Here is a 122,422-nt window from a genome sequence, read left to right as displayed (position 1 = left end):
TATGTTGCCTAGGCTGGTCTTGAACTCCCAGTCTCCAGTGATCCACCTGCTTTGGCCTCCCAAAGTGTTGGGATTATAGGCGTGAGCCACTGCACCTGGCACATGCTTACAGTTTTATAGCATGCATTCCTGTAAGGTGTTCCTAAAACACTCAAGTTTTGTTCATGACACATTCTCTATAAAGCAAGCAAGAGATCTTGGATGTTGCTAAATGATATTGATTTGCTGGAAAAATATGAACAGTAGTAATGATGATATGCAAAAGATGCCTGTGGGTAAAGATACTATACTCAGGAAACTGGAAATGCTTTGCTCTGAAGGTAGCAATGGTTACTAAATATCTTACAAATTCGAATTTATTCTATTCCAAAGGCATTTTGCTGATGAAAGTTTGAACAAAACTGTGAAAGAGACTTTAGTAATCTCCATGCAGGGTCAAGTAGGCAAAAGTGACCCATGTCTTTATTACAGTGATGACTAGATTCCTACAGATTTTAAACATTATTAATTTATTTATTTGTGGTAAAAACACATGTCATAAAATTTACCAACTTAACCATTTTTAATTATACAGTTTAGTAGCGTTAAGTATATTTGCTTTCTATGAAACAGACCTCAACCTTTTCATCTTGAAGAACTGAAACTCTATACTCTAATTAAAGAACTCCCTTTTGCCCTCTCTCCCCAACCCTTTATATCCACCATTCTACTTTCCGTATCTATGAATTTGACTAATTTAGATAACTCATATCAGTGGAATCATACAGCATTTGTCCTTTTGTGAGTGGCTTATTCATTTAGCATAATGTCCTCAAGATTCATTCATGCTGTAGCATGTGTACATGCTCTTTTTTTTTTTTTTTTTTTTTGGTGGAGTCTTGCTCTGTCACCAGGCTGGAGTGCAATGGTGTGATCTCGGCTCACTGCAACCTCCGCCTCCTGGGTTCAATCGATTCTCCTACCTCAGCCTCCTGAGTAGCTGGGACTACAGGTGCACGCCACCATGCCCAGCTAATTTTTGTATTTTTAATAGAAACAAGGTTTCACCATGTTGGCCAGGATGGTCTCGATCTCTTGACCTCATGATCTGCCCGCCTCAGCCTCCCAAAGTGCTGGGATTACAGGCATGAGCCACTGCACCCAGACAGAATTTCCTGCCTTTTTAAGGTTGCATAGTATTCCATTGTATGTATATCAAATTTGTTTATATATTCATCCATCAATGAACATTTGGGTTGCTTCCATCTCTTAGCTATTGTGAATAGTGCTGCCGTGAACATGGGTGTGCAAATATCTCTTGGAGATTCTACTTTCAATTCTTAGGGATATATACCGAGAAGGGGATTCCTGGATCATACGTTAGTTCTATTTTCAATTTTTTTCAGGAGCCACCATATTGCTTTCCATAAGGTTGCACCATTTTACAATCCTACCAACTACAGATTGCTTTTAGAAGCTCAACGATCATGTATATCATAAGAAATTGTCTCAAGTACAATATAGAACATCAACAGAAATAAAATCCAGACAATTGTACTTCATATATGTCAATCAGGAGGGTTTAAATTAATAACTGTTATAAAACACTGATCATACATTCATCACGCCTTTTCAAAATGGAAATATATACATTAGAGGTCTTATTTTTATTATTTTATTTTATTTTTATATATTTGTTTATTTTTCGAGATGGAGTCTCTCACTCTGTCGCCCAGGCTGGAGTGTAGTGGTGTCATCTCGGCTCACTGCAAGCTCTGCCTCCTGTGATTCTCATGCCTCAGCCTCCTGAGTAGCTGGGACTACAGGCACCTGCCACCACACCTGGCTAATTTTTATATGTTTTGTAGAGATGAGGTTTCACCATATTGGCCAGGCTGATCTTGAACTCCTGACCTCAGGTGATCTGCCTGCCTTGGCCTCCCAAAGTGCTAGGATTACAGGTGGGAGCCACCATGCCCAGCCTTTGGATTTTATTCTTTTTTTTTTTTTTTTTTGAGACGGAGTCTTACTCTGTAGCTCAGGCTGGAGTGCAGTGGCACGATCTCAGCTCACTGCAACCTCCGTCTCCCAGGTCCTGGTTCAAACAATTCTCTTGCCTCAGCCTCTCCAGAAGCTGGGATTACAGGCACGTGCCACCATGCCCAGCTAATTTTTGTATTTTTAGTAGAGACGGGGTTTCACCATGTTGGCCAGGACGGTCTCAATCTCTTGACATCATGATCCACCTGCCTCGGCCTCCCAAAGTGCTGGGATTATAGGCGTGAGCCACCACACCCGGCCTGGATTTTATTCTTAAGACACTGGAGCACCAGCAAGGTACAGCTTCTGCTCTGGGGAAGAATTGGCATGCTTTCTTGTGGCTCTGTTTTAGAATCATAGCTGCCATATAATGATATTTTGGTAAATGATAGAATGCATATATGATGGTGGTCCCATAAGATTATTTAATATTTTTACTGTACCTTTTCTATGTTTTTATATGTTTAAATACACAAATACTTGCCATTGTGTTACAATTGCCTACAGTATTCAGTACAGTAATATGCTATACAGATTTGTAGCCTAGGAGCAATAGGTTATACCATACAGCTTAGGTGTGTATAAGTCCATTTTACGATGTTCACACAATGATGAAACTACCTAATGAGGGGTTTCTCAGAACATATTCCTGTCCTTAAACAGAGTGTATATGTATGTAAATGCTTTAGGCATAACTTTTCTGGAGCTATTGCATTGGTTACTCATGGGCTCCCTCTGGTGGACTTGGTGGCTCAGTTTGCAGAGTTTCAGATCAGGAAAAGCAAAGTAAATGAGCAATTTAGCCCTTCATTCAGCAAACATTTACTGAGTGCCTACAATGTGCCAGGCTTCATTCTGGTGCTGAAAAACATCCGTGAACAAATCGGACAAACATCCATGGACTCATGGAGCTTACATTCTGGTAGGGGGAGAGAGACAGCCAAATTTACAAGCAACTTGTTGGATGGGAAAGTACAAGGAGAATGGTAGTGTTCCAATTTTAAATGTCGTGTCAGGGAAGATCTCATTGAGAAAGTGACATGTGAATAAAGGTGTAAATGAGGTGAGCGGGTGAATGATGCAGGTATCTGGGGGAAGAGCACTCCAGGCAGATGGATTAAAAAGCACAGAGGCCCTGAGCCTACCTGCAGGTTTGAGGAATGGCAGAGGCCAGTGTGCTTTAAGGGGAAGGATGACAGGAGTAGGAGTTGAGGTTAGAGCAGAGCTGCACTGGAGGTGTCAAATCTTGAGGGTCCTGTAGGCCAATGTAAGGATTTTGGTTTTTACTCCGAAATAGGAATGCACTGGAGGAAGGACATGATCTAACTAGGGTTTTAACAGGATCCCATTGCTACTATATTAATAGATTGTGGGGGCTGGGTCTGGAGGCTCACACCTGTAATCCCAGCGCTTTGGGAGGCTGAGGCGGGCGGATCACTTGAGGCCAGGAGTTCAAGACCAGCCTGGCCAACATGGCCAAACCCTGTCTCTACTAAAAATATAACAACTAGCCGGGTGTGCTGGCGGGCACCTGTAATCCCAGCTATTCAGGAGGCTGAGGCAGGAGAACCCAGGAGGCAGAGGTTGCAGTGAGCCAAGATCAGGCCACTACACTCCAGCCTGGGTGACAGAGGGAGACTCCGTCTGAAAGAAAAAAAAAAAAAGATTGTGGGAAGGCAAGGGTATAAATAGGGCACTCACAGTCACTGACTGGTTTATACCAACGGAGGCAGTAAATGGTCAGGTTCTGGACAGATTTTGAAGGCAGATCTTACAGAACTTGCTGGTGGAGTAGATGTGGGATGTGAGAGAGGAGTTAAGGATCTTAGTAAATGATGTTGCTTAGTACATTGTTGTCATCGGAAGAGGTGATCAAATATACAGTCAAAAATGTAGAAAAAATAGTGTTTTTTTCTGTATTTTGTTATTCGTGGTATTTGTGAGCTAATAAAAATGTTTTTAATTTTTCTCATTATAAAAGGTTCACTTTTATATCTAATATTGTATTTGTAATTTTGGATTTTTTTTTTTTTTTAGACGGAGTCTCGCTCTGTTGCCCAGGCTGGAGTGCAGTGGCGTGATCGTAACTCACCGCAGCCTCTACCTCCTGGGCTCAGTTAAGTGCGTGCCACTACACTACACCTGGCTAATTTTTCTGGGTTTTTTTTTTTTGTTTTGCTTTGTTTTGTAGAGACAGGGTTTAATTTTGTTCCCCAGGGTGATCTCCAACTCCGGGGCTCAAGCAACCCGCCGACCTCGGTGTCCCAAAGTGCTAGGATTTCAGGCGTGAGCCACTGTGCCTGGCCTTGATTATTTTAAGAGGGCCTCCAAATTGAATAAACGTCAAGTCTCCACAAAGCCTGAAAATTCAACCTTGCTTCTAGCCCATACTTGGGTTGTAATTTAAAATTAACGAAACATTTAAGAGTTTTGCTTCTGAAAACAGTGTGCACGAAGTGAATTGTAAGCTTAATATAATATTAAGAATAAACTAAATTTGGGGATAAAAAGAGCACCTTGGGGCCAGGTGTGATGGCTCACGCCTGTAATCCCAGCACTTTGGGAGGCCAAGGGGATTAGATCAACTGAGCTCGAGTTGGAGACCAGCCTGGGCAATATGGCGAAACCCCGTCTCTACCGAAAAATACAAAAATTAGCCGGGCGTGGTGGTGCGCGCCGGTAGTCTTAGCTACTCAGGAGGCTGAGGTGGGAGGATCACTTGAACCCGGGAGGCGGGGGCTGCAGTGAGCCGAGATCGCCCCACTGCACTCCAGCCTGGGCGACAGAGTGAGACTCGGTGTCAAAAGAAAAAAAAAAAGGGCTGGGCGCGGTGGCTCACGCCTGTAATCCCAGCACTTTGGGAGGCCCAGGCGGGCGGATCACCTGAGGTCAGGAGTTCAAGACCAGCCTGACCAACATGGAGAAACCCCGTCTCTACTAAAACTACAAAATTAGCCGGGCGTGGTGGCGCATGCCTGTAAACCCAGCTACTCGAAAGGCGGCGGCAGGAGGATCGCTTGAACCCGGGAGGCGGAGGTGCAGTGAGCCGAAATCGCGCCATTGCACTCCAGCCTGGGCGACAAGAGCGAAACTCTGTCTCAAAAAAAAAAAAAAAAAAAAAAATCACCTTGGGCTAGCCTCCCAAATGTCTTCCAAAACTTCCCACTCATTCTCCTTCCCAGTTTTTCTAAATCTACCAAATGCACCCAACACTTCTTACGTTCCTTTTAGCGACGTAGGGATTACGCGCATTTTTAAAGACCTCCTTAAAAATGAGGGCTGTAGTACCTTCAGGACTGCCTGGGGCTCACCCAGAAGCTGCTTGTCTCCGAGGCGCCGAGAGGGGCGTGGACATGGGCGGGGCTCGCCGGGCCGGCGGAGTGGGCGGAGCCTAGGCGCTTCCCCGCCCGGTCAGACTCAACACATGCGCCCAGAGGTTTCTAGTGGAACGAGGTGTGGGTTGTGAGGTGACTCTGGCCGCTCACTTCCGGTTCCTAGGGATGCGCATCCGGGTCACGCTAACGCCGCGGTTTCCTCCGCTCGCTTGGTTCTACTGTGGGTCTGGACTGGTCTCCATGCCCTGTTGTGGGGCTTTTACAGCCTTTGGGTGAGTCTCCGCTGCCGACAGGGTCTGAGCGCAGCCGGGCGAGCACAGCCTGAAGGGGGATGGGTCTAGAGTTCTGCCTCGGTCCTTGTGGGTGGGAGTCTGTTCGCCTGTCCCTTGTCCCTGCAGTGCTTCACTCACCTCAGCCCTTTCCTTCCCGCTGGCCTCGCCTTATTCACCTCAGCTCAGCCTTCTCGCGCTTCCGTGCATCTGTCGCCTCGCTGTTTTTCCTCAGCCTCATCAGTCCTTTTCCAACGTCGGTTTCTTGCCTTACGCCTCAGCGCTTCTCTCAGCCACTGCCGCTCCTTTTTTCTCCTCCTCCCTTCTTTTAGAACCTCTTTTCCCCTACCCCTGATCTGGGACCTCAGCGTTCTTTTCACCCAGCGAGACGGCCCGCCTTCTAATTGTGCTCACTCTTCACCACCGAGAAACTGAGCCTCTCCCTAGGGTCCTGGTTCCTTGTCCCCCAACTTTCTTCAGCTTTGATCCTTCCTCCTGGGACCAGCAGGTGACAGTGCATCTCCTGGGGTTCTTCTGCCTGTCCTTAGCTACAGGAGGGCTCTGCCAAAGCCCCGAAATGGGAAGACTTCCCCAGCCTGGGGGAAGTTTTGCCTTAAGGCGCCGGGTTAGACTGAACTCTGGTAGCTTCCATAGTTAGGGTGCAACAAAGGCGTTCCTAGTTCTTCGCTTTACTTCAATTTTGGGGCTCTCTCAAGAGCAGCTAACAGGTGGCAGGCACACGGTGCTGCTAGCATTTGGGCTGGCGCGATCTTGTTAATTGACAAGTCATAAGGACGTTCTGTCAGTTTTGTGTTCCCATGAGAATGGATGTGCACAGCTGCGGCAAAAATACGAATGTTTTGGGACGTTCAGCTCTGTTTTCGGCATGCACGTTTCTTACAGGACACTTGTGATGATAGAGGACAGAATCTGTGGGGAGATTTATGAATTTATGTGGGGAGATTTATGAATTTATTGCCCCAGATTTATGAATTTATTGTGTTGTTTCCGAAAAGTGTTCTGCTGAAGAGTTCACTATAGTAATTTCAAAGTAATCTTCTTTAAACTTAGTATGCACATACGCATTTTTTCATTTTTACTATATCGTTTTCTATCTGTCTTCCTCTTCCTTCAATTAGCCAGACTTTACTTAGAATTACATTACTCAGAAGTACATTACTTAGAATATTCTTCTAACTTTTGTATTTTTTTTCCTTACCATTTCCACCTTTGTAGTAAAACTATCATTTTCTCATTTTGAGATTTAGGGCACCTTTCTTAAATTTCCCTAGAGGTTTAAAGTCATTTATAACATGAAGGAGTTGCATTTAATAATGGTTAGTGCCCCCTTTCCCAAATTTTGTGATCTAGAGTATAGGCTTGGGTAATCTTTATTTTTTCCCGATGTTTATAGTTTATATCTAGCACTTGATTGCAGCGGTTTTTGTGTCATCAGTTTCTGTAATCTATAAATTGTGCTTTAAAATGTAGTACTTCGGTATGAACTTAAATACAGCTTTGAGCACCTGCTTATCTTTTGGCTAATTGGCTATAGAAAAATCTCCTTCATTATATGATACATATACATATAAGAGTGTATAGTCCTTGGCTTATTCCAAAATTGGGCTGTTCAGCTGTTTTTAGCAAAGGACTTTGGAGCTTGGCCATGTTAGTCCTAGAAGCCACAGAGAAGGACCCTTCCGATTGGCTTTCAGGACTTATCTAACTGCTAAGTGAAGCCTCTTTGAAAGTTTCTTATGTGTACCTCCTCCCCACTACCTAGCTCTAGCTTCTGTCCAACCTGGCCTTACTATTTTCCATCCTTCAAAACAAACCCCAATGTGTATGGCTTACTCCAGCTGCTTCCTTACCTTCAGGTTTGTGGGCTTCATTTAAGCCATGGGAATGCCAGCTTAATTAATGCAGATTAATATAAGACCATTAAACCCCAAAAATGATGGGAAATCACTCTGTCTTCAAAACAATAGAAAATAAAATCTAGTTATAAAGATTATATACCATTGTCACTAGTAAGAAGTGGCACTCTTATTTACAAAACATAAAGAAATTAGGGTTTAGGTCTGGCATGATGGTTCACACCTATAATCCCCAGCACTTTGGAAGGCCAAGGCGGGAGGATTGGCCAGGAGTTGGAGACCAGCCTGGGCAACATAGACAAAATTAGCCTGGTGTAGTGGTGTGTGCCTGTAGTCCCAACTACTCAGGAGGTTGAGGTTGGAGGATCGCATGAGCCCAAGATTTTGAGGTTACAGTGAGCTGTGATCGCGTCATTGTACTCCACAGGGCAACAGAGTGAGACTCTCTTAAAAAAAAAAAAATAAAAGAAATTACAACTTAAACAGTTAATTTCCAAGGTCATTTTTTTTTTAAGTCAAGAAGTCCTGTACATGCTCTCAGAGTAGCGGGTGTTAATTCCATTAAAGCCGTAGGCTGGAAAGCACAATATAGTATTTAGTGGGTCATTTCAGTATATTTATGTCATATATGAATGAGACTATTAGGATAAGAAATCTGTGACACGGATTTTAAAATCCAAAGCCGAAGTCATTTTGCCTTCAAAGAGGGACTAGAGAAAGAAACTGTTTTGTGCAGAAGTAGAAGTTGAAAAGTTTTAGGAGTCTTTCTCTTTTGTTCTTCTAAAATGACTTTGGCCTGTATATTCTGCACTGAAGCCATTAACTGAAATGAGCATCCTGTGTTGTTGTCGTTGGAGCAGTTGTGTTCATGCTGCTGATGTTCAAGCCTGCCCCTCCACCTAGCTGCCAAACCAAAACAAACAAACAAACAAACAAACCCAGAGACAGCTTAATGTATTTTTAAAGCTCAGGAAAAAAAATTGCTGTTGATTTTCTATAAAAATTTCTACTTTAGTTGGTAGCCCTAAGGGCTCAATTTAAAATATGTTTCTGCATATTAGTTTTATGCTTACCAAGTTTTATTTTGGTTTGGTTTGATTATTTTTGGTTCTTTTTTGTCATTTTATTTGCTAATGTACTTTGTCTTACATTTTTTTGTTTGTTTGTTTGTTTTTTGGTCCTTGAATCCTATGTTTAAGGAGATGTAGGTTTTTTTTTTTTTTGAGACAAAAAAAACAGAACAAAACAAAACCTTGCTCTGTTGGCCAGGCTGGAGTGCAGTGGTGCGATCTCAGCTCACTGCAGCCTCGACCTCCTGGGCTGAAGCCATCCTCCCACAGCCTCCAGAATAGCTGGGACTACAGGTTCATGCCACCATGCCTGGCTAATTTTTAAATTTTTTTGGAGAGGCACGGTTCACCATGTTGCCCAGGCTGATCTCAAACTCCTGGGCTCAAGCAATCCACCTGCCTCGGCTTCTCAAAGTGCTGGGATTAAGGTGTGAGTCACCACCCACAGGCTGATGTAGTTTTGAAAATTTAAGAAACAAAATATACCTCCAACAAGTCCTGGTCACTTATACCTTGTAGTGTTATGGTTTCTGTGCTCTGCCTAAGCTGTTTCATGACTTCACTTATTTTGTTTTGATTATAAATAAAAGGCTCATGGAACTTCTTTTTAGGTAGCAGTTTGTCCAAAAGATATTTCTGTTCTGCATGTAACAACAGGATACTTTAGCTCATGTATGATTTAAATGGAGGAAGAATAGTTCGAAATAGAAATGTGTATTTTAAAATATTAGGAATAGTCAGCACTTTGGGAGGCCAAGGCAGGCAGATTGCCTGAGTTCAGGAGTTCGAGAACAGCCTGGGCAACAGGGTGAAACTCCATCTCTACTAAAATACAAAAAATTAGCTGGGTGTGGCGGCGTACGCCTGTAGTCCCAGCTACTTGGGAGACTGAGGCAAGAGAATTGCTTGAACCAGGGAGGCGGAGGTTGCAGTGAGCTGAGATCATGCTACTGCACTCCACCCTGGGCGACAGAGCGAGACTCGTCTCAAACAACAACAACAACAAAAAAATATATATATATATATGTACATATTAGGAATAGTCAATGCTTCCCAGATGTTCATCTAATTGGTTTATACCAAAAGGTTGAATTGTTATATTGATAGTAAGGTGGAAAATAGGTGGACTTTCTGTTTTCTAATTAACTTAAAAATACAAGTGCATATTCTTTTACAAAGTATGTGGCTTAAGCTCTAAATTACCCTGTTGATACTGGTATCTTTTACTGTCAGATAACATAGCAAATAATGGAACATATCATCCTTGATATTTTTATTTAGTTCCATCAACCTAAGTCCCAGGGTAGCTAATTATTAAATGTAGAAGTAATTTAGGCATTTTCTCTGTTATTTATAGTATATTTAAAAACAGCCATTTAAAATATGGGCTTCCTAAAATTTGTCTTTGCTGTCTTCCCATTTAAGTATGCAGTAGTATTTTGAATCAGAAAAGGAATGTGTAGTTTAAATAGTACCCACTTACTGTAAATAAGTTAACAGATCAGCCCAAGGCAGTCAGTGCTTAATATCGTGAAGATCTTACTACAGATTGTGTTGGATGCACTTTAACTTATTAGCTTGGTTAATGTTTGTAGCAGTTACATGGTTTTGATTTTCTTCCCTAGAAAATAATTAGCAATACTCTTTGTAATACATTTATTTCAGCAAATATTGTTTAGGCACCTACTGTGTACAGTTACAGTAATACATATTTAGGCTACTTGTGTGGCTAGGTAATATTGTACCAGGCTGATATGTACACTTAAATTCTGAATTTGATCTTATTTGTACATTTCTGAATTAAATGTAAGACTTAACATAATTAGAATTAAATAAACTTAATTAACATAAAATTATGTTCTTTCATTATAGATACAATCAAATAATTTTCACTTGGGAAACTTTTTCACAACGGAACCGTGAAACTCTGTAGTGGTAAAACAGTAATACGTAGCACTATGTACTAGGAACTATTCTAAGTAGTTTACATGTATTAACTCTTTAATCTTTACAACCCTATGAAGTGAGGGTACTATTCTTTTTTTTTTTTTTTTAAGACGGAGTCTTGCCCTGTCGCCCAGGCTAGAGTGCAGTGGCACAATCTCTGGTCACTGCAACCTCCGCCTCCCGGGCTCAAGTGATTCTCCTGCCTCAGCCTCCTGAGTAGCTGGGATTATAGGCATGTGCCACCACGCCCTGCTAAGTTTTGTATTTTTAGTAGAGATGGGGTTTCACCACGTTGGTCAGGCTGGTCTCGAACTCCTGACCTCGTGATCTGCCCGCCTCAGCCTCCCAAAGTGCTGAGATTACAGGCGTGAGCCACCGTGCCCAGCCAAGGGTACTCTTCTTACTATCTCCATTTTACATATAAGGAAACTGAGGTACAGAAGTTATGTAACTTGCCCAAAGTAACAACTAGTTATCAAAGAGCTGGATTTGAACTTAGTCTTTTTGGCTCCTGAGTTAATCTTTTTTGTACAAGGGTCTACTACTTTAGTGATTTCTTTCTTTATAGGTTGAGGTTAAAAATCGAGTTTGTCTGAAACACAAAAGAATACTGCTTTTGGTTAGGAACCTTAAGGGAGGGTTTTACTTGGCCTTTTTACTAATGCTGGCTTAAGGCAAATTGCAAACCTTTTACTACCGATGTTTCTCAGATGGCAAAACCATATATTAAGAAAGCAATACGGGATCAAATTCCTCCCCCGTTAGAAAAATTATCTTATGGAAGTTAATTACTTCGGAGTTACTTGGAGATAACTCACTATTTTTTATAAAATGGCCCCTCGAAGTTAATTTTTTTCTTTTATCTTCAGAGTATTAAACTTATGTAATAGTCTTAAAATACTTAAATCTTACCATTCCCATATGAATTTAACAACTTTGAAATATAAAAGAGAAGACTAAAACTGAAACATCTGATTCACCACTGGTCTCATTTCCAAATTTGGAAATTTGTGTGAAATTAAGTACATTCAACTCTTCAGGACTATCATGTTTAGAGTACATTCATCTCTTTAGGGCTATCATGTTTAGAGTAGTATATTTAAATTAGTGATTTTATTTTTACTTTAGAAAAGATGAGGGGAACTTTCACAAACAAATTACTTTCTAAATGAGAAGATGCAAATAATAGTCATTTAGAATATTATTGATCATATTAAGATGATTCTTTTGTGACTTTATTAAGCCCAAATAAAATTTAATCAAATATCTGGGGGAAGGAGATTATTTTATATAAGTTGAGGTGCACCTTAATGCAGGAGTCTTGTACTCAGATAATGATATTATTTTTCTGAATATTTTGAAAACAGTCGAGAATCGTAGAATCTGGTTTACAGAAAAAGTATAAATATTTCTGGTAAGAAGTGACATTTGATTAGGAATACTAATTTTAATTCTCATGTTAACTCTTATTAATTGAGACATTAAGTATACTGTTTTTTATAGTAGCTTTTGTCCTTCTTTTTCCACTTGGTGGGAAAAGTATTGTTATGGAGCTGAACAGAGTAAGCTTTGCTATGATGATAATACTTGTTGATATTTAGAATGTTCTTTACTTTTAGTTAAACATTTAATTTTTTATTCAAAGCAATTCCCTTTTATATGTGGGTCTGATAATCAGTGTATTTAAACATTCAATAGTTTTCTTTCACCTGAAATTTAATATTGTAGCAATTACTGAATTTAGGAAAATTGGTAGGTAGTTGCTCTCAGCGCCTTTACTACAGGAATACATTAGAATGATTAGCTTTTAGGTGAAATTGAATTTTTTCTTTAGTTTCCATAGTGACTGAAAACGATTTAGGTCACCTTCACCTGTTGTGCCCCTCCCCCTTTTCAAAATAAGAGGAACATTTAATTTAGCACAATGATGTTAAATTTTTTCCTAGTAGATTGATGATATGAATATGATAATCTCACTCTCTTTACCAAAAGAATAATCCAGTATATACATGTGTGAATTTTGGGGGAATATTTCAGACTTTAGAGAACATTACAGGATAAAAAATAGTACCTAAATATCTTATAAAAATCAGTGTTTTATTACATCAGTGAATTTTTCTCTTTTAAATTAAAAAATGTCAAATTTAGGAAACATCTGTGATAATTTAAAGAATAATTTTTGAAATCGGCTTTCCTTTTCACCAGGTGTTCCTCTGCTATAGGTTAGGAAGTAGTAGTTAGGCAACACTAATGAATAATATTCTTGAGAGTGAGAACTAGAGCTTCGCGAAGAGAATAGGCCATCTCTCATATTTAGTGGGGCATTTAATAGCTAGATAAACTGAAAATTTTTGCTTTCATTTCTATGTATTTTCTGTTAGTATATATTTATTTACTGTAGGTACCTCACATTATGTGCAAAAAAAAAATTTTTGGAAGTAACTCAGTGGTTTCCTTTATCTTTTTTGTTCTCTTTCAGAGGCTTGCTTATATAAAACTACAATTTAGAGAACCATCGGCCGGGCACGGTGGCTCATGCCTGTAATCCCAGCACTTTGGGAGGCCGAGGCGGGAGGATCACCTGAGAGGCAGGAGTTCAAGACCAGCCTGGCCAACATGGTGAAACCCCGTGTCTACTAAAAAAAATACAAAATTAGCCAGGCGTGGCGGCAGGCGCCTATAATCCCAGCTACTTGGGAGGCTGAGGCAGGAGAATCGCTTGAACCCAGGAGGCGGAGGTTGCAGTGAGCCGAGACTGTGCCATTGCACTCCAGCCTGGGCAACAAGAGCGAAACTCCATCTCAAAACAAACAAACAAAGAAGAGAACCATCAAACTCTGAATGTTGTTTCCTATGTAGTGTGAAGTGGTTATTTTCTTCCCTTTTTGACTGGCCATTTTTTTTTTTTCTGGTAAAGTGGCTTTCAAACTTTTCTGATCATGACCTACTGTAAAATACATTTTACATTGCTATCCAGTACTCAGACACATATATGTACATATTAATATTTGAAATCGAAACAGAAGTTTCTTTTTTTTTTTTTTTTTTTGAGAGGGAGTCTCGCTCTGTCTCCCAGGCTGGAGTGCAGTGGCGCGATCTCGGCTCACTGCAAGCTCCGCCTCCCGGGTTCACGCCATTCTCCTGCCTCAGCCTCTCCGAGTAGCTGGGACTACAGGCGCCCGCCACCACGCCCGGCTAATTTTTTTGTATTTTTAGTAGAGACGGGGTTTCACCGTGGTCTCGATCTCCTGACCTCGTGATCCGCCCGCCTCAGCCTCCCAAAGTGCTGGGATTACAAGCGTGAGCCACCGCGCCCGGCGAAACAGAAGTTTCTTGAAACAGTATCTTTACTACTGGTGATGCATTGTAATATTAATATTTTCTATTCTATTTTGTTTGTTTGTTTGTTTTTTGAGATAGGATCTCACCCTGTATCACCTGGGCTGAAGTGTAGTGACACTATCACGGCTCACTGCAGCCTCGACCTCCTGGGCTCAGGTGATCCTCCCGCCTCAGCCTCCCAAGCAGCTGAGACTACAGGTGTGTGCCACCATGCCTCACTAATTTTTTTTATTGTTGTTTTGTGTTTTATAGACAGGGTTTCACTGTATTGCCGAGGCTGGTCTTGAACTCCTGGGCTCAAGTGATCCTCCTGCCTCAGCCTTCCAAAGTGCTGGAATTATAGACGTGAGCCACTGTGCCTGGCCTCTATTTTGTTTTATTGTTTTTAATTTAAAAGAAACTGCTGGTTTCCATTCACTAAGTTGATATCAGCGCAGTTACTACGGGAATACATTAGAATGATTAGCTTTTAGGTGAAATTGAATTTTTTCTTTAGTTTCCACAGTTAATGCAATGTACCTGCAGTTTGCAAGATTTTAGTGACTGCTAGATTTTTCCCCTAATACTGTCTTTTTGTAATGGCAAATGTTTAGGTTTGGGGCCAGGTGTGGTGGCTTATACCTGTAATCCCAGCACTTTGAGAGGCTGAGGTGGGAGGATCACTTAAGCCCAGGAGTTCAAGACTAGCCTGGGCAACATAGCGAGACCCTGTCTCTACCAAAAATAAAATAAATAAATAAAATAAAATGTTTAGGTTTGCTAGTTTTTTTCTCTGCAATGTACCTGGATGGATTCTGTAAAACTTTTAACCTAAATAGCTGCAGAACAATCATTGAGAGAGGGAGGTCCTATTGCCCTGATTACCATTACTGTCATCTCTGTTCTTTACCGTTTCTAGGCACATTATTTTAAAAACTTATTTTGGAATCGTGAGGTTGAAAATGCTCGGTTGTATGCTGAGCTTCTATCATTAGAATCCTTTGCTAGTTTCCATCTAACAGTCGAAAGTTTAGGTCCTTTCAGTTGGTTTTCACAAACTTTGCTTCTGTTCTTGGCAACTAGTCAAAAGGTTACAAAGCTGCTTTATTCTGCTCTCTTCTGGCCCCAGTCCAGTCTTTGTAAACCAAAAAAAGAGGTCTGAGGATTGAAGCAGTTTGCTCATGTGTATATGGTCAGGTGAAATAACATGATTGAAGAGTCATTAGGGTCTGCGACAGTGGATTACATTTATGTATTGTCCCAATTCATTTCCTGTAATCACAAAGGGGGAAAGGGCGTAGAAATACCAACAGTTCCTTGCCTATCCTAGCTGGTAGAGTGAAACAGAGTCAGCAGACATACTCTACTATTTTTATACCACTGCCCGCTCTTAACACTTAGTGAGCATTTACTATGTGCCAGGCACTATTTAAAGCACTTCACTTGTGTTAACTCATACTTGGGAGGCCTGGGGAAAAAAATGAGAATGGTAAAGGATAAAGAAGATTTGCCGTCTTCTCGTATGTTCTCATTACTTGGCTTAAGAATTCTGGCTGTTGATGACTATAGTATGGCATATTATACATTTTAAGCTCGGTCAGCTTTTAAATATCACCAATCCTGTTTGCATTGTTCCATTATGAGACACATAGCTGTGGTTTGAGAACTCAGGCTTTGAAGCTAGCCTGCCTGGGCTTGAATACCAGGTTGGTGACTTACTATGTGTATTGATTGCATTGGGCAAGTTACTCTCTGTGCCTTAGTTTTCTCATCTGTAAAATGGTGATCATAACAAATAGCTTCTATTTTATAGACTATTGAAAGATTAAAATAATTAATGTATTAGCTGGGCATGGTGGCGCACGCCTGTAATCCCAGCTACTCAGGAGGCTGAGGCATGAAAATTGCCTAAACCTGGGAGGCAGAGGTTGCAGTGAGCTGAGATCATGCCACTGTGCTTCAGCCTGGGTAACAGAGCGAGACCCTGTCTCAATTAAAAAAAAGAAGAAGAAGAAGAAAAAAAAATAGTTAATATATTTAAAGTACTTAGAACGGTACACGACCCATAAGAAGCATTCCATAAATGTTTGCTATTAATAGTATCAACTCACAGTTGGAGCTCCTGAGAGTGTTTGTGACTATGATGAGTTCTGTATATTTGCAGAGTAACAGGACATTATTGACATTTAATGTTATATTGCTCAGGAGCTTGCAAATATCTTGTCTTGAGGACCTGTAGGGAAAGTTCTTGTGTAGTGTGTTGGATTTAAAGCTAAAGGTTATCAAGGCTACAGGCCCAACTTTTAAAATCTCTCTTAGGAACCACTTGTTATTTGGGCCATAATCTTAATAGTTTTAATGGTTTGCTATTTGGGAAAACTAAGCGGAGCTAGTTAGTGAATTGACTTTCACTCAAGACCAGATTTCTTTCCTTTTTATCTTTGATGTAAGATATTTATTTATTTAATTTTTCTTTAACAAACACTTATATTATTCTGTCTGATGGAGTTTTGAAGGGGTAAATAAATTTGGAGAAATAAAACATTAATAAAAAAACTGAACCTAGATTTTACAGTTCTTCTGACTGCTAAAGACATAGATTTCAAAAGACCTAATTCTGTTAGTGTAGTGTATAGTCAGTGTTATCCAAACACTGACAAGCTGATATATAGGACTGATGTATAGATGAGATATATAGGTATATAGAATGTTAGAGAATTGATGATATAGGGTACAACTTTGTCTATATAACTGGAAGCAGCACATTTATAGAATATTCATGTTGTGATTCTCAGAAATGTTAACTACACAGATTAAAGAAGGATGAAGATAAAGTTTTAGAGTCGTTGAGTCTGGATCTTCACACAAATTTTTTTTTTAATTTCTTTTATCATATTCTTATTTTTGATTTCTTGTTTTTTTTTTTTTTTCATGTCACATGTTAACACCCACTACAGAGAAATTCTTATGCTGACAAGTTACTAAAACTGGAGAGAGATCCAAGGAGTGTTGGAAGAAATAAAGTAGAACCGTTGTACTGTTATTAAGCTCACTTTGACATAGCTAATTCAGGTTAACCTCCTCCTTCTTCATACTTTTTTACTATGGTTTTGAAATTTTTCCTGTGGAACACATCTTCCTGTTTCATTAGGAGCTTGTGAGGGAAAGTGCGGTGGCTCATGCCTATAATCCTAGCACTTTGGGAAGCCGAGGCGGGCAGATCACCTGAGGTAAAGGGTTCGAGACCAGCCTGGCCAACCTGGTGAAACCCTGTCTCTACTGAAAATACAAAAAAATTAGCTGGGTATGGTTGTGCACACCTGTAATCCCAGCTACTTGGGAGGCTGAGGCAGGAGAATCGCTTGAACCCAGGAGGCGGAGGTTGCAGTGAGCCGAGATTGTGCCACTGTACTCCAGCCTGGGTGACAGAATAAGACTCTGTCTCAAAAAAAAAAAAAAAAAAAAGATTGTTTTGTAAACAATTTCAAAGGATGATTTTTGTTAAGAAGTAATTTTAGAAATTATAAAAACAGGCCTGGCGCAGTGGCTTGCACCTGTAATCTGAGCACTTTGGGAGGCTGAGGCGGGTGGATCACCTGAGGTTGGAAGTTCGAGACCAGCCTGACCAACATGGAGAACCCCGTCTCTACTAGAAATATACAGAATTAGCCAGGTGTGGTGGCACATGCCTGTAATCCCAGCTACTCAGGAGGCTGAGGCAGGATAATCGCTTAAACCCTGGAGGCGGAGGTTGAGGTGAGCCGAGATTGTGCCATTGCACTCCAGCTTGGGCAACAAGAGCGAAACTCTGTCTCAAAAAAAAAAAAAAACGAAGAAATTATAAAAGCAATTCTTCTTAGAGAGACTGTTTCTTTTCTTTCTTTTTTTTTTTTTTTAAGGCAGAGTCTTGCTGTGTCACCCAGGCTGGAGTGCAGTGGTGCAATCTCAGCTCACTGCAACCTCCACCTGGAACTACAGGCACGTGCCACCACGCCCGGCTAATTTTTGTATTTTTAGTAGAGATAGTTTTACCATGTGGGCCAGGCTGGTCTTGAACTCCTGACCTCAAGTAATCCACCCACCTTGGCCTACCAAAGTGCTGGGATTACAGGTGTGAGCCACCACGCCTGGCCGAGAGTCTATTTCTGGTAAACTAGTATTTTTTTCTATTAAGAATTTGGTAGAGCCTAAATATACGTATATATTTTAAAAAGCAACTTTCTCAGTAAGTTCTGACTGTTTTGTTAAGTGTAAAGTTACTATAAATAGTCCTACAGCTGATAATACTATGATATGTTAGTCATGCCTCCAGAACAAAGTAGCCAGAAGAATTCACCAAATTTACTGCAGTCAGTTGGCTGCACTATTTATTTATGGAAGGTATTGACCAGTATGGTGATGGTTTTTATCTGTCTACAGAAAGTCCCATCAGGGAGGTGTAGGTGGTTGCAGTTTTTCTGGTTACAGAAATGTGATTTGTGCTGTTGCCTAAGTTATGAGAGCTGAAAGGCTCTCTTAGGATCACACTAAAGGGAGCCTTACGAGAGGTTAGCTGAGTGTAGGTCTGCTGGCTATTTGTGTCTACTTTAGCAGGGCTCTGAGTACAAAGGATTCTGAGTGGATATGTTAGTAAGTATGTTAGAGATTTTTTTAAAGGTATTAAATCAAGAAAGGTGGCTTTCAGCTGATGAGACTTTAATGGATTTCTGAAAGATAGGAAACAACTGATGGAAAAAGCAGGAGAAGAAATCACAGCAAAAAGTATATGTAGAAGTTTCAGAAATGTAGCAGACTCCAGGTAAACAAATATGAAGAACTGAAGGGTACATGGAATATTTATCAATTGCAGTAATCTGTGAGCATTTATTCAAGAGAAATGGCTGAATCTTGGCAAAAACAGCAAACTTTGTGGCATTTTAATTTGCGCTTTTCCCTCTAGCTCCTCAGTAGCCTTGAAAGCCAACAGCTTCCAATCATGGTGAAAAACAGCCACTGGAAGGGATAGATCGAGTTTAGAGTTCTTCAAAGCTCCATTCCTAGAATTGTCATTATTTTATCTAGCTAGTAGTTCCTTGAAAAATCTCATTCACAAGACCATCTGTATTTGATCTGACTTGAAGCCCACTTAGTACAAACAACCTTTCCCCCCTGGAGTGTTTATTGAAAACAGTTAAAGGCAACTGAACAACTTGAGTGCTCACCATCTTGAGTGACAGTGAATAGTTAGATCGAATAATAGGCTAACCAAGAAGCTTAAAAGGAAAAGCTGGGAAATGAGATGTTCATAAGGAAATTTAAGAAGCTCTGGTATATTTCTGGGAATCTAGAAGGCTATGTGCATGTGTAGGGTTGTGTGCTGCATGCTTAGGAAAGAACTAAGAAGGTCCTAAGCTATCAGTTCTGATTAATCTCTAGGCTTTGTGCAAGCAAGAAGTAAAGGCTAAGGAAGGGTTGTAAACTGCTTGGCTGAATGTGAAAGGTATGCCCTAACACATGTAGTTAGCCTGTCAATACACACTGAGACTTATACTGGTTTAAGCATTTAAGGAAGTCTCTGCCCAGTCATTAGCTGATCACAAATGAACAGCAGAGACTTTAGTGATCACATATGATAGATAATTAATATTTTAGATATTTAGTTCAGGAAAGTCACTAAAAGAAACAATAAACAGTAACAACAGTAAACAGTAATAACAACAAATACCTGGTAGGGGAAGAATCTGATTTTCCGAGTTGTCACATTACATTATTTAAAATGTTTAGTTTTCAAGAGGCTATTACAAAGCATGCAAAAAACCACTTAAGTATGGTCCACACATAGGAGAGAAAGCAGTAAAATAGAAAGTGCACCCTGAGGAAGCCCAAATGTTGGACTTTAATATTAGGCAAAGACTTTAAATCAGCCATTTAAAATATGTTCAAAGGGCCTGGTATGGTGGCTTGCACTTACTGAGGAGGGGCAATTGCCACTGCACTCCAGCCTGGGTGACAGAGCAAGACCTCATTTCTTAAAAAAAAAAAAAAAAAAAAAAAAGTTCAAAGAACTAAAGAAAACCATGTCTAAATAACTAAAGTAAGGTTATGTGAACTATATTATATTAGTCCACTTGGTTTGCCCTAATAGAATACCATAGAGTGGGTGGCTAAAATTAGATGTATTTTCTCACAGTTCTGGAGATTGAAAGTCTAAGATCTCTTTTAAGTGAGTACTAACTTCTGTTTTAGGTATAATTGCTTCTGAATAATTGTATGTTGTATAGTTCTACTTCTAGTGTTTAAGATAGGGTAGAATTCTTCCACCATTTCAATGTAAATAAGGAAAGGGTATCTGAAGGTAGTCACATTTAGAATAAAAATAAGAATTTATACAATTTGACCTTAAGTCATCTATGTAATGGAAAAATTCTTCTGTTATGATGGTAACAGGTAATAGAGCCTACATTTCAAATCTCCATACTCATAAGTAAACTGTTGATCCAACTTTTTTATAGTTTTATCTGCCAATGTTTCAGATCTTGTTACTCATAAATAAACTGTTTATTGTTCCAACTATGTTTATAATTTTCTTGGCTAACATTTCAGATCTCTGTATTCATAAAAAACTGTGGTCTGTGTTTATGATTTCATTTGTTTGTATTACAGTCATAGAATTTTACGCAGCTTCATATGTGATTTTGTCTAAAAATCTAAGTAGATCCTATTATAACTGTTGAAGTTTAATTTACATACATTTAATTCTTTTAAACGTACAGTTCTGTAAGTTTTACAGATGCATACAATTTTGTAAAACCACATCAAGATACAGAGGGCCAGGTGCGGTGGCTCACATCTGTAATCCTAGCACTCTGGGAGGCCAAGGCGGGTGGATCACCTGAGGTCAGGAGTTCAAGCCTAGCCTGCCCGACATGGTAAAACCCCATTTCTACTAAAAATACAAAAATTAGGCTGGGTGCAATGGCTCACACCTGTAATTCCAGCACTTTGGGAGGGCGAGACAGTTGGATTACTTGAGGTCAGGAGTTCAAGACCAGCCTGGGCAACACGGTGAAACGCTGTCTCTACTAAAAATACAAAAAAATTAGCCAGGCCTGGTGGCACACGCCTGTAATCCCAGCTGCTCAGGAGGCTGAGGTGGGAAGATTGCTTGAATCCAGGAGGTAGTGGTTGCAGTGAGCCAAGATCGGGCCACTGCACTCCTGCCTGGGTGACAGAGGAAGACATCATCTCAAAAAAAAAAAAAAAAAAAAAAATTAGCTAGGTGTGGTAGCACGTGCCTATAGTCCCAGCTACTTGGGAGGCTGAGGCAGGAGAATTGCATGAATCTGGGAGGTGGAGCTTGCAGTGAGCCGAGATCACGCCACTGCACTCCAGCCTAGGCAACAGAGTGAAACTCTCTCTCAAAAAAAAAAAAAAAAAAATGTGTATATATATATATGTATATATATATATGTATATATATATATATATATATGTATATATATATATATATATACATATATATATATATATATAGAGAGAGAGAGAGAGAGAGAGAGAGAGAATAGTTCCATCAATCCCAAAAAGGATCCCTTGTGCCTCTTTATAGTCAACCTTTTTTCCCATCCCCAGCACTGGCAACCACTGATCTGTTTTCTGTCCTTGTAGTTATGTAATATAAATGGAATGATACAATATGTAGGCTTTTGAGTCTGGCTTTGTCCACTTAGCATAATGCATTTGAGTTTCTTCCAGATTGTTCTGTGATTTACTGTACAGTATTCCATTGTATGGGTGTACTGCAGTTTGTTTATTCATGTGCCAGTATGAAGGGCATTTGAGTTGTTTCCAGTCTTTGGCATATATATGAACAAGCTACTGTACACATTTACATAGAGGTTTTTATGTGAACATAAGTCTTCTTTTCACTTAGGTAGATACCTCGGAATGGGATTGCAGGATTGTATAGTAAGTGTATGTTTACCTTTAGAAGGAACTGCCAAACTGTTTTCCATGATTGGCTGTACTGTACCATTTTGCATTCCTACCAGCAGTGTGCAATTTCTAATTGTACATTGTTCTAGTTGTACAGAGTTCTTGTAGTTCCACATCCTTGCCAGCATTTGGCCAGTTTTTTAATTTTTATTTTAGACATTCTAGTAAGTGTGTGCTGGTATCATATATTCGTATATATTCCCCCCCTCCCCCCAGGGGCTGTCTGTACTAGTCTCTGCTTAGCCTAAATGAAAGGATCTAAATCTGCAGAGGCCAACAGTCCCAAACTTTTGGAATCTCCTCTGAATGCAGCTCATTACTGTTTACTAGATTCCAGACTTTATTCAGATTTTACTACTTTTTCTACTATTATCTTTTTTCTACTCAAAGATCCAATTCAGGATACCACTTTGCATTTATATAGTTTAATTTTTATTTCTGGCTGTAACTAACATGTTATTGGTTTATAAGATACTGCTACTAGTTTTGGTTCTGTTTTTTGCAAGACTATTTTTTCAGTTCCTATCTGTCCCAAAATGCTTTATATGTCACACAATTTTATTTTGGGGAATGAATTCAATTTGTGTGTCATCATTTTGAGCTGCATTCAGAGGAGATTCCAAAAGTTTGGGACTATTGGCCTCTGTAGATTAGATCCTTTCATTTAGGCTAAGCAGAGACTAATACAGAGAGCCCCTGGGGAAATTGTTTCAATTAAGAGTCTTTATCAAGAAATGATTAAGTTTCTAAATTTTACCCTTATTTACTTTGTTGCTTGAAGTTGGAATTAACAACTTTACTTGGTTAAATTAGCTGAGCCTTTATAGTTTCATTCTGTTTGATCTGTACATTTTTGTAAAGGGTAGTTAAATGGCATATTCAACACTGACATGAACTTTTGATGCAGCAGCCAAAAGTAATTATGATTTCTTTCAGAATGTGTCATTTTTAATACCTGGCATATTTTATCCTGGATTCTGTTTCAGTGTTTTTCTTCCAGCTTGAAATATTCTATGAATATGTTTAGAAGGAATTTCAGGGCTCTATTCAAGACACACAAAAAAGAAATCCCAAAGAAAAATACATGCAAAAAAGTAATTGTTGAGTTAGAAAAGTCATGTTTTTCCAATGAAAAATATTTCTGATCATTTAGTACCATCTTATGATGTGTTTCAACGTTCTTGATAAAGTGCTAAGCACAGTGTTACAAAGTTAAAAATTAAATATTTAGTAAATGATTTATGGAGGAGCATATTACTATGTAACTACTACATGAGAGAAATGCAAAATAGGAACTTCAATCAAAACGGAAAAATATGAGCTTCAATCTTGAGGCATAGTTTACCTAAGATTGTTATTTAAGATAAATTAGAAAGAAGGACTTTTATATATTTCAGGTTTAACTCTAGCAGTAATTTTTTTCCCTAAGCAGAACACATCAAACAGTATAGTGAGGCCAGGTGTAGTGGCTCACACCTGTAATCCCAACACTTTGGGAGGCTGAGGCAGGCAGATCACTTGAGGTCAGGAATTCGAGACCAGCCTGGCCAACATGGTGAAACCCCATCTCTACTAAAAAATACAAAAATTAGCCGAGCGTGGTGGTAGGCTCCTGTAATCCCGGCTACTCCTGAGGCTGAAGTAGGAGAATTGCTTGAACCTGGGAGGCCGAGGTTGCAGTGAGCTAAGAGTGCGCCATTATATATGAGGTTGCAGTGAGCTAAGAGTACACCACTCCAGCCTGGGTGATAGAGGGAGACTCCATCTCAAAACAAACAAAAAACAGTATAGTGAATGTATGCAGACTTTAAGTGCTGTCTTGCAAATACTAGTGTTGCGTTTGTTAAGGCTTTGGAAAGATCTTGTAAGATTTCTCAAGATCCATGAAGTACCTGGGACTGCCAGTGTTACTGTTACCTGGATATTTCTTCCACTATATAAATTTAAGGTTTATCCCAGAGTGACAGCAGGAGAATGCTAGCTTTGGAATTATGTAACACTTTCATTAGAGAGGCAAACTTGACAACTATTTGGAAAATTTTTAAGTGTTTTATGTTTATTATTTTTAATGTCTGGAAGCATTTTTTTCAGCTGTATGTATAGTTGTGTTCTCTTATCTTATTTACATTTCTTTCTTTTTTTTTTTCTGAGACGGAGTCTCAGTAGCCCAGGCTAGAGTGCAGTGGCATGATCTCGGCTCGCTGCAACCTCTGCCTCCTGGGTTCAAGTGATTCTCCTGCCTCAGCGTCCTGAGTAGCTGGAATTACAGGTGCCCACCGCCACGCCCGGCTAATTTTTGTATTTTTAGTAGAAACGGGGTTTCATCATGTTGGCCAGGCTGGTCTCGAATTCCTGACCTCAGGTGATCCACCTGCTTTCGCCTCCCAAAGTGCTGGGATTACAGGTGTGAGCCACCATACCCAGCCCTTTACTTATATTTCTTCATTTCCCACTTTCGTTTTCAGTTTGTCTGTTTCATTCAGTGGTCAGGAGATGGTCAACAAGCCCAAACAGACAGGTAATAGCAAAACCAAGCAAACAAAAACCATAAACTTTGCTATTTGTATTAGTTTCCTGTGGCTGCCATAACAAATTACCCCAAACAGACTTTGAGGCTTAAAACAACAGAAATTTATTCTTTCACTTCTGGAGGCCAGAAGTCTGAAATCAGGGTGTTGGCAGGGCTGAACTTCCTCCAGAGGCTTTAGGGGCAATCGTCCCTTGCCTCTCCCAGCTTCTGGTGGCTGCTGACATTCCTCGACCATAACCCTCCAGTCTTTTCTTCCATTTTCACATTGCTGTCTTCTCTGTATGTGTGTTAAATGTCTGCTTTTCTCTTATAAGGATATTTGTGATGGCGTTTAGGGCCTATGTATAACCTCATCTCAAAATCCTTAATAACATATGCAAAGACTGTTTTTCCAAATAAGGGAACATTCACAGGATCTGGGTATTAGGATATGGACCCATCTTTGGCTAGAAATCTATTTCATGATAACTGTGTGTATATATGTTTGGGGAAGGAGATTTCCCCCCTCCTGTCTTCCTCTTCTACCCCCTCTTTCCCTTCCTTCCTTCTCCTCTTCCCTCCCTCTCTCCTTTCCCCCGCCCACCCTCTTTTTTTTTCTTCTTCTTCTCTCTCCTTTTTTTTTTTTTAAATAGATAGGGTCTCTTGCTGTGTTGTCCAGGCTGGTCAACATAACCAGATTACCAGATTACTCCTGGGCTCAAGGGATCCTCCTGCCTCAGCCACCCCTTCCCACTTTGACCCCCAGCCCCAGTTAAAATTACTTGTTTTGGCCGGCCATGGTGGCTCATGACTGTAATCCCAGCAGTTTGGGAGGCCGAGGTGGGTAGATCACTTGAGCTCAGGAGTTTGAGGCCAGCCTGGGCAACATGGTGAGACTCTGTCTCTACTAAAATACAAAAAATTAGCCGAGTGTGATGGCATGTACCTGTAGTCCTAGCTACTTGGGAGGCTGAGGCAGGAGAATTGCTTGAACCCAGGAGGTGGAGGTTGTAGTGAGCCGAGATTGTGTCACTGCTCTGTATATAAAAAAATAAAATAAAATAAAATTACCTGTTTAATTAACAGTAAATCAGGCCGGGCACTGTGGCTTAAGCCTGTAATCCCACTTTGGGAGGCCAAGGCGGGTGATCACTTGAGAGGAGGAGTTCGAGACCAGCCTGGCCAACATGCTGGAACCCTGTTTCTACTAAAAATACAAAAATTAGCCGGGCATGGTGGTGGACACCTGTAGTCCCAGCTACTCCAGAGGCTGAGGCATGAGAATCGCTTGAACCCAGGAGGCGGAGGTTGCAGTGACCCAGGATTGTGCCACTGTACTCCAGCCTAGGTGAGATTGTGACACTGTACTCCATCCTGTCTCAAAAAATCAAAAAACAAACAAACAAAAAAACCCAGTAAATCAAAGTCTGTACATTGTAAATTAAGGACTTATGGTTATAAAGAGAAATCAATTTGTTTTTGTGGGTTTTTTTGCTAGGCTGTACAGGGAGTTAATACGTAGCATAAAAAGAATGTCAGGGAGCTCTCTGAGTCTGAATCTTTTCTGATTCTGAGGGCTGCCAGATTCAGAAGTAGCTCTTTGTTCAACTAAGCTCTTTATTCCTCTAAAGAAAAAAAAAAAAGGAATGTTATTTTTGGATTTTTAGGAGGTCCTTAAAGTGCCAATCCATACATTGAAAAAGAAATTTTGAGTTTAAATTTAAAATATTTAAAAACGTTAAGAACATGATGTTATATCATAAGATCAAAGTAATGTAACATAGGATAGAGATGTAACGAAAGAAAAAGAATAAGTAGCCTAAGGTAATAATATTAGGAATGTAATTTTTCTCTTTTTTTTTTTTTTTTTGAGATGGAGTCTTACTCTTGTTGCCCAGGCTGGAGTGCGGTGGTGCGATCTTGGCTCACTGCAACCTCCACCTCCCGGGTTCAAGCGATTCTCCTGCCTCAGCCTCCCAAGTAGCTGGGATTACAGGTGCCTGCCACCACGCTAATTTTTTTTATTTTTAGTAGAGACAGAGTTTCACCATGTAGGCCAGGCTGGTCTCGAACTCCTGACCTCAGGTGATCCACCCACCTCAGCCTCCCAAAGTGCTGGGATTACAGGCGTAAAGGAATGTAATTTTAAAAGGGAGGGTTTTATGCTCAATTCCACATAAAGAGGACAAAAAACTTCAGACAAGGGAGTTCAGAGTTTTGGATTCCCCCACTGTTTCTGCTGCTTACAGGTTCATGAGGCAGTGCCTTCTCTTTTGTTTAATTTCCTCAACTTTAAGATAAGGATTACATTTAATGATCTGTGATACTCTTTATCCTTTGTAGCATCTTTTGTTATATATTTTCTTGCATTTCCAAGAGAGAATTGTATCTGTCCAATAGAGTGAAACCAAATGTGAAGTCTCTTCCAATAGCAAATTCTTTAACTATTGGAAGTTCGTTACTTTTGCTTAGAGCTGTGAAATGAACCAACCCTGAGTTTGTGTACAGTGTCTAAATAACTTCTTAGGAAAGAGATGACACAGCCAAAAAATCAAATGAATCTTTCTGCCTATACTGTTGTCACAAACAGGGTAAGATTTTTTAGGTAAGGCAGGATCACTGCAATTTGAATTGCTTTTCCCTCAAAACCGAAATTTTTTTCCAATGGAAAAAGTTGGGGGCAAGAATGGAAGAATTTGTGTCTAATTTTAGCTTAATGTCTTGAACATTTTTTATATAAGCATTTAAAAATATGTATTTAAACATTTTACTATACTTTTAAATGTAAGCTTTGTATCTGCTTTTGATTCTTATCAAATTATATGTAAGCTATTACTAAACTAACATAAAAACATGTATTTTTTCACCTTTTAAATAAGCTTGTATTGAAATAGTTTACAGTTACGGTATAGTTAAACTTATTGTTCATATGTTGGTTGTTTCTCATTTTTCGTTTCTGTAGACAACAAACTTACACTATTTTTAAAAGTAGAGTTTGCTTCTTTCCCTCCTGTATGTAATTCTTGGGTGAGCACCTAAGAAAAATTATTCAGGTTAGGCCGTGGTCAATCTTATGACCTCTTATACTTTATCCAGGAACAGTCTGAAGACACATGTGATTTTACAGCTGTGCCTGACTGAATATGTCTTTATCTTCTCATAACCCAGATAACATTTGGTTTCATTGTTTAGATTTTTTTTGGTAGCTTAATATGTATGAAGTCGTATCTTAAGAATATTGCAGTTTATATTTCTCCGATTAGTAGTGAGACAGTCTTTTTTCTCAAGTGCTGATTTAATCTCTGTGGTTTAAACTGCCTGTTTTTATCCTTTGACAGGTTTATGAGTTAGTCATTGTTTGCTCCATAATAATAATGATGGGGAAATGTTGAATTGGTTTGGTTTATGTTATAAACATTGTTTTATTTATCATAATTCTTGCAGATATTGCCTGAATTTATAATATTTTAATCTTAGATTTGTTTTTTTCATTGCATGAAAGTTTATTTTACATAATTGGATTTGTCAAATTCTTGTTTATGCTTTCTTTGAATTGACCATAAATTCATCTCTTTTCCATAGTGAGATAAGCTTACTGTTCTGTTTTCTCCAAAGTTTTTTGAATGCTTAGTTTTTTAATATATTTATAATTACTTATAGCATATGTTGATGTGGATATTTTTTGCATATTGGTATTCAGTTTTTCTGACAATGTTTTCTAAATACTGATTTTTCTCCATTTATTTCATATTTTAAATACTTTATAGATTTGATCTTTTTTTGGCATTTCTAATCTCTTAGGTTTTTTTTGTATTTTTTATTGTAAAATATACGTACGATAAAATTAACTGTTTTAACCATTTTTAAGTAAGGTAGGACCCCCCCATCTGTAGTTTGCTTTTGGTGGTTTTAGTTACCTGCTGTCAACCTTGGTCTGAAAATATTAAATGGAAAATTTCACAGGCAAACAATTCATCAGTTTAAAATTATGCACCGATCTGAGTAGTGTGATGAAGTCTCTCTCCATTTTGCTCTTTCCTGCCTGGGTCATGAATCATCCCTTTATCCAACATATTCATGTTGTAGACGCTTCCCGCCTGTTACTCACTTAGGAGCCGTCTTAGTTATCAGATCATTTGTTGAGGTATCTGCAGTACTTGTGTGTTTGAGTAACTTTTTTTTTTTTTGAGACAGAGTTTCACCCCTGCCCAGGCTGGAGTGCAATGGCGTGATCTCAGCTCACTGCAACCTCCGCCTCCCGGGTCCTGGTTCAAGCAGTTCTCCTGCCTCAGCCTCTTGAGTATCTGGGATTACAGGCACGCACCACCATGACCAGCTAATTTTTGTATTTTTAGTAGAGATGGGGTTTCACCATGTTGACCAGGCTGGTCTCGAACTCCTGACCTTGCGATCCACCCACCTCGGCCTCCCAAAGTGCTGGGATTACAGGCATAAGCCACTGCACCTGGCCCGAGTAACTCTTATTTTACTTAATGGCCCTGAAGAGCAAGAGTAGTGTTGCTGGCAATACAGATACGCCAAAGGGAAGTGCATTAATTGAAAAGGTAAAAGTTCTCTACTAAATAAGGAAAGAAAAAAATTGTATGCTGAGAGTGTTAAGATCTATTGTAGGGCTGGGTGTGGTGGCTCACACCTGTAATCCCAGCACTTTGGGAGGCCCAGGCGGGCGGATCATGAGGTTGAGATCGAGACTATCCTGGTCAACATGGTGAAACCCTGTCTCTACTAAGAATACAAAAATTAGCTGGGCGTGGTGGCACACGTCTGTAGTCCTGGCTACTCAGGAGGCTGAGGCAGGGGAATCGCTTGAACCCAGGAGGCGGAGGTTGCAGTGAGCCGAGATCTCACCACTGCACTCCAGCCTGGTGACAGGGAGAGACTCCATCTCAAAAAGAAAGAAAAAAAAATCTACGGTAAGAACTAATCTTCTGTCCATGAACTTTTGAAGAAGGAAAAGAAATTCATGCTAGTTTTGCTGTCACACCTCAAACTCCGGGTTTTGGCCACACAGTGCATGAAAACTGCTGAGTTAAAATTTATCATAGGTATATATGTATAGGAAAAAAGATAGTCTATATGGGTACCATCTGTGGGTTCAGGTGTCAACTGGGGGTCTTGCAGTGTATCCCCCCCTTGGAAAGGGAGACTACTGTATACAATTCAGTGGAATTAAGTACATTTACAATGATTTGCAGTCATCATCACTATCGTCTAGTCTCTTTATTTAAGGTATTTTCACTTCAACCTGTAACATTATTGCTGTTACTCTTGGACAAATTGTTTAAATCTCTGAATTCCAGTTTCCTTGTTTATAGCATGAGGATGATAATGCCACCTGCGTCTTAGTTGTGGAGACAAAATTTGATGAGATAGGGAATATAAAAATTACTTGGAGTTGGATGCAGTGGCACATGCCTGTAGTCCCAGCTACTCGGGAGGCTGAGGTGGGAGGATTGCTTGAGCCCAGGAGTTTGAGACCAGCTCGGGCAACATAATAAGACCCTCATCTCTTAAAAAAATAAAAAAATAAAAAAAAAACTTTGCGTATTATATATGCTCAGTAAATGATAGTTCTCTTGTCTTTCCCACTATTATTGGTTTTAAAGAATGGTGTAGACAGGTTTTCCTTAAATGGCCTCTGTTGTTCTCCTTTCTCCCAAAATATTCATTATTAATTTTGTCTAATTTTCAATAAGAAATTTGTAGGTATTGGAGTAAACCTTTGTTCACTTCATTTTTTTTTTTTTGAGAGAAAGTCTCGCTGTCTCCCAGGTTCTATACATATATATAGATAGATAGAGAGAGAGAGAGAGAGAGAGAGCGAGAGAGAGCATGGCTTGCTTCCCTCTCTACCTAACTGCAGGTTGAAAAATAAGCATTTGTTGATCTTAAACATCTGTCACTTGAGTCATACACTGGGTTGTTTTTTATATACGTGTATGCACACATTATTTCAAATTGAAAGCAACGTCTCAATGGATTTGAAACTATTAAAAGCTGTTGTCTAAAACATGAAAAATTTATAACTGTAAAAATAAATGCACATATTAATATTTAAAGTGCATAATTAAGAAAACCTATTGGTGTTTTGTTTTTCTTGTGTACCAATAATTAAGCCACTACTGTTGACACTATTTGGCTTTCTATTTTAACACTGAATGAGTGAAAGTGCTTCTTATGTTTATGAATTTACTACTAAAATCTTGGCCAAAAAAAAGAAAAAAATTGTCTAAAATGTGTGGGTGAAAACTGTTAATCATGTATGTTTCTACCTTCCCCGCCAAAGTTGGACACCAACTATATACCGTAGGTTACTTAAGGTGATTTCACTGTTATTAAATCAATAAGATAAAAATGAAATAGTTGTGTATATGCAACATTGTGTACAGAGAGGAGATAATGAATAGTATTAAACCTTCTCATCTTCCTTTACCTTTTGTTCCCTAATACCTATTCTACCTTTTAAAATTTCAGACTTCACTGCTCTTTGAATTCATAATTCAAATTTGCATATTATTATTATTGGAAAATCATATCTAATAAAGGTTTTAGGCAGGATGTAGTGGCTCACACCTGTAATCCCAGCACTTTGAGAGGCTGAGGCTGGTGGATCACTTGATGCCAGGAGTCTGGGACCATCCTGGCCAACATGGCAAAACCCCATCGCTACAAAAATCAGCCAGGTGTGGTGGCACACACCTGTAATCCCAGCTACTTGGGAGGCTGAGGCATGAGAATTGCTTAAGCTGGGGAGGCGGAAGTGGCAGTGAGCCGAGATTATGCCACTGTGCTCCAGCCTGGGCGACAGAGCAAGATGCTGTCTCCAAAAAAAAAAAAAAAAAGGTTTTAGTTATTACCCCCCCAAAAAAAAATTAAAAATAAAAAAAATATATAAGGCACTTTGGAAAGTGTAGCAAATAAACTTAAAATACAGTGTAGTCAGTGAGCAAATCTATGGACTACATTTTTTCTATGTGGGACTGTGTCATAGATATCCAGTTAACTCCTGAATATCTCTGTACATACTTAGCTGCATGCAAATTCTCTTTCTAGCACGTATAAATCAGACTTTTTGCCCTACTTAGACACTTTCTTCAAAGTTGTAATTAAGAGTGATATATGCCTTGTTTTCATGGAAAACAATTTGACCTTTATTCTGTTTTTTTTTTTTTTTTTTTTTTTTTTGAGATGGAGTGTTCTCAGTTGCCTGTCGCCCAGCCTAGAGTGCAGTGGTGCAATCTCGGCTCACTGCAACCTCCGCTTTGTGAGTTCAAGCAGTTTTCCTCCCTCAGCCTCCTGAGTAGCAGGGATTACAGGCGCGTGCCACCATGCCAGATTAATTTTTTGTATTTTTAAGAGAGACAGAGTTTCACCATGTTGGCCAGGCTAGTTTCAAACTCCTGACCTCAAGTGATCGCCCACTTCAGCCTTCTAAAGTGCTGGGATTACAGGCGTGAGCCACTGCACCCAGCCTATTTTGTGCTTTTAAACAAAACACACACACACACACACACACACACACCCCTACCCCTACATATATTTAATTTCTCTTCCTAAGCCTAAGAGCTTTAATAACACATTGAAGCAACCTAATTTCTTGCTTGTGGCCATTTACATTTACAGGGTACGTAGTATGTTGAACTTGGGACAAAACAGAAACTATGAGGTAGGAATCTAATTCGAATTTTGAAATAAAATATTTGTTACTAATTATTTCCCTTCTAACTTCCAAAGAGTAAAAATAAAATTTATGGCCGCCATATTACAGAAAGATCCTGCTTTTATTTTTCAGCATGCGAAATCACAATAGTATTCAAAATTGTGTGGCTCTTGAATCAAACCAAAGTTTCTATTTTTTCACTGTCAGCATTCACAGGTAGAGAAGTGTAAAGTCTTAGGAAATACTATTTCTATTCTCAATTTTAAATTTTCTCAGAATTCAGTCCATGAAGGCAAATGAATACTGACAAGCTCTATTTCCAAAAAAGGTGGTAAAACAAGTGTATTTAGAAACCAGTAGTAAGAATTGAAATTAGAAAATTGTGAAAAGACGTTACTTTCCAAATGTTCTAAAGGTACTTAAAAGATTAACTCAGCGCATGTCTTGTAATTTCATCAGCTGTTTGACTAAGTTTTAATTATATTTATTTTAATTACATTAAAAATCCACTTTTCACTTCTGTGTCACAACTTTTGTATTACTTGATATTTTAAAAGATGAATCTCATTGAATGTAAAACAATGTCAGGTTACATTAATGGTAAAAAAAAAAAAAAACAAACCAAAAAAAAAAAAAACGTTGGCCGGGCGCAGTGGCTCACGCCTGTAATCCCAGCACTTTGGGAGGCTGAGGTGGGCGGATCACGAGGGCAGGAGATCGAGATCATCCTGGCTAACACGGTGAAACCCCGTCTCTACTAAAAATACAAAAAATTAGCTGGGCGTGGTGGCGGGCGCCTGTAATCCCAGCTATTGAGGAGGCTGAGACAGGAGAATGGCATGAACCCGGGAGGCGGAGCTTGCAGTGAGCCGAGATCGTGCCACTGCACTCCAGCCTGGGCGACAGAGCGAGACTCCATCTCAAAAAACAAAAAAACCACATTAAATTCTAGAACTAATACAAGGAAACTAATACTAAGATTTTTACAGTAATTCTGTACTTCTTTTATTACCAAGTTTTGCAATATTGTGTCTTAATTATACTGTACTTTCATCTCTTGCTATTAAGTATGACTTTTGATTGTATAGCATGTACCACTTGTGGAAAATGGTATGAAGTCTTAATAAAAGTTTTAGAACATTGATAAATGCTGGGACTGTGATGAATACTTGCATTCTTATATTTAGTATGTTCTGATATTTCAGGTCTTTCAGGGTACAAATTATTGGAAGGCAGGAAAATACTGTATTGATGGAAACTAGTATTTAGATGAATGTTTTGGTAGAATTACATAATTTGTGGTCATTAGTGCATTTTATACAGAATGTACCAGAATGTATGTTTGCAAACTTCCCACACATTGTATGTTGCCAGTAGAATCCCGGGGGATTTTGTAATATATTCTTTCCTTGTAGGCAGCTTTTTGTTTTAAAATGATCAAAATTATTCGTGGTCATTGACCAGTTATTTTGAGACAGCAAGCCTCGTTTTTTAAACTTTTCTTTTCTTTTCTTTTTGAGACAGAGTCTCACTCTGTCACCAGGCTGGAGTGCATGGTGCGATCTCAGCTCACTGAAACCTCCGCCTCCCAGGTTCACGGCATTCTCTTGCCTCAGCCTCCCAAGGAGCTGGGACTACAGGCTTGCGCCACCACGCCCAGCTAATTTTTGTATTTTTAGTAGAGACAGGGTTTCACCATGTTGGCCAAGATGGTCTTGATCTCCTGACCTTGTGATCCGCCTGCCTCGGCCTCCCAAAGTGCTGGGATTACATGCGTGAGCCACCATGCCTGGCCAGTTCTTTTCTTCTAAATGTAGAAATTATTTGTGTCCTTTTTATTCTCCTAGATTGAAAAGCTGAGAAGACAAAGGGAATTTTAAAGATGGAAACAACAAAGGGTGCTTATTTTCAAAGAATAGATGTAGAAAGGAATGTCTTTAAATTTTTCCCTTAAAGAAGGTTTTCTTGCAGCTTACTGAATTTATGTCAAGAAATAGTAGATTCTTTTTTTTCTATTATAAAATCAATTTAATATTACCATATTTCTAAAAAGCAAAATTCAATATTTTAACATTTATTGATAATTTATTTCCCCACCACTTATAGTGATGTTTCTGTTTTTTCTTTTAAAATGATTCTTCATTATTTAGCTTGATAGAGTGTTTTCTTACTTTTTAAAACCCGTGACCCCTTTTGACCTGTAAGTAGTATTATGTTCTCCTTTATGTAATTCATATTTTTAAAACGAATTAGTTTTTGTGTTTAAAAACAAAATTAAACCACATTATTGAGTGTGTATACACACATATATATATTTTAACAATTATTCTTACCTTCCTCCTATCAGAGATGAAATTTATAACTCTTCCCCCATGGTGGAGTGGATATCCCTTTTATCTCCCTTGCTGAAAATATACTAGAGATTGTAGTTTTATGGTCATGGCCTTCAATTAGGAAAAACATGTAATGTTGTTAAGTTTTGTATGGATGAGAACTGGTCACACAAAAAATCAACAACTTGGCCGGGCGTATGCCTGTAATCCCAGCACTTTGGGAGGCTGAGGCAGGCAGATCACCTGAGGTCAGGAGTTCAAGACCAGGCTGGCCAACATGGCAAAAACCCATCTCTACTAAAAATACAAAAATTAGCTGGGCAAGGTGGCGCGCTTGTAGTCCCAGCTACTTGGGAGCCTGAGGCAGGAAAATTGCTTGAACCCGGGAGATGGAGGTTGCAGTTAGCCGAGATTGCGCCACTGCACTCCAGCCTGGGTGACACAGCGAAACTCTATCTCAAAAAAAAAAAAAAAAAAAAAAAAAATTCAGCAAATGAGGTATTGAAGGTATTCCATTTCCCTAATGATGTGGTCCTATTTTGTTGTTTCTAATGGGATGAAATAATATATGTACATAATGTACATTTAGACAGTATAAAATGAAAAGGATTGTCCCTTAAAGAAAAGATACTTCAATTTGAAACTAAGACATAAACTAGTAAAACAAAAAATATTTGATCTTTCATAGTTGTGAATCAGTTTTAAGTCACATTGACTGTGTTGTTCTAAGCTGAGCAAAACAAGCGCAGGGAAGATAGCTCCTATGAGCTTTACTTATTGCACTCTGTAATTCTGTATCACTAGTTATCTGCGTCATGTAGTAGGAGAACTTAGCTTTTGAGGCTTTGTGTGTGATGTGTATGAGCTACACGTGAGAGCATCGAGCATCAAGTGCTTCTGACCTTTAAACTTTTCTTTTGATATTCTACATCGGGGTAGGGAATAAAGCTGTGTTAGAGCTGGACAACTTTGCATCTAATTGTAACCTTATATGTGTTTTCTCTCCTTTTCACATTCTGGAGTGTGGCTCTAAAATAAACGACAGAGTAATAGAAGTAGAGTGGTGGTATACTGGCATAACAAGTGTTTTGTTTTCTTATTATTTGTCTATTTTCAGTACTTCTTTGATAAGATTATATACTTTAGCTTTGTATGTGAGTTAGGTACAGTGGTTGGTAGAAAAACTAAAAACAGCTGTGACTTTAATTAAATGTACAAGCAATCACATCTTTTGGGAGAAGTGCTGGTTTCACTTTTGTTAGATAGAAATGGAGTATTTCATTTTTATAATGTATGCAGCTTTCTAATTTTTGTCTCTTTGTCTTCTGTCAGTAGGACATGGTATGGTGGACTTAGAATTCCATTTTTCCTTTTTTGTTTGAAAATCAGGACAGAAAGAGCAGGGTCTGAGAATGTAAAGATTTTGCTTAAATAATTGGGCAGTACAGTTAGTAGAAGTTCATTATTTCAGAATTAAATTAGGTCCTATCTTTGGAAGATTATTTTCCTTAGTTCTAAAAGTCAAGGTTTCACTATACTTATTTATTTTTATTATTGAGATGCAGAAGAATTGAGTTTTCATTTAAATTGATGACATATAGGCAGATGGTTGGTTGTGAATGCATTTAGTTGATATTCCGGTTTGTCCTATTTAAAGTGATTCTGTGTGTCTGTGTTAGCAGTTATGTAAATGTTCCACATTAAAGCAGGTTAGATGTTATCATAACTTGCTGACTTGCTAGGTCAGTCTCTATCATTTTTAATGTAACTCTAATCCTTAAAAAATTATTTTATTTTCTGCACATGGCTGTCATTGTAAAATGTTCAATGCATTAGGCACCATAGTAACCAGCAGAAGTGGTTCCACATGTTGGCTTTTGCAAGGTATTATAAAAGTCATTGTGTACACCTCTCTTGATTTGGTGTAGCATGTCATTTTTGAAAAGCCACGTGCAGGTTTGAGATTTTGTCATCGGAACTCACGTAGAAAGCTTGGGGTAGCAAAATACTAAAAAATCATTCTCTGATGGCCTCAATGATAATACTTTAAGAGTGTATAAAGCTTTGAATCCTCCTTTTTAAAAACAGGTTGTGAAAACTGCTGAGAGAGACTTGCAATCCAGTCACATAAGCATAATAAAGAAATATTGGTCCTCATGGAAGAAGAGCAAGATTTACCAGAGCAACCAGTAAGTATTTCCTTTAACAGTTTAAAGTTGATTGTAGAAGAGCTAATCTTAAGAGATTTTAATTATTATTCAGTTATAGATTCCAAATTAGAAATAAAAATAAGGAAAAGATTCCTTAATTGTTTCCTTTCAAGAAAACAATGTTATATTTTTCTAACTTAATTCTAAGGAGTCTAAGGGAAATTTAGCATTACAAAATGAATATTGCATTTAGAAATGTCATTTAAAAAAATAAGTGGCTAGTGTTACTGTTTTTAGAAAATAAAAGAGGATGTCTCTTTACTGATCTGACAGTATATCACCATTTCTACCAGAAAATTTAGTTTTGTTTTTACCTAAATTTCCTTAAGAGAGTTAATTTTTAAAAAAGTAGTAGTAGTGAGGAAGTTATAATTTGACCACTAGCTAATTCTTAAAAACAGATAAAACCCTAGAGACTATATTGAATTCTTAATTTCTTTTAAATATTTAACATAATAAAATAATTTTAAATGTCCCCAGGTGATACGGGTTTATCTTCTTTTTGGTTTTTGGCCCTTAGTATTTAAAAAACAAAAGCAATAGTGTCATTCTTTTAAGATAACTTTTATGCTAGAGGGTCTTTTCCTTTTGTCTTCAATTTCTTTCTCTGAAGTTTGGTAAATACCGATTCAATTTGCTATCCTGCGTGGGCCTCTTACATTTCATATTAAGAGAGGATACAGCATGGTACATGTTTACTTTATGAAAATCTAACCTAGAAAAGTTTGAATTTTGAAAGCAAATAATAGGATATGTTTTTCATGTTCTAATTGTATTCTTTAGGTGTACTAGCTCCCATTTAAATGATAAAGTCCTTCAATATATTTTTAATATTTTTCTTTATATTGAGAAATGCATATTGATGATTACTTTGTCATTATTCTTTTAGCCCCCTCAGTTGAGGTAAGTATAAAACTAAGAAGACATTAGCAACTGGTAAAAAGACCTTTGGAACATTTGAAATGTGATCCCCTATCCCTGGTGGGACTTTAATTATCAGAGAAATGGTAGAGTTAAAAATTATCTTGAGCAGTGTGTTTAGGATTTACACTATTGGAACAAATAGCTGAATCGTAGATACTAAATGTACCAGGGAAAATTATGCCGTTGAGTTTTTAATGTGGTAAGACAAAGGTCTAGTCATATTTTTTTTTTTTTTTTTTTTTTTTTTTTTTTTTTTTTTGAGACGGAGTCTCGCTCTGTCACCCAGGCTGGAGTGCGGTGGTGCGATCTCGGCTCACTGCAAGCTCCGCCTCCCGGGTTCACGCCATTCTCCTGCCTCAGCCTCTCCGAGTAGCTGGGACTACAGGCTCCCGCCACCACGCCCGGCTAATTTTTTGTATTTTTAGTAGAGACGGGGTTTCACCGTGGTCTCGATCTCCTGACCTCGTGATCCGCCCGCCTCGGCCTCCCAAAGTGCTGGGATTACAAGCGTGAGCCACCGCGCCCGGCCGGTCTAGTCATATTTTTAAAAGACTTCTGTAAGTGTTGACATACTGTTGAAATACAGGTATTGTTAGTTACTCCTTACCTGTTTAAGGTAATGAGAATTGTGAGGCTGACCTGCTGACAAGTCATCTATCTCTTTTGCCCTGCTTCATTTCCTTGTCATTCTCTTGAACTTCTGTAACATGATGTGCAAAACCTGATTATTACTTCAGAGAAAGGTAAGAAATTGAAGCACTTTAAAACCAAAATTTCTGCTGACTATAAATGGTTGTCACAGGGCATTATTTCCTTATTGATTTGTGCCCAGATCTTAATATAAAAATGTGATTGAATGATGACATGGAGAGATCAGTGCCACTGAAAGAAAAATTGAGTGTCTACTCATAGTTCCCCTTGAAACAAGAGGCATAGCATGCCACACGGGGGAAGTACCACTGTTGGTCAGGAGGCAGAAAAGAGTGGGAGGAAGGCACGGGCCACAGACTTATTGAGGTTCCCACAGGAAAAGCAAAGTAGGCAGGGTAAACAGCTTAGGGTTGACTAGTTTGAATAATTCTGTCAGGCTTTGTGGCCTATGGGCTGTCCCTGGTTTTCTGGTGGTACTTTGTCCTGGGTTGACTTATGATTTAGGGCAGGAGAAATAGGGGCTTAGTGTGTGAGAGTTAGAAAAAGGAGGTGGTTCAGAGTATAGGCATTGGATCTCAGGGGAGATAAAAAAACAACTTTGGCCTTGAGTTTGGCTCTGTGATTAATGGATGTCAAACAGACAAACACAGAATCTAAGAAAACACAATACTTATTAATGTTTAAAATAGAACAGGAAGAGTAATGACACATTTTGAGGTAAAAAAACAACTTTTCACAGGCTGTAGTGGAGATATAAAATATGAGTGGAAAGAATGGTCCCATCCCAAGTTGATGATAAATAAAGCCAATATTTTTAATCCTAGAGATGTTACTGATGGTCGTTATTATTGAAGTTATTTTAATCCCATTGTCTCTTCTTGACTTTTCCTTATTGAATTATCCCTTCTCTTATTTCTCCACTAATTGCTTGCTCTACCTCAAGATTTTGTTCAGATCGGCTGGACGCAGTGGCTTATGCCTATAATCCCAGCACTTTGGGTGGTGGAGGTGGGTGGATCACTTGAGGCCAGGAGATTGAGACCAGCCTGGCCAACATGGGGAGACCACATCTCTACTAAAAATACAAAAATTAGCCAGGTGTGGTGGCGCATGCCTGTAATCCCAGCTACTTGGGAAGCTGAGGCAGGAGAATCGCTTGAACCCAGGAGATGGAGGTTGCAGTGAGCCGAGATTGTGCCAGTGCACTCCAGCCTGGACAACAGAGTGAGTGAGACTCTGTCTCAAAAAAAAAAAAAAAAAAAAAAAAAAAGATTTTGTTGAGATAACTCACAGTGCAATAAATTTTAACTTCAGATTCTTTCACTTTCCCTTTATTGCTTATCAATCCTCAACTGAGTTGTAAATAACTGTTATGTAACTATAAATCACCTTCCAAAAATGCAAGAATCTTTTTTTTTTTTTTTTTTTTTTTTGAGACGGAGTCTCGCTGTCGCCCAGGCTGGAGTGCAGTGGTGCGATTTCGGCTCACTGCAGGCTCCGCCCCCTGGGGTTCACGCCATTCTCCTGCCTCAGCCTCTCGAGTAGCTGGGACTACAGGCGCCCACCACCTCGCCCGGCTAATTTTTTTGTATTTTTAGTAGAGATGGGGTTTCACCGTGTTAGCCAGGATGGTCTCGATCTCCTGACCTCGTGATCCGCCTGCCTCGGCCTCCCAAAGTGCTGGGATTACAGGCATGAGCCACCGCGCCCGGCCCAAAAATGCAAGAATCTTATCCACAGATGAGGGGATCCTTTTGACTGATTATTGTATAGCCTCTACTTGGAGAATAGAGTGTAAAGAACAGCAGTGGATTGAGAATAAGAAATACCTCACACTACAGTTTACACACTGAGAGTCCCTGAAGAAGTAACATTATCACCCTTTGATACCTTAATTCAAAATCTTATTCTTTCCAGCTTTCTATCATATACTTTACCTATTTATAGCCTAAATCTTTAAGCTATTAATTAAAATGTTGAGTGTTCTTAGAGAAAATCTATAATAGCTCCAGGTGATTGTCACATCCTTTCTAGGTATATACAAAGGTCTGTTCAATAATCTGTTTTAGAACACTGTCATCAATCAGCATTAAATTAGCACTAGTTTATAGTTTCCAGCACCCAATTCCTCTCTACCATCACCTTTAAATTACAACACACAAACCAAGTAGTGAAACATTTCTTTTTTTGTTTTGTTTTGTTTGAGACAGGGTTTCACCCTGTCGCCCAGGCTGTAGTGCAGTGGTGGCATCTTGGCTCACTGTAGCCTCCGCCTCCCAGGTTGAAGCAATCCTCCCACCTCAGCCTCCCAAGTAGCTGGGACTACCAGCACACCCAACTAATTTTTTTGTATTTTCAGTAGACATGGGGTTTTGCCCTGTTGCCCAGGCTGATCTCGAACTCCTGGGCTCAAGCAGCTCCCCCACCTTGTCCTCATTTCTTTATATTCTGTTTCAAGCACCTCTCTTATTTTCTGTGATTTTTCAGAGATGATAAACACTGGTTTAGCAATCATGTTTGTAAGTTACAGGTCTATGGGGTAAAGCTTCTATGAGTCTGGAGGGTTAGAACTTATTTAAAATAATTGAGGTGCTTGCTTATAAATATAGGAATAAACTCTTTTTGAAAAATTTAGTATGCTATTGTTTACAGTTTGTAGATTACTCTTCTTGATAGAGAAGACAAAAAGATTTTTTGCCACCATCAGAAGTCACACCTAACATGCAGTGGTAGAACAGGAAGTTGTCTCTGCCATAAATATTTACCTCTCTAATAATTTGGAATGCTTACCTCCCTCTCTAGGTCCTGCTTTCCTTATGTTAAGTTCTTGAAGTCAAATTAATAATTAGATAGCTATTAGTAAGCACGGTCAATGAAAATGGCATTAAATTGTTTTTTGTGTGAAATTTCATCTAGGTTATGATCAAACTCTTTACCCCTCTAGCATATGGAATATGACTTTTTAGTAAAACAGAACAGTGTCCTTCTCTTTGTTGGACAGTGTTGGATAAATCTTGACATAAACATCCTTTTTATAGTCTCCATGAAGACTTTTACCCTACCATTGTATTTATTATTGCCAAGATTACAATTTACCTAGCACTAGCATGCTTTTGCCTCTTGTTTAAACCTTCAGAGCCATTACTTGTAAGTCATCACAGAGTAATTTCAGAATGACATTTGAGATGCTTAATACAATTTTCTTAACTAGAGAGCCCTATTTCTTAAGCCTGTCTTGAAATTTCTGGGATTCAACTTTGTTCTTGCTTTCTATGGTAATAACACTAAAATTTAACGATTACATAGCACTTTGTTTTTCATAAGCAGCTCACTCTTTTCCTCTTTAAATTTCATCTTTACATATTATGTTAACAGTGCACATCCTTAAGTTTATTCAGCCAGCATCCTTATACTGTTAATGCTGCTGTTTCCTGCTGTTGGAACACAAGCCCTGTGAAGTAGGTAGTTGTATCTTTTTTTTACAGATGAAGAAACAGATACAGAGAAGACATGCAGTGAATTAACTCTCAGAACTTAGTCTTGAGCCTGGATATTCTGAATTTGTATACTGGGTTTTTTGTTTCCTTGCTGTGTTATATTTAAAGTGTGATTATACATTGTAGCAGAAGCAAAAATAGAACCCTGATTTATGAATTTGTCAGTGCTTCTTTCTGTGTTATCATTAGCCATTATATGCCCATAGGATTATGTCATTTTTTAAGATACCAGCTTTATTGACATGTAATTTACATATCCTACAATTCACCCTTTTAGCGTATACAGTGCCGTAGTTTTTAGTCTATTCTAAAATGGTTTTGTAACCATTACCAGAATAAATTTTAAGGCATCTTCCTTTTTTCTTTTTCTGTTTTTTTTTTTTTCGTTTTTTTTTGTTTTGAGACAGGGTCTCATTTTGTCACCCAGACTGGAGTACAGTGGCACAATCGTGGCTCACTGCATCCTTAAACTCCTGGGCTCAAACAATCCTCCCATCTCAGCCTGCTGAGTACCTAGGATTACAGGTGTGAGCCACCACACCCAACTGTTTTTTAAATCTTTTTGTCGAGATGGGGTCTTGCTCTGTTGCCCAGCTGGTATCAGACTCCTGACCTTAAGCGATCCTCACTCTGTTGCCCAGGCTGGAGTGTAGTGTCACTATCTCGGCTCACTGCAACCTCCACCTCCCGGGTTCAAGCAGTTCCCTGCCTCAGCCTCCCGAGTAGCTGGGATTACAGGCACCCGCCACCACACCTGGATAATTTTTGTATTTTTAGTAGAGACGGGGTTTCGCCATCTTGGCCAGGCTGGTCTTGAACTCCTGACCTCATGATCCACCTGCCTCAGCCTCCCAAAGTGTTGGGATTACAGGTGTGAGCCACTGCCTCCGGCCTATATTTTTACAAGTGATGAGAGCATACATATTCTCCTAAGAATTTTATAGCTTTAGCTTTTACATTTAGTGCTTTGATCCATTTTGAGTTAATTTTTGCATATGGCTTGAGGTACGAGTTCAGCTTTATTTGTTGAAAAGACTATTCTTTCTTCGTTGAATCGTCATGGCACTTTTGTTGAAAATAATTTGACTGTAAATGTGGTACCCTTGTTGAAAATCAGTTGACCCAACAAATGTAGAGGTCTATTTCAGGACTCTCAGTTCCATTCCAGTGATCCATATATCCATCCTTATGCCAGTACCACACCGTCTTGATTACTCTAGCTTTATAGTAAGTTTTGAAATTGAAAAATGGGGCTGGGCGCAGTGGCTCATGCCTGTAATCCCAGCAATTTGGGAGGCCGAGGTGGGCAGATCACCTGAGTCTAAGACCAGCCTGGCCAACATGGTGAAACCCCATCTCCGTTAAACATACAAAAAAATTAGCCAGGCATGGTGGCACGCACCTGTAGTCCCAGCTATTCGGGAGGCCAAGGCGCGAGAAATGCTTGAACCCAGGAGGTGGAGGTTGCAGTGAGCCAAGATCACACCACTGCACTCCAGCCTGGGTGACAGAGTGAGACTCTGTCTTAAAAAATAAAAATAAAAAAGAATTGGAAAAATGTGAGTCCCCTAACTTTGTTCTTTTTTTTTTTTTCAAGATTGTTTTAGCTATTCTGGGTCACTTTCATTTCCATATGAAATTTAAGATCAACTTGTGAATTTCTTCAGTGCAGCCAGCTGGGATTTTGATTGGATTGACTGTAGACCAATTTGGGGAGTATTACCATCTTTACAAGATGAATTCTTCTGTCCCTGGATGTGGGGTGTCTTTGCATTTATTTAGCTCTTCTTAAATTTCTTTTAACATGTATTGTACTTTTTCTTCTGTTAGGTTTATTCCTAAGTTTTTTTGTTTGTTTGTTTGTTTTAGACAGAATCTCGCCTTGTCACCCAGGCTGGAGTGCAGTGGCGCAATCTCAGCTCATTGCAACCTCCACCTCCCAGGTTCAGGCGATTATCCTGCCTCAGCCTCCTCAGTAGCTGAGATTACAGGCGTGCATCACCACACCTAGCTAATTTTTGTATTTTTAATAGAGATGGGGTTTCACCATGTTGGCCAGCCTGGTCTCGGACTCCTGACCTCAGGTGATCCACCTGCCTCGGCCTCCCAAAGTGCTGGGATTAGAAGCGTGAGCCACTGGACCCGGCCATATTCCTAAGTATTTTATTCCTTTTGATGCTATTGTGAATGGATTTTTTTTCATTTTTGAATTGTTCATTGCAAGTATATAGAAATATAATTGATTTTTGAATGTTTGTCTTGTATTTTGCTGCCTTGCTGAACTTGTTTATCAGTTCTAGTGGTTTCTTAATGGATTCGTTAGGATTTCTGTATACAAAATTATGTCATGCAAAAAGAGATTCTGATTTCTTCACTTTTAACTCTAACAGAGCTTTTTCAGCTTTATTGCTTTCTTACTTACTGGCAGCTTGTATTACTGTCCTACTACTGTCCTGGTATGGTCCCAATTCCTTGGATACCAGCTGCTTGTATAATCTATACTGGTTTTGTTAATGAAAATTGTTCCCTATAGGACCGGTTTCTACTTGAATCTTTGCTTAGTTTGCTGTGTAGTTTTCAGTATTCATTATTGCAAGTACTATATTACTCTGTAAACTCTCCCGAAAATTGTTGCTCAATCTTTGCTATTTCTCTTAACAACCAGGAATCATTTTCTGTCAGTTTCTGGCTTGTATTGTTTGAACTGATACTTCTATAATTGAGTAAAATCTGTCTTCTTTAGTTAATTTACCTGCCTCTACTGCCTAGTTAGTACATGCTTCCTATCCCTGCCTTAGAGGGGGGCATAATTGCTCAAATCAAGACAAACAATGGGCCATATGAGGTAAAAAAAAAAAAAAAAAAAAATACATTGTTAACACCTTTTCCTTCCCCAGACTTTTCTGCTTAGTAGATATGACTTTAGATACATTTTCTCCCTTTCTATTTATGAATATATACTCTGCACTGGATTGGCACGGTAATAAATTAAAAGTGAAGAAGCGTAAAGAAGCATAGTTCTTCCTTGAAAGTAAATAAATTTTTGGCTAGGCGCAGTGGCTCACGCCTGTAATCTCAGCACTTTGGGAGACCAAGGTGGGCAGATCACTTGAGGCCAGGAGTTCAAAACCATCCTGGCCAACGTGGTGAAACCCGGTCTCTACTAAAAATAGAAAAAATAGCAAAATTAGCTGGGCATGGTAGTGTGCACCTGTGGTCCCTGCTACTCGAGAGGCTGAGGCACAAGAACTGCTTGAACCCGGGAGACAGAGGTTACAGTGAGCCGAGATTACACCATGGCACTCCAGCCTGGGTGACAGAACAAGACCCTGTCTCAAAAAAAAATAATAATAAATAAAAAGTAAATTTAAAACTGTTGCTCCAGGACCCGTTTTTTTTTCCTTTTTTCTTTTGGAGTTGATTAGCTAAATTTGTTGCTCTATACCTCTAATAAAATGAAGACTGTGATAAGTTAGACTCCTCAGTGCTCTAATTTTCTTTGTTTAAATTACTGTTTGAAGAGTATAGACTGTTTCGGTTACTCAGCCAACCAGCTCATAATTACATTTCTTTGATAGCAAAGAGTCTTTGGGTGAGCTAAGCATAAATTCTTCTCCACTATTGGAAGAGTACATTATTATCTGACCATATGTAACTACTATCATCTTTAGGTAGGAAGGGCAGAACATTTTATAAAAAAAGGCTATATTTTGTCATTTGTGAAATTATGGCAGGCAGATAAAAACTAGATAGTTGAATTTTTCTTGTCTTTAGCCTTATAGTTTCCAGGCAAAACACTGTTTTCCTATATTATCTAGGTCAGATCATATTTCCCTCACCTCTTTCAGTGAGATAGTCATATACATTAGTAATACAGTTAGATTTTTTTGTCACAGTCTGCATACTATCCTGGAATCCCTCAACCTCCTGGTTGTTTTACGGTGTCTTTTATGATATAGAAGTTTAAAATTTTTGTGTAATCATATCTATTTTCTCCTTTAGGGCTTTTGGATTTAATGTCATGCTTAATCAGGATTTGCCCACCTCAAGGTTTTGTTTTTTGTTTTTGCTTCAAATGCTTTAATGTAATTTTTGTTTTAAATTTAGAAATGTTTTTTTAAATTGCCTTTGTTTCTTTATTTTCTCCTTTTTGGTACCTATGAAAATTAAGAGAACATTGAATGGAACACATTTTGACGTGCCATAAGCAAGGAACCAAGAATGTTTGGTCATGGTTGTGTATTCTCATGAGGAGTATATGGCCACGACAAATTTTATGGGGCTTGCATGTATTATTTACCTTGTCTGAAATAGTCAATGTAATATTAAATATCTATGATTCCACCTGATACGTTTGCTTCAAATTATCTAGGAGAGTTTCTGCCTTCTTCTATTAACTTGAAATACTTTTAAATATTCATAATTTGAATGGCTAAGCATATTAGACATGTTTCTACTACAACCAGTTCTAACCAGAGAGTTCTAAAATCAAATTCTCTATAATATGAAAACAGAAAAATCCATTAGTATTAACCATTATCTTTCATTTGTGGATTCTTACACTGTTTCAATGGGAGTGCCTTCTCCCCAGAAGGAAATAGAAAATGTGAAATATGAAAAAAAAAATACAGGGTTAACAATATTTTCTAAATTACTGGTAACCTGATAAGAATTCATATTAATTTTTGACACTAAACTAACTTAAGTATAAAGCCATTTTTGTTAAATAAATGAGTAGGTGATACTTAGATTGCCATCTTTACTGTTTGTTTAAATATAATTTGCCTGTTACAGTATAAAACCAACTAGTTTGTGTCAAAGCTTGGATACTTTATCCTAGTAAACATTCTGTCTACCTTGAGTAAAAATTCTGGTAAACAGTGTTTTTTTAATCAGAAGAACACTTGTTTCATTAAAAAGAAGAGCTCCATTTAAAAAACAAACTTCATTTCTAGCTCTAAAATATAACAAGGGTTAATTAAATCTAAACTAAACAAAATTAAAAGTTATCCTGTAATAGTTAATAGCCTGTTGTTTGAGTAGCTAAATGATTTAAAAAACAGATCAAGTACATTGATACCTTTGTATATTTATTTTTGCAGGTGAAAAAAGCCAAGATGCAGGAATCAGGAGAGCAAACTATAAGGTATGTAAAGTTTGCTTTCTTTTTAATGAACTACTCATAAGTTTTTTTTTTTTTTTTTTCACATGCTGATTAGCGTATGGGCATGCTTTGCCCTCTTTTTGGTTCTTACCATCAGCTGTTACATTTTGAAACTATTTGGTTTAAGATTAAAATTTCTTTTTTTTTTTTTTTTGAGACAGAGTCTAGCTCTGTCTCCCAGGCTGCAGTGCAGTGGCGCAATCTCAGTTTACTGCAAGCTCTACCTCCTGGGTTCACGCCATTCTCCTGCCTCAGCCTCCTGAGTAGCTGGGACTATAGGTGCCCGCCACCACACCCGGCTAATTTTTTGTATTTTTAGTAGAGACGGAGTTTCACCGTGTTAGCCAGGATGGTCTCGATGTCCTGAACTCATGACCCACCCGCCTCAGCCTCCCAAAGTGTTGGGATTACAGGTGTGAGCCACCATGCCCGGCTTAAGATTAAAATTTCTTTTCCAAATAGTTTTTTCCTGGAACATGTGCACTGATTTGTTCTTATGCATTCATTATTTATTCAACAATATGTACCAAACTCATGTTGTATATCAGGCACTGTGCTACATAGAGGAGACTCAATGGTAAAGATGAAAAGCACCATATTCTTCAGTCAAACGTACAATATACAGAATAGGAAGCATAAGCAAAATAAATAAAATCCAAGAGATTTGGTATTAATTACCAAATGGTTATGAAATGACTTAGTCATTAACGCCACTCCTCTTATAGAAAAGAGGCAGCTTGCGCCGGGCACGGTCACGCCTGTAATCCCAGCATTTTGGGAGACCGAGGCAGGTGGATCATGAGGTCCGGAGATTGAGACCATCCTGGCTAACACGGAAACCCCGTCTCTACTAAAAATACAAAATTATTAACCGGGCGTGTTGGCGGGCACCTGTGGTCCCAGCTACTCAGGAGGCTGAGGCAGGAGAATGGTGTGAACCTGGGAGGCAGAGCTTGCGGTGAGCTGAGATTGCGCCACTGCACTCCAGCCTGGGCGACAGAGCGAGACTCCATCTCAAAAAAAAAAAAAAAAGAAAAGAAAAGAGGCAGCTTGCACCTCACAGTTTGGCTTCTTCATACCATGGTTTTCAGTTTTCCACAGTTCTTACCTTCTGTCGTTTGTGCGCCAACCATATGAGCCAGTAACTGCATCACCTCTACCACGTTAATTTCAAGAATCCTACACTTTTACCTCCACACACCATCATCCCAGCTCATTTATTCTGGAACTGCCATGCTAGACATATGATGTCTTAAACCATCAATTAAATCATCTGTCATATTTTCACCATCACCCCTTAAAAAGAACTTTAGTTTCTTCCTTATAAGAGACCAACATGGCGGAACCTTGTTTCTACTAAAAACACAAAAATTAGCTCGGCGTGGTGGCTCGAGCCTATAATCCCAGCTACTTGGGAGACTGAGGCAGGAGAATGGCTTGAACCCACGAGGTGGAGGGTACAGTGAGCCAGGAATGCGCCACTGCACTCCAGCCTGGGCGACAAAGACTCTGTCTCAAAAAAAAAAAAAAAGCAGCTTAACTGGCCAGGTGTGGTTGGTGGCTCCACTTTTGGAGGTCCAGGTGGGCAGATTGCTTGAGTTCAGTAGTTTGAGACCAGCCTGGGCGACATAGCAAGACGCCATCTCTATAAAAAACACACAAAAAATTATCCAGGAATGGTGGTGCACACCTTTAGTCCCAGCTACTCGGGGCTGAGGCAGGAGGATTGCTTGAGCCCAGGGGCCAGAAGTTATGGTGAGCCAAGATTGCGCCACGGAACTCCATCCTGGGTTGGTGGCAGAGCAAGATGCTGTCTCATTAAAAAAAAAAAAGAAAGAAAAATAAACTTAACTATAAGATCTACTGTAATTAGTCCCTTACAAACATTCTTAATTTCCTCACTTTTTTCTGTCATACTTGCCTAGCAAAACCACAACCCTGATTAAACCCAACTAGCCACCTATTCTATACTTATTCCCAATCACTTGTACATTGTGAGAGAAAAACACAAAATTGTGCTAACTGTTCTTAGTTTCTATTCATGATTAGATCTAAAACAGGCACTTAAGCCCCTTTCCTGGTATGTCTGATTTCCCAGCCTCTAAAATCATCTTAATTCCTTTATTCTCTCCCTCCTTTTCCCCTGCCTTCTCCCTTTTCCCTCTCTTTCCTGCTATTTCCATTCACTCAGCTGTGGATCTTGCTCCCTAGTTCAAAGAGATTAGGAGCATCTCCCTTCTCTGTCACCAAATCTACCTACTTAATCTGCTTCTCTTGGATATTGTTTGTCTTTCCTCTGAAATTCCCTTGCTCTTATCGAAGGCTAACCTCTCCAGTTGTTTGAAAGAACCCATCACCTTCATCTTTTCCTGCAATTATCTCTTCTTTTACCTTCAGCAATTTTTTTACTATGATAAAATACACACAATATACAATTTACCATTTTAAGTGTACAGTTTAGTGGCACTAAGTACAATCACTTTGTCTTGCAACCATCACTACCATTCATCTCTAGAACTTTAGTCATCTTTCCAAACTGAAATTCCATGTTCACTAAACAATATTCTCCATTCCCCCATCTCCAGCTCCTGGCAACCACCATTCTACTTTCTGTCTGCATGATTGTGACTGCTCTAAGTACCTCACAGAAATGGAGTCATACAGTATTTGTCCTTCTGTGATTCATCATGATGTCTTTAAGGTCCATCCATTTGTAGCATGTGTCAGAATTTCCTCTTTTTAAGGCTCAGTGATACTCCATTGTGTGTCTGTTCCGCATTTTCTTTATCCATTCACCTGTTGTTTGTGTTGTTAATAGTTCTGTTGAATGAGAAGGAGGTATTTGTCATGCCACTTTATGGACTTGGATGTTGTTGGGTTTTTTTGGTCATTTTATTTTAGAGCAATTGTTTTTTCATGGTGTATTCATTGTTAAGCAAAATTTATGTTTATATAACTTTGAAAATAATTATATTTTGAGGCAGTATGTCATTTCTCTAAGGATAATAATTTAAATATTTAACAAGTGCTAGAGTTAGTTCACTGTCTTGGTGCTGTTGTTTCTATTTATTCTCTAGATGCTCAGTTGAGTATGTACGGGATGTTGCTATAACATAATATTCTAGGACCATTGGGTTTTAGGAACTGGTCCAGTGGATACTGAATCATAGAAATATCACCACCTTCTAAGATATAGAATCTACAAATAGTCTTCAACAGTGGGTATAACAGACTTAACCAGGTACATGTAGAAGTCAAATTAGTTATTGATGTCAGAAAAATTCTGGTTCAGTTTTATGCCCTTCTCCTGGTAATTCTATGTGTAAGTAGGTGTGAGATGGGGTCCAGAAGTCTGTATTTTTATTAACTATTCAGGTCATTATAATAAATCACCCAGTTTGGGAAACTGACACAACTATTCCATATAATTTATTGTCCTTACCCTTCAATTTCCATAATCACATCTTAGTACATTAAGTTCTATTACAAAAATATAAACATTTGAGTAACAAGATAAAAATGAACCTTACTTGGGGATTTAGCTTTAAAATTAATTACAAATGAGGAAAAATTATTTGAACATTCAAAATATACCATTAAAGCTGGCCACTGCGGCTCACACCTGTAATTCCAGCACTTTGGGATGCTGAGGCAGATGGATTGCTTGAGACCAGGAGTTTGAGACCAGCTTGGGCAACATGATGAAACCCTATCTCTACAAAAATTACAAAAATTAGCTGGGTGTGGTGGCACATGCCTGTAGTCCCAGCTGCTTGGGAGGATGAGATAGGAAGATCACTTGAGCCCAGGAGGTCAAAGCTGCAGGAGCCATGATCGAGCCACTGCACTCCAGTCTGGGTGACAGAGTGAGACGCTGACTCAAAAAAACAAAAACCAACCAAACAATAATAAATAAATATATACCATTTAAAAAAAAACCCTTATTATACTTGAATATTAGAAGTCAGTTTCAGAAATGATACGAGAACTTTATAAATTTTGGTGCTATGTATTTTTTATATAAGCAACATTTCATTTTACAATTTTGCTGTGTAGAAGCTACTCTTACCTTTGATTAGTCAGCATTATCTTTCCAGATATATGGAACCTCTGGTACAGTGTCTTCCACCTCTCCCTAGAGTGTAGAAGAACAAAGCAGGTTTCTTTCTAGGGTGCATGAATGTAGGAATGATGCCTGGGCTTTGAAGAAGTTGTAATATAATAACAGTTACAGTTAAAGTTTGCTTACTATGTTCTAGCGTTGCTCCAAACATTAACTTATTAGTCCTCCTAACAGCCCTGTGAGGTAGGTTTCATTTTTATTCTCGTTGACGGATGTAGAAAGGGGGGAACAGATAAGTTCAGTGACTTGTCCAAGGTCATAGGGCTAGTTATTGGCAGAGTAGAATTTGAACTTGGGCAGTCTCTGACTCTAGAATCAACACTCCTAACCACTGTGCTATAATGGGAGATAATAACTGAAGAATGAAAAGTAGAGTAGATGGAAAAGGGAGAACATTTTGAAGGATGAAAGAACAATCTTCATTCCAGAATTTCTGTGGAATCTCCCCAGCATTAAACTATCTAACATAATGACTTGTCCTCCCAGTTTATGTGACTTATCATTCGCAATTTCTCTTAATTTTCCTTATAAGTTAAAAAAAAATGATGTTGCTTAGTCCTGGCTATAATAACAAATAGAAAATGAGGTGTTTGTGTTTTATTTAACTGGGAGATAAGAGAAATATAGTAGAATGAATCTTCAGGGTTTAGAACCCCTGCTTGGAAACAAACGTATAATTTTTGTTTGTTTGTTTGTTTGTTTTGTTTTTGAGACAGAGTCTCACTGTGTCACCTAGGCAGGAGTGCAGTAGTGCCATCTCCAATCACTGCAACTTCTGCCTCCCGGGTTCAGGCGATTCTCAGGCCTCAGCCTCCTGAGTAGCTGAGACTACAGGCGTTCACCACAACGCCTGGCTAATTTTTGTATTTTTAGTAGAGACGGGGTTTTGCCATCTTGGCCAGGCTGGTCTCAAACTCCTGATCTCAAGTGATCCGCCCACCTCAGCTTCCCAAAGTGCTGGGATTACAGGTGTGAGGCACCGCACCCGGCCCAAACGTGTAATTTGAAAACACTTCTCATATGATTATGGTTTGTAGCTGATCGAGAACAACTGTCTGAAATCAAACGTCTCCCTAACTTCCTGTGGTACTTTGGGAGCAAGTTAACAGAGCACTGTTGCACAGAGTGGTGACTGTAATAAATAATATAGCATTGTATATTTCAAAATTGCTAAAGGCATAGAACTTAAGTGTTTTCACATACTTTTTTTCACAAAGAAGTGAAAGGTGTTTTATATGTCAAAACATCACATTGTACCCCATAAACATATAATATATACAGTTTTTAAAAAGTGGCAGAGCGATGTTTTACCATATGGTGTTAAAGAAAAATCTGACTTGCCAATGACTTAGCTGGAATTTCTGAATTATATAAAAACTAAAGGGATCTAGAGATATAAGAAAGAACAGTAGGCTGGGCGTGGTGGCTCACACCTGTAATCCCAGCACTTTGGGAGGCTGAGGCGGGTGGATCACAAGGTCAGGAGTTCAAGACCAGCCTGATCAACATGGTGAAACCCTGTCTCTACTAAAAATACAAAAATTAGCTGGGCATGGTGGTGTGCACCTATAATCCCAGCTCCTCAGGAGGCTGAGGCAGGAGAATCGCTTGAACCCAGGAGGCGGAGCTTGCAGTGAGCCGAGATCGCAGCACTGCACTCGAGCCTGGGTGACAGTGAGACTCCATCTCAAAAAAAAAAAAAGAAAGAACTGTAGAATGCTGAGGGTACTAGCTCGGGCCTGAGCTCTCTTCAAGTAGTTATTAAAAATCAACAATAAAGATATCATGAAGATTTACTTTGCCTCTTACTTGTATAGCCTAGGAGGAAATGGGTTTGATCTCATCTCTTTTAGCAATGCAGCAAATCAGTCAGGGGCTAATGTATTCATTTTGGTTCTCCCAGTCAAGTAAGCAATCCAGATGTCAGTGATCAGAAGCCTGAAACGTCAAGCCTTGCTTCAAACCTTCCCATGTCAGAGGAAAGTAAGTACCATATTCTGTGCATGATTGAACAGATATTCCTATAACTAGTAATGCTTTTCTTATAGAGTTAGTTTTTCATAATTGCCTTGTTTGTCCCAAAATATCCAGAAGGCTCTCCCATCCTTGTTTTTGTGTGTGTTTATCCTTGAGCCCTCCTGTAAGCTTTATTGACAGACCAGCTGAGAAAAGGTCACATGGAATCCACTCACCCGAGGGGTCACACTCCATGATTTTATTTTTGTTTTGAGATTGGATGTTCTAAAGGTAATAGTGTCTTACAGAAAATCAGAGACAATTATACTTAACCATATATACTTCCTATGTATATTTTTTAAAAAGGTGTAACTTTTTTTAAAAGGTGTGTCTTGAGTTCTATATAGTGTTTCCTCCAAGGTGATTCTATTCTGGTGGTTCTCAGACCTTTAGCCTTCATAAGAATCATCTAGAATACTCGTTTGTAATGTAGAATTCTAGTTTCACCTCCAAAGATTATCCTTCAGTAGATCTGATGTGGATAGGGAATCTGCATTTTTGACAAGTTAGCCAGGTGATTCTGGTCCATGTGGGAAACTGTCCATATTGTGGAAAACCACTCTAATCGATAAAATGTCTCCTCTAATTTCTTGAATATCCCACTCATCCCCAAGAAAAAGACCTGTTCCCTAAAATCTTATACTTTACATACTTCAGGGTCAGGAAGTAAGTAAGTTGAGTATTCTTGCTTCTTCCAAATAATTTCCTTTTTTCCTTCAAATACTTTGGTTCAGCTGGGCATGGTGGATCTTGTCTGTAATCCCAACACTTTGGGAGTCTGAGGCAGGAGGATCACCTGAGGCCAGGAGTTTGAGATCAGCCTGGGCAACAAAGTGAGACCTCCTCGCTACAAAAAATAAAATAAAATAAAATAAATAAAAATTTTGGTTCATTTGAAGTCTACATCTATACTTCCCCTACCTTTCTATTTTTACTTTAGACTGTTGTCCTATTCATTCTGTTCTTTATTTTTTTTTATGTTTTTTGAGATGGAGTCTTGCTTTGTTGCCCAGGTTGGAGTGCAGTGGTGCAATCTTGACTCACTACAACCTCTGCCTCCTGGGTTCAAGTGATTGTCCTGCCTCAGCCTCCCAAGTAGCTGGGATTACAGGCGCATGCCACCATGCCCAGCTACTTTTTGTATTTTTTTGTTGTTGTTTGTTTGTATTTTTTTGAGATGGAGTTTCGCTCTTGTCACCGAGGCTGGAATGCAATGGCGAGATCTCCACTCACTGCAACCTCTGCCTCCTAGGTTCAAGCCGTTCTCTTGACTCAGCCTTCCGAATAGCTGGGATTACAGGCACACACCATCATGCCTGGCTAATTTTTGTATTTTTAGTAGAGATGGGGTTTCACCATGTTGGCCAGGCTGGTCTCGAACTCCTGACCTCAAGTGATCTGCCGGCCTCAGCCTCCCAAAGTGCTGGGATTACAGGCATGAGCCACCACACCCAGCTGTTTCCTTCTTGTCAGGATGTAAGCAGTATACTTGCTCCTGTCAGATATAGAGCCTATTATTTGTGTTTCGTATGCTATCCATTTTTACCTTTCCCAAGGACTTTGGTACTATAGTTTTCCTGCCACCACTTGTGTGTCATCACTGTCTTCTCTTTTTATCGTTCCTGTCAGTAAAGAAACATCTTACCATTTTAAAACATAAACACTGCTCCCCCCACGCCCCCCGCCCTTAGCTCCACATCTCTTACTAGTTATGGACCTTCTCTTTGTTCTGTGGCATATCAGAACTTCTGCAAGAGTTGCCCTCACTTGCTTTTTCACCTCCCATTCACTTTTCCAGCCTCTCAAATTTAGCTTCTATCCTCACTCTTCCAATGAAACTGCTGTCGTCAAGGCCATTAGTTATTTTCATGTTGTAAATTCTAGAATACATTTCTCCTCACATTCTTACTCTCACGACTTTTCCTCCCACCTTTCCCCTTTGATGGCCCTTCTTTTGTGGGCCTCAGGGCTTAATTCTAAGGCTACCATCTTTTTTCTTTTGGGATTCTCCCATCCATTACATTACTTTAAATATCTTGTACATGGTTAATGAATTCCATATTGATATTTCCAGTCTGACTTCTCCCCGATTTCATTTGTGTATCAAACTGCCTGTGTGACATCTTTACTGGAAGGAAAATCATACCTAAGATGTTCAAAAAAGAACTTTTGATTCCTTTAGCCCCCATGACATACACTCTTCTCCCAAACTTGCCCATCTTGGGAAGTGGTATCACTCTCCGTCTAGTTGCTCAAACTAAAAACCTAGGAATCATCTTGTGTTCCCCATTTTCCTCATTCTCTACGTCAAATCCATCAGAATGTCCTGTTACCTTCAGAATATATTTCAACTTCTTTGCCTCATCCCCACTGTTGCTATTCTAGTCCAAGCCGGCATATTACTCACTTGATTCTCCTATAGTATAATAGGATATTATATCTTGACTCTTTATAATCATTTTGTGGTTCCCAAGTACTGCCAAGATCAAGTCTCATTCATTCTCCAGAGAAGTGAAAATTGGCCTCAGTCTCCTAGGATGTTGTTGATTCCTTCCAGAATTAAATTAAATTGGAGGAAGATAACGGTTTGAGTTTTTTAATGTATGTGTCAACTGAGAACCATTGTGTAGAATTCAAATAAACTTACCTTACATTCTTTGCAATGGATTGTCAAAACTTTAGATCTAATTGACATCTCCTTCATTTTTGTCAAAATGATTAGAGGTGAATGTGATCTCCAATAATTATTTTTAAATACCTCAAACAATAGCATTGGACAAGCTCTTCTGTAATAAACTCACAGGTGTTGATTTGTCTTGCTCTTGAGCATTTGAGTTGGCCCCTCATCTGCTTTTGATCAGGGTTCTCTTTTTGGGTGACGCACTCTTCCAGGGAACATAATTAGACATAAAGTTAATTGGTTCACTTTTAATCAGATATTTACAGCGTTCATACCAGAAGTAGTAATCATGAGGGCCAAGCCTTCATAGCAGCTATTCCAGATGAAGTCATGGGCGTCAAGAGGACAGTAGCTGGAAAAGTCTTTGAGAGTTCATCAGAGCATCACATCAGTTCCTCATGTCTGTCTCTGGTTTGCCAAACTTAAAGCCTTCACTACAAAACAGAAAAAATTGTAGTATAGAAGCATACTTGTATCTCTTCTGCTGTTGATTATGCATAGCAGTAGCAGTGGTTTTAAAGTAAGGTTGGGTGCTTCCCCCAAATCTGTTTTCCTGCAAGTCATTCTTAAGGCTTTTACTCAATATAGTAAGCACTTAAAGAACAAATAAGCTGAAGTAGAATAATGTGGTTTTCTAGACACAGAGCTTGCTTTTTAAGTTTGCCTATCAGCATAGCTGAGAGCTTAGGAGGTTGCTTCATCTATTATTTTAGATCAGTAATGGGTAAAGGTAGAGATCCTTACCAACCTTCAGCTCTTTTCCATACCCCACCCTTCTTTTTTTTAACTGCCTCTGGAAGTCTGTAAACACATGTATAAACAAAAAAGTGAGATATTTTCTACCACATAGTCTTTCTATCTGGTGTCCAAGCTGTATTCCGTTAATTAGTTTGAAAGACTATACAGTGAGATGTGCAGTTTTCCCATTCCATTTTCGAAAGGTTCTAACTTTTTAACCTGGTGATATTATCTTTCTTTCAGTTATGACATGCACCGAATACATCCCTCGCTCATCCAATGATTATACCTCACAAATGTATTCTGCAAAGTAAGTTGAATAATTATTTCCAAAATGCATATGCTTTTTCTGTAGATTCATTGCAAAATTTAATATTATTTTTCCTCTAAAATGATAGATATTTATTTTTACCTCTCTTATTCTATCGTCATTCCAGTTTTTAATTCCCTCTAAATATAGTCTATGTAGTATCCTTTTAAAAAGTAGATGGTTGCCTGCAATGGATCATTTTACACAAAAGCTTACTCTAAAATGAGTAGGCACTGAACATGCAAAATAGTGTTAGTGATCAACCATATCATTGATTGACCTCTGATCATTCTCTCTGTCCTGTACCTTGACATATAGCGTACAGATTAATAAAAACAAGACTGAATTTCTCAGTCCAATCTGTGTTCAGTTTTTTTTTTTTTTTTTTTAAGACAGAATCTTGCCCTGTTGCCCAGGCTGGAGTGCAGTGGCACGATCTTGGCTCACTGCAACCTCCACCTCCTGAATAGCTGGGACTACAGGCATGCCACCACGCCCAGCTAATTTTTGTAATTTTTAGTAGAGATGGGGTTTCACCATGTTGGCCAGGCTGTTTTCAAATGGCTGACCTCAGGTGATCTGCCTACCTCCCAAAGTGCTGGGATTACAGTCGTGAGCCACCACGCCCAGCCTGTGTTCAGTTTCTTGATTGAGGAGTGTCCTCAGAGTAGAACCGGGCTTGAAGTTAGACAGGTTTGGTGGATTAAAGTCACTAAGAGGTTATGTTTTGGGCCTTCGTGGGGTAAGATCAGCATTAATATCAGCCAGGTTTTTCATCTCCAAGGTGGGTAGGTGCAGAACAGAGTGTATACCAAGCTACCTATTGTGCATAATAAAGAGTGGACCTATGCATACAAAGACACATACAAGTGCATTTATTAAGCCAGGATATGTTCTTATGTGCTTACAGCTGCTGGATACATAAAGAAATTGGTAACAAAAGCAAGAGATACTTTATGGGGCTGTTATAAAAAGGAAACTGTCTTTCTTTTCCCTAGTTATATCCGTTTTTACCTTTTGAATTTTCATTAGTTAAAAAATAAACTAATTAAAAAGTCAACCTAATCAGTTCCTCTAATTTTTAATCTGGTATTAACACTAATGGTGTCCTTGGGCTAATCATTTTCATGTGACTTTCTTCTGTGAAATGACTGAACCTATTCTCTGAGATTATTATGAAGAAATTAGATACTAAATGTGAAAACACATTTGAGCTTTGGGCTACAAAGACTCTGTTTGAAAAAGGACATTATGGTCTTTACCATATCTGAAGATTAATCCATTTAAGGTCACTAAGATTTAAATCATTCCCATGTAACTTTAGTAACAACTCTAACCTGAGCTATTTCCTGGACTCCGATCTGGCTAAGAAGAATAGATATTTTTAAATTCAGTTTTTTAGAATCTACTGAGATGTGAATATGTTGCAGATTCCAAATTCATTTATTCATTCAGAAAGTATTTGCATACCTGCTACATTCAGAATTCCTTATTAGCTATCTTAATTATTCTATCTTAATTCAGACCTCTTTATTACTTACCTGAACTGTTTTTTAACTGGATCTCCATTTCCAGTTTCTCCTCCCTTTCTAAACCATTTTACAAAGCAGTGTCAAAATAATCTTTATTAAAGAACAGCTCTGATCTTGTCACTCTTTGCTCAATAATTTCAGTGGCTCTCAGTTTCAGATTTGCCTTTTAGCCTGGAATTCAAGGTCTTTGCTTCCTTTCTCTCGCTACTTCTCTTAATACACTTCCCTTAGTTATCTGTGCTCTTTGCAGGCAGAAGCCCTTGCTTTCCTTACTCTGTACCCTGGCAGGGCTTTTTTCTTGTCCTAGAACACCCTTTCTCTCCCAATTCTGTACCTTTTATCTGCTCAGTTAGTATATCACTTCTTTATGGTCTTTCTTCATCTTCCTCTTCCCCCAAAGGTGAAAAAAAAAAAATTTCCCCTTTAAAACACCCCCTGCTATATTTTATTATGCTTACATGGTACAAATAGCATTTTCTTTTTTACTTATATATACAGTGTAACTCACCAAATGAAATAATTGGTATCTAAAAATTCAGTGCAATATCATGGATGAAATGATTATATCTGCTAGCTAGTGTAAAGTCCCAGGATTTTCACTGCTGAAATCTCTAGCTGTCCCTGATATGGTGGCACCAACTAGTGGCAGTATGCCCTGACTTAAATATCATCGAGGAGATTGAGTCCTGTCTGGAGCTTCCCAGATTTTGTTACTTACCTGGGTTCTGTTTTGTAGACTTGATTTGAGGATATTGGAACCCATCTCTACTTCCATTTTTTGCTGTGTTTGCTTGCCTTTTCTCCACCAGCCTCACCCGCTTTTCCAGTCTCACTTTCCCTCTCAGAACTTTAGTTTGGTTCAAGGGGCGGGGTGGAGAATGACAGCCAATTGCCAATCTTGTTCTCTTAGTTTTCTATTATATTAGGATTTTATTCTAGATGTAGGCATAAGGGCATGAATGAGTTTAATCCATCCTTGTGTCTCACATAGGGCCATGCATGTAGCACACTAGAAATGTTTGTAGGATAATTGGAACTTGGAGGGATGTTTGGAACTATTAAATTTTTCATAAAATTGTTCCTTGGGTTGATGATAGTAGAACCTGGAAAGGAGGAAAGGCTTCTACTTTCTGATCATAAGAGCCATTTTAGGCCGGGCGCAGTGGCTCGCGCCTGTAATCCCAGCACTTTGGGAGGCTGAGGCAAGTGGATCACTTGAGGTCAGGAGTTCGAGGCCAGCCTGGCCAACATGGTGAAACACCATCTCTACTAAAAATATAAAAATTAGCCAGGCGTGGTGGTGAGTGCCTGTAATCCCAGGTATTTGGGAGGCTGAGACAGAAGAATTGCTTGAACCAGGGAGGTGGAGGCTGCAATGAGCTGAGATCATGCCACTGCACTCCAGCCTGGGCGACAGAGCAAGACTCCGTCTCAAAAATAAAAAATTTTTAAAAAGAGCCATTTTGTGTGGAAGATTAGTCTCCTTGTTGCAGATTCTTTGCTGTTAGTGGTGGTAGCTATTTTACCTATTTTTTGTTACTAAAGTAAATCACACAAAAGTTTTCGTTTTCTTGAAATTTTCTAGACCTTATGCACATATTCTCTCAGTTCCTGTTTCGGAAACTGCTTACCCTGGGCAGACTCAATACCAGACACTACAGCAGACTCAACCCTATGCTGTCTACCCTCAGGCAACCCAAACGTATGGACTACCTCCTTTTGGTAAGGCACTCTATTGTAAACAATTTCTAAGAATGTTGATTTTATTCCCCAGAAACTGATCAGCCATGCGTCATTCTTTACAGAGCACTTGGTTACATATGTGGTTGGGTATGCAAATTTGCAACAGTATGTTTGATGCACGTAATAAAAAAATCATAGTTTTTCAGTACTCATTTAGCTATTGTATATGTACTAAGTCTTGACCCTGAAGCTTGGAATCTTGAAGTGTTTGGTAAATTCTTTGAGGATTTGCTATTGATTTGACTTACTTTATATACAATGTAGTATGGTACTATCATTAGGAAAGCATAATAAATATTTTTCAAGGTGGCCAATTTCTTGCTAAAACCAGGTAGTCTGAATATGTATCATAGTTTGCTCTGTGGTTTTTTTTTTTTTTTGCCAACTTCTCCCTCTCCTTTCTCCCCTAACCCCACCCAAAACTGATCAGATATTGTTCTGCTGAACCAAAAAGTCATTTTAGAATACCAGAAATCCCCAATTTTCTTATAACCTTATGTGCCTAGGGAGTTATTTTCATTGGTTTTAGGTGTCTTGGACATGAACTATAAATTAAAATGATTTATCAGAAGTCACTTTAAGGTTCTTTGGGCACTTAATATCTGTGCTTATTTTTCTATGTGTGTAAATGCAGTGTGCTTCATTGTTCCTTCCCTGCTTTCCTGAAATGGGTGTCAGAAAATTAAAAGAATACTATATTATTTAAAAATATGTAATATGTAACAAAATTTTATTTCTATAGACTTTATTTAATCAAGCTACGAATTAGAAAAATTTTCCAGACAGATGACCACACAGATTCTGGATGTATTAATGTACCTGCATCTAGTTTCCGCATTCCTGTTTCTCCTGACCCATTTGGCTACTCTTTTATGATATTGGCAGCTTTCTTACTTTTAGGCTTGTTAGAATTCTTTGGCTCCTGGTAACTGCTAGAAACAAGAATTGGGAGTTATGTTGAATAATAGTGGGGTTGATAACTTCATGTGAAATGGCAAACAAAATTTCTTGTTTCCCCATTTGTATATCCATGTTCCCATGCTCGTTAGTATCAGCCAGGGTACTCAGATCTTATATTTATGATATGATTAACCAGCCAACACTGAATGGACCTTTTGAAAGGAGACCTCTCTGTGAATATGTTTGTGTTTATTTCTTTTTGGTTATTTAGAGCTGATTTTTCAACAGTTGAGTAATAATAGGCTAGCAATTATAAGTTTTAAATTATAGTTTTTTAAATCTTCTGTTTTGATTTGAATTATTATTAGCAAGCCCAAGCCCTTTACAACAGTTGATCATTCCTGCTGTTCAATATTAAATACAACTCCTATTACATCTCTGAGCATGATTTATGGAATACCTAAGATAATTCTGTGTGCGTATGGATCCTAGACATAATTAATTTTTAAATGATCACTATATTTCCCTTAAACTATTATTATTATTTTGAGACAGAGTCTCGCTCTGTGCACCACCAAGCCTGCCTAATTTTTGTATTTTAGTAGAGACAGGGTTTCACCATTTTGGCCAGCTGGTCTTGAACTCCTGGCCTCAAGTGATCTGCCCAGCTCGGCCTGCCAAAATGCTGGGATTACAGGCATGAGCCACCATGCCCAGCCCCCTTTGGGCAGATCTCTTGAGGCTGGGAGTTCGAGGCCAGCCTAGCCAACATGGTGAAACCCTGTCTCTATTAAAAATACAAAAAAAAATTAGCCGGGCATGGTGGTGGTCACCTGTAATCCCAGCTACTCAGGAGGCTGAGGCATGAGAATCACTCGAACCTGGGAGACAGAGGTTGCAGTGAGCCGAGATGGCGCCACTGCACTCCAGCCTGGGCGACAGAGCAAGACTGTCTCAAAAAACAAACAAACAAACAAACAAACAAACACACATTAATACATTAAAAAAGAAAAAAATTCTGTAAATAGATCTCTATTAAAACTTTGAAGGATACATGTTTATATTGTATGTTGGTAATATTGTTAGTAACAGGCTCCTTTAATAATCTGGTTTTGTTTAATATTTGAGGGCAAGGAAGACTTGTGTTTCACAATTTCTTCTATCAGTAATTCAGAAAGAGATAATCATTAGCTTAAATTTGACTTTAAGTAACGTATGAGACTTACTGGAGAGAGATTTTGGTTGGGGTAATGTGAATGATAGAGATGGCATATTCTCAGAATTTACCAGAGAAATTATAAGAGAGATTTGTAAAACTTTTAAAAGTGACTGTATTTTGAAAAGTTGTTTTCTTGTGTTTTATTGTGTGGCTTTTTTTGGTAATGTGTTGAATTAAGTAGGAGAAAACACTTGATTTCTTTCTTTCGAAATCAAGATTTTGATACATTGTGTCATCTTAGTGCTGCATGTTTTCAGATTAGCTAATTTGTTTTGTTTCAGATGCAAATAGAGCTTCAGAAAAATTCATTATAATAATATTACCTTGTCTCTATTATTTACTATAACAAGCTGTGTACTAAGAATAAGTATTTCACAGTGTATAGTATTGTCTCATGTAATCCTCAGAACAGCTCTAAGAAGTAAGCTAGCTTTATCCCTTTTTATAGGGGAGAAACTGAGAGTTAAATCATGTGCCCAAAGTTCATACAATTAGTAAAAGCCCGGGATTATAATATTGTTTCATTCTAGAAGTGCTTATAAATTCTATATCAGAAAGATGGTCTCAGAGTTGACTTTGAAATTAAAAAGCTTCCTCCTCTTGAAGAAAGGAGAAAAGACTAGAAGAAATCTAAGAAGGCTATATGATGAGTAATCTTTTAAAGTAAAGAAATACTGATCATATTCTTTCCAGAGCTGTATACAAATGGAGTGGAATGGCAGAAAGGGGATTAGAAGTTTAACTTCTAGGAATCTGAAGGAGTATGTGTAAGGAAAAGGGTACTTGTTTAATGTTAGTGGGAGTCATAAAATATGCCTTTAGGTGCCACTGTTCTGATTTCTTTTAAAAGAACTTTAATGTGAGTTGGAGGAGGGAGTGATATGCATTAAGAGCCTTAAGGATGTTCATTTCATTTGCCTCAGTAATTTCACTTCTGGGAATGTATCCTGTGGAACTAATTAGAGATACCCACAAAAATGTGCTGACCAACATACTCATTGAAGCGTTATTTATAATATGAAAAAATTGAAAACCTAAAACTTGAATATTAAGGTATGTGTTAAATTATATATGGCTGCTGCATAGCCATTATAAATCATATTCTTAAAGAATATTTAGGGTCTTGAGAAAACAGTGTATTATTAATTGAAAAAAGCAGTATGTAATAGCAAAAACACAATGTTGTAATACCAATTTAGTATTTTAAAAAATATGTGTATAGCCAGGTGCGGTAGTGCATGCCTATAGTTCCAGCTACTTGGGAGACTGAGGTAGGAGGATCGCTTGAGCCCAGGAGTTCTGGGCTGTAGTGCGCCATGCTGATTGGGTATCTGCACTAAGTTCAGCATCAATTTGGTGACCTCCTGGGGGTGGGGGACCGCCAGGTTGCCTAAGGAAGAGTGAACTGGCCCAGGTTAGAAACAGCAGGTTAAAACCCCATTGCTGATCAGTAGTGGGATCATGCCTGTGAATAGCCACTGCACTCCGGCGTGGACAATGTAGTGAGACCTTGCCTCTAAAAAGAAAAAAAAATGTGCATAAAGAATAATTGGAAGCAAAAAAAGTGGCTGTTTTTCCTACAGACGTTTTAAAAAATATATACATATACTTTGTTTATAATCAGGAAAAGTACTTACATTAAATTGTTTACTATTTATAATAGCTTATCCAAATGAGCTGCTCAATCAACAAGCCAAAATATCCTTTCACGTGCTTTTTCTAGCATTGGTGTGTACTTCAGTTCCTCACCAGACTAATCTCTAAGGAGCACTATACGAGTTACTATAAATTGAACTGATGAGATTAGTTTGGATAGTGACTAATCAATAGTGAAGTACTTGTACTGAGAAACTTGGGTAGAGTTTGTGATAAGACCCCACTCTGGGGGCAGCAGGAAAGCACTCAGAGACAGACTGACTTTCCCATTGTTAGCCTGACGGTTTCTCTGCAGCAGGCTCTTGATGCTTAAAAGTACTTGAGAAACTTGGTAGTTGTTGGCATAGAGCAGTGGACTGGGAGTCAGGTAATTAGGGTTTGGTTTCCTTGTTTACTGTGAGCAGTAGTGCTGTGGAGTCAAACCATTGGGTCATGCTGCCTATTATCTGGAATTCTGGGAAGGGTGCTTTTAGAGGAAGATGATTTGCATGTCTGAAGAGCCAGGTCTACAGTGATGCTGGAGGTGCTGTCCATGTTGTCTTTTATTCCTCATAAAATAATTGTGTATGTTAAACATCTACTTTGTGTTTCTGGCCAAAGATATTCAAAACTAGCTAGCTATCTCCTACTTATTTTGGACATTTGTGTTCTAATTTTTGATCTTAGGGAGACTATCAAAACATTCTCAGTTGATCTATTCTTATTAATAAGGTATTATTTTCATATAGTGTAAAAATAAACATGTTTATAAATCTACCACCTTAGGGTCAAAACCTATTTGGAAAAAGAAATCACAGTGATGACAATAAATCTGAAAGTTATTGTGACATTGAAATAGCAATTTGTTTACCAAAAAGTGTGATATACAATCAGCAGGAATCATAGCACTGATATTCACATTTTATATCATAAATGTTTTAGAAACGACATTCTCAAATATTTTTATTGTTGAAAGTCAAACATAGCAAGAATTTTAATTATGGCTAATCTGGACAAGACATATTTAAATGATCATGAATTATGATGGGGCAAACGCTTCTAATTCATGCCAGCGATGTCAGTATTTCTCAGTCTCTTAAAATAAGTTATTTCATGTGATTAATAGATGAGAAAAGAATATCATTTTCTTTTTATGCATTAAGAGTTTGGGGCAAAGCCAGGCACAGTGAGTCATACCTATAATCCCAGCACTTCGGGAGGTCAAGGCAGGAGGATCATTTAAGGCCAGGCGTTTGAAACCAGCCTAGGCAATATGACAAAACTTTGTCTCTGCAAAAATACAAAAAGTAGCCAGGCGTAGTGTGCCTGTGGTCCCAACTATTCGGGGGTTTGAGGCAGGAGGATCCCTTGATCCCAGGAGGTTGAGGGTGCAGTGAGCTATGATTGCACCACTGCCCTCCAGCCTGGGCAACAGAGCAAGACCCTGTCTCAAAAAAATTAAAAAGCGATTATCATATCCCACTATTGGTCTTTCTAAGACTTTCATATTTCTTTTTACTATTCCTAAATGTACTTATCAACAAATTGGACAAATCTGAGTTGCACTGAAGTATCTCAGTGTCCTGGTGAAGCAGAGGTTCTCATTCTCAAAGTATTATATTTTTAATTGCATATATGTATTCATTGGCTATCAATTCAGTCACTCCTAGTTTATCAGAGTAGGAGCAAATAAATGAGATGAGTTAATGTTGAGTTTGAAGTCATGGCTAACCTTAGTATTGATGTCATACATGGAATGTGTTTGGTTGATGAACCTTCTTAGACCTAATTATCAGCTTCAACTACACTAACCCAGTAACCGTAGCTATTCAGAACACAGTGAACAACCAGGCATTAAGATTTTTTGGGCCTGGCGTGGTGGCTCATGCCTGTAATCCCAACACTTTGGGAGGCTGAGGTGGGTGGAACTCCTGAGGTCAGGAGTTCGAGACCAGCCTGACCAACATAGTGAAACCCCATGTTTACTAAAAATACAAAATTAGCTGGGCATGGTGGTACATACCTGTAATCCCAGCTACTAGGGAGGCTGAGGCAGGAGAGTCGCTTGAACCCGGGAGGAGGAGATTGCAATGAGCTGAGATCATCGTGCCACTGTACTCTAGCCTGGGCAACAAGAGCGAAACTCCATCTTAAAAAAAAAAAAAAAAAAAGATTTTTTTTTTTTAAAATAGGCTTTTATATAGCCAAAATTATCACCAAAAGCACGCACTTAAGAGTGTTTCACTCATAAGGAATATCCTTGGACACTCATGCAGATGCAAAGCTTTGTTTATGGTTGCCTAGTTTATTGCAAATTAAAAGGCAGATACAGCTAAGGAAGTCAAGAAGTGACAGACCACAGAGGAAAAGCAGTGAAATTAGAACCTAAAAATCAGAACTATAATTAAGTTATATTTAGTATTAAACAATTGTCTTTACACATCACAATAGCCTCTGCAGTATCTCTGTAATATATATAGCACAGCACAGTTTTTATTTTTGAAACAGTAACTGAGAAAATCTAAAGGTATGTGTGCTATTTCCTCCCTGCTCAGAAGGCAGGAAAGGATATAAATATATTTTAGAAAGATTGTCACTCAGGAGCATTATGGTAAAAAGAAAATAAAAATGAACAGCTATGATGTTTGTCAGTATGAGATAGATTTATATGTTCTAACTTGGAAAGATGAATCTTAGAGGTATTATGTGGAAAAGCAAATTATGTATACTATGTATAACACAGTCCTTGGCTGGCAGTGGCTCGCGCCTGTAATCCCAACACTTTAAAAAGCCAAGGTAGAGGATTGCTTGAGGCCAGGAGTTCAAGACTGGCCTGGGCAACATAGCAAGACCCCACTTCTACAAAAAAAATTAGTCAAGTATAGTGGCACACGCCCATAGTCTCAGCTACTCCTGTAGCTGAGGCAAAAGGATTATTTGAGCCTAGGTGACAGAGGAAGACCCTGTCTCTTAACAACAACAACAACAAATCACAATCCCATTTTTGTTAAAAAGATTAGTGAATACATAGAACAAATCTGGACTGAGTGTAGTGGCTCATGCCTGTAATCCCAGCACTAAAGGAGACTGGGGCAAAAGGATCGCTTGAAGCCTGGAGTTCAAGACCAGCCTGGGCAACAAAGCAAAACCCTATCTTACTTTAAAAAAAAGAAGAAATCATCTGGGTGACTCTTCTGCAAACTGTTAATAGTGGTTAAGTCTGGATGATGGGATTATATATGACTGTATTTTTTTCTAAATTATGTATTTCTGTAATGTTTTTAATTTACGAAAATAAGCAGGTATGTCTTTCCTAATCAGAAGAAACAAAAGTAACAAAATAACCAGCTTAAGAAGGCAGAGAAGTATTTAATATATTTTAGAAAAATTTGGTCCTTGTTTAATGGGTAAGTGAATTTTAAACTTATATGGAATGTCTCCTACCTTGACAGTTTGGATAAATTATTTATCACTGTACATGAACATCAGGCACTCTTTATAACAGATACTCCAGTTGGGTGTCAATAAGTCTTTTTTTCTGAATCCTGGTCAATTTCCCCCAATCATTGAAATGAATTTATATACATATTGGGATTTGTGGCAAGCTTTTTGTTTCTTTGGCCTCATCCCCTAATTCTTTGAAAGTGTTATTTGCTTGTGCTATATTACAAGTGGGAGATTCAATAATTTTCTCTTACAAGCAAATTTATTTTTGTTTTAAGATTTAGATTTTAAACCTACTGGCTGATATTTGAAAGCATAACCATGCTCCTCAGTCCCAGTGTATTGTTTGTAATTGGTCCAATTTATCTGATTCAGGTGCATTGTGGCCAGGTATGAAACCTGAAAGTGGTTTAATTCAGACTCCATCTCCAAGTCAACACAGTGTTCTTACCTGCACTACAGGGTTAACCACAAGCCAGCCAAGCCCAGCACATTATTCTTATCCCATTCAAGGTAAATAGGCATGGTTGTGTGTGTGTTTTTAAATTATTATTATTGTTTCTTGTTTTTAATCTACCTGTATCTCCAAACAAACAAATTGGATAATACAGGAGCTCTGTCTTCTAAAGTAGAAAGGGGGTCATACTTGGATTTGTGCATGCTTTTTGTGTTAGGCAAACCACAGCTTAGGAGTGTGGTTTATAAGTAGTTTAGCCTTTGAATGTGAGCTGCTTAATAGAATTGAAGCCTTCCCTTTTGCATGTTGGTGTCCAGAAAACGCCTTGATTTTGTTCTAGTCTATTTTCAGTGGCATTTTGTCCTATAAATGAGCAGAAGACTCCATGGGTTGGAATTTTGCTGACCTGTATGAATTGTCATAGCAGTATGTAAGCTGTGTACTGCTTTTCTGCTGTGTCTTTTGTCACACTTATACCCCATTTACTACTTGATGAGAGCATTTCTCTTGCTCAAGAAGTTCATTCTTAATTCTCTTTCAGGATAAAAAGCATAGTATTAAAAGCCTAAGCTCTAAACGTCTTTACCTTCCAAGTTCTTCCTCTAACAGAGTTAGAATTATGACAGGACTATTAGGAAAGAAGACAAAAAACTCAAAAGACACTATGGAGTTAATTGCCTATTCTTCCAAATCCAGGGCAGGCAATTTGTCATTGCTTCAGACTGGGACTAGTATCCTTGTACCTGGCTTCTCATCTGCCTCTTTTCTCCTGATATTTCCCAGCTTTTAAATTGTATTTCTTATAAAATGGATAGTAGAGGGATTAGTATGGGACGTCAAAAACCTATCTGAGGTACTCTTAATGTATAAACTTTGGTGATGAAAAAACGTTTTAATGTAGGTTAATTAGATTTTGATTTTCAGCTTTAACTGTTTTCAGAAATGTTTGAAAACTGCTTCTCCTTGGTCCAGTGGAAACAGAACTGGTCTCTATGTTCTGAGACCTTCCTCTGAGCTACCTTTACCTCCTGTTGTTTACCAAGTCTCCTCTTTTCTTTACTTGCTTCCTCTTTTTTTTTTTTCTCCCCTTGTCCTCTCCCTCTTCTTTCTTTCTAAGATGGGAACAAACCAGGAGGGAGAAACTTGAGAGAATGGCTTTGCCTGTCTTCTCCACCACTCCCTTTCATTTTTATAGAGTATTGCTCTATGTTTTTTTGTTTTGTTTTGTGACAGAGTCTCACTCTGTTGCCCAGCTGGAATGCAGTGGCACAATCATGGCTCACTGCAGCCTTCACCTCCCGGGCTAAAGTGATCCTCTCACCTCAGCCTCTCCAGTAGCTGGGACTGCAGGTGCACACCACCACACCCAGCTAATTTATTCTATATTTTTTTAGAGGCTGGATCTCACTATATTGCCCAGGCTGGTCTTGAACTCCTGGGCTCAAGCAATCCTCCCACCCCAGCTTCCCAAAGTGTTGAAATTATAGATGTGAGCCACCACACCTGGCCCTAGTATTTCTCTATGTTAATAGGCCTTTTGGGTTCAACCACAGGTAAGTCTAGTTGCCAAGTCTCTTCTCAACAGGTATATCTCTGATAACTTACACCTAGGTTGTGAAAGAAGACCAAGGGTTCTCTTAATGCTCTACCAAAATGTAAAACCACCATTCCTCTGTAGTTATGTCTAGAATTTGAGGAATGTGATAGCTATGCTTATTTCTCACTCGTAAAACAAGAGGAATCACCTGTTTGGGGTCTGTTAGGATCCATTGCTTTAAAAGAGTCATGAGACTGGGCGTGGTGGCTCACGCCTGTAATCCCAGCACTTTGGGAGGCCGAGGTGGGTGGATCACCTGAGGTCGGGAGTTGGAGACCAGCCTGACCAACATGGAGAAACCCTGTCTCTACTAGAAATACAAAATTAGCCGGGTGTCGTGGCGCATGCCTGTAATCCCAGCTACTCGGGAGGCCGAGGTAGGAGAATTGCTTGAACCTGCAAGGCAGAGGTTGCAGTGAGCCGAGATTGCACCACTGTACTCCAGCCTGAGCAACAAGAGTGAGACTCTGTCTCAAAAAATAAATAGAAATTTAAAAAAATGAAAGAGTCATGAAAATATCCCTTAAACTTCACTAACCACTATTCTTATTTGTTATCTGTTAGAACATTTTTTCCTTTGGATTGGCTAACCTGGTTTCCTTCATTTTGCTATTAATGACAATTGCAGGTATTTATGAAGTGCTTACTATGCTCTTGACATTTTTCTAAGCAGTGGATAGATGTTGCTCATGTAGTCCTCACAACAACCCAAACCTCATTTTACAGGGGGAGAGCCTGAGGCACAGAAAAGCTAAGTAGCTTATCCATAGTCACAGTATTAGCAAATAATTAAGGCGGGACATTAGCTGGGCATTCTGACCCCAGAGCATGAGTACAATATTTATGCTTTTCAGTATTGAGGTCACAGTATCAATATCAACTCTCCCATAATTGAGAACCTATGCTAACAAATATCTAAAATCACTTATCCTCCCTTTTTCTGGTTGATCTATTGGCCCATTTTATTGTTCATTAGCACAGGGTAGAAATTAAGGCAGAAGTTAACCATTAAGTTATCAATTTTTGCCATTCTGACGAAAAAATTGTTAGAAAAACAATTGGCTAAAATGAAACGTGGTATTATTGGTATTAAATTACTGAAGTTCACCACTATCAATATTACTCTCCTTGCTGCTACTTTAACCTTTCCTTTTAGCATGGATAGTGAATGTTAGCTATCCAGGGCTGTTTCTTTCCCCCTGCATAACTACTCAATTTTTTTTAAGTGTTCAAAACACCGCAAGCGTTCTGCAATTGACAGCAGCCCATCCTCCCTGGGGGAGTTAGGGAAATTATCTCAAAAACCTATTCTGCTTCTGGCTTGATTAACTCTAATCAGAACCTTTTCTTTAGTTTGTACTTCAGTGGTACCATAATGAGAAGAGACTGCCTTTGTTTGCTCATAAAAATGTTTTGAATGAGTAGATCTGACTTCTGTAGTATCATCTTTTTCCTAGAGTATGTGGTGACTATGTGGCCCTATCTTTGATCATTTTCTTCAGCTGAGATGTTTTAATTGGTTAAATAATATTCAAGCGGCAAAATTAATTTCAGAATTTCAAAATTAATTTTAATTATATATATATTTTGAGACTGAGTCTTGCTCTGTCGCCCAGGCTGGAGTGCAGTGGCGTGCTCTCAGCTCACTACAACCTTTGCCTCCTAGGTTTAAGGGATTCTTGTGCCTCAGCCTCCCGAGTAGATGGGATTATAGGCACCCACCACCATGTCCAGCTAATTTTTGTATTTTTAGTAGAGACAGGGTTTCATCATGTTGGCCAGTCTGGTCTCGAATTCCTGACCTCAAGTGATCCACCTGCTTCAGCCTCCCAAAGTGCTGGGATTATAGGCATGAGCCATTGGGCCCAGCCTAATTCAATCTTTTAATGAGTGTCTTTGTAATCTAGTATCATTGGTAACACACAATAATCTATCTTTGACCAGGAGATTTTTTAAAAATTTTTATTAATAGGTTTTTTTGTTTGTTTGTTGTTTTTTGAGACAGAGTCTTGCTCTGTCACCCAGGCTGGAGTGCAGTGGCGCGATCTCACCTTAATACAATCTCCACCTCCCGAGTTTAAGTGCATCTTCTGCCTCAGCCTCCTGAGTAGCTCAGATAGGCACATGCCACCATGCCTGACTAGTTTTTGTATGTTTAGTAGAGACGGGGTTTCACCATGTTGGCCAGGCTGGTCTCAAACTCCTGACCTCAAGTGATCCACCCGCCTTGGCTTCCCAAACTGCTGAGATTACAGGTGTGAGCCACCGCGCCTGGCCTAGACTTTATTTTTTATTAATAATTTTAGATTTACAGAAAAGTTGAGCAGACAGTACAGAGTTCCCATATATCCCTCCTCCTGCGCAGTTTCCTGTTACTAACATCTTACGTTAGTATATTACACTTGTTACAATTAATGAACCAGTATTAGTATATTAACTAAGTCGATTGTTTATTTGGATTTCCTGTGTTTTTATATGATGTCCTTGTTCTGTTCCGGGATCCCATCCAGGATACCACACTACATTTAGTTATATCTCCTTAGGCTCTTCTAGACTTTGTAGTTTCTCAGGCTTTTCCTTGCTTTTAATGACCCTGACAGTTTTGAGGAGTACTGGTCCGGGTATATTTTAAGATGCCCCACTCTTAGAATTTGTCTGATGTTTTTCTCATGATTACGCTGGGGTTATGGATTTTAAGGAGGAAGGTCACAAAGGTAAGGTGCCATACTATCATCATTATGTGTGACTGTTGATATTGACCTTGATTACCTAATTGAAGTAGTGTTTGTCAGTTTTCTCCATAAAGTTTCTCTTTCCTCCCTTTCTGTACTCTATTCTTCAGATAGAAGTCACTATGTACAGCCCACAGTTAAGGAATCATGCTGCCCCTTCTTTAGGGCAGAATATCTACATAATATATTTGGAATTCTTCTGCCCAGATTTGTCTCTTCTCCCCAATTTGTTAATTTATTCAGTCATTTGTTTGTGGATTCCTAGATATTTAATTTATACTTTGGGTTATAATCCAATACTACTTTATTTATTTTGTTCCAGTTTGGCCACTGGGAGCTCTTTCAGTTGGCTCCTATGCCTTTTGCCATACTCCCATTTTTTTAGTTTTTGGTTTCCCCTCCCCCTCCCCCCCCCCCCGCCCCCGCACCCAGCACTTCCTTACTTCTTGGCACTACAAGATGCTCCAGGCTCGTCTTGTATATTACCTATTCAAGTCCTATCATCAACCATTTTTTTAAAGGAGTCCTGGTTCCTTTTATTGGAAAGAATGGTATTCAAAACCAAGATCTGGGCTTCCAGCCTGGGCAACATGGCAAAACCCCATCTCTACAAAAAATATAAAAATTAGCCAAGTGTGGTGGTGCGTGCCTGTAGTCCCAGCTACTTAGGGAGGCTGAGGTGGGAGGATTGCCTGAGCCTTAGGAGGTCGAGGCCTCAGTGACCTGTGATCATGCCACAGAACTCCAGCCTGGGTAACAGAGTGAGACCCTATCTCAAAAAAAAGATCTGAGCTTAAGGGGTGCTAGTTGCTACTGAGGTGTCAGGTGACATTTATTTTAGGCTTTCTCAGCTGACAGAGCAAACAAATATATGTGGGTATACTAACCTATGTAAATACACATATCTATAAATATTTCTGTATGTCGTAATCTGTATCTGTGTTAAGTTAAACATGAATTCTTACTGATTTCTTGAGCTGTGATCCATTATTACAGAGATCATTCTAAACCCTGTCCCTTGTTGATCTGAAAATCTCCACTCCAGCAATAAGAATCTTTTAGGCCGGGCGCAGTGGCTCACACCTGTAATCCCAGCACCTTGGGAGGCCGAGGCAGGCAGATCACAAGGTCAGGAGATCGAGACCATCCTGGCTAACACGATGAAACCCTGTCTCTACTAAAAATACAAAAAATTAGCTGGGCTTGGTGGCGGGCGCTTGTAGTCCCAGCTACTCGGGAGGCTGAGGCAGAAGAATGGTGTGAACCCAGGAGGCGGAGCTTGCAGTGAGCCGAGATCTCACCAGTGCACTCCAGCCTGGGCGACAGAGCGAGACTCCGTCTCAAAAAATAATAATAATAATATTTTATTAAGAGATTTGTATTATTTTGATTTACTGAGCTCCTTGTGTGTAGCAGTACTTGCACATAGTAGGCAATAAATATTTGATAAAGGATTAAGTGAACGAATGGCCCACTTAGGAAATCAGTTTTAACCAAAATATGTACAGCTTCTACTGGATCAGGAATTGTCAGTTATATTAGTCATATAATGAGAGTAAGTTTTAGGAACCCACCTGTCAGCCTTTAGCAGAAAATAATGATTTTAGGCTGGGCGCGGTGGCTCATGCCTGTAATCCCAGCATTTTGAGAGGCTGAGATGGGTGGATCACTTGAGGTCAGGAGTTTGAGACCAGCCTGACCAACATGGTGAAACCCCGTTTCTACTAAAAATACAAAAATTAGTTGGGAGTAGTGTCAGGCACCTGTAATCCCAGCTACTCAGGGAGGCTGAGGCACGAGAATCGCCTGAACTCGGGAGGCAGAGGTTGCAGTGAGCCGAGATCATACCACTGCACTCCAGCCTGGGTGACAGTGTGACAGAGTGAGAGTGCATCTAAAAAAAAAAAAAAAAAAAAGAGAAGAATGATTTTGCCCTTCACACTTAGTGCACACAAGATTGATGTATATGAATCCCACAAATATTTATTGACCATCACCTGCTCTATGTCAGGTGCTTTCCTAGATGCTGGAGATCGTAAGACAGCAGGATTCTGCCTTTTTGGAGCTTACAGACTAGTGGGGTGGGGGAGAAAACAAGCGAGTAAATACATAACAGATTTGAACAGTGCTCTGAAAAAAAAATTGAAAAAAAATTGATCACTGTGACTAAGGAAGCAGAAAAGGTCTTGGTTTTAATAGGTCAAAAAGACCCTCTTTGAGGAAGTGAGTCATGCCGAGGAGCCATCATGCTGGGAAGGCAAGGGGAGTGGAGAGAACAGTTTAGGCAGAGAGAACAATATTACAAAAGTCCTCAAATGATAAAGAGCTTGTCTGGTTTTGAGTAACTTAAAGAAAGACAGTGTAAGCAAAGGAGGTGAAGTGACATGATCTAAAATTAGAGAGGTGGGTAAAAACTAAATCTTGCACAAACTTTTATGTGCCATTAATGCTTGAATTAATCTTTTAACTTTGTAGCACTATCACTTAGTGCAGCTGTGCCACTTACCATTCTGTAACCATGGTCTTCTGTTCAAAGCTTTATCTGTATATTGTCTGTTTTAAGTGGACATGTAGTGGGGCCTGGTTCTCAAAAGTGTTGTCTTTCAAGTTTTTGCAGCTCCATTGTCAAAACAGGAGTGAAGGCTGTCCAAAAACAGTTGACCATGCCATTAGCATTTTGAGATCTAGCAGCCTTTAGATATATAATAATAGGAGCCACCACTTGAGTTTTATTTGGATCTCTAAATTTGTAGTTTTTGTTGCATAGTTCATTGTTGCTGCTTTTGTTTTTAAACCTGCAATTGAATATTATTTTTATTGACACACACACACACACACACACACACACACACGAGATGATCTGTATTTTTTTAAAAGTGCCTGGCTTTTTAGTCATAGCTGTATGTGGGGTAGGGCAGGCAGTGGTTGTATACATTTTTAGGTGAGTTTGCCTTGGGTTCTACGGTGGTTATAAGAGCCTAAAAAAATTACTTAATTATTGACTAACTTCCCTCACTAGAATTTAAACTCCTTGAGGGCCAGGACTTTGTCTTAACTATTTTGTCCTTCAGTGGCTGAAATGGTTTATAGGCACATAGTTGATCCTGATATACTTAATGGGTTTACTGAAGGAATGAGTGGCACATGTTAGAAATAATTTGGCTTAGTTGGAGAAAAAAGTGTTATTAAGCCCTATGAACTTTCTGGGTCAGCAGACCAAGATCCCCTATAATAGAAGCCAACTATTGCTCAGAGAAATTTGTGATTTTAGTACAGTACTTGTTAAAAACTCAGAGTTATCAACTAGCTAATCAAGCCATTAAACTTTCTAGCAGGGATATAATAAGAGTATATGGCCAGTTGTTTTTAAGGTCTACCATTTTACCTCCAGTACAATTCATTAAGTGGTTTGAAAATTGTTAGATTTCTAAAACCACCTTGTCAATCAGAGTACATTTTCCCCCATAGAGATCAGATATGACTGAGTTGTACCTCCCACCATTATTAAATTATGGAGAAGTGGCCGGGCCTGGTGGCTCATGCCTGTAATCCCAGCACTTTGGGAGGCTGAGGCGGGTGGATCACCTGAGGTCAGGTGTTCAAGACCACCCTGACCAACATGGTAAAACCCATCTCTACTAAAAAAATACAGAATTAGCCGGGCTTGGTGGTACATGCTTGTAATACCAGCTACTTGGGAAACTGAGGCAGGAGGATTCTTGAACCCAGGAGGCGGAGGTTGCAGTGAGCCGAGACTGCACCATTGCACTCCAGCCTGGGCAACAACAGTGATACTTGTCTCAAAAAAAAAGAAAAAAAGAAGATATGGAGAAGGTAGGACAGAATTAAAGATCAGTAGGTGAAAAAGAGGATTGTATGCCAGGACGAGGGCCAGAAGAAAACTGAACTAAAAATGGACTTGCTGGGGAAGATAAACGATTAAATCAATTCTTTATTTTATTTCCCACCTTAAATTACCTATGTTCAGTCTGTTTTATTGCAGGCCTGCCTAGGATAATGTACTGATAACAAAATCTGGAAACTATTCAAAATTCTTTTCCCACAAGAATGGTTAAAACCATTTACAGAGTCGGTTACCCTGTATATTGTCATGTTTTGATGCTTCCTCTTAGGAAAAAGGATGGCTTAAGCCACAGTAGAAAAGAAGGTGAATATTGGTTGAAAGAAAATGCCATCTGTAAAGTTATAAAACCCATATCATTTAGTTGTTATGTTTAGGAAAGTAAGTGCTTAAGAGTCCTTTAGTTCCCCTGAAGCAAAACGTACTGTAGAAAATAAAGTTACTCTGGATAGTTAGGAAATTTGTTTTTGTTTTTGTTGTTTTAATTTTTTTAAATTTATTTTTTGAGACAAAGTCTCACTCTGTTGCCCAGGCTGGAGTGCAGTGGCGTGATCTCAGCTCACTGCAACCTCCGCCTCCCGAGTTCAAGTGATTCTCCTGCCTCAGCCTCCTGCATAGCTGGGATTACAGGTGCGCACCATCACACCTGGCTAATTTTTGTATTTTTAGTAGAGATGGGGTTTCATCATGTTGGCCAGGCTGGTCTCAAACTCCTGACCTCAGGTGATCCACCCACTTCAGCCTCCCAAAGTGCTGGGGTTACAGGCATGAGCCACTGTGCACCTGGCCATAGTTAGGGAATTTGAACCCTAGCTTAGCTGCTGACCATGAGGAAGAAGGACTGGATGAAGAATTGGGAGATCCAAGTTGTCATTGTGTTCATCTTCCATTAGTTTTGCTGCTGTGGACAAGTTACTTTAACTCTTCTTTGTCCTAGGTTCTTCATCTTAAAGCTGGGGTTGCAGCAATATCTGTAACTGAACTCTCTTCTAGATTGTCTTCTAAGCCAAGTACCCTTAGGGAAATGGATGAAATTATCTAATTTTGACCAGAGCACTTAAGTTTCTATTGCATTTGTTCTCCTGCCCTGTTCTCAATGGAAGTTTTCTTACTAATTTTCTCTCTGGGGGACTTTGTTGTTAATGGGGCAGGTAGTCAGTTAGTCAGGTCTACCTGATGGTGAACCTATATGGTGTGTGCACCTGCAGTAGGAACCATGCCTAAGTGTGTTTATGATAAGTGAGGACAAGGAGTTTGAGAACAGTACTGATAATATCACTTACATTGTTCACCTGAGAAAAGTCACTGGTTAGTGCTAGTCTTTGAGATTTTGATTAAAACCCTAGTAGAATGAACCTATGATAGAAGAAGTATAAAACTTAACCCAAATTACTTGTCTTTATTTTATGTTTATTGTTTTATATGAATGGAAATCAGCATTTTCTTTCTTTTTTTCTTTTCTTTTTCTTTTTTTTTTTTTGAGATAGAGTCTTGCTCTGTCACCCAGGCTGGAGTGCAGTTGTGTGATTTTGGCTCATTGCAACCTCCACTTCCTGAGTTCAAGTGATTCTCATGTCTCAGCCTCCTGAGTAACTGGGATTACAGGCCCGTGCCCACCATACCCAGTTAATTTTTATATTTTTAGCAGAGATGGGGTTTCACCATGTTGGCAAGGCTGGTCTCAAACTCCTGGCCTCAAATGATCTGCCTGCCTCGGCCTCCTAAAGTGCTGGGATACAGGCATGAGCCACCACACCTGGCCTCAAATTACTTAAGACAGCCCAAGTAGCATATAAGGTACATTTTTACCTGACCAGAGTAATATTTAATATTTTCTGAGTTTTTCCAGGCTCATTGTTAAAGTCTCTAAATGCTACGTCATTGTGTTTATTGATCCACATTAGTAATCTGTTATTTGAGTAGAACTCAAGAAGCAATTCTAAATGCTTTGGAATTTGGAGGAGCAGCTCTATTTCTCATGTAATTATGTTGTATTAGGAAAAGCATAACTTGGGGCAAGTGACAGTAAACAGTATCACAGTGTAAGACTTACCAGAGTTCTACTACTTTACAGTAGGTCATATTGCAGGTGAGTCATTTTTCAGCCTCTGGAGAAGATGGACTGGAGGAATTGGATTTAGCTGTGATTTCATTGATATTATTAGTATGAGCTGTAAATTGAATATATATCCTTTTAGGCCTTTAGTAAGAAGAATTGAAGACTCAAGTTGAAACAGAAAGATGTTTCAAATTTTTTTTTTAACCAAGTGTAAATGTAGCTGTCCCATACAGAAAAGCAAAACGAGTGTGTTTCCTTTGCCAATGTTGTTTATCTCCTTATAAATCTGTTCACTTAAAATATATCTATTTTCAGTTTCTTCTAACCTTTTACATAATATCTTTAATACCTTTTAACCCCATCAATCCTCTAGCTTCAAGCACAAATGCAAGCCTGATATCTACTTCTTCTACAATTGCCAATATTCCAGCAGCAGCAGTAGCCAGCATCTCAAACCAGGTATGGTGCTACTTTTGTTCATCCTGTTGTGATAGAGTTCATCTGCTTGCTCTTTCTTCTTTCCGTGGTCAATTTGCCTATCTAAGAAACAACCAGGAAGAGTATGGGCTGTGGAGACTTTTTTCTGGATACCTTCAGAACTTGGACCCTGGATGGCATCTTGGGCTACTGTCTAGTTTTTGTTGTTCCTCTGCTGAGTCTCTCTACAATATGGTTATGTCTGTTCCTTTACTGTGTTTGTCTTCACTTCCTACTCTGCCCCTACTAGAATGTAAGCTGCATGAAGGTAGGGGTTTATTTTTCTATTTTGTTCATTTACATATTCCGAGAGTATAGAAAAATGCCTGCTCACTGCAACCTCCACTTTCCAGGTTCAAGCAATTCTCGTGCCTTAGCCTCCAAAGTAGCTGGGATTTCAGGCATGTGCCACCATGCCCGGCTAATTTTTGTATTTTTAGTAGAGACAGGGTTTCACCATGTTGGCCAGGCTGGTCTTGAACTCCTGACCTGAAGTGATGCACCCATCTCGGCCTTCCAAAGTGCTGAGATTACAGGCATGAGCCACCGCACCCAGCTGATAATCAGTTTTTAAATTAAAGCACTTTAATGTAGGATATGTGCTTTTTTTGTTTGCTTAAGTTTAAGTTTTGTTTTGTTGTCCTTAGAAATGCTATTATCTAGTGCAACAGTTTGTAAACCTCTTAGAGTAGAATCTTTCCCCATTTGGTACATAAAACTGGGGGAACAGGCTGTTAGAGTAGAAAAAGGGACACTATGTGTATGTTTATGAGAGTACAGAGGACCCGTCCCTCTCAGCATTCTCCTCATTCCAAGACTGCTCCTGGGACATCTCTTGACTCAGGTTTCCACAGAAGGCATTTGGAAAATCATTGATTTAGATTGGAGACGTTTAGATAGGTAAATGAGAAGTCAAATTAATGTTTTAGAAAAATAATTATGAATAAGAAAGTGGGAGAAGAAAGCCTCTTGTGTTGAGATTAATGTATGCTTTAAGAGTCTTGTTTTCTTATTTCCTTTGGCCTGTAGGATTATCCCACCTATACTATTCTTGGTCAGAATCAGTACCAGGCCTGCTACCCCAGCTCCAGCTTTGGAGTCACAGGTCAGACTAACAGTGATGCAGACAGCACCACATTAGCAGCGACCACATACCAGTCGGAGAAGCCTAGTGTCATGGCGCCTGCACCTGCAGCACAGAGACTTTCCTCTGGTAAGCACTGCTGCTCTGAAAACTTTGGCTTAAGGTCACTTCATTCAACAGTTGTTTTTAGGCAATGGTAAGGAGGATTTTGTTCTCTCTTAAGTCATTGTTACCATGCTTTTGGCTTTCCCTCTCAGGTGAGGAGTATTGGAAGCAGGCTATGAGTCATTGGTAGGCTGAATGTATACCTGATGCTGAGAACAGAACAGAAAAGTATCAAGAACTAAAAGACTGTTTCTGACTCGTACTCTGTCCTCCCTGTAGCTTTAACCCACTTGTCACAGGGAGCTTCAGCATGTTATAATATTTTGTAAAAGTTGGAGGACTCCAATTTTAGTCTTGTGCAGGTTTTGAACTGCTGCTAAGGCCTCAGAGCCATAGTTCTTTCTATGTCCTGGATCCCTTTAAGATTCTGAGGAAAGCATTGTCCTTTTCCCTCAGAGAAATACATACAATTTAACCTATAATTTCAGGAGGCTCACAGTTCTGAAGTGTATCAATGAATTACAGTGTCCAACTTAAAAGCCTTTGACATAAAAGCTTAGACACACATTTAGTAAACACATATATACACACACTTTTTATTTATATTTAATGAAAATTTGGTAGTTGGCTTTCACATCATGTGGTTCGAGGAAAGCACTGTTTATCATTGGCACTGATGCATGTTTAGAAACAGTGCTATGTAACAATGGAACAGTTTTCTGTGCAGTTCACCCTACAAGTCTAATAAGTGGACGTACAAATGGTCGCCACTTCAAACTTACATAAATTTGAAATAATTACAAGTGTTGATTAAAAACTAAGGTTTTAAAGTCATTTTTCTAAATATCTTTGTTATTCGTAACAATTTTAACTTTTGAATAATGGAGAATTTCAAGCATAGGGAAAAGTTGCAAGGCTAGTATGATGATGAACGCTTACATATCCATCATTCATCTTCAGCAGTTATCAACTTGTAGACAATTTTGTTTCAGCTATACATCATCTAGCTCCCTCCCCAGATTCCAGGCATTGTTCTCTAAAAGATAAGTACGGTACTCGTTAACATAACCACAATGGCATTATCCCATCTTTAAAAGTTCAATATTAATAATGTCTTAATTTTGTATTATCAAGTACCAAAATGTATTTGTATTTCCAGCTTTCTCATAAATGTTATGAGTTTTGTTTCCCTTTTGTTTAAAGTAGGATCCAGCCCATTCCACAATGTATACATATTTCAAAACAACATAAAGCATATACAGTTTTTATCACATTAGTAAATAGAAATAATAAATAAATAGAAAATTTGAGGAGGGAAAATTAGGATCCAAATATAAGGTCCATAAATTGTGATTGGTAGTTATGGGTATTTTGTGTTTCATCTCTATTTTAACCTATAAATCCTCCCGTCTCTTTTTCTCCCCCTTGTAGTTTGTTTTTTGAAGAAACTGGAGTGTTGATCCCATACTGTTTCCCAGTCTGAATTTTGACAGTTATATCCTCATTAGGTGGTTTAACATGTCCTGCTGCCTTCTGTATTTTATTGTAAATTGGTGAATGAACAGTTGTTTTCAACTGTTGGCAATGTATGGAAACATTTTTGGTTGTTACACTAGGTGGGGGGGTGCTTCTGGCATCTAGTGGGTAGATGCTAAGGATACTGCTTAACCAAACATCCTGTAATGCACAAGACATCCCCCCACAACAAATAATTATCTGATCCAAAATGTCAGTTGTGCCAGGTTGAGAAACTCTGATCTACAAGTTTGACCATGAAGATTCAGGTTCAGCTTTTTCTTGGCAAAACAACTTTCTTGATATTTTCTTCATCATGCGGTAAGCATATAAAGTCTGGTTATAACTTTTCTGATGTTAGCCAGTGCTGATGCTCAATGCCTAGATGTACACTTCATAATTGCTTACATAAGGTTTAGCTTTCCAACCTTTATCCCTGCATTATGACTCAGGAGGGCAGAGTCCGCTAACCCTCTTCCTGCCCTGATTCTTATAGCCTGTGACTCCTGACAACATATGTCTCACTTTTTCTTTCCAGGAGACCCTTCTACAAGCCCATCTTTGTCCCAGACTACACCAAGTAAAGATACTGATGATCAGTCCAGGAAAAACATGACTAGCAAGAACCGGGGCAAGAGGAAAGCTGATGCCACTTCTTCCCAAGACAGTGAATTAGAAGTATGAGAAGAAACTGATTTGAGTTACCTACTTTGTTTTTTCTCACTTCTTAAGTTTATCAAACATGTTTTTGAAGCTCACAGAGATAATGTGGACTATGTTATGTGCTCTTTAATTCCTGAGCAAAATAAACTGAATTGGCCACGTAAAAAGAAAAATGTAAAAAGAACAAATTATTCTGTATATTCCAGAAGAGAACAGAAACAATTCATCATATTCAGAAAGCAGAGGGAGTTACAAGTAAGGTCATACTGTTCTCTATTTAAAATTTTAAAAGGGTCAGGTGCGGTGGCTCACACCTGTAATCCCAGCACTTTGGGAGGCCGAGGCGGGAGGATCGCTTGAGACCAGCATAGGCAACATAGTTAGACCCCCATCTCTAAAAATATATATATACAAAAATTAGCTGCACACCTGTAGTCCCACCTACTTGGGAGGCTGAGATGGGAGGATCACTTGAGCTTGGCAGGTTGAGGCTGCAGTGAGCTATGATCGGGCCGCTGCACTCCAGCCAGGGCAACAGAGTGAGACTCTGTCTCAAAAAGAAAAGAGAAAAGAAAAGAAATTTAAAAGGAAAGGACTAGAGTGCTTTTAGCCAAGTTTCTGTAAGACGCAAACAGATCTGGTAACTTATTAATGAGACTAGTGCTGATTTATTCTGTAGTGTTAAGTACTATATGAGTTTATTATGAACATACATTTGACCTCATCATTAAAGACATAAAGGTCATGCAGAGTGCTAAAAATAGTGGAGTTTTTGTATTATCTTTTTGTTTTCTGTTTTTCTATAGTGCTATTATTTAATGAGAGGAAAATACATATTTAACTATGAATCCATTGGTAAGTGCTCTTAAGACATAGGTGAACTGAGGCTGTATTTGAAGCCTTTCTCTTTTTTCAGAGGTTTGGAGTGAAGAAGAAAGAAAGAAAAAGTAAATTTCTGATATATTTCTTAGGAAAAAGTGAAAACTCATTTTTTAATTGTCTAAAATATACATAAAATTTACCATTTTAGCCATTTTTAAGTATACGATTTAGTGTCATTATACATTCACAATATTGTATAACTATCACCACTGTATATTTCTAGAACTTTTTCATGATTCCAAATGAAAACTCTGTACCCATTAAGCAGTAACTCCCCATTCTCCCCATCTTCTAACCTCTGTTAACCTCTATTCTACTTTCTGTCTTTGACTGCTTATTCTAGATATCTCATATAAGTGGAATCACAGAAAATGTATCCTTTTGTGCCAGACTTATTTCATTTACCATAATGGTTTGTTGTTGTTGTTTTGAGATGGACTCTCAGGCTGGAGTGCAGTGGCACGATCTCGGCTTACCGCGACCTCTGCCTCCCGAGTTCAAGTGATTCTCCTGCCTCAGCCTCCAGAGTAGCTGGATTATAGGTGCACACCAGCACGCCTGGCTAATTTTTGTATTTTTAGTAGAGACAGGGTTTCAACATGTTGGTCAGTCTGTTCTCAAACTCCTGGCCTCATGATCCGCCTGCCTTGGCCTCCCAAAGTGCTGGGATTACAGATGTGAGCCACCACGCCCTGCGTACCATAATGTTTTTACAGTTCATCCATGTTGTAGCACATACCAGAATTTCATTCCTTTTTGTGTCTGAATATTTTATTATATGTATATACCACATTTTGTTTATCCATTCATCTGTTGAGGGACACTTGGGGTTTTTCACCTTTGTGCTATTGTGAGTAATGCTGCTTTGACCATTGGTGTACAATTATCTTTCTGAGTGTATCTTATAAATTCTTTTTAGTATATATGTAGGAGTGGAATTGCTGGATGCTATTGTAATTCTGTGCTCCACTTTTTGAGAAACCACCAAACTATTTTCCATTGTGGCTGCACGGTTTTATGCTCTCACCAGCGATACATAAAGGTTCCAGTTTGTTCACATGCTCACCAACACTTGTTATTTCCCATTTTTTTGATAATAGCTATTCTAATGGATGTGAAGTGGTATCTTATTGTGGCTTTGATTTGCACTTCCCTAGTGCAGTGGCACAATCTCGGCTCACTGCAACCTCTGCCTCCCAGGTTCAAGCAATTCTTGTGCCTCAGCCTCCTGAGTAGCTGGGATTACAGGCACATGCCACCACGCCTGGTTAATTTTTGTATTTTTAGTAGAGACAGGGTTTCACCATGTTGGCCAGGCTGATCTTGAACTCCTGACCTCAGGTGATCCACCCACCTCAGCCTCCCAAAGTGCTGGGATTACAGGCATGAGCCACTGTGTCCTGCCCTTTGCCCACTTTTAAACTTGGTTGTTTGGTTTTTCATTGTTGAATTGTAGGAGTTCTTTATATATTCTATATTAATATTCTAGAATATTCTAGATTATTAATCCCTTATATTAATCAGATATATAATCTTCAAATATTTTCTCCCATTCTGTAGGTCGTCTTTTCACTCTCAATTTTTGTGCTTTGAAGCACAAAAATTTTTAATGTTTAAGAAGTCTGATTTCTATTATTGCTGTGCTTTTGGTCTAATACTTGTTGTTTCTTTTTGTTTTGTTTTCTTGGTGTAATACTTAATACAAGGTTATGAATATTTTTATGTATTTTTTCTGAGATTTTCATCGTTTAGCTCTTAACTTTAGGCTGTTCTCCATTTTGAGTTAATTTTGTATATGGTATAAGATAATGGTCTAACTTTATTATTTTGCATATGGCTATCCAGTTTTCCCAGCACTATTTGTTGAAAAGACGTTCCTTATTGAATGGTTTTGGCATCCTATTAAAAATATAACTTATGATGTTGGCTGTAGGTTAAATACTAAAAGAAGGTAAAAAACTAAACTAAGAAAAAAGAAAAAGAAAAATTGATGGTATTTGTAAGGCTTTATTTCTAGACGTTCGGTTTATTTCATTCGTCTGTATGTCTATCCTTATGCTAGTACCACACTGTTTTGGTTACTGTAAGTTTCGAAATTAGGAAGTGTGAATTCTTCAACTTTGTTCTATTTCAAGACAGTTTTGGCTTTTTGGGTTCCTTGAGATTCATAAGAATTTTAGAATGCAATTTTCTATTTTTTAAAAAAACTACTATTGGATTTTGATAGGGATTGCGTTGAATTTGTAGATTGGTTTGGGTAGTATTGTCTTCTTTACAGTATTACGTCTTCTAATCCATGAACATAGATGTCTTTCCATTTATTTAGCTATGCCTACTTGGTTAAATTTATTCCTAAGTATTTTCTTTTTCATGCTATCACAGAAGGTCTTTAAATTTCCTTTTCAAATTATTCATTGCAAGTATATAGAAATACAGCTGATTGGCCGGGCGCGGTGGCTCAATCTGTAATCCCAGCACTTTGGGAGGCTGAGGTGGGCAGATCACAAGGTCAGGAGTTCAAGACCGGCCTGACCAACATGGTGAAACCCTGTCTCTACTAAAAATACAAAAATTAGCCGGGCATGGTGGCAGGCGCCTGTAACCCCAGCTACTCGGGAGGCTAAGGCAAGAGAATTGCTTCAACCCGGGAGGCGGAGGTTGCAGTGAGCCGAGATCGTACCACTCTGCACTCCAGCCTGGGTGACAGAGCAAGACTCTGTCTCGGAAAAAAAAAAAAAAGAAAGAAAGAAATACAGCTGATTTCTGAATTTATTTATTAGCGTTAACAATTTTCTCTGGGTTATTTAAGGTTTTCTACATATAAGATCACATCGGCCAGGCACAGTGGCTCACGCCTGTAATCCCAGCACTTTGTGGGCAGATCACCTGAAGTCAGGAGTCTGAGACCAGCCTGGTCAACATGGCAAAACCCTGTCTCTACTGAAAGTACAAAAATAAAAAAAAATTAGCCAGACCTGGTGGTGCACACCTGTAATCCCAGCTACTTGGGAGGCTGAGGCAGGAGAATCGCTTGAACTTAGGAGCTGGAGGTTGCAGTGAGCCCAGATTGTGCCACTACACTCCAGCCTGGGTGACAGAGCGACACTGTTTCTCAAAAAAAAAAAAAAAAAAAAAAAAAAGATTATGTCATCTGCAAACAGATAATTTTGCTTCTTCCTTTCCAAATTGGATGTCTCTTTCCCCTTTCTTGCCAAATCTCTCTGGCTAGAACTTCCAGTACTATGTTGAATAGAAGTGGCAAAAACAGACATCCTTGTCTTATTCTTCATCTCAGGAGTAAAACTTTCAGTCTTTCACCACTAGGTGTGATACTAGTTATGGATTTTTATTTATTTTTTATTTTTTATTTATTTTTTGGAGATGGAGTCACGCTCTGTCACCCAGTCTGGAGTGCAGTGGCGTGATCTCAGCTCACTGCAACCTCCGCCTCCCAGGTTCAAGCGATTCTCCTGCCTCGGCCTCCCGAGTAGCTGGGATTACAGGCGCGTGCCACCACATCTGGTTAATTTTTTGTATTTTTAGTAGAGACAGGGTTTCACCATGTTAGCCAGGATGGTCTCGATCTCCTGACATTGTGATCCACCCGCTTTGGTCTCTCAAAGTGCTGTGATTACAGGCATGAGCCACCGTGCCTGGCTAGTTATGGATTTTTTTTATATCGCCTTTATCATATTGGTAACATTCCCTTCTATCCCTCATTTATTGAAAAAATAATAAACTAAGAATAGAAAAGGTGTTGAATGTTGTCAGATGCATTTTCTGCATCAGTTGAGATTATCATGTAGCTTTTCCCCCCTCTGTTCTATTAATGTGATGTATTACTTTGCATAATTTTTTTTCCAATAAGCCTTTTGCACTCCTAATTAATTTTTTTATGTTGAATGAACCATCCTTACATCCTTATGTTCTGGGAACTAATCTCACTTGGTTAAGATGTTTAATTCTTTTTTCTTTTATTGAGACAGAACCTCTCTCTGTTGCCCACGCTGGAGTGCAGTGGCACAATCTTGGCTCACTGCAACCTCTGCCTCCTGGGTTCAAGTGATTCTCCTGCCTCAGCCTCCCAAGTAGCTGGGACTACAAGTGTGCACCACCACACCCAGCTAATTTTTGTATTTTTAGTAGAGACGAGGTTTCACCAGGTTGGCCAGGCTGGTCTCGAACTCCTGACCTCAGGTGATCCACCTGCCTCGGCCTCACAAAGTGCTGGAATTATAGGCGTGAGCCACTATGCCCTGCTATGATGTTTAATTCTTTTAATATGCTGCTGAATTTGGTTTACCTCTGTTTTGTTTAGTTTTATAGATGTGTGGTTTTTTGGGTTTTTTTGTTTTTTTGGGTTTTTTTTGGGGACAGGGTCTCACTTTGTTGCCCAGACTGGAGTGCAGTGGTGTGGTCCCTGCACACTGCATCCTTGACTTCCCATGCCCAAGTGATCCTCCTGCCTCAGCCTCCCAAGTAGCTGGGACTACCGGCATGCACCACTGGAACTGGGTAGTTTTTGTGTTTTTTTGTAGAGACGGTGTTTTGCCATGTTGCCCAGGCTGGTCTCAAACTCCTGGGCCCAAGCGATCTGCCTGCTTCAGCCTCTCACAGTGCTAGGTTTACAGGTGTGAGCCACTGTGCCTGGCCTGTTGAGTATTTTTATATTGATTTTCACAAGAGATGTTTTCTTATAGTGCCTTAGTCTGTAGTTTTCTTACAGTGCCTTAGTCTGACTTTGGTATCAGGATAATGCCAGCCTCATTGCATTAGTCAGGAAGTATTCCCTCCTCTTCCATTTTTTTAAGAGTTTAAGGAGGATTCGTGTTAATTCTGTAAATGTTTGGAAGAACTCACCATTAAAACCATCTTATCTTGGGCTTTTCTTTGTTGGGATGTTTTTAATTATGCATTCAATCTCCTTACTAGTTATAGCTCTTACCGGATTTTGTATTCCTTCTTGAGACAGTTTTGGTACTTTATGCTATGTATTTCTAGGAATTTGACCATTTCACCTGGGTTACCCAATCTCTTGGTATACAACTGTGCATGGTATTCTCTTGTAATCCTTATTTCTATAAAACTGGTAGTGATGTCCCCACTTTCATTTCTGATTTTAGTCATTTGAATCTTCTCTTTTTTTCCCTTAGTCAATTTAGCCAAAGGTTGTGAATTTTATAGATATTTTCAAAGAACCAACTTTTTGTTTCATTGATTTTTCTCTGTTGTTTTTGTAGTCTCTCTTTTATTTATCTCTGCTCTAACCATTGTTATTTCCTTCCTGCTGCTAGCTTTATGTTTATTTTTCTCTTTTTCTAGTTTCTTAAGATATGCAATTAGGTCATAGATTTGGGATCATTTGTCTTTTTTAGTGTATGTATAAAATACATATATATAAAAAATGTAATGCATATATATAAAATAAGCTTAATTTTTCCTGTTAGCACTGCTTTCACTGTATTCCACAAATTTAATGTTTTATTTCTGTTTTCATTCACCTCAAGGTATATTCTGATTTCACTTATGATTTCTTCTTTGACCCATTGGTTGTTTAGTATTGTATTGTTTAATTCCTACATATTTGTGAATTTCCCAGTTCTCTTTCTGTTATTGATTTCTAGTTTCATTCCATTGTAATTGGAAAATATACTCATTTTTTATATTTTCTTTCCTCAGCGGGTATTTCTATGGGACTTGGATGAAACCATCATCATCTTCCACTCGCTTCTTACTGGATCCTATGCCCAGAAATATGGAAAGGTAATTTGAGTCTTCTTTGTTGTAACTGTCCCTCTTCTGACTATATAGTCAGTCCCTCTTCTGACACATAACAAATTATTTCTCTGCTACCCCTGTTGGCTGACTTTTCACTTCCCATGTAAAACTTCAATAAATGGCTTGCAGGCCGGGCGCGGTGGCTCACGCTTGTAATCCCAGCACTTTGGGAGGCCGAGGCGGGCGGATCACGAGGTCAGGAGATCGAGACCACGGTGAAACCCCGTCTCTACTAAAAATACAAAAAAATTAGCCGGGCGTGGTGGCAGGCGCCTGTAGTCCCAGCTACTCGGAGAGGCTGAGGCAGGAGAATGGCGTGAACCCGGGAGGCGGAGCTTGCAGTGAGCCAAGATTGCGCCACTGCACTCCAGCCTGGGCGACAGAGCGAGACTCCGTCTCAAAAAAAAAAAAAAAAAAAAAAAAAAAAAAGAACAAATGGCTTGCAAATGGCTTGTATTAGGCAGGCTACATGGTCAGGCAGAATTGATGGTAAAGCTAGAAACTACTAGAACCAGTGCTGAAAGCTGAAGTTGTAGGAGAATGGCATTTTGTAAAGATTGAATTATAGAAATGAGGCTCAAAACAGAGCAGAGTCTCAAGATTATATTAATAAATTCCAGAGGCTGTCTTATTCCTTAACACACTTTTAACAGCCCAAATTGAACATTTTATTTAGCCAAATATATGCCAGATATATATAAGTAAAATATATAGATAAAATATCTTTCTAAAATAGATTACATCCCTTTTTAAACTAAATACACCAAACAAAACTTGTTATATCTTCAGTGTACATATCAGTTTTAACAGAAGGATGGGCTGTTTTGAGACTATTAGGCTGTGTATTTCTATTCTAAATTACCTCCAAGCTCATGTTTTTCAGTTTATATGAATAAATCTTATACAAATAGCTGCACCCCAGCCAGGTACAGTGGCGTGCCCCTGTAGTCTCAACTACTCAGGAAGCTGAGGTGGGAAGATTGCCTGAGCCTAGGAGTTCGAATCCAGCTTGGGCAACTTAGCGAGACCCCATCTCTAAAAATAAAAATATTTGCCTCCTTTGCCTGTCCTATTACTTCCAGTTATTTCATATTGTTACTAACGTTTTTGTTAGGAGGTGTGGGTTTTTTTTGTTTTGTTTTGTTTTGTTGAGAGAGTCTTGCTCTTGTCACCCAGGCTGGAGTACAGTAGCATGATCTCTGCTTACTGCAACCTCTGTCTCTCGCGTTCAAATGATTCTCCTCCCTCAGCATCCCAAGAAGCTGGGATTACAGGCGCCCGTTACCATGCCTGGCTAATTTTGTTGTTGTTGTTGTTGTTTTTTGAGACGGAGTCTCGCTCTGTCACCTGGGCTGGAGTGCAATGGCGCGATCTCGGCTCACTGCAGGCTCCGCCTCCTGGGTCCACGCCATTCTCCTGCCTCAGCCCCTTGAGTGGCTGGGACTACAGGTGCCCGTCACCACACCCAGCTGATTTTTAGTAGAGATGGCGATTCACCATGTTAGCCAGGATGGTCTTGATCTCCTGACCTCGTGATCCACCTGCCTTGGCCTCCCACAGTGCTGGGATTACAGGCGTGAGCCACTGCGCCTGGCCAAAAAAAAAATTTTATATCTTTACATGTACACATAATATTATTACATGAAAAACATTTTTTTTACATTATAAACAAACATTAAGCTTCATGGTGAAATTTTTGGCTTTGACATTTAAGTTCACCTTTGAGCTGAAGAAGATATGATAGGAAGAGCACAGGACTGGGAGTCAGAAGACCTGAATGTGAAAATACAATGTATATATCTTGTATTATATATAATTATATAAGATATATATTAAAATAATAATGTATAAGTATATTCATATAATATGTGAATATATTTACATAGTGATATAGTTTATATAAATTATATATTACTGTGTATATATAATGTATATATCTTATATAAATATATACAGTGATATAGATATGTGTATAAATACACAAACACACGCACACATTTTGAGACAGAGTCTCACTCTGTCACCCAGGCTGGAGTGCAGTGGTGCAGTCTCAGCTTACTGCAACCTCTGTTTCCTGGGTTCAGGTGATTCTCCCACCTCCGCCTTCCAAGTACCTGGGACTGCAGGTGTGCACCACCATGCCCAGCTATTTCTGTGTTTACTTTTGAAGAGACATGGTTTCACCATGTTGCCCAGGCTAGTCTCAAACTCCTGGGCTCAAGCAGTCCGCCTGCCTTGGACTCCCAAAGTGCTAGGATTACAGGCGTGAGCCACTGTACCCGGCCAAATTTTATTTTTTGTGGAGACGGGGGTCTTGCTTTGTTGCCCCAGCTAGTCTAGAATTCCTAGCCTTAAGCAGTCTTCCCGCCTCAGCCTCCCAAAATGCTGAGATCACAGGTGTGAGCTAGCTACCTTGCCTGGTCAGCATTGTATCTTTTTAAAAACATATTTTCTGACCAGGTGTGGTGGCTCACACCTGTAATCCTAGCACTTTGGGAGGCCAAGGGGGTGGATCACAAGGTCAGGAGATCAAGACCATCCTGGCTAACACAGTGAAACCCCGTTTCTACTAAAAATACAAAAAATTAGCCGGGCGTGGTGGCGGGTGCCTGTAGTCCCAGCTACTTGGGAGGCTGAGGCAGGAGAATGGCACGAACCCGGGAGGCAGAGCTTGCAGTGAGCCGAGATTGCACCACTGCACTCCAGCCTGGGTGACAGAGTGAGACTCCATCTCAAAAAAAAAGAAAAAAAAAACAAACATATTTTCTGTCCTCATTTATCTTTATGAAACTACTAATTTCTAGAAACTAAAGTCCTGAAATGTTTAACTGTCCATATCTTCTCTATTTTACAATCCTGGATTCTCATAACTATGAATGAAATTGCATCAATGATAGTTTGAAGCACAGTTGGGAGCTTGTGTGTTTTGGCATTGACCTAAAATAATTTTGAAATTTGAAGATTAGAACTAGGACTGTGACTACCAAGTCAAGGTGATTTTTTCTTACTGTCTTCTAGGACCCAACAGTAGTGATTGGCTCAGGTTTAACAATGGAAGAAATGATTTTTGAAGTGGCTGATACTCATCTATTTTTCAATGACTTAGAGGTAAGCATTTTAAATTGTTTCTGTGCTTCAGTGAGACATTTTATTCAGTAACTATTTAGAGCTTTTGCTTATTATATTTAGAAGATATGTGGTTAGATAGGGTGGATATGGAGAGACCAGCTGGCCACTAAGGCATACATACATAGTCTTAGAGAAATAGTACTTGTGGTTGGGTCACCACAGTTTTGGTTCTGACCTTCAATTTTATTGGCTCAAAAATTTGATTTTTGTTAGTTTATTTGGAGGTGATCTAGCACTAGGGGAAAGGCCAACCCATCAGGCAAAACACTGACATATAAACCAATATTCTAACTTAATAATCGATATTAATATATATAAAGTGAGTTTGATTATTTATACTCTCAATTATATTTTGACTTTTCTTCCGTTTTACATTCTTAAAGGATAGTCTCCTGATTTGTGGAATCTATAAATGGTTACTCTAACCCATCATATTTTATACATGTTTGTTGTTCATATGTAGGTTAACCTTATATTCATAATAATTTTATAGTTAGGTGCCAGAAAAACCAGGAAACACTAAGAGCTTCATGGTGAAATTTTTTGGCTTTGACATTTGAGTTCACCTTTGAGGTGAACACGGTGTAGCAGAAGGAGCACTGGACAGGGAGTCAGAAGACCAGAATGTGAATCTCACATAGGGAAAATTATGTTCCCATTCTGGGCCTCAGTTACGCAGTCATCCTACACAGGAAACTACCAACAGTGGTTACCATCTATGGAGAGGGATGAGTTGCCAGGACACAAAGGTGGGAGGGAGTACACTTTTCACTTCATGTCCTTTGAATTTTGAGCTGTGTACTACATATTTTACCTAGTTTTAAAAATAGTGAAAATTTTAAAGTAAAGTAATATAGGATTTTGTAGGCTGGGCGTGGTGGCTCATGCCTGTAATCCCAAAACTTTGGGAGGCCGAGGCGGGCAGATCACTTGAGGTCAGGAGTTTGAGACCAGCCTGGGCACCATGGTGAAACCCCATCTCTACCAAAAATACAAAAATTAGCCGGGCATAGTGGCGCACACCTGTAATCCCAGCTACTCAGGAGGCTGAGGCAGGGGAGGGGAAGGTTGCAGTGAGCAAAGATTGCAGATTGCACTACTGCACTCCAGCCTGGGCAGCAGAGAGAGACTCTGTCTTTAAAAATAAAAAATAAAAAGATAGTATTTTATAAACACAAAGTAATAATTTTTTTATTTTTATTTTTATTTATTTATTTTTTTTTAAGTAATAGAGATGGGGTTTCACTGTATTGCTCAGGCTGGTCTCAAACTCCTGAGCTCAAGTGATCCTCCCACCTTGGCCACCCAAAGTACTGGGATTAACGGCATGAGCCACTGCGCCCAGCCAACACAAAGTAATCCCATCTCTTTTAAAATAAATGTCTGTTCTACTCAACAGACAATTCTTCAATAAATTAATAGTGCCCCGAGCTCCAGTACTTTTGTCTAAACTCCATAATGCTTTAATCTTCCCTCAACTTCATATGTTGATAAATTAGGACATCATAGTTTTTATTCAGCAAACATTTATTGAAAACCTACTACGTGCCAATAATTATTGCCAATTGTATTTGTAATGATTTTCTAGACATAGTCCTCACTCAGGAACTGAAAGTTCTGTGAAGAATTTGACCTGAATGTGTTCCTGCCCCCCAGGTCAGTGCTTCTCAACTTTAGGGGGCATAAGAATCACCTGGGGAGCTTCTTAAAAGTGGAGATTCTAGGACTTCACTCTCAGAAATTCTGATTCAAGTAGGTCTGGGATGGACCCAAGAATATGCATTTTTAAAAAACTTCCCCAGAGGATTCTGATGCAGGTACCCTAAGTGGTATCAGAGGAGTACATCCATCAGTTAGGCAGTGGGCGGCATTTTATGTCAGTAGTAGCATGGGCTTGGTGGAAAGAACCTTGGATTAGAAGTGGGGGAAAAAAAGAAGCAGAAAACCTGGGTTATTTCTAGTCTCTTTCTGCCACTCATTAATTGTATGACTTTGAGAAAATCATTTCACCTCACTTTTAAAACATGAGGAGATTGACTTAGATGACCTCTTCTAACTCCTGACTTTGAAGTTAGAAATTTCAGTCATTCTCGGTTTTGATACCACACTCTACCAGCATCTGTTTTGTCTATAAAAATTTATTGGGCACAACCTACGTAAGGATACTGGACTAGATGAGAGAGATGCAAAGGAGCTGTGGGATGGGGCTGCTGCCCCAAGAGACCTGCATTGTAATAGGACTTACAGTCTGGTGTAGGACACAAGGACATTGAAGTGTAAGGGAGCTTGTGCTTATTCATAACCATGAGCTGTTGCAGAAATGAAATATTGAGATAGGAGTAGAAATAAGGGATGGGATAGTTACAGAATTCATGAAGACTGGGATGTGAATCAGGTCTTAAAAGGAATTGGACAGCAAGGGGTGTGAGAGTGATCACCCACACATAAGAGATTCCATAAGGCATTTCATTATCCTGCCACTGTATATGGTCTTTTTATAGTATGTCATGATGGTAATATCACTTCTACTCCCTGGACTGAAGTAGTGTGTTTTGTCTTTTAACAGGAGTGCGACCAGGTACATGTGGAAGATGTGGCTTCTGATGACAATGGCCAAGACTTGAGGTGATAAACATAATGATTCTTGAACACCAGTACACCTGTTATGTGCAAGATCTGTCTGTCTAGGTTTGGAGGAAAACAAAGATAAATAGAATATATCTTTGAAAGAGCTCACAACCTGTTAGAGGACATAGAAACAAACATAGTTAACCATGATGTACAGCATGAGAAGGTGACAATAGAAAATGCCATGGAGCACGAGAGGAAAGAATTCTGTTGGGGATAGGGAGTGGGTAGTGCCAACATTGGAGAGGCCTTCTCGGTGGAGTAGCATTAAAGCAGAACATTAAAGAATGGGTAGCAAGCCAGACACGGTGGCTCACACCTGTAATTGCAGCATCTTGGAAGCACAAGGCAGGAGGATCACTTGAGTCCTGGAGTTCAAGACCAGCCTGGACAACACAGGGAGATCCCATCTCTGTAAGGTAGTCTTCCACATTTTATTATAGTGAAAGCTAAACCAAGGAGATCTCAGTGGCAAAATGCTTGCTCAGCCTCCTCATTCCTCTTTCTTCTGGCCCAGTAACCTTAGCTAAGAAGGATCCAAAAATTTATCTAGCTTAAAGACTTATAAGAAAAAAACCTGTCACATCTTTTCATATTGGTTTGTTTGAATGTTTATCCCTTTTTGTAAGTAAAATGTTCTTCCCAGTAACTACCCCAAAATTCAGTGTTCCATCCACGAGTTCTCAAATACAGAGCAGAACTGGACATACCACCTTAATCAGGACCTAGTCAGGTAGAGCTGAGAATATTGGAAGGTTTCACTTTCAGGTACAGCATCCAGTTGTACATGTTGTGGTGTCACATGGTCATGGAGGGCACAGTTCTTATGACACTTTACTGTTCTTTTCAGGGAAAAGTCTGGTCTGAAGAGTTTATATTCTGCTCTGAACCCCAGTTGTTGTTTTTTTTCCTCTTATACGTGTGGCTCACCAGTAATTACCTATCATGTCTTAGCAGCTATATTTCCTTAAGCACAGAATCTCACTCTTAGCATATTGGGATCTATTTTAACTTTTGATTGAACCAAGTTGTTCAGTCATTTTTAGATCTTTACTTATGAAATATTAATCCTTCCTAGTTTGTATAATTGTATTATCTGTTGCTATGCAACAAATTACTCCAAAGTTTAGTACCTTAAAACAGTTAAATGGCCAGATACAGTGGCTTATGCCTGTAATCCTAGCACTTCAGGAGGCCAATGCGGGCCAATCACTTGAGGTCAGGAGTTCGAGACTAGCCTGGCTAACATGGTGAAACCCCGTCTCTACTAAAAATACAAAAATTAGCCGGGCGTGGTGGCCTGCGCCTGTAGTCCCAGCTACTCGGGAGGCTGGGGCCGGAGAATTGCTTGAACCCGGGAGGCAGAGGTTGTAGTGAGCCGAGATCACGCCACTGCACTCCAACCTGGGTGACAGAGCAAGACTCCGTCTTAAAAAACAAACAAACAATGAAACATTTATCCTCTCACAGCTTCTGTAGGTGAGGAACTTAAAAGTGACCTAGCTAGTTTTTTCTTTTTAAAAAATACTTAATATTTTTTATTTTATTTTAATTAATTTTATTAATCTTTACTCAATTTCTTTATTTTTATTTTTTATTTTTGGCTGGAGTGCAGTGGCACCATCTGGGCTCATTGTAACCCGTGTCCCTGCCTCCCTCAAGCAATCCTCCCACCTCAGCCCCCAAAATCGCTGGGACCATAGGCTCATGCCACCACTCCTGGCTAATTTTTTTGTATTTTTAGTAGAGACAAGAGTGCCATGTTGCCCACACTTGTGTCAAACTCCTGAGCTTAAGCAATCCACCCACCTCAGCCCCTCAAAGTGCTGGGATTCAGGTGTGAGCCACTACACCCGGCTTGTACTCAATGTCTTTTTTTTTTTCTTTCCTTTTAAGATAGGGTCTCGCTGTGGCACCCAGGCTGGAGTGCAGTGTTGTGATCATAGCTTGCTGTAGCTTCAACCTCCCAGGCTCAAGTGATCTCCCACCCCAGCCTTCTGAGTAGCTGGGCCCACAGGCGCATGCCACCATACCCAGCTAATTTTTCCATTTTTTTTTTAGAGACAGGGTCTCCCTGTGTTGCCCAGGCTGGTCTCGAACTCCTGGACCCAAGTGATCCCCACTCCTTGGCCTCCCAAAGTGCTGGGATTATAGGCATGAGCCACCACACCCAGCCTACTTAAAGGATTTTAAATCTAGAAAAAATCTATTGTTAATTTATTTTTTTCACTGTTACAAATTTTATTTTGTCAAGGTAAAATATACATACAGAATTTACCATCTTTATCATTTTTTAAGTGTACAGAAGTGGTTCTTTTTTTTTTTTTCCCCAAAGAGATGGGGCCTGCTCTGTTGCCCAGGCTAAGGTGCAGTGGTGTGATCATAGTTCCCAATAGCCTCCTGGGCTCAAGTGGTCCTCTCACTTCAGCCTCCTAAGTAGCTAGGACAACAGGTACACACCACCATACCTGACTAATTAAAAAATTTTTTTCTTAGAGATGGGATCTTGCTATGTTGCCCAGGCCGGTCTCAAACTCCTGGCCTCAAGCAATCCTCCCATTTCAGCCTCCCAAATGGTTGGAATTACAGGCACCAGCCACTGCACCTGACCATGGGTAGTTCTTCCCCCCTCCGCAAGCTGAAGTGCAATGGCGCGATCTTGGCTCACTGCAACCTCTGCCTTCCAATCCCAAGCGATTCTCCTTCCTCAGTCTACCGAGTAGACTACAGCTTGTGCCACCACACCCAGCTAATTTTTGTATTTTTAGTAGAGACAGGGTTTCACCATGTTGGCCAGGCTGGTCTGGAACTCCTGACCTCAGGCGATCCACCCACCTCGGCCTCCCAAAGTGCTGGGATTACAGGCATTCAGCCCCAGAGGTTGTTCTCAATTAGAGTTTCTGGGGTTGAAATCAAGATGTTGGCTTGAGCTCTAATCATCTGCAAGCTTAACTGGAGCTGGAGAATGTGCTTCCAATCTCTGACATGTGGCTGATGACAGAAGGCTTTAGTTCCTCATTACACATGCCTCTCCATGGGGCTGCTTGAGTATTCTCACGTGACAGCTGGCTTCTTCCAGAGCAAGTGTCCCAAGAGAGAGCAGAAGAAGCCTAGTCTCTGAAGCCTAACACTATCAGTTTTATCACTTTCTATTTATATTTTAAGTATAGTCCATACCCAAGGAGAGCAGAATTAGAAGAGAGGAATATCAAGGAATTTATGGACTTATTTTGAAGCTACCACAGTGACCTATGAACATAAACCAGCCAGCAGATCACTTAAGGAAATATCTGCCATTATCTTACCATTGTTAGCATTTTAGGCTATTTCCTTTCATTATTTTTTCATGTTTCTCCTTTTTACATAGTTGCAATCACTGCACGTGTATGTGTACTCACAAAATTTTATATTCGGCTGTTTTCACTGTGTGGTTATTTTCTGTCATTAGTGAAAAAGATGCCTTATCCCAAGTCAACCTCTAAGGAATGCTGGTGCTTGAATTGTTTCTACCTTTCATTCCCTCTCTCATTTCAATCCTTTCTTTGATAGAAGTAATAAGTGTGAGATAGAGAACTAATGAAAGATAGACTCTGACATACAGAGATTAAGGAAGAAGATCCTTAAAGCCATTGGCCTTATTTATCAGATACCAAGAACCCAACCAAATAGCACTCAAACAAAAACTTTATGCTGTATAAATTTTAATTTTTATTATCTTCTCTCCTTGCAGCAACTACAGTTTCTCAACAGATGGTTTCAGTGGCTCAGGAGGTAGTGGCAGCCATGGTTCATCTGTGGGTGTTCAGGGAGGTGTGGACTGGATGAGGAAACTAGCTTTCCGCTACCGGAAAGTGAGAGAAATCTATGATAAGCATAAAAGCAATGTGGGTGGTAAGTGTGGCATATAACCAGTCTGATTCTCTGTTTCTTCCTGGTTTCCTCCTTTCCAGGGATTCCTTAGATTCCCCATGATAACTGCTTATAAATTATGCCACAGTAACATGTTAAACTCTGTATTTAAAAAAATAGAGGTTTGGTTGAAACCTTTTGGGAGGAATCTCTGTATTTCTAACGGGCTTCTCTAAGCATAATTTTGGAAAGTTCTCTTGTTCTCTTTGGACAAATGCCTTTTTAAAGGAAACATGTTCTGTAGATTATGTTTGATGACCTGTATCACAACTACTGTCAATGTTAGTTAATAGGGTGCCACATATTTTTTTGGCTGGTTTATGTAACTATCAAGACAAGTCAAGTAGAACTAGCTAGTAACTTTTCACAGACGGAAATCTAGGTCCAGGATTGTAGGTTGGCAGTATCAATGTGTTGTGATTTGAAGGATCTTGGAAATTCTTTCTGACCAGAAATATTTCAAATGCCAGATGCCACTATGCCTAAAATTCTGTTATTTAGAATTAATCCTAGATTGTTTGAATTAAAAGAGACAGAAGTCTAATCTGAATTCCTCATTTTGCAGTTGAGAAAAGTGATGTCCATCATAGGGTAGTGGGGGCAGCTTATTCATGGTCACATTGCAAATTTGTAACCATACCATGTTTGAAATTCACATTCCCTAACTTTTTGGTCCAGTGCACTTTCATGCAGCTCCTTTTCTAGTGAGGTACCCTTTTGAGAAAATATTTAAAACTGTAAACCATCACCCTCAAGGATACAAATACATACAAAATGTTGCTCGAAGATTCAGGGATTACAGAGCCTGCCTAGAGCAGGGGTCCTCAGTTCCCAGGCCTCAGACTGGTACCAGTCAGCAGCCTGTTAGCAACCAGGCAGCACAGCCACATAGCAGGAGGTGAGGTGGCCGGCAAGTGAGTATTACTGCCTGAGCTCCACCTCCTGTCAGATCAGTGGCGCATTAGAGTCTCATAGGAGTACAAACCCTATTGTGAACTGCACATGCAAGGGATCTAGTTGCATGTTCCTTATGAAAATCTAACTAATGCCTGATGATCTGAGGTGGAACAATTTCATCTTGAAACCTCCCGCCCCCCACCCAGGTCCATGAAAAAATTGTCCTCTATGAAACTGGTCCCAGGTGCTGAAAAGGTTGAGGACTGCTGGCCTAGAGGTATTTTACTCAAGGTCAAGAGCCCTTGTACTATACTATGCTGCCTTACAATATGGTGCAGAAAGTAGGAACAAGACTTTAAAGATCAATTTGGTTCATTTCAGTTACAGCTCTCTAATACCAGATAAAAATCATGGGCTTCCAGACTTCAGGAATCTAATTTACCTTTTTCAGATTCCCCTTTTTATTGCTTATTTCTTCTCATGATTCAAAGCCAGTATTTTTTATTTTGGTAACTCTAAGTCTTTTTGCATTTTCTTTCTCGCAAACATTAGCCTTTCTTTTGCTAGTTTTCATATACAGCCCGAGTCTCTTTATCTTTTCCCTGCCCAATGCCTGGACCTGGTTTCCTGAACAAAGTGATGTAACCCTGTGTGAGAATCCTCTCAGCCTACTTTGGAGAATAGATTAAAATTAATGGCCAGCTGTATGTTTTGTACAATATGAATTGATGAAAGCGCCACATCATGTATTAGTTGAGTATATCATATATAGGTACTAGTTTTGTTGTCGTTTTGTTTTATCCAAAATGTTAAGAGTCATCTAATTCTAGACTTACATTGTGGAACCATCAATCTGAAAACAAATTATACTCCAGTTCTCCTCCCCACAAAAATGCCATCTGCTTTTATGGAGTATTACTAATAGAATACAGGATTTTTTTTTAGCCTTCACTATAGAAAATTCAGATCCGGATTGACTGTTTGAATATTTTAACTGAAATGTCTTGAGAGCAGGCTCCCATCATATGAGTTCTCTTTTGTGCTTAGATATCTAGTCTTGGGTAGTGTTTTAGTGTCTTATCAGTTGGAGTTGTTTCAGAAGTACAGTATGGAGAATTAGTCATTAACCTGGAATTTCATGTCAACATGTTCTGAAGCAAGTGGACATGTAGTCACCATGGAAGTTCTGTGGAGTAATGGAAAGACTTCTTAAGACCAAAAGCTGCAAACTTACTGTGTAATCTTAGGGTCCTTGTTTTCGTTGAGTTTGGTTTCTTTACAGAGAGATTAGAAATGCTGAGGACTCTTCTAGCTGTAACACTAATTTTTCGCACTTTGGTTCTTGATGTCATATTCTAAGCAGTGCAATTCAAAGTGTGGTCGACCAGTCTGCAAAAGATATGCTATTGGTTGGTGATGAAAGAAGGAGCTTGCACCAGAATCTTAATTATTTCTGTCAGCTGATTTTATTGTTGTTATTGTGTCCCTGTGACAACACTTTTCTAAAAATTTATTTTTGCCTGAACATCCCCAGAACACTCTGATAAAGAAAGTAAAAATGGCATTCTGGGTAGCACTACTCTAAGGTTTCTCCAAGAAGAGAAATTTAAAAAAAAAAAAAATGCCAGGCACGGTGGCTCACACCTGTAATCCCAGCAGTTTGGGAGGCCGAGGTGGGTGGATCATGAGATCAAGAGTTCAAGACCAGCCTGGCCAATATGATGAAACCCCGTCTCTACTAAAAATACAAAAATTAGCTGGGCGTGGTGGCGGCCGCCTGTAATCCCAGCTACTCAGGAGGCTGAAGCAGAGAATTGCTTGAACCCGGGAGGCAGAGGTTGCAGTAAGCTGAGATTGCACCACTACACTCCAGCCTGGGCGACAGAGCAAGACTCCATCTCAAAAAAAAAAAAAAAAAGAAAAGACAACTGGTCTTATCTTGACACCAAGAACCACACTTCCAAATCCTTGTTCACTCATGCCAACACTGGCCCCCCGCCAAATTAGGAGATGTTCAAAGAGAAACACGAGGTTGCTGTGCTAGGGGCACCCCATAGCTCTGCTCCCTTGATGTCCTCTGTGATCCACATATGCAGCGAGACCTCCATGCCCAAACCCTGTTTAAAACGCTCTTCATAAACTAGTGCTTCCTGGGCTTCATAGCATTAGTGCATGAAGTCTAGGGACAGGAAGATAGTGGGTGATGTGACCGGGGCCCAGGCCTGTGCCTCCACCACCAAGTGCTTGAACATCTGTACCGTGTTCCTCAACATCCCTGTGGTCATCGCACTCATCATGCTTTTCACCACTAGCTCAGTGATAATCTTCCAAGCAATTTCTTAGAAGATAAAGGATCTCCAAGGCCAGTGGTAGAATCCATGTACTCCACTGCTGACCCTCCACCCTGGGGCTGTTGGTCCTGCCCTTTTGACCCCACCCCTATATACAGCAGTCTATATTCACCTGTCTACAATGGAATTCAATAAAGCATATGTGTTCATGGGAAAAAAATACATACATATACACACACACACACAGTAGAATATTTCAGTGACTCACACTTTTTTTTTTTTTTTTTTTGAGACGGAGTCTCGCTCTGTTGCCCAGGCTGGAGTGCAGTGGCGCAATCTCGGCTCACTGCAAGCTCCGCCTCCCGGGTTCACGCTATTCTCCTGCCTCAGCCTCTCCAAGTAGCTGGGACTACAGGCGCCCGCCACCACGCCCGGCTAATTTTTTTGTATTTTTAGTAGAGACAGGGTTTCACCGTGGTCTCGATCTCCTGACCTCATGATCCGCCCGCCTCGGCCTCCCAAAGTGCTGGGATTACAAGCGTGAGCCACCGCGCCCGGCCGTGACTCACACTTTTTAAATTGAGTTTAGAAGTTGCTTTCTCAGTATCAGCAAATATATGTTGTCAAATGATAAATGTGTCTGCTTTTACTCCTAAAGGTCTCCTCAGTCCCCAGAGGAAGGAAGCACTGCAGAGATTAAGAGCAGAAATTGAAGTTTTAACAGATTCCTGGCTAGGAACTGCATTAAAGTCCTTACTTCTCATCCAGTCCAGGTATGGAAATGGTTCTTTTAGGTCTCATCCTCTCAGAGACATATTCTTCTACTCCAGTTTAGGATAAGCCATTCTCTAAAATAGGGTTTGGGATAGGGGTAGAGAGGAGTTTAAATGATGTAGGGAAGTATTTGTGTTAGGTGAGAAGCAAGATCATTTTATGTTAACAGCACGCCTTCTAGTTTTAAGAGAATATTTATATATGAAATCCTTTTTCTTTCTCCTTACTTTTTGCTCACGAAATTAAAACTCAGTAACCCATAATCTCTTGTCCGGAAGTTGGACCTGGTGACATCAAAGAATACATGGAGGAGATGTATTACAAATATCCTAGGTACAGGAAGCTCCAAGAAATGTATCCAAACCCACCAAAGAAGGCAAGATTCAAAAGAAAAAGGGTACATTAAGCAAATTAAGGAGATTTCAACATGACGCTTAGACTGGGAAATAAATGCACCAGTCTGTGTCTCCACCAATACCCTATTGCTCCCTCCCTCAAAGCAGGAATTCCAGATCCACAACATAGTAAACAGTAAAACTGACACCAAGGAGTGGATATCTGGTGAAGGTAAAGGACATGTAAAATTAGTGTGTATTCTAGAATCTATGTTGCTATTGTGTGAAGAGCAAAGCGAACACAAATCATATCTCATTTATGGACTGACTTGCATTCAGATGAAAGAGTACAGCTCAGAGCTTTTTGTTGTTTGTTTGTTTTCTAAAATATGGTATCAGTGACATGGGTTGGTGGTTATTTATCAAGTACTTGTGACTAGAATGGTCAGAGGGGAAATAAGGCAAGAACTAAGTTGTTGCTCTGTGTCCACTAAGATACAAAAATGAGTAGAATCTCTGCCCTTTAATATGAAGGCATGTAAATGAACATGAAATAATGAGTAGTAGCTGAACATTGGCCCTGAACAGTATAATACCAGGTCCTTTAAAGTTAATTTTTAATAATTAAATTCTAAAGAGTTGGCACATATGAATTCTTGCTCCCAGGTTGGTTTAGTTTCACCTTTTCTTTTCCCTTTTACTCCCTTATAGAAAGAATTGTGTGAATGTTCTGATCACTACCACCCAGCTGGTTCCAGCCCTGGCCAAGGTTCTCCTATATGGACTAGGAGAAATATTTCCCATTGAGAACATCTATAGTGCAACCAAAATTGGTATGGTTTCTATGCTGTTTCTTGTCACTGGCCTTGCAGTAAAACTTGCTACTCATGATGCACCATTATTTTCTAGCCCCTCTGTTAGACACTTTATTTGTAATACCTATAATCCTCACAACAGTCTTCTAATATTTTCAGTAATGCAGTTGAGGCTTAGTCGTTATATAGCTTGCTCAAGTTCTCACAGCTAGTAAGTTACATAAGCATGCTCTTTGATAATATTTGAAAGAACATAATATCTAGCTTAGAAATCTATTTTTGCCTCATTTCAAGTTTCTCTTTTTCACAGAGAGTATGTAGTATAATAGAAAAAGCACTAGATTAAAAATCAAGCTCTAAACTGTATACCTAAAAATGGTGGCCAGACAAGATGAATCATACCTGTATTACCACCACTTTGGGAGGCTGAGATGGAAGGATCACTTGAGGCCAGGAGTTCAACACCAGCCTGAGCCACATGGCAGACCTCCGTCTCTACAAAAAAGTTTTTTTTAATTAGCTGGGTGTGGTGGCATGCAGCTGTAGTCCTAACTACATGGAAGGTTAAGGTGGGAGGGTCATTTGAGCCAGAAGTTCAGTGCTGCAGTGAGCTATGTGATCTTGCCACTGTGCTATAACCTGGGTGACAGAATGAGACCCTATGTCTTAAATAACAGGTATTGACCAAAAAATTAGCTGGGTGTGGTGGCAGGCGCCTGTAGTCCCAGCTACTCGGGAGGCTGAGGCAGGAGAATGGCGTGAACCCTGGAGGCGGAGCTTGCAGTAAGGCGAGATGGCGCCACTGCACTCCAGCCTGGGTGACAGAGCGAGACTCCGTCTCTAAATAAATAAATAAAAGGTATTGACAAGGATGTGGAGAAATTGGAACCTTTGTGCACTGTTGGTAAGATTGTAAAATGATGCAACTGTTGATAGACACGGTGGTGCATACCTGTAGTCCCAGGTATTTGGGAGACTGAGTCAGGAGGATCCCTTGAGCCCAGGAGTTTGAGTTCAGCCTGGGTAATCTTCTGGGTAAGTATCTGAGAGAATTAGGTCTCAGATTCTTGAAATATGTCCAAATATCCAAAAGCAGAGTCTCAAAGAGATATCTGCACACTCATTTTTATAGCAGCATTATTGACAGTAGTTCAGAGCTTAGAAGCAGCTCAAATGTCAAATGTGGATGAATGGATAAACAAAATGTGGTATACACGTACAGTGAAATATTATTTGGCCTTAAAAAGGAAGGAAATTCTGTCACAGGCTACATCATGGATGAACCTTGAAGACATGCTAAATGAAAGTGAAAATAAGACAATCACAAAAAGACAAATACTTTATGATTCAATTTATATGAGGCTTCTAAAGTAATCACATGCATAGAACTGAAAGTAGAATGATAATTGCCAGAGGCTGGAGGGGAAGGGAAATGGGAGTTATTCAACAGATACAGAGTTGCAGTCATGCAAAATGAAAAGGTTCCAGACATCTTTTATGCAATAGTTAACGTGACAGAACTTTACACTTAAAAATTGTTGAGGCTGGGTACAGTGGCTCACACCTGTAATCCCAGCACTTTGGGAGGCTCAGGTGGGTGGATCACAAGGTCAGGAGATCGAGACTATCCTGGCTCACACGGTGAAACCCCATCTCTACTAAAAATACAAAAAATTAGCCGGGTGTGGTGGCACATGCCTGTAGTCCTAGCTACTCAGGAGGCTGAGGCAGGAGAATCCCTTGAACCTGCGAGGCGGAGGTTGCAGTGAGCCGAGATTGCGCCACTGCACTCCAGCCTGGGTGAGAGTGAGACTCCGTCTCAAAATAATAATAATAATAATAATTGTTAAGAGAAGCCAGGCGCAGTGGCTCATGCCTGTAATCCCAGCACTTTGGGAGGCTGAGGCAGGCAGATCACTTGAGGTCAGGAGTTCAAGACCAGCCTGGCCACAATGGTGAAACTCTGTCTCTACTAAAAATACAAAATTAGTTGGGCATGGTGGCGTGAGCCTGTAATCGCACCTACTTGGGAGGCTGAGGCAGGAGAATTGCTTGAGCCTGGGAGGTGGAGGTTGCAGTGAGCCGAGATCACGCTACTGCACTCCAGCCTGGGCAACAGAGTGAGACTCTGTCTCAAAAAAAAAAAAAAAAAAAAAGTTAAGAGTAAATTTTATGTTACTTTTTTTTGAATTGGAGTTTCGCTCTTTTTGCTCAGGCTGGAGTGCAATGGTGCGATCTTGGCTCACCGCAACTTCTGCCTCCCAGGTTCAAGCGATTCTCTTGCCTCAGCCTCCCAAGTAGCTGGGATTACAGGCATGCACCACCATGCCCGGCTAATTTTATATTTTTAGTAGAGATGGGGTTTCACCAGGTTGGTCTCGAACTCCTGACCTCAGGTGATCCATCTGCCTCAGCTTCCCAAAGTGCTGGGATTACAGGCATGAGCCACTGCACCTCGCCAAAATTTTTTGTTTTAAAGATTAGTGAATTTCATGTTATGCATATTTTCCAGCTTTTTTTTTTTAAAGGAAAAAGAAAATAAACATCAAGGACAAGGATTTAAGTCCTGGCCTCCCTACTTTACTTCTCATCTTAGGCAGATTATCTTCTTTCGTGAGCCTCAGTTTTCTCAAGTAAAATGAGATCTTAGAAGTGAGTACAGGCCAAGTGTGGTGGCTCACACCTGTAATCTCAGCACTTTTGGGAGGCCAAGCTGGGCTGATTACTTGTGGCCAGGAGTTCGAGACCAGCCTAGTCAACATGGTGAAACCCCCTCTCTATTAAAAATACAAAAATTAGCTGGGCTTGGTGGCAGGCGCCTGTAATCACACTTACTCAGGCGGCTGAGGCAGGAGCATCACTTGAACCTGGGAGGCGGAGGTTGCGGTAAGCTGGGATGGCGCCACTGCACTCCAGCCTGGGTGACAGAGTGAGACTCCACCTCAACAACAACAAAAAAAGTGAGTACAGATAGAGAAGAATAGAGGTCTAAGAGCTACGCCATGGGGTCCTCTAATGTTTGGATCATGAGGAAGAACCAGCAAAAGGTGTCAGGAAGACTGACCTGTGAGGCAGGAGGAGAACAAGAAAGAATGAAGGAAGGGTGATCAACTCCTTCTAATGTTGTTGATGGGTCAAATGAGACCCAAGGGCCAGGTACAGTGGTTCACACCTGTAATCCCAGCACTTTGAGAGGCTGAGGCAGAAGGATTGCTTGAGCCCAGGGGTTCAAGACCAGCCTGGGCTACATAGTTGTTTTTGTTTTTGTTTTTTGTTTTTTAATTAGCTGGGAGTGGTGGTGCATGTCTGTAGTCCCAGCTACTTGGGAGGCTGAGGTGGGACAATCGCTCGAGCCCAGGTGGTCAAAGCTGCAGTGAGCCGTGATTATGCCACTGTACTCCAGTCTGGGCAACAGAGTGAGACCCTGTCTCAAAAAAAAGACTTGAGAATTGAATTGAAGATTGTTTTTAGATACATGAAGGTCATTAATAGCTTTGACATGCAGTTTGAATAGGGATTAAACCCTAATTGGAAGTAGTTTAAGAGAGAATTGAAATTTTATAGAACTGGTCTAACAATATTTTTATTAGACCTGTTCTAATATTTTTCCTAACTTAGTAAATGAGAGAGAATGGAAGGAGAGTTGGAGAAGGGAACTATACAGCTCTTTAGAGGAGGTTTGTTTGGAGAGGAACAGAAAAATGAAGTAGTGGCTCTGGAGGTATATGGACTTAAGAGGATTTATAAGATTCATAAGAGAAATTATATCTATTTTATATGCAGATGGAAACGATCCACTAGATGAGGAAAAATAACAATGGTGCCTATTGTGTACTAGGCAATGCCAAGGCACTAGGAACACAGCAGTGACAGAAGTCCTGTGTCCTCATGGAACTTACCTTCAATCAGTGGTGCTAAGATAATTGGATTATCCACATAGAAAAAAAGGCAGAATTGTTTTCCTTCGTTATGTTATATGCAAAAATAAATTACAGATAGATTAAAAACTTACCATGAAAGGTATGTTTTTTAATTTTTAGGAGAAAATATAGAAGAGGATCTGTATGATCTTAAGGTGAGGATGGGCCTCTTAAGAATCAAAAGATAGTATAAAAAGAAAAAAAAAAAGATCATTGATTGCATGGAACTTTTAATTTTACATACAGTTAAATATAACATAAAGTGACAGCTGGGCACAGTGGCTCATGCCTTTAATTCCAGCACTTTGGGAGGCTAAGGCATCACTTGAGGCCAGGAGTTCAAGACCATCCTGGGTAACATAGTGAGGCCCCATCTCTACAAAAATAAAGATAAAAATTAGCCGGGTGTGGTGGCGAGTGCCTGTAATCTCAGCTACTCAAGAGGCTAAGGCGGGAGGATCACTTGAACCCAGGAGTTCAAGGAGGCCGCAGTGAGCTGTGACTGTGCCACTGCACTGCACTTTAGCCTGGGCAACAAAAGGAGACCTTGTCTCTTGAAAAAAGGTAACAAGACAAGCCCACATTTTGGGAGAAGGTATTTACAACACATTTAATTGGCAGTTAGAATACAGAATCTATAAAGAACTGCCAGGCTCAGTGGCTCATGCCTGTAATCCTAGCACTTTGGGAGGCCGAGGTGGGTGGATCACCTGAGGTCAGGAGTTCGAGAGCAGCCTGACCAACATGGTGAAACCCCATCTCTACTAAAAATACAAAATTAGCTGGGTGTGGTGGCACACGCCTGTAATCCCAGCCACTGGGGAGGCTGAGGCAGGAGAATCACTTGAAAGGGGGAGGCAGAGGTTGCAGTGAGCCAAGATTGCGCCACTGCACTGCAGCCTGGGCAACAAGAGCGAAACTCCATCTCAAAAGAAGAAGAATGCAGAATCTATAAAGAATTCCTGCAAATCAGTAAGCAAGAGACAATTTTGAATATAGAAAAATAGGCAAAAACCTTGAAACAACCAGTTTGCCGAAAAGGAAAACAAAACTGTCAGTAAATATATGAATAAGTCCTTAACCTCACAAATTAAGGAACTGCAAATCAAGAAAATGCAAATTTAAATGTGGTACATTTTCCAACCATCAGATAGACAAAAACTTAAATCTAACAATGTAATGGGAACTCTGCCTCTGCAAGTGGGATTGAAAATGGGTATAACCTGCTTTGGAGAACGTTAATGTCTAATGAAGTTTGAGGTGTACATAACCCTATGATCGTGCAACTCCACTTTTAAGATATATATATACTTCAGAGCAGGGGTCTGCAAATTACAGTCCATGGGCTAAATCCTACCCTCTGGCTGTTTGTGTAAGTTTTTATTGAAACCATGCCCACTTATTTATACAGCTGCTTTCACACTATAGTAGCAGAGCTGAATAGTTGCAACAGAGACCATAGGGCCTGCAAAGCCTGAAATATATACTGTATACTGTCTGGCTCTTTACAGAAAAAGTTTGCTAACCTCTACCTTTGAGTAATTCTTACATGCACAAGGAGACATGTACAAGGATTTTTTTGATGCACACTTGTTCATCATAGAAAATAATTGGTCTGTAAACCTGTCCATGAACAGAAAATTGATAGATGTATTCAAACAACAGAATGCTATATTGCAGTTAAAAGTGGATTAAGTAAAATTACATATACTTATAAGGATTAATCTTAAAAACAATAGGCCGGGCACGGTGGCTCACGCCTGTAATCCCAGCACTTTGGGAGGCCAAGGTGAGTGGATCACCTGCCTGGCCAACATGTTGAAACCCCATCTCTGCTAAAAATACAAAAATTAGCTAGGCGTGGTGGTGTGCCCCTGTAATCCCAGCTCCTCGGGGGCCTGAGGCAGGAGAATCGCTTGAACCCAGGATGCGGAGATTATAGTGAGCCAAGATCGCACCACTGCACTCCAGCCTGGACAACAGAGCAAGACTGTGTCTCAAAAAGAAAAACTGACGAACAAAAAACATGGCAGACAGATAAAGGTACAGTACGTAATATCTATATAAAGATTTAAAATATTTACATTTTAGGAGTACTTGAAAAGTTTTGTTCTGTAATGTCTTGATTTTTTTTTGTTTAAATCTAGAGCAACTATAAGGGTCAGGTGGAGTGGCTCACGCCTGTAATCCCAGGGCTTTGGGTGGCTGAGGTGGGAGAATCACTTGAGACCAGGAGTTTGAGACCAGCCTGGACAACATAGTCAGACCCCATCTCTACAAAAAATTTTTTTTTAATTAGCCAGGTGTGGCCGGGAGCTGTGCCTCACGCCCGTAATCCTAGCACTTTGGGAGGCTGAGGCGGGTGGATTGCCTGAGCTCAGGAGTTCAAGACCACCCTGGGCATCACGGTGAAACCCAGTCTCTACTAAAATTAGCCGAGCATGGTGGCGGGCACCTGTAGTCCCAGCTACTTGGGAGGCTGAGGCACGAGAATCGCTTGCACCTGGGAGGCGGAGATTGCAGTGAGCCAAGATCACGCCACTGCACTCCAGTCTGGGCAACAGAGCAAGACTCTGTCTCAAAAAAAAAAAAAAAAAAAAAATTAGCCAGGTGTGATGGCTTGTACCTACAATCCTAGGTACTCGGGAGGCTAAGCTGGGAGGAGCACTTCAGCCCACAAGTTTGAGGCTGCAGTGAGCTATGACTGTGCCACTGTACTTCAGCCTGGATGGCATAGCAAGACTTTGTCTCATAAATAAGTAAATAAATACAGCAACTATGAAGTGTTAAGATTTTACAAAGCTTCACTGGTGGTAGGCATTTTTTTCTTTCTTTCTTTTTTTTTTTTTTGAGACGGTCTCACCAGGCTAGAGTTCAGTGATCACGACTCACTACAGCCTCGACCTCCCTGGCTCAAGCAACCCTCCCACGTCAGCTTTTCGAGTAGCTTGGGACTATAGGTGCACACCACCATGCCTAACTTTTCCTATTTTTTGTAGAAATGGGGTCTCACTTTGTTGTCAAGGCTGGTAATTCTCCATGCTTTTTTGTATGGTTGAATTATTTCATTTACAAGGGATTGGGTGGAAGGGAACATATATGAAAGCGCTCCCTTCAGATATTGTTCCTGCTGCCGGTTGCTTTATGTATATCATAGGAACCCAGAGCACTCAGAGTCTCCCACATCTGAAGGACAGATTTTCTGTAGTGCTTATTATACTGAGACCTGGCACCCGCAGGCTCATCAGGCTAATGGAAATTATCTCATCCCCTCTGTCAGTAAGTGTGCTTATTTGGTATTTTTCCTCAGTCTCAGTTCATCCAGAGCTAATCTGCAAAGCTGCCGTGGGATCTGGTGCTATGGTGACCACAGTGGGAGGGTTGAGGCTTTTCTTCACAGAACTGTGAAATGGGAGCACGGAGAAGAAATACTTTTCACTTCCTCTGAAATGATAGCAAAATATGGTTCTCTTCATGGCCATTCTGTGATTTGGGGACATTAAAGAGAATTCTCAAAATAATTTCTGAAAATGTCAGAAGTTTTTTTTTTGTTTTGGGGGGTTTTCTTGAGACAGGGTCTCACTCTGGTACCTAGGCTGGAGTGCAGTGGCACAATCATAGCCCATTGCAACCTTAACCTTCCCACACTCAAGCGCTCCACCCACATCAGCCTCCTGAGTAGCCAGGACTTCAGGCATGTTCCACCACCATACCCAGCTAATTTTTTAATTTTTTTGTGGGGAAAAGGTCCCACTGTGTTGCCCAAGCTAATCTCAAACTCCTGTGCTCAAGTGATCCCCCTGCCTTAGGCCTCCCAAAGTGCTGGGATTGCAGACATGAGCCACTGCTCCTGGCCAGAAATATTTTAATAGAGAAAACTCAGGGACTAATATTCTCCAAAGACTTGGCTGATCTTACAGTTCACCAGCTTCAATTGCTTGACATTTGGTAAACTGATGAATCATTGGCCTCATCCTCCTGAACAGGAAAGCTTATATCCAGAAATGGAAGTATTTTACCAACTGTATTGGAGTGCGTCCTGTTTTCATGGAGCTGCTTCTTTACACTGAGCTGTTAATAACTCTCTTGGCCTCTTAATCCTTTTACAGGAGACATTACAAAGTATATTTCATCCTTGATCATTGCATGCCAGGACAATGAAAATATCTGTGTTCTTATCCTCAAAATATGAGTTACTGCCTTTTGTTGAGTCTTACAAGAAAGTCAAATCTGACTCACTTAAAAGAGTTTTTTGCTACAGACAGATCATAGTAGACTGTGCATCTGGTGGAGGTTGGCTTAGTTTGTAAAGCTGTAATGGGTGAAATGGAATTAAAGAACTCTTCAACACCTTGAACATAGTAAGAATTTATTATTAGTTGAATGGTTTAATGTTTGAACTGAATTGAGGCATAAGACCTGGACTACAGTCCTCCATTGAATCATTTGTGAGATTAATATGAATTTACTCAGCAAACATTGATTGAATCCCTCATACGAATGTAAGGCATGACAATTGTATTGTAAAAATATTAGCACTAAAAGAGGCCCAAGTGCACCTAAGCCAAGCCTTGTATTGTAAGTGGCCAGCTGAGTCCAGAGTGAACTAGTGTCTGGTCCAGTTGACCAGTCCATCTGTTTTGAAGTGCCACTGGGTTAAGGATGTCAAAGATTTGCAGTTACATATCTGCACAACTTCTGTGCCAAGTAGGACTTCTGAGTATGGAAGTATAAGTTTGGCCAATTATGTTATCTTAGATTTGTGTATTTATATATTACAGTGATTTTCCAGCAGATGGCAGTCAAGTGTCTTGAGGAAGAGGCAGCTTTATCTTATTTACACAGGAACCCTGGTACAAAGTCACTCTATTGGGCAAGGGGAAAGAACAAGAAGGTTAATAGAGCAGGATGAAGAAGAAAGCCAAAGTTAGGACCTTGTTTAACTGAAGAAGGTGGCAGAAGCAGGGAGATAAAAAGAGCAAGGGATATAGCTTCCTTTTATTTATACAAATAAAGTATCTTTCCCACAGCAGTATGATCTGTGCATGTTTTAGGTGTTGGTTGCAGATGGGATTTGAGTTTTGATACACTGCCATGTTTCTCAAAACTGTCTGCAGTTCTGAGAAATGGATTTAAATCACCCATTTCCCAAGGTCAATTTCAGTGATGCAGTATCTTGGTTACAACTACAAGGTATAGTAAGTAAGGAGGTTCCAGATATGACAAATGTTGCTGCCATATTTATTGGTCACTGTTCTCAGTTCTATTCTGGGGCTGTTCTCTCACTGAAAGGCCTATACTCAGGGCTGTTTCTGGGAAATGAAGAATTGGAGGAAAATGGCTTTTTGTTTGTTATTGTTTCTAACAAGAAATCAGGGCCTTGTGTTTTCACTTCTCTTTTCTACCCTAAAACATTTCACCCCAAAAATCATTCATTCATTATGGCACAATGACCAGAGCCTAGATTTGCAGTCAGGGGCCCCAAGTTCTAGCTACTTGCTTGTTTGTGATCTAGGGGCAAGTCACTAAACCTATTAATCTCTCCCATTTATAGAGATTCCCTCACACTAAGATCTTAGGGACTTCACCCTCAACGTGAAGGTTAAAATAAGTTTTTTTTTTTTGTTTTTTTTTTTTTTTGAGACAGTTCGCACTTGTTGCCCAGGCTGAGTGCGATGGCATGATCTCAGCTCACTGCAACCTCCGCCTCCTGGGTTCAAGTGATTCTCCTGCCTCAGCCTCCCCAGTAGCTGAGATTACAGGCATGCACCATCACGCCCAGCTAATTTTGTTTTTTAGTAGAGATGGGGTTTCTCCATGTTGGTCAGGCTGGTCTCAAATTCCCGACCTCAGGTGATCCACCTGCCTCGGTCTCCCAAAGTGCTGGGATTACAGGCGTGAGCCACCGTGCCCGGCCAAGTTGTTTTAATGGCACAACTTCACATTCTTTGGGCAGAGGGTCTTCTGGATCTCTAGCTCCCATCCCTACTCCCGAGCAAGCAAACTACATGGGCTGTCACTTAGTCCACCTAAGCACAGGCAGGTGAACCTAGCAGCAGCCCTCTTCTTTGGTTTTGAAGAGAAGAGAAGAGTATTCTAACAGGAAATTTCTTTTTCTCATCAGGTAAGGAGAGCTGCTTTGAGAGAATTGTGTCAAGGTTTGGAAAGAAAGTCACATATGTGGTGATTGGAGATGGACGAGATGAAGAAATTGCAGCCAAACAGGTAACCATGGTAAACAAAAATGGTCTATGTGGTTGTACATCGAGTAATTAGAAAAATGGGAAAAACTACAAAATCTTAGCAATCTGTTACGCATTTATAGTATTTTCTCTTTCTTCCGCTCCCATTTTTCTTTAAAGAAAAAGAGGGTCTTTTTTTCTCCAGATGGAGTTTTTCCTCTTAAGTTTTTAGATCCATCCCTTCCTCTTCCTCCTGTCACTCAAGAATCTTAAAATCTTTAAGCCCTTCTACAGGGATCCCATCATTAAACCTAAGATGTGCCCCATCTTCCATCTTCAAAGACAGTGACTTCTGAAGCATCAGACTTGACCGCAAAAAGGCTAATCATTCTTTCTTTTCCATGCTTCAAGTTCTCAGACAGTACAACCAATAGCTGTTTCTATAGAGAAAGTCTTTCCTGCCTTTGAGCCCTGGAAAGATTGTTCTGATGTTAACCCCACCACTATACAGGTCCCAACTTCAGGTCACCCCTTCTTTTTTTTTCTTCTTTTTTGAGATGGAGTCTCACTCTATCTCCCAGGCTGGAGTGCAGTGGCATGATCTCAGCTCACTGCAACCTCCGCCTCCTGGATTCAAGCAATTCTCCTTCCTCAGCCTCCCAAGTGGCTGGGACTATAGGCACCCACCACCGTGCCCAACTAATTTTTATATTTTTAGTAAAGACGGGGTTTCCCATATTGGCCAGGCTGGTCTCGAACTCCTGACCTTGTGATCCGCCTGCCTCGGCCTCCAAAAGTGCTGGGATTACAGGTTTGAGCCACCGCGCCCAGCCCAGGTCACCCCTTCTTAATATAGGAAACAACAGATGAAAGAGTCTTGGCTATAGAACTTAAAATCCCATCTGTGTATCAGCTATGTGACCTTGAACAATTATCCTCTTTGAGTATCCTCATCTGCTAAATGGATCTGTAGAAGTTCTTTCCCTCCCTACCCCAATTTATTTTCTTCCAGCAACTCTGTTTCTTAGACATGGAGGCACTGGGTTGCCAGCTAGAACCAACTGCCCTGATACTCTTCATCCAGTTAAGTAGAAACCTGAGCAACTATAATAAACTATGAGATTGGTAATCAGTTGGCATTATTATCTCATGCTTTCATTTGCCACTTTATGTAGCAATTCAGGGATCCTTATTTTTTCACATATGTTATGAAGCCTTGATTCTAAAGTGCTTCTTGTTGCCCTCTTTGGGAAAGACACTAGTGGGTGTAGGCATCAATGTTTCCTGGTCTGAAGAAGGGTATGGGGGAGAGAAAGAACAACTCAAGTCATCAGCAGAGTTGGTAACTCTGAGCTAATGTCTTTAATCATCTACAATAGAATACATCATTGAGGCTGGGCACGGTGGCTCATGCCTATAATCCTAGCACTTGGGGAGGCCAAGGCAGGCAAATCACCTGAGGTCAGGAGTTCGAGACTAGCCTGGCCAACATGGTGAAATCCCGTCTCTACTAAAAATATAAAAATTATCCGGGCATAGTGGTGCATTTCTGTAATCCCAGCTACTCGGGAGGCTGAGGCACAGGAATTGCTTGAACCCTGAAGGCGGAGGTTGCAGTGAGCCGAGATCGTGCCACTGCACTCCAGCCTGGGCAACAGAGCAAGACCCTGTCTGAAAAAAAACAAACAAAAAAAGTATATACTCATTGGAAAATGCCTTAGCACTTTATCCAGTTCAACCTATACTCTGTGAAGGATCTTTTCTGCAGCCTTTCTGACAGAAGTCTCTCTAGTCCTTGCTTGAATATGCCCAAGGATGAGGACACTGGTTCCCAGTAGCCTGTTCCACCGTGGGGTCAACCAAGCTGTTAGGGTGTTCCCCCTTCCACTGGGCAAAAATTTCTCTACCTTCACATACTAGTCTGGCATTCTTTTTTTTGTTTTGTTTTGTTTTTGAGATGGAGTCTCACTCCATCGCCCAGGCTGGAGTGCAGTGGCTCACTTGGCTCACTGCAGCCTCTGCCTCCTGGTTTCAAGCGATTCTCATGCCTCAGCCTCTCCCAAGTAGCTGGGACTACAGGTGCACACCACACCACTCCCAGCTAATTTTTGTATTTTTAGTAGAGACAGGGTTTTGCCATGTTGGCCGGGCTGGTCTCAAACTCCTGACTTCAGGTGATCCACCCACCTCAGCCTCCCAAAGTGCTGGGATTGCAGGCATGAGCTACTGCATCTGGCCTCTAGTCTGGCATTCTTGAACATAACAAGTCGGTTTCCTCTTCTGTATGTTAATAGCCTTTTAAATATTATGTGTGAGCAGCTGGCTTGAAAAACAACTAGGGTATATGCCAAAATAACTGTGTTCTAGGACCTCAATATTCTGAGTAACTTGGAACCAGTTTCAACTAGATGTTAGGGAAGTTAATCTCCTCAGCTTCATAGAACATGGTTTCCAACACTTGGTTTATCAAAGCCCTCCTTTAAAATATGGCCTCCACGTGAGAATCACTTAAACCTGGGAGTGGAGGTTGCAGTGAGCTGAGATAGCACCACTGTACCCAAGCCTGGGCAAAAGAGTGAGACTCTGTCTCAAAAAATATAAAAAATTAATTTAATTTAATTTAAAAATATCGACCGGGCATGGTGGCTCACGCCTGTAATCCCAGCACTTTGGGAGGCCGAGATGGGCAGATCACAAGGTCAGGAGATCGAGACCATCCTGGCTAACATGGTGAAACCCCGTCTCTACTAAAAATATAAAAAATTAGCCGGGCATCGTGGCGGGTGCCTGTAGTCCCAGCTACTCGGGAGGCTGAGGCAGGAGAATGGCATGAACCTGGGAGGAGGAGCTTGCAGTGAGCTGAGATTGCGCCACTGCACTCCAGCCTGGGTGACAGAGTGAGACTCTGTCTCAAAAAAAAAAAAAAAATATGGCCTCCAGGCACAATGGCTCATGCCTGTAATCCCTAGCACTTTGGGAGGCCAAGGTGGGAGGATTGCTTGAGCCCAGGAGTTCAAGACCAGCCTGGACAATATAGTGAGGCTTCATCTCTACAAAAAATAAATTAGCCAGGCATAGTGGCACATGCCTGTAGTCCCAGCTACTTGGGAGGCTGAGGGGGGAGGATTGCTTGAGCTCAGGAGGTCAAGGCTGCAGTGAGCCATGGTCATACCACTACACTCCAGCCTGGGTGACAGAATGAGAGCCTGTCTCAAAATAAAATAAAAAGTAAAATATGGCCTCCAGAACAGCACACAGTATTCTGGACATGATTTTTACTACATAATATAATGGGATTATTATTTCCCAGATCTGTACATTCTCCATCTTGGATATAGATAAGATTTAGGTCTTGTAGGCTGGGCGCAGTGGCTCACGCCTGTAATCCCAGCACTTTGGGAGGCCGAGGTGGGCAGATCACAAGGTCAGGAGATCGAGACCATCCTGGCTAACACCGTGAAACCCCATCTCTACTAAAAATACAAAAAAATTAGCTGGGTGTGGTGGCGGGCGCCTGTAGTCCCGCTACTCGGGAGGCTGAGGCAGGAGAATGGCGTGAACCCGGGAGGCGGAGCTTGCAGTGAGCCAAGATCACGCCACTGCACTCCAGCCTGGGTGACAGAGTAAGACTCCATCTCAAAAAAAAAAAAAAAAAAAAAAAAAAAGATTTAGGTCTTGTAGTTCTGAAACTTACAAGAAATTGACCATCCATAAGACAATATAATCTTATATCAGATACTAATTTTTCACCTGGGCCATTTTATTTGATCCTTAAGACCTTATATGATAACTGGAATGCCTGTAGTTCCAGCTACTCAGGATGCTGGGGTAAGAGGATTGCCTGAGCCCAGGGGTTCAAGGCCACAGTAAGCTATAATCACACCACTGCACTCCAGCCTGGGTGACATGGCAAGACCCTGTCTTCAAAATAATAGCTAGAACAGGTAATCTCTCAAAAGCACAAAGTACCACTGAAACCTATTTAAAATTTCTCACATTTATAAAGTGTGCAATGTACAAGGCCCTTATACATATGATTATTTGATCATTATAACAGCCCTATGAGGCAGGGATAGATAGGGTTACCATGTACCTTGGAGAGAGGTGTGTTGAAAGAATATGGGCAAATATTTAATATAAGCTCTCAGAAAAAGTCGGATTAACCAGCTATTCCCACTCTCTTCCAGCACAACATGCCTTTCTGGAGGATCACAAACCACGGAGACCTAGTATCCCTTCACCAGGCTTTAGAGCTTGATTTTCTCTAAGAACTGGAATGAGGAGCCTTCCCCTTGAGCTCCTTTTCACTCCTGAAGGGAGCTGGAGACTGGAACCAACTGAGAACTTTCTCTGTCTGTCTCCCTCTGTGTCTCTGTCTCTGTCTCTCTCTCTTTCTCTCTCCCCCCCCGCCCCGTCTGTCTTTATCCATGGAATGCTGGCGAGAACACAATCAGAACCAACAGCTGCAATTTTTGCTAAGAGTGAGCTGCAGCCCCGTGTTCATCTCCATACAGAAGCAGGGACAGTTGGATAGAGAGAACAGTGGACTCACTGCAGCTGCAGTGCTTTTAATTTTTCTGTGTTTTGTTTTTGTTTTTTGTTTTCAAAAAATGAAAAAGAAAAGGAAATTCCTGGGGCAGAGTTGCACTCTTAGTCCATGACCAGATTGAGAATTACTGATAACTTGTGGTGATCAGATAAATGCAGCAGACTTTTATGATAACATCTCTTGCAGTCTTAGAGTCTCCGTAGCTTAGAATCTCACTTATTTCCAGCGAATGTGTATGTTATTTTTATAGGTAAGGGTCTGATCTTTGATGCAGGTTTCCCCCACTTTCATTTTCTAGCAAGAAAGGGGTGTTTAAAGTCTTGAAAATAAGAATTGAAATATCTAAAATACCTCTCTGTGGCAGTAGCACCTCTGTAGCTGCTCCAGTGGTCGGCTCTCTAGGATGATTCCGTTCCTGTCCTTCCATCTCCTAGCTGGTGAACTGTGGGGCACCGGACACTGAGTAACTGTAAACTTTGGCATTTCCCATCTAGAAGCCTTAGTCTTCTTTCCAGTCCCTTTTCCCTTTAGTCAAATGGCACAACCCTAAAAACTCCTTCAGCTTGACTCTTATTCAGACTGTATCCCAGGAGGCTTAGCTTCCAAACTGGAGAGAAGGAACTAAAGCGTCTTACGAATTTCGGCTTCTTTGGCTCTTGAGACCGAAAGGTTCTACCTATTCTTCCTGCAGAGAAGCACCCATTTCCCATCAGATGCTCGCCCCTGCAGCTTCTTCTTTCTTAGTCATCATAATGCTAGGTTCTTACCCCTTTCCTGCCCTCTGCACCTCATGTCCACCTCCAGGCAGCTCTGGCCAGTCCCCAGGTATTAGACCCAAGAATTCAAATCAAATCTAAAAACATGCTTATAACTACATTTTGGCCAAAACTGCCAATGTATTTGACTTCCTTTGTGGAAGCCCTAAGCCATATGAAGGATGTCGCAGGTATATATTTACCCAGATCTCTGCCTGCAACTGAAGAGCAGATTGCTGTATTTAAATTTTCCCATGGAAAACCCTGCTTCTCAAATCCCATTCTAAAGTAGGAAACCAGAAAGACTTTGCTGATTGTTGGGGGAGGGGAGGTACAGACAGGGTTTCACATTGTTGCCAAGGCTGGTCTTGAACACCTGGCCTCAAGCGATCCTCCCACCTTGGCCTCTCAAAGTGTTGGGATTGTAGGCATGAGCCACTGCGCCCAGCCAGACTTTCCTGATTTAAATGAGACTACTGCATCATTCCCTACTTCATGGCCCAAACTTAATCCTGGGCCAAATGCAGGAGCATCTCTCGACCTCTGGGCAGATTGGTGGGTGCCCAGGCACTAGTCACAGCCTTCCAGCCCAGCCATGATTGTTGGATGCCCCATCCCTCCAAGAGCAATTTGGGCATCTGCTCAAGCAGGATAAAATTCCCTAGAGCTGAGGAAGTTCAGCCTCTCCCAGGCTGCACAGAGAGAGATGATACAAGCACCTCAGATTGAGATGCAGGATTGGTCCGCAGAAGGAGGCATTGTTGACCAACCCCAGCTACAATTGCTTGTCGCCAGAGACTCTGCATACCCATTTCCAGGGATGTTGCAGCACAAAGAGGCAAGACTCCTTCCAATGCCAGGCCACCCAGATAGCAACAGAGAGAGGCTGGTATACACATTTCTTCAGAACTCATTGAAAAGTGCTCATGACTCACGATTTTAAGGAGTAAGTTTTTGCTGAGTAGCTGAAGTCGGTGCTCCTTTACTTAGCTGCCTCTTTGGCCTTGTTTCCTGTGGGGCTGGGAGGAAGGAGATGTAGTGTGAGGTAGGCCTTCCCTTGGTCTGTATTCAGCATAGTCGCCTGGATGCTGCTCTGCCTTGTTTGATGGTTGATCTTAGGAAGCTCTACGTTTTACTCTGAGGCCTCAAACCCTCCCCTTATGCAGTACAGCTGTTAGGTTTTTGTCCTGGACAAAGGCCATGGCTGTTGTGCTGCGCTTCAGGTTTGTGAGGCTGTGGAGTTGGACCCCCACCATGCACACAAGCACACACACACAGATACTTCCCTCTCCACCCTTTTGGGAGCTCTTTATTTTAGAATATAACTTGAACTCACTTTTATCAATGGCTTTTTTCCTCTTACTCTGACTTCCTAGCTTAGCTCTTTCCAAAAGGCACTTGAACTTGGCCAAGAAAGGTAAGGAGGCTGAGCAGAGCAGTCTCTGCTCATTCCTGGTTGTTGCCACCCTCATTTAAATGGAAGAGAGAGAAAACAGGAGCTTCTTGGCTCTTTGCCAAAATGAATTGTCCAGGGAACACAGTGCTCTCTGTAATTACCCTGCCTTTTTCTCCACCCCAACACAAAAATCTGGAAAGGAAAATAAGTGGGTAGGATTAAGAGATGTTGAAAGCTGAGGACTAAAGGACACTGTGGGTCCATTCATCAAGGGGGAGGCCCTCTTCATTAGAGTCCTCATGAAATTAGCCAAATGATGAGTCCTTCCCTAGCTGGGCATGGTGGGTTCTCTTTTTTTTTTTTTTTTTGAGATGGAGTCTCGCTGTGTCGCCCAGGCTGGAGTACAGTGGCGTGATCTCAGCTCACTGCAACCTCCACCTCCCAGGTTCAAGCGATTCTCCTACCTCAGCCTCCTGATTAGCTGAGATTACAGGCACCCACCACCACGCCTGGCTAATTTTTGTATTTTTAGTAGAGATGGGGTTTCACCATGTTGACCAGGCTGTTCTCAAACTCTTGACCTCAGGTGATCTGCTCGCCTCGGCCTCCCAAAATGCTGGGATTACAGGCATGAGCCACCGTGCCTGGCCAGGCACTGTGGGTTCTACAAGATGGGTCTGTAATGTCACAGTGAGGGCTCTCTCTAGCAGTAGGTCTGGAGTGAGGTGTGTCTTGGGTTGAGGAGGTGGCTTGACTTTCGAATGTAAAACTGACTGTGCCTTAGCATCACCCTGTCCAGTGCCCCTGGGGCAGCTGGTAGCGTCCAGAAGAATGGACACCTGCTCCAGATTTAGATGCCTATCTGGGCTTTTGTTTGATTTGGGGTGTTCCTGTCTTCTGTAAAGCTAGTGAGTTGTCCCAAGAGACTGATGCCACAGCTTGTTCGCAGTTTACACAAACTCAGCTTTAAAGTTCCAAATAGAATCTGATTGGCAAACTCTAGCTGCAGCATGTGGAGCTTCTAGATGTTTACTACCTTGAATGGTTGTCAGTGTCACTGAACCACAGGGGAGAGGAGTATGGGGTAGAGCAATGGTCGGGGCCAAGGAGTGGTGAGCTTAGGGTCTTCCTCTGACTCCTTACTCCTCAAGGAGGCAGTTAGGGTCCCTCTTAAGCAGGCTTCTATTTCTTACCACTAAATTGGTTTCCTTTTTCATCCAGAAGTTAGAACTCCCCAGATATTCACGCTATAGGATCTGAATTCCGAGATTCTAAAATATCTTAAACCACAAGAGAGAAAATCTAGTTCTGCCTCAGCCCCAGTCAGCAGGCCATCTGTCCCTTCCTCTCCTCTGAGTCAGACAGCTCTGGCAAGCAAGGCTCCTTGGCTAGTTCCTAATGCACTGACAGGAGCCCTCCCATTAAGGACGACTTCTACTCAAAATGCGACTCTCCCTCTGAACTTCAGGTGCCTCTGTTAGCAGGAAAAGGCATTGATCGGATTGGATATATTTATGTGACTGCGGGCATTTGTGGCTGTAGAATCCGTGACCATAATGTTATATGTAATGGGAACTATCTTATAAACTTGAAAAAAATAAAGTTTTTATTTTCTATAGTTTGCTCCTGTGTCTTTTCTGAATAGGATCAGCACAGTTGCCCAGCTGTGTGGGGTCCTAATTATGGCTTCATAAAAATTCTAAAGAGTTCAGTAGAAAGATGTCACCCTTTCAGTAACTGGGTCATTTCACCAAAAAAGTAAAAACAAACCATTTGGTATAAATATACATGGGAAAATATTTTAAAATAATTTGCATGGGAGAATGTATTTCTAAAATATATTGCTTTTAAAGTTTAGAACTGGAGTGAGAAAAGATTTCATTCGTTGCCAAATGTGCTGAAATTTATCAAGGAGAGAAATCAGTACCTTGCTGCGCTGCACCTAAACCACAAAAGCGATAAAACTGACAAACTGGTATCAAACCTCATTTGATTTGCCCTGATTTCATGTCACATCAACTACTTTTTCTCATTTCATTTCTCTGATTTGGGTCTGGCTGTATCTCTCTGGTCTGGAAAACAGTCACAAAGCCTTTCTGCCTTTTAGTCCAATGAAGGAAATCAGAATTGGGTTCTAGCTTCCAAGTACCATACATGTCAGACTATAAGATGTATTTTTCCAAAAATTCCCGAGAAAAAAGGAAGTTGCCTATTCTAGTTATTAAATGTTTTCTTCATTAGGTGCACATTAGTTGAAGCAAACCCGTTAGCTGCTATATCCCTACTCAGTTATAAGTACAAATATTAGAGGCATTGAGTTCCAAGCAGAGTAGATAAACATCTCCATCTCTTCCTGCAATTTCAGGTGTGTGTGTATGTTTACATGTATTCAATTAGAAGAATGGTCTTTGTTCTAAGATTGGCACATCCTTTTATGAGATGATGAAAATAAATGGTGGTAGTTTTTTTGTTTTGTTTTGTTTTGTTTGAGGTGGAGTTTTGCTTTTGTTGCC

General features: G+C 40.0%; 1 protein-coding gene and 1 long non-coding RNA gene across 8 annotated transcripts; one reads left to right on the top strand and one right to left on the bottom strand.

Annotated features, from left to right (window-relative positions):
- The first annotated feature begins 5,453 nt into the window (after window positions 1–5,453).
- Window positions 5,454–121,527, top strand: EYA3 (EYA transcriptional coactivator and phosphatase 3). 6 transcript variants are annotated; one of them, XM_030805279.1, is made up of 19 exons: window positions 5,522–5,626; window positions 36,421–36,521; window positions 38,204–38,209; window positions 46,717–46,760; window positions 52,805–52,884; window positions 56,579–56,645; window positions 59,763–59,899; window positions 67,494–67,631; window positions 78,199–78,284; window positions 79,332–79,515; window positions 81,545–81,684; window positions 88,231–88,314; window positions 91,348–91,437; window positions 94,025–94,083; window positions 97,817–97,977; window positions 101,842–101,956; window positions 103,004–103,125; window positions 113,152–113,252; window positions 117,397–121,527. In XM_030805279.1, exons 2-19 carry the CDS (start codon window positions 36,489–36,491, stop codon window positions 117,475–117,477), a joined length of 1,728 nt encoding a protein of 575 aa, XP_030661139.1. In that variant the 5' UTR covers window positions 5,522–5,626; window positions 36,421–36,488; the 3' UTR covers window positions 117,478–121,527. The 6 variants fall into 6 exon arrangements, with proteins under 6 accessions (XP_030661138.1, XP_012354009.2, XP_030661140.1 ...); XM_030805281.1 differs by lacking the exon at window positions 67,494–67,631; XM_012498555.2 differs by lacking the exons at window positions 38,204–38,209; window positions 67,494–67,631 and having other exon boundaries at window positions 5,513–5,626.
- LOC115832993 lies at window positions 97,774–101,932 on the bottom strand. 2 transcript variants are annotated; one of them, XR_004028415.1, is made up of 3 exons: window positions 101,753–101,932; window positions 100,127–100,281; window positions 97,774–97,948 (listed from the first exon to the last, which is right to left on the bottom strand). It is a non-coding gene; the product is annotated as an uncharacterized LOC115832993 (long non-coding RNA). The 2 variants fall into 2 exon arrangements; XR_004028416.1 differs by having other exon boundaries at window positions 97,774–97,927.
- Window positions 121,528–122,422: the final 895 nt, after the last annotated feature.

Source organism: Nomascus leucogenys, chromosome 24 (assembly GCF_006542625.1).
Source record: "Nomascus leucogenys isolate Asia chromosome 24, Asia_NLE_v1, whole genome shotgun sequence".
In the NCBI taxonomy this organism is placed as follows: Eukaryota; Metazoa; Chordata; class Mammalia; order Primates; family Hylobatidae; genus Nomascus; species Nomascus leucogenys.
This window is presented reverse-complemented; position numbering and strand designations above follow the sequence as displayed.

What these genes read in the sequence shown, in the direction of transcription:
- EYA3 (XM_030805277.1), top strand. Translation starts at nt 36,489, where the DNA reads ATGGAAGAAGAGCAAGATTTACCAGAGCAACCA. An exon ending in CCTTCCCATGTCAGAGGAAA is followed by an intron (nt 52,885 to 56,578) that starts GTAAGTACCATA and finishes TCTTTCTTTCAG; the next exon opens with TTATGACATGCACCGAATAC. An exon ending in GTATGGACTACCTCCTTTTG is followed by an intron (nt 59,900 to 67,493) that starts GTAAGGCACTCT and finishes TATCTGATTCAG; the next exon opens with GTGCATTGTGGCCAGGTATG.